At 44.4% G+C, this 144,179-nt stretch overlaps 1 protein-coding gene across 2 annotated transcripts; it reads left to right on the top strand.

The window, feature by feature from the left end:
* Positions 1-40,508: 40,508 nt before the first annotated feature.
* On the top strand, positions 40,509-138,666 carry SP1 (Sp1 transcription factor). Of its 2 annotated transcripts, none has more exons than XM_029595215.1 (6): positions 40,509-40,599; positions 41,219-41,277; positions 41,574-43,011; positions 114,471-114,639; positions 122,021-122,220; positions 135,495-138,666. In XM_029595215.1, the coding sequence occupies exons 1-6, from the start codon at positions 40,593-40,595 to the stop codon at positions 135,815-135,817; spliced, it is 2,196 nt and encodes a 731-aa protein (XP_029451075.1). In that variant the 5' UTR covers positions 40,509-40,592; the 3' UTR covers positions 135,818-138,666. The 2 variants fall into 2 exon arrangements, with proteins under 2 accessions (XP_029451075.1, XP_029451076.1); XM_029595216.1 differs by lacking the exon at positions 135,495-138,666 and adding an exon at positions 123,542-123,765.
* The last annotated feature ends 5,513 nt before the right edge of the window (positions 138,667-144,179 follow it).

Here is a 144,179-nt window from a genome sequence, read left to right as displayed (position 1 = left end):
TGCCTTCCTCCAGGAGACCTGGGCCTGGACTGGTTATCCCCACCTGGATCCCAGCTTTTATTCCCCTGTCTCTGATTACACCCTCTGACCCCCACCAGTCCTGCAGGATCCTGCTCATAGAGAATACTCATCTACGTGGATTTAAGGTGACAGGGCATCTAGCCTGGTCCTGCACAGGAAAATAGGGGAACACTAGGGGCACTGCCTCACACCCTTTTATAATATTGGTTATGAAAATGTTGGACAGAACTTGACCAAAGACCAATCCCTGTGGCACACCACTAGTAACACTCCTTTCCTCGGAGTGAGCTCCATTTACCACTACCCTATGTTACCTCCTGCTGAACAAGTTTCTAACCCAGTCAGTCACTTTAGGGTCTAGACCTATAGTACTCATGTTCTTTATAAGTTGCCATCACAGAACTATGTCAAAGACCTTGCTGAAATCCAAGTACACTACCTAATCTAACTCTCTGGTCACTCAAGAAACTGATTATATTCATCTGACAAGACCTACCTCTGGTAAAACCATGTTGTCTTGGATTCTGCAATCCACTGGATTTCAGAAACTGCACATTAGTGATTTCACTAATTTACTCATCACTGAGGTCCGACTAATTGGCCTGTAACTCCCAGAGTCATCCTCCTTCTACTTTTGTGACGAGGAGCCATCTCTGCCTGTCTTCAGTCCTTTGGAAAAACTCCTCACTGTACAGTAGCATTGAAAGGGTTAGATAGTGGAATTGACAGGAAACAGAGAGTAGGATTAAATGGACAATTTTCTCAGGGGCAGGCAGTGGGCAGTGAAGTGCCTCAGGGATCTGTATTGGGACCCGTACTTTTCAATATATTTATAAATGATCTGGAAAGAAATATGACAGATGATGTAATCAAATTTGCAGATGATACAAAATTGTTCAGAGTAGTTAAATCATAAGCAGATTATGATAAATTGCAGGAAGACCTTCTGAGACTGGAAAATTGGGCATCCAAATGGCAGATGAAATTTAATGTGGATAAGTGCAAGGTGATGCATATAGGGAAAAATAACCCATGCTATAGTTACAAAATGTTAGGTTCCATATTAGGAGCTACCACCCAAGAAAGAGATCTAGGTGTCATAGTGGATAACACATTGAAATCATCAGTTCACTGTGCTGCGGCAGTCAAAAAAGCAAACAGTATGTTGGGAATTATTAGAAAGGGAATGGTGAAAACAGAAATGTCATAATGCCTCTATATCGCTCCATGGTGAGACCGCACCTTGAATACTGTGTACAATTCTGGTCGCCACATCTCAAAAAAGATATAGTTGCGATGGAGAAGGGACAGAGAAGGGTGTCCAAAATGATAAAGGGAATGGAACAGCTCCCCTATGAGGAAAGACTAAAGAGGTTAGGACTTTTCAGCTTGGAGAAGAGACGGCTGAGGGGGGATATGATAGAAGTGTTTAAAATCATGAGAGGTCTAGAACGGGTTAATGTGAATCAGTTATTTACTCTTTCGGATAATAGAAAGACTAGGGGGCACTCCATGAAGTTAGCATGGGGCACATTTAAAACTAATCAGAGAAAGTTCTTTTTCACTCAATGTACAATTAAACTCTGGAATTTGTTGCCAGGGGATGTGGTTAGTGCAGTTAGTGTAGCTGTGTTTAAAAAAGGATTGGATAAGTTCTTGGAGAAGTCCATTACCTGCTATTAATTAAGTTGACTTAGAAAATAGCCACTGCTATTACTAGCATCGGTAGCATGGGATAGACTTAGTTGTTGGGTACTTGTCAGGTACTTATGGCCTGAATAGGTCACTGTTGGAAACAAGATGCTGGGCTTGATGGACCCTTGGTCTGACCCAGTATAGGCATGTTCTTGTAACCCACACCCAGATGAGGCACATAAAATGTGATAGTGTCTGGCACCTGAGTCAGTCTCTCAGGAAGGGTCCAGAGGGAATGTGGGTCAAGCAGAAGATGTGGTGGACAAGGGCCCCGAGGCTAGGAGGGTATGCAGTTGTCCTTAGCTGGATATGGCTTTCACTTTTTGAGAATCCCCTCTATGACCCCCTTTGACTGCTATGACTTCCTTGTTTCATACTCCCAAAACCTGAAAAATTTGACTCACTCTGAAGATATATTTCAAATAAGCAGAACTTTTATTTTCTAGTATTACCAGTAGTCATATTATGTAGCAGAGTGAAAGTCATTGATCAAATCAGGGTACATAAGCTTACATAACTAGGCTGAGATAGTTGCAAGAAATACACAGATTAAACGCATGGGTGCTTCAATCCCTATTCATATTTCTTTCCTTTAGCTAGGAGAACCATTTAACAAACACTTTATATCCTCACTTCATATACTAATGCCTAAAGTTCTGTCAGTTAACGCAATGATTACTTTTCGCACCTCACTATTTTCCCTTTTCTTCAGATGACCACTGTCGCTCCTTGTGACCTTGGGCAAGTCACTTTACCCTCCATTGCCTCAGGTACAAACTTGGATTGTAAGCCCTCTGGGGATAGGGAAATACCTACAGTACCTGAATGTAATCCACTTTGAAGCACTGAAAAAAGTGCAAAAAGCGGAATATAAATCTAAATAAATAAAGACACAATACTACCACTCTGTATTCCTCAATCGTGTTTCAGTACTCACACTTGTTACACAGTATCTCTTCTCTAGGATCAGGAAACTCTGTTCACCCCTAGAATCTTTTTTCCCAGCTCTCATCCAAGTGACAGGAATTTTCCTGGTGTCCTGGCTCTCACCTTTTTTTTTTTTTTAATTCTTTATTTATGAGTATTTAACATTATAAAGGAAAATATCCAATTTGAAATGTATCTTCTTTCACATTCAGTGACAAGGCAGAATTGAAATTACAGAAACAAATAAGAATTTACATTTCAATCCCTTAAATCCATATTAAACCTATAAGCGGTAATGGGGAGATCCAAGGATAACAAGAACACACATTTCAGGAAAAAGGGAAAAAGAAAACAAAGGAGACTTTATCCTAGTTAAACATTCCCTGAGCTGGTTAGGCTACACTACTCTCACAGCTTTATAATTATCCAGCAGGTAACGCAACTGAGATGACGCAAAGAAAATATAGCGGGTATTATTTAAGTTCAAGGCACCTTTACATGGATATCTAACTGTGATCCTTGCTCCTAGCTGTCTAGCCTCCTGACACATTTCCAAGAACTTTTTCCTACGCGTTTGAGTTGCTCTTGTGACATCTGGGTAAACCCAAATTTTTTGTCCATAATATAATTTCCCTCTATTTCGTAGAAAAAGTCTCAATTGGGGGGGGGGGGGGAACAGCCTCAACCGGTAACTTCCGTCAAATATTTCTTAAATTGATCCCTCACAGGTACCAACTTTACTTGAGGAAAATTTAACACTGAGATCTAAATATCTCAGAGCGTTTTCTATGTTCTCCGTTTTTTTTGAAGCAACAACTTCATCTTGAATTAATTTAGTTTGAACTTCTTTTATAGAAATAACTTAAGTCCAAATCTTTAATCTTCAAATCATGAGAAGTTAACATTGGTTCCATCACTTGTATATTTTTCTGTGAACTATTTATAGCCGCTGTGAAAGAGGAAATCGATTTTTTCAAAAGCATTCCAGACTGCTTCTAAAGCTATTTCCTGAGGTTTAAGCAATTTTAAGCTGGATGTTGTGCTTACCCCACCTTCACGGCAAACTTCTACAATCCTTTTGGATTCGTTTGTCGGATCCTCTCCCCTCTCTTGGTTGGAAAACGAGACGCTCGAGCCTGGAGTGGCCTGCTCTTCCATAACGGCCTGGACCTTTCCTGGTCGCTCCTCTAGTGCTATCGCAGCTCCTGCTGGTACACCCACTACCAATATCTCGGCTCCGGTCTCTGTCACCGGTTTCACCTCTGTCAGTATCTGCCATGGGACCCAGTCCTGGGCTCAGGAAATGCCGTGGGTTGGAGGGAAGGGCGTGTCAGGGGCCCCGGGGCTTAGAGATGTTTGCATGCCCAGGAGGGCCAAGCGTGTTCCCCACTCGGCTCCTCAGCGGACCTCCCTCCCGGGGTTGAAACATTTGCCGGAGAGAAAAAAACCCTCAATAGTAGGCTGAGAAGGGGTAGATGGGGCAGGTGCAGAGGATGCCAGCCGAATCCTTCCCTTCCTCTTCGTACGCGGCATGTAGGTAACAAAGGTAAATGATACTGAATCTGGGAACCAAACTCAGACCTCTCCTCTTGATGCCATCTTGGCGGCTCTCACCTTTTCTAAGCTGTCTACTTCTTGAGATCTTCAATCTATACAGAGAAATAGGAATACAAAATTGAGAGTGCACTGTAGCTGTTACTGCATCATCCATACTGGTATGTATCTATATTTTCTACTGATGTCTAAAGTTAGTAGCATGGCTCTTTCCACTCTCTTAATGCACCTAAAACTGGTGTGTTGCCACCTGGGCTGAATGTAGCCCAAAACAGGGACCTCCATGAACTGCCATGGTACCCCGTTTCATGAGGGAGCAAGCTGGGCAGTTCAGCCAGTAGGAATATTGCTTTCCATAGCGCACACAGCTTTGGGGAATAACAGGAACCGTGTGACAGGGCCAAATCTCTCTTTTGAAAGGAGGCCATAAGTTTCCTTTGCTATTGGGGCCACCAATAAATCTCTGACATGTCCCACAGGAAGTTTTAATTTGTACGGTAATTGCATTTTTTCTATACTTTTGACTATTGGTTTAAATCATCTCTTTTCATCCTTGCCTACAATTTCACTCTTGCATTATGACATAGCATGACATATGCACGTGTTGGCAATTAATGGAATGTACATGTTACTCTATCCAGACATATATATATTGACTCTTGCCCTAGTTGTAGACCACTTTAGGGCCCCCATAGTGACCTCTCATGCACACCCTAACCTGCTCCCACCCCCCATACCACTAGAACCGCCCCTAGTGACTCACCATACACACCCTAACCTACCCCCACTCCATACCCCTAGAGCTCATCCTAATGAACCCCATGCACACTCTAACCTGCCCCTACCGCCCCCCTAGTGACACCCTATGCACACCCTAACCTGCCCCACCCCTACTATTTATTTATGTGTTTAAAATTTCTTATAGGCCTCATATTGTAGCCCTAAGCAGCATACAGAATAAAACACTCACAATAAAAGAACACTAAAATATGATTGCTCAAAACAAACTAAAATAAAATGACAAATATAGTGTACAATATTCATTGCAACCACAGCACGTCAGCATAGAAGTGAGGAGAGTTTAAAGAGCTTAAAGCTAATGTGAATGCGTGTTTTCAGTGACTTTTTAAACTCCTTAGTGCGATCTGAGTCATGTCACAGGCAGGGAGTTCCAAGTTGTCGGCCAGGCAACAGAGAAGGACCACTCTTTAGTTTCGGTCAAACTTGCACTTTGTACAGAAGGGAACTCAAGTAAAGCCTCACGGAAAGGACCTTAGGACCTAGTCAGGGTTATATACATGCAGCATCAAATTCACCCACATCGGGAAGTCATTCCCAAGCAATTTATAAATCAGGAAGGGCAGCTTTATACTGGATGTGCCAGGCTACTGGGAGCCAATGGAGATCAATCAATACAGGAGAAATATAGGCTACCTGCTATCTACTTAAGGGATGTGGGTATGATGCCCGCTGATTAAAATCCTGCTGCAGGTCATTCCATGCCTGCCTCATGATCCTGAAGTCCCTCCTCTGCCTGGGGATGGGGAAGAGCACCCTTTTTATGCTCCACCATCAGGGACATCAAGCAGGCGATGTCCCTGGTGGTGAAGTTGGGCTGCCTGACTGGTGGCGGCATAGCTGAATAAACCTGCCCCAGATGAACTAGAAGTTGCAAGTCATGGAATGGCACAGTTGCATGCAAACGGAAAACCACATTGAAATGTACTGTTTTTGTCTTAACCACCTCCTAGTATCTGAATTTAAGAAAGCATGGGATAAATACAGGGGGACTTTAAGGGAGTGATGGGAGTTATAAGGATAAATGAATTGGGTGGATGGGCAGACTGGATACAGTCTTTTTCTGCTGTCATGTTTTTCTGCTTCCATGTTAAAGTTGCACGCATATACTCATAGAGACGATTTGGGGGTGTTCTGAGGGAGGGCCAATGCATACACACATAAGTTGCTATTTTAAAAGACACTTGCATGTACACATTTGACAATTTACTCAGCTGCTAATTATCTAGCATGATATTAAATGTGTACTATTGGCTGGATGGGAAGTCTCTGTGAACTAAAGGGAGTTCAGGCTAAAGAACGAGGAGGGTCTCGATGATCTGGAAAAAGACTGGGTGGACTAGTTGGTAAAACTGGTAATTTCCTTGATGCACAAGTTTTAAAATTAGCCAACTTACACCAGTCTTAATATATACAAGTGCTACTTTACTTTCACATATAAAATACGCACACATATAATTTTTAAATAGGTAAAGTATGCATATTCAATGCATTGAAATACTTGATTTTAATACATTGCATGTATTCATGCATAAGCCTGTATATGCACATACATGATATGTGCGGGTAATAAAATACATAGTTTTACCATGTGCAGTCATATACACGTGTATATGCTGCCATGTGCGTATGAAAGTTATCCTCTAAGGATTTTTCACTTTGCTTGAAAGGGAAGTTTTTTAACCAAGAGCCATTTAACGTAGTTTCGCATGCATGGCTCTGCACTAAGCTCTTTTTGCCCTCCCTTATATGAATGATATAAAATCATCCATATAATGCAATGGAAAAAATATTGGTTATCTATTGCACTCCCACTATCCCTTTTGTTTTTTGATTAATAAAAGATATCCTAAAGCAGAAATGGTAGCAAACATTGAGAATATACAGATGCTAGGCCATCTCAATCTGTCTTCTAAGGATAACTGTGCTTTCAGCCACTGATTGGATGTTGCCACTAAAGCACTGAGAGGGCTCGAGGGTTGCCTGCTCTTGCCAATTTCTTGGATTTTAGAAATAGATGTTTGGAAGGGCCAGTTTAGGAGCTCAGTGGTGTGATGTCTGCTGCTATAAAAGAGCCTCAGATTCAGTTCTTGAGGATTTCTCTTGCAACTCAGGCCAGCTAGGTCTACAGTTGCTGCAGAGGTAGAGTTCACATTCTCAGGATGGAAGGATTCCCAGTCATTGCACAATAGTGACATCTCCCAGCTAGACATAGGATGTACATGTATTATATTCTGGAGGTAGCCATGGTTTGTGGCCACTGGCTAAGGACTGGGACTACAGTGGTCAGGAGGCCAGATGGGAGAGAGTTAAAAATGGGGAAAAGCCCAGGGAGTTCAAACAAAGGCTCCAAGACAAGCAAGTTCCAACTAACCTGACATGCCAAAGGAGTATGAGGAAATAACTGGGCCAAAAGAAACTGATTTTTGTAAAACTTTTTTTTTTCAAGTTCTGGAGGGTCTGTTTTATAAACTATGCTTAGTAAATCTTTTATATCTTTACAGCAGGCTCGTTGTAGCCTCCTAGTTGCTGGAGATTTAATTTCTGTCTCTCCCAATAAGAGAATAAGATGCAAAACTAATTTTGTTGAATGCTAGACAGTGATAAGGCTTGAAATGGAGCTCTTATGTAGTTACTTAAAGTGGAGTACCCTCTGCTGGTGAGGTTTATGGTCACATCAAATTCTAATTTCCATGTAGATCTTTAAGACTTAGCAAGACATTTGTATAAATTTAAGCCAATACTTTAACATAATAACAAAGTGAATGATGGCAGTTAAGGACCAAAATGGTCCATCCAATCTGCCCAGCTATTTTTTATATATCTTTTTTTTTTTAAGTTTAGTTTTAAGGTAGTAGCAACTGCAGGCCACCCCCCAAACCTTATGTTAAGGGCAGTAGCAACTGCTGCTCCATAAAGACCACCACCAAGCCTAAATTTAAACTATATTTGTAGCAGAAAAGTTACTACATTTCTTCACTTTCATTCTCAAGCCAGCAGGGATCCTCACTGCTTGTCCCATGACCTTTGGAATTTCATTATTGTTCTCGTTTTTGCCACCTTTTCCCAGAGGGCATTCCATGCATCTGCCACCCTTTCAGTGAAGAAATATTTCCTGACATTATTCCTCAGTCTTCCCTCTTTGAGTTTCATATCATGACCTATAGTTTTAGATCTTCCTTTCCATCAGAAAAGGTTTGATTTTTGTGCATCATTAGTTCATTTCAAGTATTTGAAAGTCTGTATCAATCTCCTCCCATCTTTCCTCTTCATTTCATTTATAGCCCGTTTATGCAAAATACACTAAGCAGGAAACAAACAAACACAATATCTAAAAAAACAATAAAAAAGAATTCTCAGCATAAAAACAATACAGACAATAATGATCCAATACATAACTAATATAAATGAATATAAAACAGTTAGTAAATAGCTAATAAAATTCTCAATGAACTGTGAGAATTAGAAGTTAATACAAAACAATTGGCTAGATGAAAGTCTTACATGATAAAGATAAAATTCAATAAAAAGCTTGTCTAAATAAAATGGTCTTCCAGGGTATACATATTAAGATCGTTCAGAATCATCTCATATGGCTTTCCATACAGATCCTACACCATTTTGGTTGCCTCTCTCTGGCCTGCTTCCATTTTGTCCATGAGGTCTCCAGAACTGAATGCAATGCACCAAAGGGCTAATGTAATAAAACCCGCGGTGAAATCACTCTAGTTGTTTGCAAGTATTATTTTTAACGCATGAAATGCGTTAAATCTGCGCTGAAATGAAACTTATGCCAAAAAGCGCACACAAACACATGCTCACAGACCTATGTAATAAACCACTCACAAACCGGTGCCAAAAGCTGCACTAATGTGGTGACCCATGAGTGATTCTCGGGGGGGGGGGAGGAGCCTTCCCCTTTCAATAAAACAGTGAAGAAATTAGTGGTCGGGGAGTGGAACTGAAGGCGGTTAGAGCAATATCTGTCCCCTGCACGTTCCATCTCCAACCACATGGCAGCTGTTTCGGTGGAGGCCGGTAGGCACAGGTAATGCAGCAGAGATTTTTTTCTGCCGACTTGCAGAATGAAACAAACATCCGGAAAAAGTAAAGGTAATCCATGATTACACCAGAGCAGCACTGACAACCATATTAATGCCAGCAAAACCGGTTTCCAGCCACATGCTTTAACTTAAATCCTGCCCTGACCCAGGTGCTCAAAAACTCGCACTAACCGATGTGCGCCTTACTGCATAACTTGTGAATAATTTGCCTCATTTGCATGCACTAGCACAAAACCAGCCACGTGTTTTTAAGCGGGTTTCTGCATGCGTTTTTCCCATGCTGGATACATTATTACATAGTTCCACAAGAAGCAGCATGAATTCAAAAGGAAAACTCAGAAAAGTATCCTAAGAAAAAGTTCTCTCATATGTTCTTATACGCAATCATAAAAAGGAAAACTGGTTCTTACCTGCTAATTTTCGTTCCTGTTATACCACAGATCAGTCTAGACAAGTGGGTTTTATTCATCCCTACCAGCAGATGGAGGTACAGAACAAACCTTTGGGCACTGCCACATATACGAGAGTGCCACCTGCAGTCCCTCAGTATTAATCGATACGCAAACCTAGATAATTAAAATTAGAGGGCGAACGAGGCTCCTAACATGGATGCCCCTGACCAAATGGAGAACCAATTTAGAACAGTAAACTGAAATAATCTTAACCAAATATGGCAACTCTGCTCTGCAAGCAAATACAGCAGTAGACCAAGCAGTCTTTCGGCATAGATCCCCAGGGCGGGCCTCTGGACTGATCTGTGGTATTACAGGAACAAAAATTAAGCCCACCTTAAGCCTCCTTTCCAGCAGGTGGAGACAGACTAAAACTGAAAGGATATCCTATATGAGGACAGAGCCTATCCTGTAACCCTTCAGTATAACCATTGGCAAAACAGAAAACAACAAAAACAGAATAGGATCAAGCAAGTAACCAGAAAGCTCAATGGAGCGACTGTAGAACAATGTAAGAAACATGGTATGACTTACCGCTCTTGCATATACTTGGTGCTTGATCAACCAAGGCTTCCGGTGTAATTGCTCAGTATTCTTGCAAAGAATGAAGTATCAAAATCTGTGAATCTGCAAGAACAAGCTTCGAGAGGACAGAAAAGAAAGACAAACAGGGAAGGGCGTCTGGACTGATCTGTTGTACTACAGGAACGAAAATTAACAGGTAAGAACTAATTTTCCTTTCCCTGTACGTACCTGGATCAGTCCAGACAGTGGGATGTACCAAAGCTTCCCTATCCCGGGTGGGACAGACAGTCCCGCTCGAAGCACTTGCCGCCCAAAAGAGCCAAAAAAACGGAGTCTGCACATCCAGAAGGTAGTATCGAGCAAAGGTATGAAGGGACGTCCATGTGGCGCCCTGCAAAACTCGTGCGTGGAGACCGATTGACTCTGCCCAGGAAGTAGCTTGAGAACGTAATGAATGAGCCTTTAGGCCCTCCAGAACCACACGACCTTGGTAAAGAGAGGCCGAGGAAATGGCCTCCTTCAACCACCGCGCAACAGTGGTCTTAGAAGCCGGTTTGCCCCGATTGGGAGCACTCCAGTGAACAAAGAGGTGGTCCGAGACCCGAAAGTCATTGGTGACTTGGAGATACCTAAGTGGAACTAGTTTGGCATCCAGTTTGCAGGTACCGCCAGCGACGATCTTCGCAATCTCCTCTGGAGAGAACGCTGGGAGCTCTACCGACTGACACGGAAGGTGGAGATAACCGTCGGCAAGAAAGAAGGCACAGTCTTGAGGCTTACCCCAGAATCAGAGAAGCGCAATAAAGGTTCCCGACAGGACCATGCTTGAATCTCGGAAACTCGCCGAACAGAGGAAATAGAAACAAGGAAAACTGCCTGGAGGGTGAGATCCTTTACGGTAGCCTGACGGAGAGGTTCGAACAGGGCAGCACAGGGGGCCCGGAGAACCAAATTAAGACTCCACAACGGGTAAGTATTGCGAGCGGGTGGACGCAGGTGTTTGACTCCCTTCAGGAACCGAACCACGTCCGGGTGGCCCGCTAGGGGATGACCCTCGATCCGTTACAGGAGACAGCCGAGAGCGGAAACTTGCACGCGTAAGGAACTGAAGGAAAGACCCTTGGAGAGACACTTCTGCAGAAAGGAAAGAACCAATGAGATTGGCGCGGGGCTTCTGCATCGAGCTTTCTTGGGCTCCCTGCTCTAGCCTTCCTTGCCTTGCTGTGCATGTGGCCTTCGGGCCTTCTGCTCTACCTGCCTTGCCTTGCCTTGCTGTGCGTGTGGCCTTCGGGCCTTCTGCTCTACCGCCTTGCTGTGCGTGTGGCCTTCAGGCCCTCCACCCTGCTGTGTGTGTGGCCTTCGGGCCCACTGCCCTGCCATGTGTGTGCGGCCTTCAAGCCTCAGCCCTGCCGTAAGTGTGCGGCCTTCAGGCCCTCTACCCTGCCGTGAGTGTGTGGCCTTCAGGCCCTCTACCCTGCCGTGAGTGTGTGTGGCCTTCGGGCCCGCTGCCCCGCCGTGTGATGTGTGGCCTTCGGGCTCGCTGCTCTACCGTGTGATGTGTGGCCTTCGGGCCCTCAGCCCCACCGTGTGATGTGTGGCCTTCGGGCCCTCTGCCCTGCCTTGTGTGTGTGTGACCTTTTGGGCTCCCTGCTTGTCTGCCGCCTGCCCTGACCCAGTCTGGATCCTGACACTGTTTGCCTGCCGCCTGCCCTGACCCAGTCTGGATCCTGACACTGTTTGCCTGCCGCCTGCCCTGACCCAGCCTGGATCCTGACACTGTTTGCCTGCCGCCTGCCCTGACCCAGCCTGGATCCTGACACTGTTTGCCTGCCGCCTGCCCTGACCCAGCCTGGATCCTGACACTGTTTGCCTGCCGCCTGCCCTGACCCAGCTTTCAGCCTTACTCTACTCCACTATCACCATCATCAGAGACTTTCCAGCCATCCCTATCTCTCTCCACCTGGAGTCACTCCAGAAGGTGGTGTTCACTACACCAGAACACAGCCCAAGAGTAACAGTATGCAGAAGCCATCCACATTTCGAGAGAAAGGACTCCGTATGCAGACGGTGAGTCTCCACAGTTTTTTACCTGCACCTACTGTCAAACTCTAAATTATCCATATTACCAGAACTGTTTAGCTTGTCAGCTTTCTGACCAGGAACACTGGGCTTGCAGCAGCTGCCTGAAAAGGAATGTCTGTCTACCAGCAATGCTTAAATTGTTCTGCTCCTAGACCAGGATGGTGGACCTGCTCTTGCATTCCGTGCCTTTTGCCTCCATGCAAACCCTGCCCCCGCTGCACAGCTAACGGGCCATCCTGTTTCTCTAGATACCTCAGCCAGCTCTTTTACACTATGTCCTGCTTCTGGCCCAACTAAGAATGTTTTCACCGTTGGTAGTTTGCAAACAGAGATTTCCAGCACATTATTTCATAAAACTTATAACCAAAAAGCAAGTCATATTTCAGAAAACCCTAAAACTCACCTGATAAAAAAGGCTTCTTTGACTTCCACACCAGTCTCAGAAGCAGAGGGAACTAATTAAACGTAATAGAACTCTGCTTCCCACAGCTGCTCATCAGTCACGACTAACAAGCACCTTCCCAAGACGTTCTAAAACTGCCTGTGTCTTCACTAACCTGCAAGTCCACACTAGAGAACCAGGAAACCATGATCTGGAGTTTAAGAATCAGTCCTCATTTACCATGTCCTCTACTGCCCAGTCTTCACCCTCCTTTCACACCAACATAACTACTCCCATAACTGGTGAACAACGTACTACTGACTTCATTACTCTGCCATCTCTGAATGTCATACTATCTCAAGAGGAGCCTGCTGCCTTATTGCCCCAGGAGGTGTCTGAGCCTGCTGCCTTACTGCTGCCCCCAGAGGGGTCTGACCGGGCCCTGCTGCCGCCCCTGAAGGGGTCTGACTCAGCCCTCCTACCACCCCAAGAGGGGTTTTGGACTGCTCCGCCGCTCCAGGAGGGGTTTGGACTTACCGCGATGCCTCAGGAGAGGCTTGAGACTGTTTTACTGCCCCAGGAGAAGCTTGACCCTGCCCTCCCGCCCCAAGAAGGGCTTGAGCCTGCCCTGCCGCCCCCGGAGGGGCTTGGACTTTGCCCCCAGAGGGGCTTGAGCCTGCCTTGCTGCCCCCGGAGGGGCTTGAGCCTGCCTTGCCGCCCCAGGAGGGGTTGGGACTTACCGCTGTGCCCCCGGAGGGGCTTGGGTCTGCTGTACCGCCCCGGGAGGGATTGGAACCTGTCATGCCACCCCAGGAGGGTTTTGGACTTACCGCTGTGCCCCTGGAGGGGCTTGAGTCTGCCTTCCCACCCCAAGAAGGATTTGAGCCTGTCGTGTCGCCCCGGGAGGGGCTTGAATCTGCCGTGTCGCCCCGGGAGGAACTTGGACTTACCGCTGTGCCCCCGGAGGGGCTTGAGCCTGCCCTGCCGCCCCCGGAGGGGCTTGGACTTACCGCTTTGGCCCAGGAGGGGCTTGAGTCTGCTGTGCCGCCCCGGGAAGGGTTGGAACCTGTCGTGCCACCCCAGGAGGTGTTTGGACTTACTGCTGTGCCCTTGGAAGGGCTTGAGACTGTTTTTCTACCCCAGGAGAAGTTTGACCCTGCCCTCCCGCCCCAAAAGGAGTCTGAGCCGGCCATACTGCCCCAGGAGGGGTCTGAGACTGTCTTTTTGCCCCAGGGGGGGTTTCGCCCTGCCCACCTGCCCCTGAATGGACTTAGCATTGCTCTGCCATCCCAGGAAGGGGATATATTCGTCACACCATCTCAGAAGGTCTTTGGATTTGCCATTACGCAGTGTTCTCTGCAGGGTTGGGATCTAGGAGGAGGAGGAGGCCTTGAAGGGGGGATAGTGTTACAAACATGGCTGCTATGCAGCTGCCTCACCACCAGAGGTCCCCCGAGAGCATGCTCTCCTGACTGGTTCCCCTTGTCTTCTCTATGTTCCACACTTCTCTTTATAACCCTGCTTAGCATTTCCATCGATGCTTCTGCATAGAGCTCTCTTGGGCTCCATGCAGTAGCCTTCCTTGCCTTGCTGTGCATGTGGCCTTCGGGCCTTCTGCTCTACCTGCCATGCTGTGCGTGTGGCCTTCGGGCCTTCTGCTCTACCTGCCTTGCTGTGCGTGTGACCTTCGGGCCCTCCGCCCTGCCGTGTGTGTGTGTGTGTGTGTGTGTGTTCGGCCTTCGGGCCCTCCGCCCTGCCGTGTGTGTGTGTGCGGCCTTCGGGCCCTCAGCCCTGCCGTGTGTGTGTGTGGCCTTTTGGGCTCCCTGCTTGTCTGCCGCCTGCCCTGACCCAGCCTGATCTCTGACTCTGCTTGCCTGCTGCCTGCCCTGACCCAGCCTGGATCCTGACACTGTTTGCCTGCCCTGACCCAGTCTGGAATTTGACACTGCTTTCAACCTTACTCTACTCCACTATCACCATCATCAGAGACTTTCCAGCCATCCCTATCTCTCTCCACCTGGAGTCACTCCAGAAGGTCTTGTTCACTACACCAGAACACAGCCCAAGTGTAACACTCTCTCTTGATCGGATGCGAGAATCGATTGATGTTCAGAGAAACAATTGTAATAGTATTAATACTGGATACCATGAGGAATGAATGATGGTCAAAACTATGTGTTGATCGGCTCCGGATCTTAACTTAGGCTTAGTTGCCGAAAGTAGCATGTTGAATTCACAAGGTGAGTGCCTTGATAGTAGTAGAAAGACAAAAAGTAAGAGAAAAAAAGTAAAATCAGACTTAAGGAGTAAAAAGTCAGTAGGCTGAATAAGGCTAGCAGTGCCAAGGCACCAGGTACCAAAAAGAGCCACAGGGCAGACCAGTGGCTCCCCGAATCTCATAGCCTAGTATATGTTACAAGCATAGAAAAGATATCTAAAAAAAAACCCCTAATATTAACAATATTCCCATAAAAAAAGTGGTTGTCGCAGCCATCCCTTGTGATAGAAGACTACTACTTCTTGAATATGCCACCAATAGAAGGAAGGTAGAAAATTCAGCGTGGTTCGTTGAAGGAAGTAATGAAACTTCTGAGCTAGGAACCCACTGTCCATGTAACAAAGAATCAATATTATTTAGAACAAACGTCAAGGGACCATATTTTGCGCTTGTTCTAGTGACTGCAGAAATTCTTCAAGTTCCCCCGGTCGATGGAATAATTTAGTTTGGTTATGACAAGTGACTTTCATTTGAGCTGGATAAAGTAGGCCATATTTCGCCCCCAGGGTTTGCAAGCAAGGCGCAATGCTAAAAAAGCTTTCCTTCTATCGGCTGTAGTTTTTGCCAGATCGGGGACGAAGAGAAGTGAGTTGCCTTGAAAGTGAATAGGAACTTTACTTCTTGCTGCTGCCAGAATCACCAAACTTGGGGGTACCGCAGCACTTTAAAAATTATAGGCCTAGGATACTTGGGATTACAAGGAGGCCTAGACGGGACTCTGTGGGCCCTTTCAAGTTCAAAGGGATTATCAAATTTTACCTGCAGGCAGGAGGGCACCAAGTTAAGGAGAAATTCTATCATGTCGGGGCCTTCAGCGCCTTCCAGAATCCCCAGTATCCTTATGTTATTGCGGCGGTTGCGATTAGTGTTATTATTTGTGATAATTGTGGATGGATCCTTGGGCCGGTGGCCAATGACCATGCCCCCGGGGGAAGATCCCGAGAGGGACCACCGGTCAGGCTCAGATTTGGGAGACAGACACACACTAGATCTTTTATTAAACTGTATAGTGAACCACCAGAGGTGGCAGTAGTGAGCTGGAAGAGCCCGGCTGGGCTGTAGTCCCTCAGGCACTGGAACAGCGATCCCAGGATGGCTGAGCTGTAGAGAAACTGAATATAGTGAGTAGGCAGTGTATGCAGAGTTCAGGACCAGAACCTTGATGGTAACACTCACACAATAGTCTCTTGAAGCAGCCCAGAGGCTGGAATGAAGTAGGCCCTCGAGGAGCAAGTACCTGGTTCCAGGTAAAGCTCTGAGAGAGAGATGGTAACTCACTGGTGTTGTAGGCAGCGGTGACTTCCTGGCAGAAGTAGTATTCAGTAGTAGGTCCGGGAACGTGGGCGAGTACCGGTTCCAGACTGCGACCTGAAAAGCAAGAGAGAGCGAGGCCCCCGAGGAGCGGGTACCTCTGGTAAAGTACGAGGAGGCAGAGTAGCAAGGTATGCAGAGAGCGAATCCCATCCGCAGCGATACCTGGAGGAATCCCCCTTGCTAACTCGAATAGCTAGCAAAAACGAAGATCTTAAGTATCCAGTGAGGATGTCATCATCTCAGAGGGACGCCCCTGAGGTTCGCGCCACAGCTGGTACTTGAGTCGGGGCCGCAGCACAAGCACGTCCTTAGGCTTCAGGAGAACATGGCGGAAGGCAGCGTCTAGCTGGTCCAGGAACGCCGGAGGAGTTTGGCAAGATGACGCCACGGTGGCCAAACTTCCATCAACCAAAGAGAGAGTCGCAAAAGGGGTAAGGTGGACGGAGTGGAGACGTCGGGCAGCGACGGTCGCAACAATTAGATCTTCAATGTCTTGTTGCAGCTTTTCCACGTTGCGAGTCAAGCGAGGAAGTGGCACAGTTGTTAATAGCAGAGATGAGGTTTGTGATTCCATGTCTTCAAGCCGCGATTGAAAACTTGCCATTTGCAGAGCCATTGATTGCAGATATTGAGCTAAATCACATCTAAGTTGTTTCAACTCTGTTAATACCAGGTCTGCTGACGCCATTGTTTTAAGCAGCACTGTCTTGTCCAGCGATGGCGGATCTTGTTTCGCTCGTTTAGTGCCTGAGGCTGTCGCAAAGGCAGCTTCAATCTTCCCAGATTTAGGGGTAGCCATCACTAAAAGTAGTCAGACTTCGACAGCTGGGCTCATCCGCTATTTGGAGTTTTTCTTTTTTTAAGAGATTGGCATTAAGATCTTACGGAGCATTGAGTTCAGGCCGCCATCTTGGTTGCTGCTTGAGAGTGCCCCCCAGGACTGGATTTCTTAATCATACCAAAGGCCCAGGAAATTAAGCTTGCCCCCCACTGGACGAACCCCAGCAAAAAAACTCCCCAAATGCAGCCAACCAGCGGTCCTGCTACATTTGTGCACCCACGCTTTTTTTTTTAATGGATTTTTAGCATGTATTTTTTCAGCGTTAAAACCTATATTACATACATGAGTAAGGTTAACACTGAAAAACCCACGCTAAAGATGCAATGATAAGGGGAATGGAACAGCTCCCCTATGAGGAAAGACTAAAGAGGTTAGGACTGTTCAAGCTTGGAGAAGGGATGGCTGAGGAGGGATATGATAGAGGTGTTTAAAATCATGAGAGGTCGAGAACGGGTAGATGTGAATCGGTTATTTAATCTTTCGGATAATAGAAGGACTAGGGGGCACTCCATGAACTTAGCATGTAGCACATTTAAAACTAAATCGGAGAAAGTTCTTTTTTACTCAACACAATTAAACTCTGGAATTTGTTGCCAGGGGATGTGGTTAGTGCAGTTAGTGTAGCTGGGTTTAAAAAAGAAGGATTGGATAAGTTCTTGGAGAAGTCCATTACTTACTATTAATTAGTTGGCTTAGAAAATAGCCACTGCTATTACTAGCAACAGTAACACGGGATAGACTTCGTTTTTGGGTACTTGCCAGGTTCTTATGGGCCTGATTTGGCCACTGTTGGAAACAGGATGCTGGGCTATAGCTTAGTGCAGCTTATTACATCAGCCTTGAAAATAGGTGGTCAAAGTGAAGACTCAAGGAGGAAAGGCTCCAACCAGCTAATTGGAAGAAAGAACTCTCTTAGGAGATGGTGTGCCAGGAAGAGTCCCAAATCCTTCCTTGCCCTTCCTTCCCTACTCCCCCAACACATGAAATCCTGTTTCTGGTGTGAGGTGGAACCCCCCAGATGAAATCTGGTCAAAAGCCTATCATGCAGACCAGGCAAAAATGCAGGCATTTTCAAAACTCACAGGCTTGCTATGCTACATACCATAAATGTCAATGGCATAATGTCCCAGAAAGTTCATTACTAAATTACAGAAAAGAAAAACAAAGATTTTGAGGGGAAAAATGTAAAAAAATATGGAGGAGTACTTGTAACTAGGGCAAGGACATCATGAGATCAGCTAGAGTCTACAGCATTGTAAAAGGAAACAATTTGGGCAGATTAAATGGGCCTTTATCTGCCGTTACCTATTTGTTTCGTAGGATTGTACAGAATATCTTTTTATTTTATGGTTTTAAGGCTATGCATGGGGAGGATCCATTGTCTGGGTTACTAGCGACACTATTGCCCTCTTCAGAGTGGTTAAACAAGACAAGTCTCTATATATGTGGGTTATGTTTTAATTTTGTCATGTTTATAATTGTTATTTTATTCTTTATTTTATTGTAGGTTATTTCAATTATATATGGCATCTATATATGTTGAAATTGTAAGTCGCCTTGAAATTCTGATGAGGTGAATTATAAATTTGTTAAATAATGGTATGGGTACACTAAATGGCCTTGTAATCATTTTAAAAATGGACATTCCTGGGATCAGGTTTAGGTCAGGAAAGTAAAGTTCATGTGCAGAACAGAACTGTCAAACACTTATTTTCCTTCTGCAGAAAAAGGAGGTACAAAATCTGCAAGTAATTTTGGTACCTGGTATTCACATAAGATGTTTAAAAAAAAAAAAAAAAGTGCACATAGTTGTCTTTCAAAAATCAGATCCATAGGTACAAAACTACTTGTGGACTTTGCTCCTCATAGGGTTACTAAAAGTTGTCGCCACCATCTTAAACATTTTTGGCAATTAAATGAAAAAGAATGACAGGGCAGGACTCAGGTGCACTAACAGAACTGTGTGTGTGTGTTATGTATCTGGAATAAATATAAACTAGGATTAAAGTGCATTGTCAAAGCTGAGTGTACATGGAGTCTCAGTACCAGAAAATCCGGGGTTGATGCAGGTTAAAACTAAAGTGCACTGGAAGAGCTGTGTGCAGAAACATCATAGGTCTAAAAGGCAGGCTAGATAAGCTGCTTGAGGAGGGAGGAGGCCCTCTAGTGTCATAGGCTGGCTTTGGGGGGTGGGGAATCTTCATTGATGAACACTAGCTAGTCCTTCTTCAAAGCCGGAGATACATCCAGCAAGGGGAGATTATTTCTGCTGCTAGTGCAACAGCCGTGTCGGCAAGGTACACAGACATACACACACCCTTGTAGCACTTTGTGTGAGATTCTGTTCTGCCCACCCCTAGCAACACAGCTCTGTATGTGGGTCTCACTACTGAAATAGCAGGAAGCGCTGCAAGACAGACTGAAGTACACTGGCAGAGCACCATGTGCGCGTCTCAGTATCGGGCTAGAGTGTTTCTGAGTAGCGGAGTTTTACAGAGAAGACTGAAGAGATATTGGGTGTACTCATCAGGAAGAGTTTCACAGCACTGCTGAGAGGCAAGTCCCTGTTCCTGAAAGCAGCAGGAATGAGCTCTTGTAGAGGAATGTCTATGGGCTGGGTCAGGGCAGGAAAAAGCAAACCCCACCCCATAGCTGGGTGTTCACACTCTTAGTATGGTTTGGGTTTGTTTACCGCATTGGCCATAGGAAGAAACACCCCTTGCTCAGCCCTAGGGTGGCCCTAACCAGAGGGAGGTATGGGGGGTGGGAAAAGGGAGTGGGCAGTCGGCAGCATGGTTTTGTTTTCTCTCTTGCTGGAATACTAATCTCACAAGCACCAGCCTTAAAGGGACAGCCTCCAATTTCATGGATACTCAGTAGTGCTGCCAAGTTTAAGAATTCCAGATGGAAATCAGATGCAAGAACACATTCATTACTAACAATAAGCACGTCCCTGTTCCCAAAAATCATAAGTCCTACACCAAGTACTTTCAGAACTCAGGCACCTACAGTCAGGAACTGCCCTGGACCCCCACACATGCAAAGTTCAAGTTTCGAGACACTTCGTTGGCATGACAATTTGTACACAAATTGCCATAAAGTGGTAAAAGAAAATAATTCAAGTAAGGAAGTGAAAAAGTAAGAGTTCCTGGTTATGTTCAGCATTGTCTCGGTTCAGATCATATTTCAGACATGAGGGCAGGATACCTATTTTTTCTGCAGATAAGCAGGCTGAATTAGCCATGCTTTCTGAGAGCGCCCCCTGATGGCTCGCAGCAGGAACTTCTCCTAGCAACAGTAAAGCTTTGCTGCTGCACACTTGTGCAGTGCCTTCCCGTGTGGTCAACAGTATCATCTCAGTTTTCGCCTTTCCTGTGTAGCGATCGGGCGCGGATTCTTCTCCTCCTAGGAATCTCCTCTTTTCTACCTCTCTCTTCACTACCATAAACACCCAAAAGCACTTTTCAGCATGGCTTTAAAAGCTCCTGGTTTTAAATTTTGCCAATGCAGCAAAATTATGTCCATGACAGACGGACACAACTATTGTTACTTATGCCTCAGGACTGACCATGACATGGCGACCTGTCAGGGCTGTGGGAGGATGTCCCCCAGGGCTCAGTGGCAAAGGGCCACGTAGATCACCCGTCTAAAGGATGGGGACCACGCTGTATTGAGGTCTTTCGCCCCACAGAGATCGGACCACTCTTCTCTGGCCAGGGAGCGGACCAAAGAAGCAAAAAGGGCCTCCTCCCTACAACCCTCTTCCAAAATAAAAAACTCAGAGGGTAGAGGTAAGGCCGTGGAGCACGCACACAGACGGCCCCGAAATGAACCAACTATGGACTCGACCCGGACCCCAGGCGCGTTCTCGGCTCTGCAAGATCAACCACAGTGGCACACAGGGGGCGCACCGGACCCAACTCAAAAAGCACGGCATTGTGCGTCAGCTGACGCATCTCTCCACTCATCTTGGTCTACTACATTATCTACTGTATGTCTATACATAAAAACAATTAACTCTTGGTTGTCTCACAATCACTTCAAACTCATTACATCCAAAACAGAGGTTCTCCATCTTTCCACAATACCCCATTCTGCTTGCAGTCCTCCTTCCTGATCCTAGATGATGCATCCATCTCTATAGTTTCTAAAGCTCAAAAATCTTGGAGTAATTCTAGATTCCAGCTTATCTATGGTTAATCATACCTCCACAACTGTCAAAAAATTCTTTCTATGAACTTCATATGTTTAAACGCCTCTGTTCTCTAATATTTACTGATGATTTTCGCACTGTGTTCCAGTCACTTATCTTTACTGGTATAGACTACTGCAACGCCCTCTACCTTTGTCTCCCTGATAATGCTCTCCGTCCATTGCAGCTAATTCAAAATACCGCAGCGCACATGCTAACTAGTGCTTCTCGGAAAGAACACATTACTCCCCTTTCTACACTGGTTCCCTGTCTGCTATAGAATACAATACAAGACTCTCTCCATTATATACAATTTAATATATAATGATTCCTCTACCTGGCTTTGTTTATTACTTCGTATTTACCAACCCAACAGGCAATTACGCTTTTCACATAAAAATCTCCTGGAAGTCCCTACTGTCCCTCTTGTGAGGCTTGATATTACTAGAAGATGTGCCTTCTCAGTCGCTGGCCCCTCACTCTGGAATTCCAGCCCAGTTTACTTAAGGCAGATAACATCTCACAAACGGGCCGATACAGTACAGTGCGCTCCGGCAGAGCGCACTGTTAACCCGCAATTGGACGCGCGTTTTCGAAGCTCTAGCGTTACCCCTTATTCAGTAAGTGGTCGAAAACACGTGTCCAACACCCCCCCCCCCCCCCGAACCTAATAGCGCCCGTAACATGCAAATGCATGTTGATGGCCCTATTAGGTATTCCCGCGTGATTCAGAAAGGAAAATGTGCGGCTTGGCTGCACATTTTACTTTCAGAAATTAGTGCCTACCCAAAGGTAGGCGCTAATTTCTCCGGGCACCGGGAAAGTGCACAAAAAAGCAGTAAAAACTGCTTTTCTGTGCACCCTCTGACTTAATATCAAGTTAAAAAAAAAAAAATTTGAAGTCGGCCCGCGGCTTGAAAACCGGACGCTTAATTTTGCCGGTGTCCGGTTTCCGAACCCATGGCTGTCAGCGGGTTTGAGAACAGACACCGGCAAAATTGAGCGTCAGCTGTCAAACCTGCTGACAGCCGCCGCTCCTGTCCAAAAAGAGGCACTAGGGATGCGCTAGTGTCCCTAGCGCCTTTTTACCTGTTTTTACCGCCGGACCTAATTTGAATACAAAATCGCATGCACAGGAGAGTGGCCTGGGCGTTTGCCCTCTCTCCTGCGGCCTTCACTGTATCGGCCCGAAAGAATTTAAGAAAGACCTAAAAACATACCTTTTCTCACTAGCTTTTAGATCACTTTCTACTTTAATGACCCTTTTAAGGTTAATCCATTTGTTCATCAATGAACACAGACAGTCCTATCTCCAGGTTTTAAACCTGACTGTAAAGGTTTACTATTTGTATTGTATGTTTATTTTTGTCATTTTATGATAGGACTGGAATAGCAGCCTAGTGGTTACAGCAGTGGGCTACAACCCAGGGAAACCAGGGTTCAAATCCCACTGTTGCTTTTTGTGATCTTGGGCAAGTCACTTTACCCTCCTTTGCCTCAGGTACAAAATTAGATTGTAAACCCTGTGGGGACAGGGAAATACCTATAATGCCTGAAAGTAATCCACTTTAATATACACTTTGAAGTGCCGAAAAGCAGAATATTAAAATCTAAATATTTATATATATATATATATATATATATATATATATATATATATATATAAAATATATTTATAATAAAATATATATATTTTAATCATTGTAAACCGTTTTGATGAATATTTGTTGTAAAAGTGGTATATCAACATTTTTTAATAAATAAAGGAAGAGAATAGGGAGGGAGAATAGTGATAAGATTGGAGGGGTAATGATTTGATTATGTACTGATGGGCTGAAAGTTGCCTTGGAAAGCCAGGATTTGGATTGATATCATTGGCTGAAAGTATGAGAAGCCACAGCAGAATATGTAGGAGAGAGGTAGAGATGCGACGACGACGACAAGGATGAGATGCTGTCACAGTAGAGATGAACTTCAAAGTTTTCTTCTCATCCAGCCAAGAGCAGTGGACAGTGCAGATGACAATAAGTGAGATAAAGAATGTAGGGAAGGTGGACTTGGTGTTAGTTGTTTGTGGCAGGGAATAAGACTGGGGGAGGATTAACATCAGGAAGAAAAAAAATATATAGTGGACCCACAGAAAATAGACACCTGCAATTTCCCCAGTACCTGACCAGCTGCTCAAGTAATGTGGTGTGGCAGCAGCTCAGGCCTGAGGTGGGTTGTGATGACTTCCAGAGTTGACTACTGAGGCAGCTGGGAGATGTATGCAGATGGGCTGCATTCTCTCTAGTACCACAGCACAGGAAGAAACACATTTCTGTTTCTGTTTCTCCAGTGTTGGACTGCATATAGAGCTCCTGGGGATTTCCATTTCAGATTGTCTGCACATTTCTAGTTCTATTTTGTGACCAGTTAATCTGTATTTGGCGAGGGTCCGTCTGTATTGTGAGCAAGGTGAAACATTCTGTTGGCATGTAGGCTTCGTGTAGGGATCTGTAGCAGGCTGATTTGTTCTATTTTATAATCTGTGCCTCTCACTAGGATGTGTATGAGTGTTCTAGGGCACACTGTAATATTTGCAGTTCCACCTATTCATAGGTAGGATTGTCGCTGTTTAGTGCTGTTCTATTAAGGAAAATTTGCTACATAGGTGCCAAATGACTGTTTTATGTAGTTTTGTTAATTCACAAAACTAGTGGAGGGAGTTTATGCCGTCATTACTGAGGTGATACCAGAAGTAGGTAATTAAGGGGCAATAGCTTGCTTCTGGCTCTGCACTCATTGTTGGAAAAAGATGCTATGGAGTATGTTTGCAGAACTGGACGTGCAGATTTTGTGTCAGGGTTCTGTCCTATGCTATATAGTTTTGAGTTAGTGATAAACTCCAAACTTCATTCCCATATAGAATTGGTTGAATGATGCTATCAAATGAATGAATGTCAATGATGCTATCTTTTTAAAGATAAATTGTCTACAAGTATGAATTAATAAATATCATGCAATACAGGTGCTCTTAAAACTAAGAATATCATAGCTTGGTATAAATCCATGGTGCAACCATACCTTGTGTAACAAATAAATAGGGAACAGTTATTTACTCTTTCAGATAGTATTAGGATGATGGGAAACTCCATGAAATTAACTACTAGCAGCTTGGAAACAATGTAAGAAAGTAGTTTAAGTTCACTTAAACTGTAGACTTTGTTCTTGGCAGATGTGTTAAAGGCCAATAGTATAGCTGGATTTAAAGAAGTATTGGACAAATTTCTGGAGGACAGTTCCATTCACTATTAGCTAGGCTCGGGGAGAGGGGGGGGCGCAAACAATATGACATGGATCTCCATTAGGATCTGTTGGGCACTTTTTCCATGCAATCCAGATTCTTATATAAGAGGGTGGTGGATGCCTGGAATGCCCTTCCGGAGGAAGTGGTGAAGACTAAAACTGTGAAGGATTTCAAAAGGGGCATGGGATCAACACTGTGGATCCCTAAAAGGATAAAGGATGGGAATAAATAAAAAAGCTTAACCAGCATGGAGCAGCAGTTACTACCCTTAAGAGAAACAAGGGGGTAACCTGCACGGAGCAGCAGTGACTGCCTTGGAAAGCTTGCTGGGCAGACTAGATGGACTATTTTGGTCTTTTTCTGCCATCATTACTATGTTACTAGGTTATGTTAGTGCATCCAGATGATGTGGCTGTGCACCAATTAGGAAAAAGGACGCTCAATTAATGAGCGTCTGTTTTCCTAACCCGTGCACAGCCACAGGTTAGGAAAATGAACACTCATACATTGAGCGTGTTTTCCTAACTTAACCGCCATCGAGGTTTTCTTTTTCATGCTACTTCCTCCTACTTAATATCGGGACAACACTAAGTAGGAGGAACCACAGAATAGAAGTATTTTTGGCTTTTCTGTGGCAGCTTAGAACGCATGAAGTCTTAACACCAGCTCAGGGGCTGGCATTAAGTTTTGCATGTTAAAATGTGTGCAGCAGGCGAAAGGTGATTTTTTTGCATCGGGTGTAATAGTTAATAACCTCATCTACATAGCATTTACACGTGATGAACACCATTAGCTATGTACTGGTTTGGACACATGTTTTGGATGTGCAAATCCCATTATTGTAATCAGGAATTATTCTAGCATGTCCAATCACGCCGCAAGCTGTATGCTAGGCAGAGCGCACTGTATTGCATCGGTCCCAAAGACAGTCTGAGGGAGAATATGATCCAAGGCAAAATGGCAGTGTTTGCTATCCAGGCCTGTGAGACCATACCAGTCTAACAATCTTTGTTTCTGGAACTGATACTTACCCATGAGAAACTGGGTTGTTACAGAGAAGATTTGGGGAGTTGTTTTCTGAGAGAGATTGCAGAGATCATTCCCAGATGCTATGAAAGTTGAGCTTGTGTCTTCTTTTCACTTGGAAACCATCTGTATCACTGAATACCCAGACTGCAGAAATCTGATCCCAGACAAATTTAGGCCACTGTCCGATTAAAGTCTGAATAAGCAGACTTAACAGAAGAGCATGGCCCCCCTTTTTCAGAGTGCTGTTGCTTTGGTACATACCTTACTAGATAGTTTAACTTGTGACCAGCCCATCGAGGACTGAGAAGCAGAACACGGATGATGATTGGGATCTGGAGCTTTTCCTTTTCATTGGGGGTAGTGCTGCCAGAAGAATTCTTGCCTCTGGTGTCTTAGTTCTTAGTCCAAGGGGATGACACTTTTCACTTGTGTCATCTTCTCCGTTTTGATTTGCGTCATTCCTGACTTCGCCTTTGCTTGCATCTACTTCTCTGGCGCCCTGACCTGCGTCATGAGCTTGACGCTTTTTCATGCAGTTGGTCCGGTGCTTTCTTTTGTGTTGATGCTTTTGATGTCCGAGGCTGTGTCAACAATGAACTTTTATAAAATTTTAATGGCCTGTTTCTGTTTTCCTCCAGATCTCACCAATGAAACTTGCCTTACCGGGTGTCTGGGTGGTGGTTTTCGGTCCCGGAGAGGAGTGACGATCTCCCTTCATTTGGAGAAGGAGCGTAGGATCCTGCCGTCTCCTCTGAGTCTTAAGATTTTTGCGGCCCTTTAGCATTGGGTCCTGGCAGACATTCTCCCACAGTCTCTGCAGGCCGCTTGGTCATGCTCGGGACAGAGGCACAGGTAACAATAATTGTGCCCATCAGTCGCCGACATGATCTTGCCGCACTAGCAGTATTTAAATCCAGGGGGTTTTGGCATCATAGTACTTAAGTGTTTTGTTTTTTTCCAAAATTCTTGAGGAGAAAAAAGTTGGTGAGAGTGTAACTCCACACATCCATGCAGAGCGCAGAAAAAAAAATCAAACTGAGGAGAATCTCTCTAGACGCTCAGGAAGAGCAGCACAGATGAAAAACTCTTCGAATTAGATAGACAGATCTGCCCCATGACGCCTGGATGACATCACCCAGACAGCATTGCTAAATAACCCTGCTTATCAATAGAAAAATATTTTTACACAGCATTGCTCCTGAAAGACTTTTTAAAAACAGAAGAGCTATTTAGAAAAAGCCTATTAGTGCCACTAAAAAGCTGTAGGTGGGCCTGGGGTTTCTACAGAGCCATGCACCAAGGCTTGTGTCTCAAAGATCTTCAATATTCCTAAAACCTCTGCACGGGGGTCGGGTGCCTTGCGTGTCTCTAGTACAACAGATCTCCCGGAGGGGGGGGGGGGTGTCAGATGGGTACCTCCATCGAAGAACCCAGAGACAAAGGCGGAGAGGGAGAGTTGGCTGGGACTGGTCTGCTGGATCCACAGTCCGGGCTAACATTCCCACGTGGAGATGAAGGGAATTCTTTTCAGAGAGAGTCCTCCTTTGGAAGCGGGCGACATGGCATTGTTTTGGTCCTTTACCGAAGACAGGAACTTGGGATAGGATGTCAGATCTGGGACATTGCTTGGGAGGCTTGTGTCCCATGCCCTTCCCCCCAGAGGCCATCTGGGTAGTACTGCTGCCAGAAGAATGTCCAAATCAGGTCCTTGTGGCCAGGCTGGCACACGCTCCACTGAAGATAGCTTGTGTCGTTTTCAAAGTAGTTCCTATAGGCAAGGTGCCTCTCTTCTACACCTGGAAACCTATAAGAGGTCTGAGAAGACTTGGACGGAGAAGCGAGAGGAGTTGGTGGAACTTATGACCAACACTTGCTCTTCGTCGGAAAACAGTAGACCCAAATCTAGGAGGATGCCCCCTTGTGGTTCCGTTGGCAGCGCCAACTCTTTGGAGGAGCCATCCTGGTGACCAGCTGGGGCATTCTGAGTTGAGCTGCATCATACCTGCGTCGACACCCAGTCGATGAGTTGTGTCGAGTTGATGTATCCTTATGCTTCGTCGACTGAAGAGATGATGCCGCGCGGGAAAGGACGCGCAGCCTCATACAGAACAAAGCTCTGTCAGCTTAGTTAAGCTCCACCTAGCCATCCCAGAAGGTGTCCCAGACAGCATGGCTAATTCATCCTGCTCATCTGCAGGAAAAGGCAACGTGATCACCTGGTCCACATGGAACACTGGAAACCATCAAGGGATTCCACAAGTATTCTGCAACTGCACTATCATCCAACAGGAGCAACTTGACGGCACATGAGGTTTAACTGAGAAATTGTTAATATTCTGGCCAGAATTTATGTGGAAGATTCAGGAGCTCATTTTTAAATTTACTCTAACTGAGAACCGAGGAAATGGTCAGAGTTTGTGGTTTTCCATTTATAAGTTATTATATACTAATTTTTCTACCTTTCCCAATGGTAATAAATTCTTTACTATAATGACATTGGTTTCTGTCCCCATAGAGTATAAGTCTAAATGGGTTATGGAAAAGTGTGTATACAGATTTTGGTTATATTACTTATAATAGTAATTTTGTTGGGGGGGTTTTCTGCTCTAACATAGTAACAACGTAAGAAAAACCAAGTGGTCCATCCAGTCTGCGCAGCTGCTCTGTGAAGGTTACACCATGTAAGCTGCTCCCCATCCTTGGGAGAACTTTTAGATGTGTGGGCACATTACATATACCTATTCTAAATCACATAGCTGAGAAGTGTTATTTACGTGGCCCCTTTCATAGGTGGGGGTTTACACATAATATTCATGTCTACTCCATTGTTCCTTAACACATTGAGGGGCCAATGTAATAAGACCCGCAGCAAAACAGGCGCTTATGTGTGCAGGTTTTGATCTCTGCGCGCAGCTGAAGCTGCTGCTTCCACGGATAAGAACATAAGAAAATGCCATACTGGGTCAGACCAAGGGTCCATCAAGCCCAGCATCCTGTTTCCAACAGTGGCCAATCCAGGCCATAAGAACCTGGCAAGTACCTAAAAACTAAGTCTATTCCATGTAACCATTGCTAATGGCAGTGGCTATTCTCCAAGTTAAAATAAAAAAGTTAAACAAATGACTTCTGCGCAGAAATCCGCGCACGTATGGAAAAACGTGTGTACCTAAGCAGGGTACAGGGCCTATGTAATAAGTGGCTGAATCCGCGCCAATAATCCGCACATAAAAGCAAGTGAGCGAGCGATCAGGTCTCCCTATTAAGTGAAAGTATGACCCTGGAAAGTATTTTTAATATTTCAACTAGCGGTACCCGGCCACGCGTTGCAGTGGCAGTCAGGTTCTTTACCCTCCCTCCCCCTGCCCCTTGCTCATTTACCTCAGTTACTCATCCTCCTCTCCCTTGGTCACTCACCCCCCCCCCCCTTCCCTCCCCTGTCCCCACTCCAACTCTCTCCACTCACACTCACCTCCCCCCTCATTCTCCCTCCCCTGACACTCACCTCCCCCCACCTACTGCCTACCCTTCAGATCAGAAAACATTTGTCTTTCTATTTCTGTGGGAACACCTCCACCCCAACCCCCCCCCCCCCCCAATTCCAACCCTTTAAATCAAATAATAACCTCCCTCCCCCCTCCTGCCCCCTCCCAAGACCTGGGAAATGAAAATGGTTGGTGCTACATGTGGTCTGCCCCTGGGCGTCTGTGTGCATTATGTAGCCAAATAGGGGAGTGCCTAACCAAATTTGCACTTCCAAATTTGTTTTGTGGTCTGGGGAGGGCTATTTTGGTGCGTTCCCGAGATCGTGCAAGTTTAGTGTATGTATTTGTGTGTGAACCTCCCCCTTCCCCCAAAAAACAACCCTGAGAAAAGTTCTCTTAAACTAACCACCCCACACTCTCCTGCCCCCCCTCCCCCAGCCCTGCGAAAAACAGTAACCCACCCCCCTGCCCCCCCAGAGTAGCCGAATGAATGAAAACTGCCCCCCCCCCTCGTGACCCCTCCCCAAGATGTTTGCAATAAATTCATTACCACCCCCCACCCCCCCCCCCGAGACCTGATAAAAATGTCAGTCAGTGGAGCGGGCGTTCAGGAGCGGTCCGGGAGCGCTGTATTGGCGTTGGTCTGTCGGCAGCGAGCACTGAAACGGGTTCAGACGGCCCTTTGCCCTTACTATGGCAGTGGGGTGGAGCAATGGCAGCGGAAGGTCCTCTGACATAATAAGGGCAAAGGTCCACCGGCTGCCAGTCCTGAAAATGGCACAGAGGGGCCCTCACCCTTACTATGTCACATGGGCTACTATGTCACATGGGCTACTGCCACCATTGGTGTCCCCGAGTGGCATAGTAAGGAAAAGGGCCGTCGGCGCCATGTTGATTGCTGGCAGCCGACAGCCGTAGTGCAGGAGATGTGTCCCGGACCGGTCCTGGCCCCCCCCGCTGGAGCCTCCCGGACTTCTGTCAGGTTTTGTGTGTGTTGTGAGGGCCTGGGAAGTAAATCAATTTGGCATGTGTGTGGGGGGTGTGAGGAGGGTGGTGGGTGTATTTTATCTGTAAAGGAAATAGTTATCTTCCGGCGAAAAAAGTGCACGAATGTGTTAAAATGGAAGTGAAACGTGGACCTGGACTGGTGAAATGATTAGTGTAGCGTGTGTTAGTGTAAGGTGTAACAGATGGCGCTTATGTCCAGCAGATGTCGCTGTTTTCTCAAAAAAATGTTTAAACCTATTTTACCTGTCACAGGTGTGACATATCTGTAATGTAAGTACAGAAGAACCTTCCTGTATGCAAAATGAAGGTTGTGTCCAAATTTGAAAGCAATCGGTTCAGTGGTTTCTGAGATTAGCGATTTTGTCCAAACTATTTAACATTTTTATTTATGTAGATTAACTGTGCTGCAGAAAACAGGGCAAATATTTTAAATGGGTGATAATTCAGAACAATCTTGCCGCTCTTTTGGCTGTGTATCTGTCCCGCCCAGGGAAGCCCCTACTTCGGACGCCGCAAAAAGCTGACCATTTGGAAGCAGAGATAAGTGCTAGCAAGGCACTTATCAGGCCACGCATGCTCTGTTTGTGGCAGAAAAATCTGCATGATCGGGTGCCAAGAAAGGCACCTAGCGTACCTTGCCATTTGGGCGCTCAGCTAGGCGCTTAGTTGCTCACATATCTGCACGATCGGGCACCCATGTAAGCACCAGGCTAAGCGCCCAAGCAGCAATGGTAGGCTAGGCGCCTTTCTGGGCACCCGGCGGCATACATTCATGACCCAGTAAAGCGCCTAGCCGTTCTGGGCACCTAGCTACGGTTGCCGCTCGTGTGCTGAGCTAGGCGCTTACTTGGTCACAAATCTATACGTTCCGACACCCAGAAACGTGCTTAGCTAAGCTGGCCACTCAGACACCGAGATAGGAGCTCGGTTATATGGTTTTCAGGATGCTGGGACGCTGATATAGGCCCCCCCCCCCTCGAGTCATTGCTGACAATTCATGCCCTGACCATGGCGGTAAAAAACCCGCACTAGCACAGCTCCCTGCATTGCCTATGATTACCTAATCGCCTCTTTTGCATACTGTTAGCATGCATTCGCACAGGAAAAACTGTGGATCTGTGAGCACATTTGTACACGTTTTTCTCCTGTGCACAAAACCCTTATTACATCCCCATACAAGGCTTTGCGCGGGAAACGCACATACAAACCTGCAGCAGCTTCAGCGCACCTTATTACATCAGCCCCTATATGCATTAAATTCCTCTGCTGTGGCTGGTCCCGTACCTCAGCCATAGTGCTGAGCACTGTAGAACAAGAGATCTGGGTTCAGATCCCCCTTCAGAGACAGCAAGGCTTGGGTGTGCTGTAGAGGTGGTGCATTCAGGCCCAGAAGAGGGTAGCAATAGTAATAGGTGCCACCACTCAGCCAGCAGGGCCTGCCCTAATTGGAGGTGTCCCTCCAGCCCCAAATCAGTGAGGAATCCTGCAGCCACTCATCGTGGTAGGGGATGATCAATGATGGTGGACTACAAAGGGAACCCCACAAAAAAAATCCAACCCTTGCCCGCACGTAATGTGCCCCCTTCCATCAGATCTTTCAATCCTCTTGCAATAAATGTGTGCCTATTTGCTTTAACAATCAGGGTTTTATCACAGATAAAAGGAATGGAAAGGCTAATCTGTGAGATGAGGCTCTTCAGCCTGAAGAAGAGATAGCTGAATAATAGTCGAGAAGTCTACAAAATCATGAGTGGGGTGGAATGGGTAGTTAGTGAACAGTTATTTACCATATCAAATAATACTAGGACTAGGGGAACTTCTATGAAGTTTATAGGTAGCACATTAAAAAAGTCAGAGAAAGTATTGTTTCCATTCAATGCACAATAAATCTATGGAATTTGTTGCCAGAGGGGGTGGTAAAATCAGTTAGCAGAGCTGAATTCAGAGAGGGTTTGGAAAAGTTCCTGGAAGAGTCCATAAACCATTATTAGCCATGTAAACTTGGGAAAGCCACTCCTTATGCAAGAAGTGGACCTATTCTTTAGAATCCTGGACTGGCCACTGACAGACAGAATGCTGGGCTTGTTGGACCTTTGGTCTGACCAATTATGGTACATCTTCGATTCTTCAGCACAGTTCTTTATTTTATCTACAGCAGCCTGATGATACACACATCTTTGTAGATGGTTTGGATGTTCTATGGATGATGAGCAACTCAGCTGAGCAAGTTCTGGAAGCACTTGTGTGGACTGGACTCAATTCCCCCCAGGGCAACCAATATTTTCCAGTAATGCTACCCAGCCCAAAATTGGTCAGGCCATGGCCCCTGTGGCTTACTCTATTCCAACACCTATAGTTCCAGCACAAGGATCCAAGCAACCACACCATAAAATGGACCATGATGGTGAACAGGCTTCTTTGATAGATCCTCTTTTGCGTAGTTACCAAATGGCTGCTTTCATTAGAGATTAGAAGAGGATCACTGTGGAAAAGAATATTTGATGCTGTGAGGAGGGGGGGGAATAAAGACGATTGTAAAAGAAAACAAATGGTGTGGCAGACCTCTAAAGTTGTGCCTTGTATTTCAGAAACTCAGTGGCTTTTTAATGGAGCAACACCTTACAACCAAGATTTATTTCAAATTTATTTGTATTCTGTTAATCCAAAAACATCTCAGTGGAGACCAGACATAATACAGAAAAAACACACAGCACAATTAAAATACAACACTGCATAATCAAAGACTTTAACCAGCAAAGACAAACCATATGGCTTTAAATTTGTGAAAGGTGACACACCTTTAGTAACTCCTGAGAAAGTACATTCAAGAAAAATGTCATGGCTATTGAAAAACCCTAGATTGACTCTTTAAGCAGAAAAGTACTACAACTGGGCATTTACTGACTGTAATGCACGAGCATGGGTATGATAAGGCAGACCTAAAAAAAAACAAACCAAGAGCCTTAAAAACTGTTTTAAACTGAAATCTCTGTGCCAGTACAAAGCCTGTAAAGCTGTGGAAAATATGGTTAAACTGCACAATTCCAGCAACCAGCCAAGCGGTGGCATTTTGTACCAACTGCAGAACATAGCAATGAAATCAGAAGGCCCAAGTAAATAATAATCTAAATGGGAGAAAGCTAAAGATTACACTACCAGCCAGAATACCCAAAATAGGCTCTGAAAAAAAATAAACCACAGCACTTCAGCCTAGGACTCAGCTCCACAGACTGATTCAAATGAAAGGATGACACCACCTTAGGCAGAAAGGAGGGAACTGTTCTCAAGGACACTCCTGGATCTGTAATCCTCAAGAAAGGTTCCCTACAGGAGAAAGCCTGAAGCTCTGTGGAGTGGAGGCTATAACCACTAGAAAAATCACTTTCAACGAAAGATCCTTTAGCTTCGCAAGCTTCAAAGGCTCAAATGGTGACACACACATGGCCCTCAAAACCAGGTTGAGGCTCCAGGAAAGACAAGGATTTTGGACAGGAGGATGTAAAAGCTTCACCCCCCCCCCCCCCCCCCCCCCCCGAAGGAAGCATACGACGTCTGGATGCGCAGCCAAAGGAACTCCGTGCACCCTACCACAAATTCTCGCAGGGAATTAAAGGATAAACCTTTAACGAGACCAACCTGTAAAAAGGCCAAAACAACAGCAACGGAGACCCAAGTGGGATCCATACGGTGGTCCACACACCAAGATTCGAAAACATCCCACGCCCTGACATATGCCAGGGAAGTAGAGGTTTTCCTGGGCTGCAAGAGGGTAGCAATCACTGCATCTGAATAACCCTTATTTCTTAGCCATGCCCTCTCAAAAGCCAGGCTGCTAGACAAAAGCGATCTGCCTCTTCCAAACAAACGGGACCTTGACAGAAGAGGTTTGGTAGGAGCAGAAACTGCAAGGGGCTGTCCACCGCTAGGTTGATCAGGTCCGCAAACCATGGCCGCCTCGGCCATTCCAGTGCTATGAGAATTACGTCCCCTCGATGGACCTCTACGAAGCACAACAACTTGCCAATGAGTGGCCACGGTGGAAATACATATAGCAGAACGTCCAATGGCTCAAGGGAGGCCTAGAGCATCCACTCCCTCGCTCCTGTCTCCCGACGCCGACTGAAGAACCTCAGGGCCATGGTGTTGCGGAAAGTCGCCATTAAGTTCATGCTCGGCTGGTTCCACTTGCAGCATATATGTTGAAAGGCTTCCCCTGAAAGCTCCCAATCTCTAGGATCCAGCTGTTGGCCGAGGAAACCGCTTGAACATTCTCCGTGCTTGCAATGTGGGAAGTTGCAATCTGCTCCAGATGCAGTTCCACCCAGCCGATCAACTCTTGGGCCTCCTGGGCTACCGCCCAACTCTTGGTACCCCTCTGGAAGTTTATGTAGGCACTGCTCTCGCACTGTCTGACAGGATCCAGACCAACTTCCCCCTCACGAGAGGGAGGAGAACCCGCAGAGCCAGCCATACCGCTCTGGTCTCCAACCTGATTGACCACGATGCCTCCTCCACCGACCACCGTCTCTGTACCAAACGGTCGTGACAGACTACTCCCCACCCGGAAAGGCTGGCATCCGTAGTAGCTATTGTCCAAGCGGGAATCACCAAGTCTAAACCTCCCCACCCCCCTGCCGGAGCAACGGGTCCAGGAGGAGCCACCAAGAGAAGCTGGAGCATGCAGATTCAGTGAGAGGCAGAGGTAGCTGAAACTGCTCTGAGCCGGTGTCCCAACGGGATAGCAGACTGTAGAGGTCTCATATGAGCAAAGGCCCATAGAACCAGCTCCAAGATGGAAGTCATGGACCCAAGGACCTGTAAGTAATCCCAGACCCTGGGAAAACGCTTGTCCAACAGAGAACGCACTTGGGCCTGCAACTTGGAGATCCAGTCCTTGGTGGGGAAAACTTTGCCCACGCTCATGTCGAATAGCACCCCCAGGAATTCTAAGGTCTGGGAGGGGACCAGGTGACTCTTGGCCAAATTGATAATCTACCCCAGAGACCGCAAGAGCTGGAGGACTCGCTCCATCGCCATCCAACAGAGAGGTTCCAACTTTGCCCGGACCAGCCAATTGTCCAAGTAAGGATGAACTAAGATGCCCTCCTTCTGGACTACTGCCGCCACCACTACCATCACCTTGGTAAAAGTCCTGAGAGCCATGCTGCCCCAGAATCATGAACCTCAGGTACTGCTGGTGGTTGGGGCGGATTCCTATGTGCAGATACGCCTCTGTTAGGTCCAGGGAAGTGAGGAACTCTCCTTTGTGGACAGAGGCAATCACGGAACTGTCTCTCCATCTGAAACAGAGGAACCTTGACGGAGGCATTGACCTCCTTCAAATAGAGAATGGGCGACAACATGCCCAACTTTTTGGGCACTATGAAATAGATGGAGTAGCGACCCCCCCCCCCCCCCCCCCCCGTTCACGTGGGGACACTGGCATGATGGCCCCTAGAATGTGGAGACGGACGGTGTCCTGCACCGCCAAGCACTTTTGCTTGTATGAGCACGGGGAGACCAAAAACCGATCCCAGAGTGGTCGAGCAAAGTAGCCATGTCTTACAACGTTGAGGACCCATTGGTCCGCTATGATCTTGGTCCATTCCTCGTAGAAAAGAGCCAACCGGCCACCCATCACTGGGACAGAGGAGTGAACCAGCCTCGCTTCATTGAGAAGACTTGGATCCACTCGCAGCCTGGGAAGGACCATCTCTCCCTGGACGTCGGCCACGAAAGGATGGACTCCAAGACTGCTGTCAACTCGAGATCTGTCCGGAGGAGGATTCAAATGACCTGGATGCCCGAAACCAGCAATTCCCCCAGAAATAGGAGCAAGAGGGAAAAGTAGGCTTCGCCTTGGGGTTATCCTCTGAGCAGCTTGTGGACCTTATTCTCTCCCAGACATTCGATCAATTCTTTGCCAAAAAGCTTACCCTTAAAGGGCAAAGAGCTTAGCTGCATTTTGGAAGAAAGATCAGCCGACCAGTTCTGCAACCAGACGAGGTGTCAAGTGGCGAGAGCGGACATTATCAACCGGGCCGAAGTCCGGAGGAGATCACAGAGGACATCCACACTGTAGGCTACCACAGGTTCCAGTCATTCGGCCTGGAGTGCATCAGGGCCTGACAAGGATTTGTCCATCTGTAAGTGCTGTACCCAGTGGAGCCCGGCTCTCAACATAAAGCTGCTACACATGGCCGCCCTAGCCCCCAGAGTCGCAACCTCAAAGATCTTCTTCAAATGAGCTTCCAGCTTCCTATCCTGGAGATCCTTGGGAGCTGTTGCACCCATGACTGGAATTGTCTTTTTGGTAAACGCGGGCACCGCCACGGCCACCTTAGGCATCCACAGAAGTTCAAGTGTCTCCTTCGGTAACGGGTATAACTTGTCCATTGCTCAACTAACCTTCAGACCCGTGTCTGGAGTGTCCCACTCACGAAAGAGCGCTGATGGACAAATGGAAAGGGAAAGATCTGGTTGGACCCCGGAGACCCATCATGACTGGATCCACAGCCTCCAGCTCAAGCTTCTCTTAAGGGACCTAAATGCCCAGCTCTTCCAGAACTGCAGGAATAAGGGGACCCAACTCTTCCTAGTGGAACAAAACGAACCACGTTGGGGATCATCACCCTCGACTATCAGGGTCGACGACTGTTGAGCTGGACCCTTGTCAGTGAGATCATGGTCTACTCCCCGAGGGTCCCAACCTCAGCTGGGCCTCTTGCCCCAAAGCCTCGAAAGTGGAGTCTACCTCTAGATGCGCCGCCACAGAGCAGAAGGGATGCATGGTTCTCGCAGGCCCAACTGCTCTTGGGTCTCTTGGATGCAGAAATCCCCCCTCTTTCTCCGGGGCTGCAGCTTCTTGAAAGGTCTTAGGGGAAGTTCTGCCATCCCTGCTCTTCTTGCTGCCTTCCTGGCCTTAAAGGCCTTATACAGCAATAAATCAAATTCGGAAGAAAAAGATGAGAAGGAATCAGAGGCCCAAGCCCCAGCGAAACCGCCCCCCCCCCCCCCGAAGGCTGTAGCTTGCGGAGAAAGCACAGGCGGGAGATTCTCCTCCCCCTCAACAGCCTGCTTGGGAGCCAGGGAGGCATCCAAAATGGCACCCGTTCCCGCACTGGTCAGAAACTAAGAGCATTGCACAGGAACAAGCCAACCAGGCCCCCGGCTAAGAAGCACCATGCTCCCCAAAGATTTCCCTGATGTGCCCTCTGGATCATAGGCCGGCGCATGAAAAGACATGCACGCACGTCACTGCATGCGCCATCGAGGGAATGGGGAAAAAACGTGAAGAAACTGCGGGGTGAAACAAGGAATAGGCCCCAGCGGTGGGGGAGGGAGAGAGCCAGAGGACCAAAGTCCTCGCCTACCTGAAAAATGTGTCGCTGCCCGAGTAATTTTGCTTTTCCTCCTTTTTATTTTTTTACCAAATTGTCAGCACAAAACCAAAAACCAAATCAGGCTCTGAACATCCTTGGTGTGTCCCCCCCCCCCCAGGGAGAGTGAATCAGGACCCCCACTATTACTCTGGACGCAAAGCTTAAGAGTCCTCAATCCTCTGCTCACTTGCCTCAAATACCAAGGGGGTTGGTCCCAACAGGACATGACAACACCCTGGGAGGCTAGAAGTTTAATCCTTGCTGTAAAAAGCTTGTCTTTTTTCTTTTCTTGTATCTCAGTCTGCAGGATTTCGCACCTCCATCTGCTGGAGACCGAGAAATACTGACGAACTGCAGGTGGCACCTCAGGATATAGGGCAGCTCAGTCAAAACTTCTCTGTCACCATCTGTTGGAGGGGAGGCAAAACCCAGGAGTCTGGACTGATCCGGGTACGTACAGGGAACGTTATTTAAGTATAGCAGGAGGGCACATCCCCCTATGAACAAGAGCTAAATAGGTTAGGACTCCAGTTTTGGAAAAGAGATAGCTGAGGGGAAATATGATAGATGTTTATAAAATGAGTGGCACAGAATGAGTGAATGTTAACTAGTTTACTCTTTCAAAATACAAAGACTCAGGAACATTCAATGAAGTTACTAGATAATACATTTAAAACTGAGCAAAAAAAATATTTTCTCTTAACACATAATTAAGCTCTGGAATTCATTGCCTGAAGATGTGAAAAGCCATTTAAAAATGGTTTGGACAAGTTCCTGGAGGAAAAGTCTATAAACCATTAAGATGGAGTTGTAGATGTCCACTGCTTATTCTGGCTGATGCAATATCGTGCGCTTAACATCCATAACCCCTTATTGAATAAGGGGATTAGCGCGTTCAAAACACAAGTCCATACCAGCATGTTGCTAATGGTGCTCATCACATGAATTCATGTTGATGAGGCTATTACCCAATTATGTAAAAAATAAACATGCACCCAACTTGCACATTTTTACTAAAAAATTAACACCTGCCCTGGAACAGCATTAAGTCTTGAGGAGCCCCTAAAGTTAACAGAAAAGCAGAAAATGCTGCTTTTCTGTAGTTTCTTCGACTTAATATAGTGGCGATATTAAAGTGGAGGAATCAAAAAAAGGAGTAACATTTTAAAGCTTGTTTTAGAAAGTCTTGCCAACAGTCAGGAAAACACCCACCCATAAAATTGTCTATTTTCCTAACACACAGTCACTTCTCCCGGGCGCCAGATTCTGGGGAGGCACTAAGGACGCAATTTCCCCTAGTGCCTCCTTTTTAATGCAGTGGCTTATTTGCCCGGGGGATGGGCACGCGTTAAGAAAGAGCACCAAATTTGGACGCACAGTTTTAGCACGTCCATATTGCATCGGCCGGATTTTTTGGGATAAACAGCTTGGAAGTGTATCTACTCCATGGGATACTGCCAGCTCCTTGTGACTTGGAGTGGCCACTGTGAGAACAGGATACTGCTCTCACCACTGGAGGGAGGAAAGGGGATAAAACCTAATGCCATCATTGGATTTGCAAAAACTGCCAACTGGTACGCCCATCCTTGCTGCAAAATTCCTTACTACATCACTAGCAGAGTTTGTTTTGTGTACCAAAAGTAAGCAGGTTGACCTGTGCACACCTCAGAATGCCTGGCACTAGTTATAGTTCTAGTGGATTAACTAGTTAGGAAGGGTCCGAAGGTTGTTTTTCTCTCAGCCTATAGATTTATTTATTTATTTATTTAAGGTTTTTTTATACCGGCATTCATGAACTCGTTCACATCATGTCGGTTTACAGAAAACAGGGGTGCGGATAATACAACCAAAAAACATAAATAACGTGATGAAGAGAAGCAGTTACAATTAACAAGGGCTAATGAACTGGGAATGTAAGAAATAGAAAGAGATAGAGGAGAATAATTATATACAAAAGTTCAATATAAATATGGTGTCTCATATGTACAGTCTCTGAGTAGAGAGTTTGTTTATGGTGCATCTTAGGTAGAGTTCGAGAAGGCTTGCTAGATACGTAAACAGATCTGCATATCAAGAGGGAAAGGGCAGCCTGCGAACCCCCGCCTTCTACTGGCTTATAGAGAGCACGCACGTTATTACATCAGCCGCATTATAAATGTATTTACTTTGTACACTCATACTTCAAATGACCCAATTGCTGGGGGTAGTCTCAAAGGCTGTCTGACTGTACCCTCTTCCCCCAAAGAGACTCATGGCCAGAAAGCAAAAGATAAAAAAAAAAGCGTCCATGTGACTTAAGACTACTCTTCTTGCGTTACCCGGAGGGGGGCGAGAGAATGGAACAGTGAGACAGAGGGGAAAGAGGCTAGAGAAGGCTGGAGAGGACGCGGTCAAGAGAACCGGGAGAAGGGAGGTAGCCTGTTAGAAGCATCTAAAAAACAAAACCACAAGAGCACCCGGAAAAGCAGGCAGGCAGAAAACTGAAGTATGTAGGAATCTGAAAAAAAAAAAAATGAAGGCATGAAATTATGTCATTTCTAAAAGTTTTAAATTATCGCAAACACTACGTACAAGTTCCTTTTCGTTTCGCTTCTAAATTAAATCTCCCCCATTTCCGGAAGAGCAGGGGAACTATGTAACTTCGGTTAAACTCCTCTCTCTCTGCAAGGCCTAGGCGAATATAGAGAAACATAAAACATCTCGCCGACCCCCATTAACAGCTACAAGAACCAACTCCAACACTGACGCCGCTCCTCGTGGCAGCCCTTCATCTTGTGCTCACAACCCTGCAAGCACCAGCAAATGGCGCCCTCTCCCTCCGTCAGTCAAGCTCCACCATTCTTTGCCCCGCCCCTCCCCGTTTTATTGCCCGCCTGTATAGCAAGTGTATTGGCTGCTCGGCCCCACTCCCCGCCCCACATCACCTTCCTGGCTTATCACTGGCTGCCCGCCGCGTCAATTGTCGCAGGGGCGGGAGGAGACACAAAATTGTTCCTGCATTCCTACCACCCACTCCCTCCCCCCACCGCCGCCCCTACCCCACTGGAATGGGCGGAGCCGCCCGCCCCTCGGCACGTCGCTCAGGGACCGTCCCGCCTCCTCCCTGCCTTCCTATTGGGCGGGGCGAAGGCGTCCCCCGGCGGGAGTGGTCAACTGGCTTGTCAACCACCTCCCCTTGTGCCCGCCCAGCGCGGCGGAGCAGTTTCGGGCGGCCCCCTTGCTTTGCCGAGTTGATGTCAGCGGCGAGGGCCGAGCGACGTTCCGCGGCCAGTCAGAGATGAGCGGTAAGGACCGGCCCCGGAGGGGGGGGAGGGGGCGGCGAGAGGGAGGGAGTGTGCGAGTTACCTACACCGCCCCCGGCGGAGTGCCCCCCTCACTCTGGGGGAGAATGTGGGACGGCCCCCCCCCGCCCCAATATTCCGCGGCGGGACGGGGCTAAGAGCGACGGCCGCTCCACCTCCCTCCCCCACCCACAATCGCGCGCTCATTCCTTGAGAGGGGAAAGCCCCGGATACCTCCACCCCCCTTCTCTTTCCCCCGACTTAGGGCGGCAGGGACCAATTCTTCCCCCTCCCCGTACTCCCCTTGCCTGGGCCCTTATCGCTCCCCTTCCCTCCCTTCCCGCGGGAGTTCACATCGCTTTACAGTCTTCATCCTGCTTTTCGTTCATTATTTAACTTTATTTTTTGGGGTGGTGATGGATAACGAGGGTGGATTAGAAGCGGCAACAAGTATCCGACCCTGGGCCCGAGCAGGCGGAAGTTTCTGTAAACTTTGTGCTCGCTGCTGCCGCCTTTATCAACCTCCTGCTTCCTCCTACGTTTAAAAGTTTTTTTTTTTTCTTTTGTTGGTTTGGTGGCGTGTTCTTAGGATTTTACAAATGCTTTCTCTTGAATTTTTCAGACCAGGATCACCCAGAGGAAATGTCGGCGGCGAAGCCCCGGAGTTCGGGTCAGGGCCAGGTGAGAGCATGGGCTGGCTGGGGATTACCCTGCCACATGGCTCCTGCCCCAAGGGGCTGGTTTTACCCTCCCTCTGTCATTCAGAATCTTTATTTGCTAAAAGGGGGTTGGAAAGAGGGTGTTTATCTTCCTGATTTGGCTACACATACACACCCTCCCTCTTTTTTTTTTTTTTCTTTCTCTCTCTTTTTTTTTTTTTCAATTTTCTTCGTGCACTGCCCACTGGGCTGAAGGGCTTGCCTCTAACCCATCCTCTTTTTTTTTTCTTGTCTCGCCCCTTTTATTTTGCTACTTAGGACTCCCAGCCGTCCCCCCTGGCTCTATTGGCAGCTACTTGCAGCAGGATTGAGCCACCCGAGAATGCCAACCACAATTCCCAAGGACAGGGCTCAACGGAACTGGATCTGTCCCAGGCGGCCAATGGCTGGCAGATTCTATCCTCATCAATCGGACCCCCTGCTATCTCCAAAGAGCAGGGTGGAGGAGATTCAACAGCTTCAAAGAACCGGTCAGCTCCTGGGCAGTATGTGGTGGCTACAACTCCCAGTGTACAGAACCAGCAGGTCCTGGCTAGTCTGCCAGGTGTTATGCCCAATATTCAGTACCAGGTGATCCCACAGTTTCAGACTGTGGATGGGCAGCAGTTGCAGTTTACTACAGCACCAACTCAAGTTAATGTCCAGCAGGATGCATCAGGACAATTTCAGATCATTCCTGGGACAAACCAGCAAATTATAACCACCAATAGAGCAGGTGCAGGAAATATTATAGCAACTATGCCAAACCTACTGCAGCAAGCTGTCCCAATCCAGGGAGTCGGCATTGCCAATAATGTTCTCTCTGGCCAGACTCAATATCTGGCAAATGTCCCAGTGGCCTTAAATGGCAATATTACATTGCTGCCTGTAAACAGTGTTGCAGCTACTTTGGCACCCAGTTCTCAGGCAGTCACTTTAAGCAGCACCAGCAACTCCCAAGATAGTTCTCAACCTGTGACTTCTGGTGTGGCAATCAGTTCTGCCCAGCTGTCAGCGTCCAATGCCAACTCAAGCACCTTTTTCACAAATGCCAATAGTTACTCGACCACTACCACCACCAGCAATATGGGTGTTATGAATTTTTCAGCTGCTGGCACCATAGGAACAAACGTTCAAGCTCAGACCTCTCAGAGATCTGGTGGGCTTCAGACGTCAAGCAGCGATGCTGTGCAGATCCAGCAAACTGGAGTGGCAACCCAACAGAAAGATGGGGATCAAAATCAGCAGCAACAACAGCAGATCCTTATACAGCCTCAGATTGTGCCAGGAGGGCAAGCCATTCAAACACTGCAAGCAACCCCATTATCAAGTCAGTTCACCACGCAAGCCATCTCACAAGATGCTCTTCAGAACCTACAGATTCAAGCGGTCCCTAACTCTGGTCCGATTATCATACGGACACCAACAGTGGGGCCAAATGGGCAGGTCAGTTGGCAAACTATCCAGCTGCAGAATCTCCAGGTTCAGAATCCTCAAGCTCAGACAATCACCTTGACCCCAATGCAGGGGGTGTCTTTGGGCCAGACAGGGAACAGCACAACACTCGCATCAGTGCCCACAGGAACCGTCACCTTAAATGCAGCCCAACTATCTTCCATGCCAGGCCTTCAGACTATCAACCTTGGTGCCTTGGGAACATCTGGAATTCAGGTGCATCAGTTGCAGGGGCTTCCTCTCACCATAGCCAATACTAGCGGTAAGTTGTGTTAGACAATACAGAATTAACCTGTCCCTATGTTACCATTTCAATCCTGCTTCCATGCCTAAGTGGCCCTAGGAACTCTTCCCAGACAAGTGCTGGGGTGGCATTGTTTCCCCGAGTGCATTCTTGGCACACTTTGCAGGTTAATACTGGCTGTCAGAGTAGCAGCAGCCCTTCTGCCCTCTCTCCCTATCCTCTGTGCACTACCTGGGTGGTGGTCTTATTCATTACCATTTTTATTTATATTTTATATATTAATTGACTGTGCTGAATTTCTTTGTAGGACCAAATGGAATTTTGAGCTATTATGTACCCCTTTTCCTAACTGACCTTGCTATATGTGCCTTTGAGGCGATACTGCCTTGTACAGCATTTGAAAAATATGATTCTTTTCTTTTAGAAAACATTTGTAATTTCACTGTAAAGAAGTCCAAAAGATGTCAGGATTACATGAATCATTTTTACTTGAATATCCGTTACGCTACTTGCCATGACTAATGAAAATCCAGTCCCTCTGCATTACATTTTGATATTTTTATTCACTTTTCACGCTGTCCACCACTACAAGTTTTCTGATCCTCCTTTTTTTTTCCTTCCTGTGATTTCACTGGAAAATAGCAGGTCTTGATTCCATGATGTAACGTTTGAACACTGACTGCCCTGCAGGGTTAGCTTTCTTGTGAAGTGTCTTATAAAATGATAGAGGTTGTGATGGGTAGACTTCCCACTGACAAGTTTTTAAATACAGGGGGGATGATGCAATAAAGTGTGTCTAGCCTAGCGCACAGATTTACACATGATACGGACGCGCTAGACTAGCACCCGATGCAATAAGGAGATTAGCGTGTCCAAAATGTGTGCCCAAACAAATGCCTGCCGATAGCGCCCATCACATGTAAATTCCATGTAGATGAGGCTGTTGCCCTCTGATGGCAGAAAATCGCTGGGTGCCCAATGCACACTTTTTAACGTGGCAAATTTAACTCCAGCCCCAGAGGTGGGGGTAAAATAAATCTGCGAGTCAAGGGCTTATAAGAAATTTAAAAAAATACGGTCCTTTGTGGTTCCTCCTACTCAGTATTGTGAATTTAATGCTTGTGGTGTTGGAAAATAAATGTATATTGGCTTTATTAAAAATTCTTGTGGATGCACAATTTAGACACCTATAGCAAGTGCTTAGCTATGGGCATCTTCAGCAAAACTGGCCAGATATCTTAAAATGTACACGTGCATTGAGCGCCTGTTGCAATTGTTGGCACCTGATGCATTTGAACACTAGGGACACACAATTCTCCCCTAGCGCGTTCTTCTTTTTTTACGCAGTACCTCGCTTAAATACTGCATCGGGCGCCACGGGAATGTGGCTGCATGCATGTTACGGAAAATGGGCGCTCAATATAAGCGCCCATTTTTAATGCGGATCTTATTGCATCAGCCGCAGTCAGAGGGAACACATGGGAAATTATGCTTTTTAGTGGTAGCTTGAAAACATCAAATTAGCATTATTCTTATAAGGTGCAGAGGTTGACAACCCAGTAGCCTTTCTTAGAGATTGTGTGTGCTCAAAAAGATTTTTTTCACACTGAAACCTAACAGTTTTCCCACCTTCCGAAGTGTGTGTTTAGGGTGAATGGTCATGTTTTTGGGGGGAAAGTAGTGTGACTGCCATGTTAGTCCACTTGAGGTCACAGAAATAAAGGTTAACAAAAGAAAAAAAAAACAGGTGGTTTATTTTTATTGGACTAACTTAATGTTTCTTGACTGACTTCTGAAAGCTAATACTCCCTTCTTCCGGTCAGAATAGATTCTATTCATATATATATATATATATATAATTTTTATTTTTTTTTGTTTAACTTTTATATTTTTTGAGAGTAATTTGTTTTAACATTGGAGGAAAAGCAGCTTAAAAGTTGAAATAAAATCATGTAGCCAGAGTTAAGTATTCAATTTTGTGGCAGAAGATTTTCTTGTGCAAAAACTTACTTTCTAAAACAATAACTGAAAAAATCCTATATTGAGCAAAGTGTTTAGGCCTCTATTTGGTTAGTGATTAAATATGGGTGTATTGTTATTTAGAGTGCCTTGTTATACTTTGACTGTACTAGTTGCATAATTGCTTTGGTTTGAGGCATCTGTTTGTCAGTATACAGATGCTGACTTTATTTGGGATAGTGACCATTTTGTTGACGTTTTAAGAGCCTGAGGTTTTATTTTGCTAAACTCCTTCGTCATGTAATCATTGGCACATTTAAATACTGCAGCATCACCCATTATTGGTATCAGGTCTCCACATTTGTGCCCATAGTCCTCTTGCTGTTGTACTGAAATCCAAAAAGTATAACCAGTTTAGAAGTTCTTAAATACATAGTTTAACTGCTTTGGTTTCTAGCTCTCTTATTTCTGATAGATACTAGTTATGCAGTTTTAACTGCATTGCCTAAATCTACTTAAAATTCTAGCATGTGCATGCTGTAATAAGGAAAGATAGTTTTGTAAATTTACAAAGCAACATACTAAACAACGGTGGTGGAAAGGCCATGTGAGCCATCCAAACTACCCAGTTATCCTGTCCACACTGCCCAAGGATACATCCCAATTGTGGGTCACAGTCAGGCCGATGCAATATTGGCACGCATTAAATGGGCGCTCATGTTTGAGCGCCAATCCACCTCTCCCAGACACCCGATATAACATTTAAATGGGCTGCCACAGTAAAAAAGGCGCTAGCTAACATTTTGCAACCCTAGTGCCGCCTCTTCATTGGGTACCCAGGAGAGGTGGCTGTCAGTGCGGGTTAGGAAAATGGACGCTTGTTAATTGAGCGCCCCTTTTTCCTAATCTGACTGCCGGCATACCTTTTTTGGGAGTTTTCCTTTTTCAAATTCCTCTGACTTAATATCGCCATGATATTAAGTTGGAGCAACTACAGAAAAGCAGTATTTTCTGTAAACTTGGGCTCCTCAAGAATTAATGCCTGCTCCAGGTCAGGTGTTAATTTTTGAGAGTAAAAATGTGCACGTCGGGCACGCACACTTTTTTTTTTTTTGCGTTGGGAAATAGCTAATAGCCTCATCAAATTTGAATTTACATGTGATGAGCGCTGTTAGGTACGCGCTTGTTTGGACGTGCTAACCCCTGTTTTGCATTTGGATTATGGACCCGCGTCCAATAGCATGTTGAGCTGTGCGCTGCGGCCAGCACACGGTATTGCATCGGCCTGAGTGTGATCAGCCGCAAGACCTCTCCTAATTCAGGACAGTCTTTTAATGTTGTTTGCACTCCTCCATCTTGAGTAAAAGGAACATATAAAATTCTTACTTTGTTCTCTCCAGCACCTACCTTTCTGATACCTACCCACAAAGCTCTGTATTAATCTAATTAGCTAGCAATACTAGTGTGGCTGTTACCCAAACATCCAGCTCCATAGGTCCCTGCTATAACTTGTAGTCTGCCAGATAGGACCTAGCTGCTAGTTTGATTTTGTCATTGCAGCCTAATCTAAACGGCTGCCATTACTAGTGATCCTAGGTAACCTTATTAGCCTGCCAGACCAACTCAGCAGTGTGAGTACCTGTGTATTCTCTGACTTTTATTACAAAACTCAAAACCTAAAACCTATCAGACCTAGTTGATTCAATCATCACAGCTCGACTAACTAACCTGTCTATATGTATGCTTTGGTTACTAATGAGTTTCATATTGACAACTTTGACGAATATTCTGGCTGCCTAGTGCTCCTTGTTGAGTCAGGTGAGTACAGTGCTATGAATGCTTATGTATGTGATGTACTTTTTTGCTCTGCACTTCTAGCAACTAAGGATCATCTGTGTTTAACCTATGCCCTTTTTGAACTATTACTGTTTTGTCATCATCCTGGCTTTATTTTTTATTTGATTTGCAGAGGTGGTTATGCATGCATGGAAAATATTGGACTTGTCACTTAGAAGTGTGTCTCAGATTTTTCTCCTGAAAGAACCCTAATACCAGCCGTTGGATTATGGCTGGTTAATAGTGTGCAATGGATAAAAACCATACGTGCTTCATCATTTATTGTAGAAGCTGTGGTGTTACCTCTGTCTTCCATCCCCTCTCAACTCACTTCACCTAGCTCATTGCAGTGATGGTCCTTACTAGGGGCCACAGACCACAGCTCCCTTTGGTAACATGGTAAGTGACCCACACTGAGTGATAACTTAAACATCCACTCTTCCCCCCCCTCCTGCTCACCCAAGGACTGTATATATTGCCTTTGGAGGATCCTGAGCTTTCCAGGGAAGGAAGCCTGACCTGGCAATCAAACCCAGTCACTCTTCATGACAGCATGCAACACTACTGCTGAGGCCCCCGGATCTGCCCCCCCCCCTTGGCTTACTTAATTAACGAGACCACTGTTTTATAGAGAGATTTTTACTTTTCCAAATAGCCAGTAAAAATGATGGCAGATCAGTACACCAGACGCTACTCCCAAAGATTAATTCCATAAAGCTAAAATGTACTTTAATTCATTCCAACAAGTTAAGTGCTTGGGGGTGGGGGAAGAACCCACAGACAGGAATTCATTTGAAAACCTTAATCTCACATGAGTATGAAGAGCCTTGTTTTTATTTGATTATGGAGAAGATTTATACAATGAAAACATAGGGATCTTCTATCTTCATTTTTAGGCCTACAATAACCTTGCCCCCCCCCCCCTCCCCCCATCTTTTCTGTAGTGTCATTGTAAAACATATGTCAGGTGTGAACTACCTACTGTACACTGTAACAGTTTGTTTTATGATGTCTGTGGGTGGTTGGAGTAGGAATTTCCTCCAGTAGACCACCCATCTAGCATGATTTGTTCCTAGAAATATATATTTTTTTTTCACAAGTCATGTCAGATTGAAGAGCAGTGCTATGTGGGTGTTTTGTTTTTTTATCCTATAGAATAGCACAACTTGTATTTGTTTTTGTAAATCCTGTTTTATTTTTCTCTCTATAGTATTATCAAGTAATCTTTGCACTCCAGCATCATCTAAATCCAAGTTGTATTGCTAAATTCACAGTAGGTGGAAGTCTTGACAATTAGTTCTGCTGCTCACAGCTTTCGCATTTGGACTAAATCCCAGTTTTTATATGTTACCATGTGTTCAGTACATGGTTCCGGAAATCTTAGTAAAAAATTGACAGAAATTTGTGTTAGAACTATCTCTGCATATGTGTTTAGGGAGACGTAAGTTAAATCATGCTGTAAGCATTTCATGTCCGTTGAATCTCTTTTTCTTTGTCCTAAAAGGAGGCCCCATAATGTGTGCGTGTGAGAGTAGCCAGGGCTGGAAACTTCCCAAGCACCTGGTTGTCCACATGCCAAAAATGTCAGTACTTGCACCCAGATTCCAAATTAAGATGATCCGGTACTCTGTTGGCATCTTTCCCTATTTTGGAGTGGTGAGGAGGAGCATCTGCAACCAATGATGGTCTCGTGCCAGCTGTCAGGTTCCTGGCCTTCAGGAACTTGCAAGCTTAGGGCAGAGTTGAGCCCCAGGCATGGGCATTCAGGCTTGACCTAGGAAAAGTCTGGGAATCGGTCAGGTTGCAAGCAGGATTAGGAGTTGGTAGTGAGCTGGAGTGGCAGGCCAGAAACCAGTGTTAGAAAACAAGTGGCACACTGAAGCAGGCTTTAATAGTAACCTGGTGGTGTTGGTCAGGAATTTAGTCAAAAAGCAGGTCACCATCTAAGCGCAGGGAGACACCCTTCAGGTTGCTGCAAACAAATTCGTGCTTTTCAGCAACTACATTTAACTGAGTCCCAAGTAATAGCTGATGCCCAGGGGTGTGGTCTGCTTCCACTTGCTTCAGGTTACCAGCTGGTCAAAAAGTTAGGGCTCCCATGTGAATTTATGGACTGACTCCAGTGCAAGCCCCTGTTGGGGGGGGTCTTACCTTGATATTGGCCACAAAAGGAAAGCCCTACAGCTGCAATGGGATCCCCTCCTCGCCTGCCAGAATGCATTGGAAATAGTAATATGAAGGACACCAATTGAGCCTCTGCAGCTAGTTCTCCTTCCCCCCCCCCCCCTTTCTACAACAGGAAGCACATAGGGGAAAGGAAAGGAACCCAGGAGCACAGAATCTCATCTGTCATCTTTCTTCAGCAACCAGTTTGTTGGGAAGGGAGGAGGAAATTGTGGGGAGATAATTGAAAGGAGGTACACATGGAGACCAGAAGTGAAGAGTTACACCATGGGAAGAATTGTGATGGGTGGAGGAAGAGGAGAGGAGCACCTTGGGGAGGAATGAAATGGAGAAGAGAAATTAGCGGGTAGGGGTTGTCAATTTGTACGTTCCTGGTTCGTTGTTAGTGAGTTCTGGTCTAGTTCACATGTAGAACTGGTTCAGATATTTGAGACAATTGCATAAATTCACAGTTCAGGTTTATTTGCATGATTTTGGCTGTCCTGAAAAAAGATCCCCTTGTGACACACCCTCTAAAGTTCACCTTCTTTGCCTGACTCCTAAAAATTGTTTGGCACATAGAGGTATAGTATATGTATACTTTCAGTTTAGGTTTCTTTGCCTTGCTCCTTTGAGCTTCTAGCACAATCAAACTATACCTTTACTGCTGGAAATCTTTCCCCCACTTTTACCTCCCACCCCTAACCAAATCTTGACCTGGCCATCCCAGCGACAGTCCTCAGCCAGGGCCCATGGACTACAGAAGCTGATGGTTTTTGTTCCTGATTTGACCAGTTTGTTATTGTACAATGTCTGGGACTTCCTTCCCCATAAAGGGACTGCAGACCTTCTCTCCTCAGTATCCCCAGCGATAGCCCCGTTATGGCATACTCATTGCTTCCTCTGAGCCATTGTGTCAACTTTGAGGCCAATAGAGTAAAAATTGCCGGAGAGCGGACACTCCGTGTTGAGCGCTCGCTCTCCCGATGCGTGCCCCGGCACCTCTCCTGGGCACATAATTCTGTATTTAAATGAGGCCGCACGCTAATAAGGAGGCGCTAGGGACAATAGCGCATCCCTCGTGCCGCCTTACTAGCGGTAGAGGTGGCTGTCAGCAGGCTCTATTTTACCGGCGTCTGTTTTCGAACCCGCCGACAGCCACTGGTTAGGAAAACGGAAGCCGGTAAAATTGAGTGTCCGTTTTACTAACCGCTGACCGGGCAGTCTTGGTTCCTCTGACTTAATATCGCTAGGATATTACGTCAGAGGGTGTACAGAAAAGCAGTATTTTCTGCTTTTCTGTACACTTTACTGGGTTACTCAGAAATTAACACCTGCCCTTGGGGAGAAGTTAATTTCTAAGCGTAAAATGTGCGGTTTGGCCGCACATTTTACTTTCAGTTTCCTGGGTACTAATAGCCTCATCAACATGCATTTGCGTGTGGTGAGGCTATTAGTTTTCGGGGGGAGGGGGTTGGCCGCACATTTTTAACGTGCTACTGTATAAGGGGGTAATAGACGCGCTTTGAAAACGCATGGCCAATTGCACGATGAACGCTGCGCTCAGCTGCGTGCACCTTACTGTACGGCCTGTTTGTGTTTGACTTTTTTTTCGCAGCACATTTGTCATTCTGATATGCGTCAAAATATTTTCCTTTGGGGACCTATGGAAAAGCACAGGAGTCAATTTTACCCCCTAAATTTTACATTCCATTGGTTTTAGCTCAAGTGTTTAAATATAGACCCTCCAGTAAAAAAGCTGTCCCTTCTTTCAACATGTTTTAAGGGAAAAGGGATATAGCATGAGGAAGGTCATGCTTGAAATTGAGAGCCAAGATTTTTCTGAAAATGCAAAACTTTAATTGTTTTAGTTTTAAAACAAACCAAAAAGCATGTTCATGAATGACTTGCTAATTAAGACTGTATGCTTCCACATCGTGTGACGTGGAGGGGAGTAATGCTGATGTCTGGTTTCTTGCTCCATGGCTGGCTGAAGCTATGAATACACACATAGCAGTAGCATAGGGATGGAGGTGCATCTGGGGAGGGAATTCTAGTCTTTGATCTACACAGCATACCTTGATGGCTGGGAGTAGATAGGCCCTACAGACTCAAAACTTCTTGGCTCCCTTAGTACTTGAGGCCACGTTTATGGTGCAGCTTTTAAAATGGATGAGGAATGTACAAGCAGAGCCAGGTCTATGGGATGGAACACCATTTGTCCAGCTTTGTTACAGCAAGCTGGCATAGATGCTGGGCTCAATAGTCTATTGTTCTGAGCTAGAATGGTGGTACTTAATTCTTAAACTGCTTTTCTTGATGTTAATGTTCTTTTGGCGTTTCTCTTCCAAGGAGAAATCTTGCAGCAGTGCTCAGATGATTATAGGGTTACCAAAAATGCCCCTCTTTCCTTCATAAATTCTTGAAAGGTGGTATAGAAATAAAATATTTCCTTGTGTTGGAACAGTTTTTGTTAAAATGCTTGTTTTTCAGTTTTGAAAAATGTAAGAAATATGTAATGGATGACATCTGTGCTGGTGTCACATCTCATTGATCTCTAATATAATTACGACTGGGAAAGTGAATTTTGGGCATTAAGCTCAAGATTGAGATTCAAACAAAAAAATTCAATACAGCAGCCTATTAGTGGTGATTGTGTTTCAGAATCCCGAGGGCTTCGTCTCATGTTAATTCATTCTCTGCAAGTCCTTTCTCCTTGAAGAAGACATGAATAATGTGCTACTAGTACAGTATTGCCTTTAATGCAGCTTCCCTAATTGTATTTGAATTATTATCTTCATTTATAAAAAAATACTTGCTTTGTATTCCTTATGGTATCATAGGGAGTGATTCATAGAGAGTACATTTTCATGGAAGCCTATTAAATAAAGTTTATTGTAGGGAAAAAAAGCTAAAAGTAATTGTGACCTTCAGATGTTTGACAAATTCAGTGTGTGGCAAAAGCCGCTATCTCCATAGGGGTTTGTCAAAGGGTATTATCTTATTGTTCCATTAACATTTTTTAGTGCATTTTAACACATTTTTTTCAGCATGACTGCAGGATAACACTTTCATTTTAATGTCAGAAATTCTGTTAGTGGTGATCATTTTTGTGAAGAAGGTAGTTTGTTTTTAGAGGGTGAAGGGGAGCAGTTTGCTTCCATTCCTGTGCGTTTCTAGCTTATTCAGAACCAGGCCTAGGATCCATCCAGTGCCATGAGTCTGCCTTCACAACTACCCGTGGGGTCAATGGAGCCATCGCCATTAAAGCACTGTGTGCTGGATTTCAACTGAGTTTTAATGCACAGATTACATTTTTTTTTTTTTTTTATAACTCCTGATGCTGCAAGCTAATGCGTCCAGATTTAAAAAAAAAAAAAAAAAAAGCTAGTTTCCTTTAAAATGCATTCAACAGATGCCAAACGCACATTTTAACTGTGGAAGGGAGGGGGTTGTCCCTCATATACAGCAGTAGCTGACGCCACTTAGCCAGATATATACTGACTATCTGGCTAGGTTTACCGCTGCCACTTAGCTGGATACGTCAGTACTATATATGGCGCGGGTCACTGCTTCGGTGGGAAGGAGTTGTCTGTTTTTTATTTTAAAATAAGTACTTTCCTAGCATGTAGCAGATGGACTCAGGACCAGTGGGTATAGTGTACTCCTGATAGCAGTTGGAGACGGATCAGATTTCAATCTGATGTCAGCCCTAGTACATATACCCCTGCAGGAAGTGCAGCTCTTCAGTATTTTCCGTTTCCATAGCAGTTAGGGACTACCTGCACGCTCTCACAGCATTAGAACAAATTCAACGGAGAAAACCCAAATTTAGAAGAAAACTTACCTCTACAGACAAGCCCCGCTCTCCTGCGGTGACACCCTCAGGTCCCTCCCCCAGTTGAGAATTCCTGAGGTGATTTCCGTGTCCCTCGGAGGTAAGCCTCGGTCCAGTGGCCGATCCTAGGCGGGGACCTAGCCCCCCCCCCTCCCCCCCCCCGAATTTGGGCACGGCTGGGAGGCAGTGGGTGCATCCTCGAGCTCGGCGGTGAAGGTATTTGCCCTCTTCCCCCCGCAGCCGGAGACCGCCCGGAACGAAACCGGGAAGCGCCGAAGACAAGGTAAGGTAGAAATCTTCTTTAAAGTCTCCGAGGTTCGAGGAGCCGCACAGATTGCCGGCCGGGATCAGTGCCACCGGGTTGATTCGCCCTAGCAGGGCTAGGCCCTGGTTAGATCCAAGGGTCCTCCCACGTGGAGACCCTCCGAGGTGGTCGCCATTTTGGCCCTATTAGCCGCTCTGTTCGCCGTCTCGATCCGGGCGCACAAAATACATGTGTGCATAAAGTTACCCGCACAAGTACCATGCGCACAAGATACGCGTGTATCACACGCTTACTGGGCCGGGCGCATAACTGCGACTTGATCGCACATCTGCGGGCACACAACCCGCACGCACATCTTCGCACCGGAGCGCATAAAGATTTACGCACCTATATCCACACCCTACTCCGAGCACGCATGTTCTCCACATCTCTAACATACATAAGGGTTTGGAGAGTATTCGAAGCCTGGTGCGAGGACCACGACATCATACCTCGCTCAGTCAAAATTCCTGCAGTCTTGGAATTCATACAGAACAGCCTACAGAAGGGATTGTCCCTCAACTCCATCAAGGTACAGGTGGCCGCATTGTCATGCTATGGCACCAAGAATGAGGGCGGCAGCATTGCCTCTCAACCGGATGTCTCCCGCTTCCTGAAAGGAGTTGAGCACATCTGACCACCCCTTAAGTGGCCTGTACCTCTTTGGAACCTCAACCTGGTCCTGGATTTCTTAGCAGGAGCCTCGTTCAGACCTCTCCGTGGCCTGTCTCTCAGACTATTAACATTGAAAACAGCCTTCCTGCTGGCAGTCTGTTCAGCCCATCGCATATCCGAGCTGCAAGCACTGTCCTGCCGTGAGCCGTTTCTCAGGCTAACCTCTGGAACCATCCAGTTATGCACGGTTCCCTCGTTCCTCCCCAAAGTGGTGTCTCACTTCCACTTTAACCAAATCATCTCACTACCACCGCCAGGTGAACATAAGAATTCGGAAGAGGCCAAAAGTCTACGCCACCTCAACATTGGCAGACTCCTGGCCAGATACCTGGAAATGTCGGAATCCGTACGAAAGATGGTCCACCCCTTGCTTCTTCCCCACAGTGGGAAGAAGCAAGGGGAAGCAGCCTCACGAGCAACCGTAGCCCACTGGATCAGAGAAGTCATCAAGGTGGCCTACGTAGAAGCAGGCAAGCCACCACATCTACAAATCAAAGCCCATTCTACTAGGGCCCAGACAGTGTCCTGGGCAGAAACCAAGATGCTGTCACCCGCCGAGATCTGCAGGGTGGCAACATGGTCCTTTAGCCACACCTTTTCCAGGTTTTACCGCCTGGATGTTCAGGCCCTGGAGGACACAGCATGTGCAAGGGCAGTGGATCACAGGCAGGCTCCCACCTGGTTCGGGAGTAGCTTTTATACATCCCATTGGTCCTGAGTCTATCTGCTACACGCTAGGAAATGGAGAAATTCCTTAACTGATAATTTCGTTTTCCTTAGTGTAGAAAGATGGACTCAGCATCCCACCCACGGCTGCTGTTACTCTGGAAATTCTCAGGGGACAGCTCCGAGAGCAAGGTAATCAAGGGTAAGCCATGCTTTCCTTCAATCTAGGACACCCACCCTACCGGGTGTCGACGTTTCCCGGCTGAGAGCTCTGGTGGTCTCCAGCTATAGCCAATTCAACCAATTCAAGTTTATCAAGTTATAAAGTTAATCTAGTTATTCAAGTTATGATGTTATTAGAGTTATCCAAAATGAGTCGGTCACACATATATATCCATAATGCTTTTCGAGGAGAATTTATTTATTTATTTAAATAATTTATATACCGGAGGTTCCTGTATAATATACATATCACCCCGGTTTACAAGGAACAGTTCCTGTATAATATACATATCACCCCGGTTTACAAGGAACAGAGAATACTGAAGAGCTGCACTTCTTGCAGGGGTATATGTACTAGGGCTGACGTCAGATTGAAATCTGATCCATCTCCAACTGCTATCAGGAGTTCACTATACCCATTGGTCCTGTGTCCATCTGTCTACACTAAGGAAAACGAAATTATCAGGTAAGGAATATCTCCATTGTCAAGTCTTTTCTGCTAATTTTGATTTAACATTGTAGAGCTAATCGGCTCTCTGGCAGATGCAGGAGGGAGAGAACCTTCCTCTTTGCGATGGTTAAGCGAAAAGGGAAGGCTTGAGGTTTCCTCTGAGCCTTCTCCCCTATCAGCTGATTCCAGTGAGTGATTCATGGTTCAAAAGCAAGATGCCGAATTGCCTAGTGACTGCCCATTGGCGTCATCTATGAGAGGAGAGTCATTGATAATCTAGGCATTGGAACCATTGAGCCCTGAGCTGAGGCTGTAACAGTCGGAGGTTGGGGGTAGGACGTGCTGAGAAAAGAACAAAGATGCCACTGGATGTTGTGAGGTTGTCAAAGGGGAGTGCTTTTCTCCTCCTCTGGCCCTGTGCAGTATATCGATTTGCGGGAGCAGTGGATATATCCTTGGATCTAGCGCTGGGTCATGGCAGAGTTGAGTTCTTGCATCAGGAGGAACTTTGGCTGAAGCTATCACACAGGTCCTGCTTCCTGGTGTGTTTTTGGAGGGGTCTTTAAAGTTGGTGTTTCTACTATAGTGACCAATAAAACCTCAGTTAAGAGAACCTTTGCGACACGATTTCTGGTCTTGCAAAGTTATTGTCCACTCAAATGAAAGGGTATCTCTGTTGTAGGGATCCAAGTTGTTGGTGACTTGAAGTTGGAAACTGACTTAAGAAATACTCTTTAATATTTTGAACGTTATGCAAGTTAAGGAGGAATCCCTAATCAAAGATAACTCTTTCATGACAAGATTGGAAAATCTGGTAAGATGCTGTACTTTGATTCATACAGTTTCCAAAACTGTCAACAGCATCACCTTTTTAGATTTATTTAAAAGATATATATTGGAAGTTTTGAGGATCCTGGAAAAGTCTTTGCCCCCTCTAGCTAGAATTTATTTTCCTTTTTTTAGTAAAACAAAGCTGGAATTGATCAGTCAGAACTTTTTTTTATTTTAACATAAATGATTGATGGAGAAAATAAGAAACCAGTTTCAGCTACTTTTAATTTTCAATTTTGTTTTAGAAACTGGGTCATCGGATCGTATACCCTTTTTTTTGTTACATTTTCCTTGCAAATATGTAATAAGGTATCAATCGGCTTGTTATGACTCTTCCCGTTTTGTTCCTGTTTGTTTGGTTTTTTTTTTATTTGTTTAAGTAATAAGATGCCATTGTTTATTCTTTACAGACCTTCTCTGATAATTCCTAAAGTCCCGAAATAGAAGATATCTGGTATCTGTGTTCACCTATTTTTGTTGGTTATTTTCTGAATTATGTATACTGGGTTAGCATAGAATTTGAGCATATTTTCTACTTTCTTTTTATATTTGATGCTCTGTCGTCCACCAGACCAGTCCAGATGGATTTTTCTTCCCTAATGGAGACAGCAAAAGGTTTATTGTACAGTAGTATTGATCACATTACCCATGCCTTTTGCGATGACATAGCACAATATTTTGGAGACAAAACAAAAAAGATTTATCTATTCCTCAAGTTAACCTCCCCCAAGCTTCTTGCTCCTGGTCTGAATTCTTTACTAGCATAGACCCTCCTGCTATAGCTCACATTCTTTCCAGAATGAAGGCCTCTAGTAGCCCCTACAACCTTTGCCCTGGACAGCTATTAAAAGACATAGAAGAGCATATTTCACCTGCATTAGCCCAATTAGTTAACCTATCACTCAGTACTGGTACATTTCCAACCACGTTAAAACAGACATTCATCCTACCTATCCCTAAAAAGAAACAAATAGACCCTTCCGACATTACCAATTTCCGTCCAATAGCCTCACTGTCTACCCTAGCCAAGACGATTGAATCTGTAGTCTTCCATCAGTTAACATAATATATTGAAGACAATAGCACTCTACATCCAAATCAACATGGTTTCTGCAAAGATCACAGCACTGAATCTCTCCTCCTTTCATCTTTTTACTTTACCATTCGTGGTTTTGATTCTAATATAGACCATATTCTAATTTTGCTTGATTATATCAGCTGCTTTTGACACTCTAAACCATGATATTCTCTTTGCTAATGTACAACACTGTTCTTTGATGGTTTAAATCTTTACTGTCTAACCACCCCCAACAAGTCAATCTTGGGCAACATCATTCTAATTGGTATCTGACTAATTTGAATTTTCCTCAAGGTTTTTTCTGTCTGCCATTCTATTTACCATTTACCTGCTTCCCCTCTGTCATTTTCTTGGCTAGTTTGGGAATAAACTTTAAAATATATATATAAAAACAAAAGAAATGCCATACCTGGTCAGACCAAGGGTCCATCAAGCCCAGTATCCTGTTTCCTCAGTGGCCAGTCACAAGTACCTGGCAAATACCCAAACATTAGATCTAAACTCCACAACTATAGTAGAAATTCACTGTGAAAGACAAGGTCAGAAGCTGCTCCCCCCCCCCCCCCCCCCCCCAAAGACAAGCAGGTTGTATAGTCCTTACAGGTGGGTGATGCCCTCTAATGAAGCCCTGGTCAGTGTGATGATCACATAGGTTTCTAGAGCTTTCTTCATGCTCTGAACAGGTGCTGGCCATTGTACAGAGCCCCTAATTCACTTTTTCTGTGGAGCTTAATCAGATTTTTTTCAGAGTGAGTACTTATTTGTACATACACAACATGAAAAACCTGTTTTCATGAATAGTTTCTCTCAGTTCAACCTCTTTTAAATTAATTAATCTTTTAGATATGTTTGTTCAATTACAAGTTTACTTTTTTGCATAGCTGCATATGGCGTCAAACAGGATTGGTTGGGTGTTCAAAAACAACTCTGGTGAAAAAATACATGTGTGAAATCAATCTCCTTTAAGGCGAAGGCATCCAGTGGCTTTGCAAGGTGTCCCCAGTGCTAGTGTACTATGTTGCAGATCCCTATGGTAGATAAGTCTAGGCCAGCTGCATCAGAGGCATCCAGGAGTTGTACTGGATTTTAGCGCATTAACATCAAAGAAGTATTGCACTTCCAAGGTCGACCGATCAATAGAGGCCATCATTCCACCCATTCGAGAGAAGCAAAGTATTCCAGTTTATCGGCATCGAGGGCAACTGATATGGAACACTGAGTGTAGGTGAAGAGGCATTAACATCATTCCCAGTATGTGCACAATTTTGAAAGCAGGGAATTACTGGCAGCAGCCTTACATGCTCCCAGGCATCGCAGTAGAGATGGCTGCTAACTCTCTATGTTGTCACTGTTGCTTTTTAAAATATACATGGCTCCTCTGGCTTTTCTTATTGATAGTTTTGCATTTGATTGTTGTGCGTTTGATAGCTTACCTTGGAAGGGATCAATATGAGATAACTGTGCATGAGCTTAGAGGCAGAAACATGTTGGCTAATCTCTTCTAAACTTAGTTCCTCCAAAACTGAAGCTCTATGAATTTCCAGAATGGGGGGATCATTGAAGGCGTTGCCAAAAGTAAAAGGGTTTCAGATTGCTCATAAAAGTTGTATATGTACATTGAGTATGTTGCTCAATGAGATGCTGGTTATGTTGAATCGTCTCTTGGCAGTTGAGATCCTCTTTCTCTCTCCACCTTCTTCCCCCCCCCCCCCCCCCCCCCCCCCATAATCTATGATCTGTTCAACAACTGTGCCTATACTTGGCTGAACTTGATCTAGCCAGGTTAACTATTATTCCTCACTTTTTATGGGTTTGTCGGCACTTAATTTTAAGTAGTTACAACTTAGAGAACACCAAAGCGTGGTTACTGATAGGGGGAAGAAATGGGGCCATATCATCTCAATACTAGAGGGTTTCCATTAGTTGTCAGTTCAAAATAGGATAAAGTTTAAAATTCTGGTGTAGGTATTCAGATGTTTACATGGACTTGGGTCTTGGATGTTGCCCGATATCTTATCCTGGCATAATCCTATTTGTGCTTTGAGGATGACTTTTAAGCTGCTATTGGCTGCCATTTCTGTGGGGATGATGTAGCTTATAGTTACCCTTAATATTGCATTTAATTATTTTGTACCAAGCGTATAGCATTGGTTAGCCTGGGAAATCTATAGTGAGTCAAGCTATTAAATATTCAAAAAACCTAGCAGAATCATGATTATTTACAGTAGTATTTGCTTAAATGTCAAAGATTGTATTTTGATGAGGGGGTTGACAGTATAATTTTAAGTTGGGAGGGGGAGATATTGGATTTCTTAAGTTGTATAGAGTAAATTTGTATTATCTAACCTTGTATTTGATTCCAGTCTGTTTTGATACTATAAGGAATTGCAGACTATACTTATTTAATAATTAAAATAAGACAGAATCTGGGAATTACAACAGTCTCAAGAGCCCACATCACAGCCACAGATACACCTCAGGAAACCCAAGAAGATAACGAGTCACCTGCTTCCCAGGCCATTTTAGCTTTTGCATACTTCAAGGAGGAGCTGAACAGAGATTCAGGAGGTGTAGGTCCTCTGTCTGCATCAATGTCAATCCTTCAGTCTGCACTGATACATGGCAAACTGATGTCCAATCCATTCTAGAAACTCGTAATCTACCAGCAGCATTTTCATCAATGCCAATGTCTTCAATGATATCAACTGGTGCAATCCACCCGATGTCTGTTTGCATTAAGATACAGTTGCATTTAGAGCCCCCTCTCCCTCAGAGTCTTCCAGGGATCTTGGCTACCAGATAGATGCAGACTCAGGCTCAGCACTCGGAGACGCGTGAATATGGATATGAGGACTATTTGATCAGGATGAGTTGACAGGTATCTCCTTGAATACCTTTTCTCTACAGGAAAGGAGAGAGCCCACATCAGAGGACCTCTCCTTCACTGCCTTTATTAAAAGAATTAAGGGTTTCTTTACAAGACTTTTGAACCACTGATCAACTAACACTCACGGTCCACCGAGGTGGTCATACATTATTGTATGACACCGATTTTCCTGGTGAGTTGAATAAGACGTTCATGAGTTCATGATTTCATTACATCTGTTTTTGAGCAAGCCTACGGCATTACGCCATTGAGCTAGTTTGCCATCAAATTTTTTCAATGAGCCCACGTCATTACGTCGCCAAGTCATTTTGACAGCTAGTTCTCCAACAGGTCGGAACATTGTCGGCGGTTCTGCCTACAAGTTTTCCATCAGGTCGGTGTGACCACGTCATCACGTTTATACGGTCATTGGTTACTGCTCATTACCTTTGCTGCATATAAAAAGGGACCGCCTAGAAGATACAATCACTCTTCCGGCGACTGAGTGCGAGTAACTCCGTCGAGAGTCGCACATTCAAGTTCACTAGAGGTTTTTTCCATGAAGTTTATCCAGATTCCCAGCGAAATTGGCAGCTCTACAACGACGTACACCCCTGAGGAAAGACTTCTTGTCTGAAACACTGATCGATAGTGTCGGGATTTGCGTTGAAAATTGGATAGCGCACGCCAACACAACCCAGGGAAGTCTGAACTTTGCTCTTTGACAGTTTTACAATAGAGTGGTTTCAGCTGTCTAAAATTTAGCACTATTATGGCATAATAAAAAAGTTTAATGCTCGCACGGAAGAGGACACATTGGTGAAGGAAAAACATTTTATTTCACTAAAAAGTTTTCATAGGAGGAGGGGGTCAGTTAATGATTATACTACCACGGAATTGTGGTGCCGAGACACCAATCAGTTTATATGAAACTTTCCCTCTACTCCTTTATAAATTTTTAAGTTACTGACACATAATTTCTCTATACAAGTATATATCATATAAAGATAAGGTGTCATAAAATTATTTATTATATTTATTCAACAAGCCCGTATAAAGTACGCATTGGAAGTTTGAATAATTTTACATTTTCAACGATTGAGCAGTTGCTCTTGATTGATTTATTAAAAGAATGTCTGACTATATTCCTTTTCAGTTAGAGAAGCAGGAAGAGCTCAGGGCAAAAATGTTGAACTTGGTCTTGATTTCCCATAAGATATTGTAGTAGTGCCTGACCATGATAACTTCAAGGATGTATAGATGAGAATGTGGGAGGCCATCCCCCATACCGTTTAACAAAAAATCTGTTTGATATACTATGTCCAGGAAGCTCCCAAAATTTGACAACTTGAGAGCCAATTTAACAATAGACCAATAAGGAAGTCCAGAACTTATTGCTTGTCCCCCCTGGGAAGGATTCCTGCACACTTGGGAGAGAGGTTGATCAGAACATTATGCCCATTTCCCATTGATAGCAGGGCTGAATTAGCCATGCTGTCATGGGGGATCTGTCAATCAGGCCTGGGAGGTGGAGCTTGTCCAAGCAGAGATTAGATTTTTGCTCTCTGCAGCTGTGTGTGTGTTCCCGCGCAGGAAAGTAACGGAATCTCCTGTCTGTTCTTTCCGCGTGCAGGATCGCACGCGGAGCTGATTTCTCCTCAGCATTAGTTAAATTTCATAATGTCAAAATCGGGGTTTAAACCCTGTGCTTGCGGCAAGGTAATGTCGGTCACGGATGGCCATGACCGATGTTACCGATGCCTGGGGGCCAGATCACAATCGTCAAGATTGTGAATTTTGTTCGAGAATGTCCCAGAGAGCCCTGAAACAATGGGCCTACAGGCTTCGGGAACTTTTTGCTTCATCGGAGGCTTACTCATCACCTGGCCCCGCGATCGCAGCGGCTCCATCACAAAAACGAGCATCATCATATGATCCTCAGTCCTTCAGGCTTTGGAGGTAAGGACTTGGCCCGTCGACATAGGCCATCGGAGTCGGCAGACTCGATACAGCCATTGGTGCCAGAACGCCTGGCGCCTAAAATATCTGCGCATAACACACTGTCGGTGCCCATGACTTTGGCGCCCACAACAGGATCGGCACACAAAACGTATGCGCGCATGGCGCAGGAGAAGTCTGTGCACAAGGCGCTGAAGACATCGGCGCACACGGAGCGGGAAGTACCTGTGCACACGACACTGGATACATCGGCGCCGATGACACTTGCGTGTACAGAACTAAAAACATATGCGCACAAGTCAAAATCGACGCGCACAGAGTCGTCAACATCGGCGCACAAGTCGCAGAAACATTCAAAACTCCCATCTCGTCCAAGACAACATGGGTTGAAACGACGACGTGATTCCTCAGGAACATCTCATTCCACCTCTCCATCTATAATCCTGCCTCGCTTGGGTACTTCTCCCTCTTCGAGATCTACTTCGATGGAATTCTCAAACGTAGAAAACGCTCGCCGTCTTCACATAAGTTACACAGGCTCATCGTCACACCATTATCATAAACACTCCCATCACTCGCACCATAAAAAGATGACAGACGAGTGCATCATGGGAAGTAAGTCCTTCGACTTCTATGTCATCTCATACACAAGGTGCAAGCACCTTATCACACAGAGAGGTAATACAAGTTACTTCCTCTAATGCTTCTACGCCCTCAGATGATTCCAGAAGCATGAGACACCGAACGAAAGAGAGAGACTTTACACTTTCCAACACTTTGCCTCAAAAACCTCCCATGCAACCTAAAACATGTGAGGCACAAAGTACAGCCGGTCGTTCAATAATGCCCCCTCGTACAAAAGAGGCATTTTGGCAATTGTCCCAATCCTTAGCAGGGTTTTATTAAACTCTTCAGTCATCCTTCAAGATGTCTAATGATATCTCAGTCAGTTCTCCGGAACATAAGACACACAATACTAGAGAACAGTCGGTGGAGCCTTCAGCATCCCCAATAACAACACAACTGACTTCACCAATTCATAAACAGGATATACCTCTCTATTCCCCTTCTCCACAAACATCCCCATCATCTACGGGATTTCCATCGGACCCGCAGGAGCAACCTCAGGAACCGTATTCCCCTCCAGAAGACCTTACATATCCAAAATTTTTAGAAAAATTGGGTACAATACTGCATCTAGAGGTCCAAAAAGAGACAGACCCTAGATCAGAAATCCTTGGTCTCCTAAATTTTCGATGCTCCAGGGGAACCAACATCTCTTCCGCCACAAGAACTCCTGCATACAGTTTTACAGAAATCCTGGGAAACACCTTACGCTCTCTCAGCGATTTCCAGAAAAACGGACATAAAATTTCGTATGAGGAAAACATCACCTTAGTTTCTACCACAATTACCTCATGCTTCCATTGTGGTAGAGTCAGCGATGCAAAGATTCAAGAAAACAAAGTCGCATTCCTCATATCCACCGGGCAAAGACAAATATTTAGATGAGTTTGGCAGGAAAATATACCATAGCTCAATGTTAAATGCCCGCATTATGCACCATCAATTCTACATGGTGCAATACCTATATGAGTGCATACAAGCTACAAAAGGTATGCTTTCCTCGACGATGGATCAGATACCTCTGCTTCTTCATGACATGGAAGAGTGCTCCCGACACCTTTTGAGGTCAATATAAGAAGCATACAAAACATCTTCCAGGGCATCTGCAACAGCCATTGCAACCCGAAGGCTGGCATGGTTACGCTCCAGTACCATAAGGGAAGATTAACATGAGAAACTAACAAACCTCCCGTGTACAGGAGATAACCTGTTCGATGAACGATTTCAGGACACAGTAGGTAAACTGAAGGAGGAAGCTCTAGCAGTACAGTCAGTAACATCACAACCTCACTATTCAACCACACGTCGTTATGTGGGATCTACTCGTCGGCAATCATATGCCAGGAGACCTTACAGGTCTTACCAGTCCCTTCGTACACAGTCATACCCTTCCTATCAGCGTCCTGCTCCGCAACAGAATACCTCAAACCACCGTAGAGGTAAAGCACGTAACCAGAGACAGACACAACAGCCGGCTGCTGCAGTGAAATCCACGCCATCTTTTTAGTTACTCAGCCACCACCACAACATCAAGCACCACCCGGCAGAATCCATTCTTGCCTAGCCGCCTGGGAGAGAATAACAACTGATCAATGGGTTTTGGAGATAGTACGACATGGCTATCAACTCCAATTTACCACAAATCCCATGGTACCTCATCTTTCCACTCTGAAGATTCATAACTTCCAACCACAACTAGGGGAGGAAATTGCTTTGCTTCACAAACAAGCAATTTGACAAATTTCTCCGGGGACCCAATCAGTAGGATTTTATTTCCCATACTTCCTCATAACCAAGAAGTCGGGTGGCCTACGTCCCATCCTAGACCTGAGGGAATTGAACAAATTCCTCACCAAGAACAAGTTCAAAATGGTATCGTTGAAATCCATCCTTCCTCTGATTCAACCCAACGACTGGATGTGTTCCAACGATCTGAAGGATGCTTTCACACACGTTCCAATCCATTCATCCTCTTGGCATTACCTATGCTTTCACTACAGACATCAACACTACCAGTACAAAGTTCTCCCCTTTGGACTATCGGCTGCACCCAGGGTTTTCACCAAATGCATGGTAGTGATGGTGGCTCATCTTAGACTACAAGGTATAACCATCTTTCCATATCTGGACGATTTGGCTCATAATCGCCTCAGCTCCACACATCTTACTCTATCACCTCCATCGGATGATACAATGCTTGCAGGAATTAGGATTGGTGATCAATTTTCAGAAATCACACCTACAACCGACGCAACAACTGCAATTCATAGGAGCATGCCTGGACACCACTTGCAGCAGGGCATACCTACCAAACAACAGAATATCACACTTCCGTCACCTTCTACATGCGTTGAACTATACACAAAGACCTTCGGCGAGACAAATTTTAATAGTCCTAGGCCACATGGCGGCGGCGATTTTCACGGTTCCAAACACCAGGCTGCACATGAGACGCCTGCAATGGGGACTAAAACGTCAATGGAAGCAACACTCACAACCGTTGACACAGAAGTTATCGCTGACCTTCGAGATGAAAAAGGACATCACATGGTGGCTCCTGGACTCCACCTGTCCAAGGGAGCATTGTTCAGCCCCCCTCCTCACAATGCAGTCTTAACCACAGATGCGTCTCGCAAAGGCTGGGGCGCACATCTCGAGATTTACGAAACACAAGGATTATGAACAAACTCGGAACAAAACCTGCAGATAAATTTATTAGAGCGATTCGGAATGCATTACAAGTGTTCCAAGACCACCTGAAAGGCCGCAGGGTCATGATTTACACGGACAATCAAGTGGTGATGTTTTACATCAACAAACAAGGAGGGTCCAGTTCATGGTCCCTTTGCAAGGAGACCTTGACAGTCTTCGAACAAGCTCACCGGAATTGCATACATCTGCAAGCAACATACCTACCAGGCGTGGCAAATACAAGAACGGACAGGTTAAGCCGCATCTTTCATCCTCACGAATGGGCACTGAATACAGTCATAGCCCAAGACATATTCATGCAGTGGGGGACACCTTCGATAGATCTCTTTGCAATGGAGATCAATGCTCAAGTTCCCAAATTCTGCTAGATAAGACCAAGCCAATTCAGGATCGCCCAAGATGCCTTCCTCATCCCGTGGACGACAGGTCTCCTGTATGCCTTTCCTCCCATACCACTCATAGCAAGGACAATTCAAAAGCAGATAAAGCTCAAATGATCCTCATTGCCCCGGCTTGGCCGAGGCAACTATGGTACAGTTTTCTTCTCCACCTATCCATCACGGATCCAATTCGGTTACCGAACCGCCAAGACCTTCTCTGCCAAGATCAAGGGACGCTTCTACACCCACTACACTCATCTCTCCACTTGACAGCGTGGAGATTGAAAGGATCCTTTTAACAGAACAGGGAGTTTCCACTTCAGCACAATTCATCTTGATAGAATCCAGGAAAAACTATAGCTATAAATGGAAACGTTACTCTACCTGGTGTACTTCCAAGGGTATACCAGCATTGGACTGCTCACCTGAATTGCTTATAGACTATCTTTATACACTATACGCAACTGGTCTTGCAACATCATCCATTAGAGTTCATCTCAGTGCCATAGGGGCATATCATAGACCAGTTAACAATATACCGATATCCAATCACCCCTTACTATCTCGTTTTATTAAGGTGTTACCACCATTCTCTAAGCCTCCAATTCCATGGAACCTCAACATAGTTCTGGAACAGCTCATGCTTTCCCCATTTGAACCAATGGACTTTGCACAAGTTAAATACCTCACATGGAAGGTGGTACTCTTGGTTGCAGTAACATCAGCATGAAGAGTCAGTGAATTGCAGGCCATGGTCCAATATTCTCCATATTTACAATTTCATCACCAAAAGGTGGTTCTCCGAACCCACCCATCCTTCCTACCAAAAGTAGTTTCTCAATTCCATCTCAATCAAACTATAGAACTACCCATCTTTTTCCCTAAACCTCATGCAAATGATAGGGAAAAGTTACTGCACACACTAAATTGCAAAAGAGCTTTAGCATACTACAAGGAGAGGACAAAATCGAACTCTTGTGTTTCTCAACTCTTTGTCTCCTTTGACCCAAAGGCACCTGGACTACCAGTAGCTAAACGCGCCATCTCCAGCTGGATAGCACAGTGCATCAAATTCTGTTATGATAAACAAAAATTACAACTACATTCAGAGTCTAAAGCTCACCAAGTCAGAGCAGTGGCAGCCTTGTTGGCACATCTAAAGAATGTGCAACCCATAGACATTTGTAAGGCAGCTACATGGTCATCACTCCATACCTTCACATCTCACTACTGCCTTGATCAGCAAGCAGCCACTGATGCAAATCTCTATCCTCCTGTCCACGGTGACTGCCACACTGTCAAAGATCACGTACGAACATATATATTATAAAAAACGTGATTGGGAGCTTGGGACTCCCATGATAGCATGGCTAATTCAGCCTTGCTATCGACGGGAAAAAGCAAGTTTGCTTATCGTAAATGGTATTTCCGTAGATAGCAGGATGAATTAGCCATTGACCCACCCACCTCCCTGACAGTCAAATTCATCCTGCTATCTACGGAAACACCGTTTACGGAAAGCAAACTTGCTTTTTCCTACATAACATTCTGCTAGCCTTCATAGGCCAGTATTTGCATAACGTTCTGCAAAAGATCAATGCTTTCTCCAAATTTCTCTCAAAAGAGTGGGTGATCTGATATCTCTCATGGACAAGAGTAAAAAGTGTGGAAAACAGTTGGTCAGGTTGACCTCAAGATGGTATTGAGAGTATCTTCATACAAATTTGGTATCTGAAGACTTATGACTGTGGGCTTCAGACCTGAGCTCAGATTTGTAGGACAGACGATGACATGCCCTGCAAGTGAGAGAATCTTTAGAGAGAGAATCCAAGTAATGGCTCAAAATAAAGACAACTACTCAATGCTTCGGACACACTCTACTGCCATTTCTGACATAACCTTCGCATCCACCAGGAGGTATTCAAGTGGGGTGCAGAGGAGCCACTTCTATATTCGAAAAACACATTATCCTCTGCCTCCTCACTCCTGACAACAGGGACCTTGCTCTCATTCAAGAGAGCAGAAGATTCCTAAGCCAAATCAGTTCCCCATTCAAAACTTGGGAAATGGTTTTGACTGGATCCAGAAAAATATAGCTAGTGTTCCAATGTCCATTCGAGAGAGCCTGCCTGAAAGGGGGAAGGCTGAGATTTTATATAAACTATTGGCCAAATATAATGCTAGACCAGTTGAATTCAAAGCATACTGCCAAATAGATACAAATACCACCAAGATGATATCCCAGCACTTCTTGGGCTCTATTATTAGAGGAACTCTTCCTTCTTGGAGATTAAAGCAGTCAAATTTTGTTCCAGCAGGGATTTTACTCCCAAGTGTTTCCTGATCTGAAAGAAAACCAGGAGGACTCTGTCCTATCCTAAACCTAAGGGCCTTAAGCAGATTCCTCTTGAGAAAGGACATGTTTTCTCCTTTCAGAAAGGAGATTGGCTATGTTCCCTGCATTTAAAGGAGGCTTATACCCACATAGAAAGACTCTCTGTGGCTTGGATATGTATCAGATTTGTAAATGGCGAAATGCCATCTCTAGTATCACATATTGCCCTTCAGCTTAGTGTCAGCACCCCAAGCACACACCAAATGTCTAATAGTGATGGTGGCACAACTTTAAATTGGGGTGCATTATTTCCCTGTATAGATGATTGGCTTGTCAAGAGCACTTCTTGAGGAAAATGCAAAAGAACTGATGAGCAAAACCATCCAACTGTTTACCTGCGAGGGTTTGTCACAAATTACCTCAAATCCCTTCTGAGCTCATCATTTTTAATTGGAATTAATAAGAGCTCTGCTGAACATGACTGGGGCAAAAAGCCATTCTTCCGCAAGCAAGGGTTGTCCACAGTAGAAGGAATAAAGGCAGTCAGATGTCAGAATGAGACATATTGAGGATATTGGGCCTAATGGCATCAACAGTAAAATGTAACACCTCTGGCTTGTTTTCACATGAAGCAAGCCAATGGACCCTGTGATCCCAGTGTCTAAGTGAACAGCAATTTGTGACAAGGGGATGGCTAAGGCCACAGGAATGCTGGGCTAAATCAAAAAACATAGCAGAAAGAGTTAATGCCATTGTATAGATCATTAGTGAGACTCCACCTGGAATCTGTTTAGTTCTGAAGACCACATCTCAAAAATAGGACAGAATGAACGTGGTCCAGAGCGGCAGCCAGAATGGTGTGGGGTCTGAACAGAAAGCCATATGAGATGAGACTGAAGGACCTTACAGTGTATATCTGAGAAGAGAGTGATTCAGACCTTCCAGTACCTGAAAGGAACTGATGATGCAGAAAAATCAAATCTTTTCGAAACTCCAAGAAGACTCAGAACAATGTCAAGAAATGTCTTCATGGAAAGGGTGGCGGATACATGAAATGCCCTCCAAGAAGAGGTGGTGAAGACACTGGTAATGAAACTCAAAGGGCATGGGACAAGCACAGTGGCAACCAAATGCGGCGAATCTTTGCAAGAGCGTTCTCAAAAAATCTTGTGAACGGCTTAAGAATTATCTGGTTAGCAAGAAATCATTTTGATGATTGAAAAACTTTACTGTTTGCCCATTTAAAATAGATAACATGTTTATGTACATAATGGTAAACATTGGCATTTTTATAGCATTCTTTGTGATGTGGAGTTATGGGACTTAATTAACATAGTATGGGACTCGACCAGCACATTATAAACTAGGGTTAGGAATGCATTAAAATCATTGTGGAATTGTTGAATAAATCATTGAAATCTACTGAAACTAATTTTGTAAGCTCTGTTAGAGCATTTTCACTTTCTATTTATTCTCCTGTTGTCTTTCTTTGTATCCTCCTCTTCATCTACCCCCTCAGGTTACAGAAAGCTAAAGGTAAAGAGTGTGAGAGCATGTGGTTGTCCTTAAGACTGCTGCTCCTTCTATCTCTGTTTCCTATTTTGAAAGGAAGTACCTGTTAGAACTGAGGAGACTGCAGCCACTGCAGAGTTAAAGCAGCCCAATCTGTCACTGCTTGTGGTCCAGCCCACGACCCTGTTCCCTCAATTGAGAGACTTTGCTTTAAACGCAAGGGTTGGTGGAGCTCTGCTCTTTTGGCTCAGGTATGTACCTGCAGAGTCATTCACAGGGAATCTAAAATAAACTAACACTCCATAATTGCGAAAACAGGATTCTGTAAATGGTTGTTATGTTCTTAAGGTTGGCAGGATTTTTAATGTCTTGTTTGAACGAGCAGCATTTTACAACCCCTCCCCACATGCAATGCAGCGTCATCAGTTCACTTTAGTAATGCTCCTCCCCATGAACCACTGCCATCATTTCCTGTAATTCTTGGCCTTCCATTGAACTACTGGCCAAGCTTGTCGTTGCTTAGACTCAAGATGTGATGAGATTGCTAAGACGTGCAGATCTGAGAAGTCTTGCAGAAAGAAACAATATTGAAGATCACCTTACTATTTTATTAAAGCAATGACAGACATCTTTTCTATTTTTCTTCAATTTTTGGTCCTACTGCCATGGATGTTCAGAATATTATGAATAACTTGTCACTGCTTTTTGCAGGTTTCAATATGATCAAGTTATGGTTCTTTGACCTAATTGATTTATTAAAGGGAAATATCACTTTATATATTGTTTGTTTTTTAATAAAAAGGTGATATTCTCTGACAAGAGGACTTCAAGGAGTTTGAGTTTTTTTGTTTTTTTTAAGTTACAGAATTACTTTAGTAGACTGCATAAAACTAGTCTGTAGAGAGACATGTTCTTGTTCTCTTTGTTCAGGCTTCTAAGCTGTACGACTTGAGATGGTTTTGGCAGTCTTACTGGTTTTACAGGTTTAATGTTTTGTACAAGTGCTCTGCACTATTTACATCTGAATTTCCTTGTCCTTCTACTGTAGATGGTAACTTTAGCTTCTGTTAACAGGGTTAAAAAGTAAATTGTGAATAGCCCTGAATACATTTAAAAAAAAAATAAACCCTCTTTTCATAGTTTGAAATCTGGATTTAAAAATTGTCTAGACTTTGGAGATCAAGTAATTGTTTGTTCCAAGGGATCAGTGATGATTGTTTGCTTCAGACACTTTAAGAGGTTTGGTTTTATTAGTCTCCAAAATCCCAAATGATCCTACATAAGAAATGTCATATTGGGTCAGACCAAGGGTCCATCAAGCTCAGTATTCTGTTTCCAACAATGGCCAAGCCAGGTCACAAGTACCCAAACATTAGATCCCAAGCTACTGTTGCTTATTAATAGCCTCCCAGTAAAATCCCAGATTCAGAATATTACATGGGCATATATTCCCATAAAAAAATAATGTGAAAAGAACTGGTGTGGTGGCTTAGTGGCTGAACAATGCACTGTCATGCAGGCGATCTGAGTTCGGGTCCCTGCAGGGGCAGTGTTCAGAGCCTTGGATTGTGGTCTTCTCATTGCTCAAGTGACACCTAGCGATCAGACCCTGTGCACATGTATCAGGTTTCAAGAGGAGCTGTGATCTGTGGCCCCTGAGGGTTGGGCTTATGATGATGACTTGGAATGTTGCAGCTTGGAGGCCAGTTCTGAATTACCTGGCAGCCCCAAGGAGCTGTAGAAAACTGCTGCCCTCCCCCAAAATCAAAAATAAAATTTTGAAAATAGAATGCAATAAGGCATGTCAATTAAGTGTAAATTGAAAAAAAATCTGAAATATTAGCTTAGATACTTGACACACATCTAGAAGAATGATGCTTAGGAGAGCTGGAGAATTCTGACTTGCTTGCATTCGGTCAAAATCTCTTGAGGTGAGCTATAAACAAGGAACTTTTTCTTTTTTTGATTTTTAAAGCTTATTTTTCCGGAGAATTTATCGGTGTTACAACAAAAATGGGAGAAATTGAGTATTTTTTTCATCAATTTTTCCAGGTAAATATCATTTTTCTTTTAGTAAACACTGTTGAATTCCCTGGGAAAATAAAAATGAAGGCCCCTAGCTATATAAACAGCTCCAGATTCCTCTGCTAACTGGGGATAGATTCTGTGGTAACACTGTGCAGTGTGTCTTAATTTACAGTATGTTTGTCTAAATTTGCAAGTGAGTTTAATTTCAGGTACTTTGTATTCTGCCTTTACATCCATTGGACTGAGCAAAGTGGATTTATGTATATAATCAAAGTAAATTTACTTTTATTTATAGACCTTTTTAGAAACATCCCCCCCCCCCCCCCCCCTTTCCCAGTCTGTTAATCGCCAAAGATGGTTTAAAGCAGTGCTTTTCAATGCCTAACCAGGTTTCAGGATATCCTGAAAATCTTAACTAATTGGGCGTGCCTTGTGGATTGGGTTGAAAAGCATTGGTTTTTAAAAATCAACATACACAATCAATGTACTAATAAAACAATGCAAAAGAACATAACCCAGAGACTGACAAGTTTAAATGTTAGCACCGGCCACCGCCGATATGGCACTATTGTGCAACTCATTGTATAGTTTGATCTATCGAACCACAGGGTCATCCTACCTAAGCAATGGGCATTTGTTGATTATCTAAAGATCAGTAGGAAAAACAATGGTTTTTTACCCCCCCCCCCCCTTTTTTTTTTTTTTTCCCCTGAAGGTTAAGATTAATCTCGTGCCTGCTCTCTGTAGGTGGACTATTCCACAATGTTGGTGTTGGTATGGAAAAACATCCTAACGGTCTGCCCTGTACCTTGTGTGTATTTGGAATACACAACCCTGGCTTGATCTAAGCTTCCTACCTAGTCAATTACTCTAACTTGCCCATTTAAATGTGAAGGGTAATTGCTCCTCAAGGCACAAAAGGCGTCTCAACTGGCAGCCAGTGTAGCCTGCAGAATAAAATAGAATCATTTGCTGTCCTAGTGCACCTCAGAACAATTTTAGCTACATTAATTTATGATTTCAGACATATGCACTGCTTTTGCAGGCAGACCTGTATACAGAACATTGCAGTAGTCTAATTGGTCAGTGACCAACAGTTATGTTGGCATTTCAATCTAAAAATGACTGCAGCTGTTACCATTCTAATAAGCTATTGTGTTAGCTCTGCAATTTGGTTATAGATTTAAAGCTGAATCAAGCCTAACTCAGTTTTTTCTTGCTTTCCAGCAGACTATATAAATCCTCAATAGTAGGGAGTGTATATATAACGCTGACATTAACAGGCAATTAACCTCACAATTTCTGTCTTCTGCAGTTCAGTATCAACTTATCAACCCTATTGTTCAGTATTTTAATTATTGTATTAACCCGTATGCTTTAAAATTTTGGGTAAATTTTCTCCAGTATTATACAATTTCCTTTATCTCTACCCCAACCTCTCCTAACCCTACAACCAAGCCCCTTCCTCAATCTTTTTAATTTTTTTACCAATGCTGCCTCCTTATTCCCTCTTTATCCTCCTTACTCTTAACTCTAATAATTTTTACCTATTGTACTGTTCTTACAATGTTAAAACCTTGCAATTAGTTAATCTGTGCCTAGTTAATTTGCTCTCTTATACGCCACTCAGATAGTTACTGTTATGTTTCTTGGGTCCTAAAGAGTTGTTGTTTAGTATATGTTAAGCATTTATGAGTTGCCCATGCTGAAGTCTTGGACAACATTCAGGTTCTACACCCATAATCAATAAACAAGTACAATGAAAATAAAATAATTACAGGAAAAAAAATGAAATAAAATATAAGATAAAAACTACAAAATGTCTTTGAAACAAGACAATAAATGGTCTATAAAATCATGAATGGAATAGAACAGATAAATGTAAATCTGTTTACTCTTTCAAAAAATACAAAGACTAGGGAAAGCTCCATGAAGTTAGTAAACACATTCCAAAACAAATTGGCGAAACTCTTTTCCATTCAACCAACAGTTAAGCTTTGGAATTTGTTGCCAAATGTGGTTAAAGGCAGTTGGCATAGCTGGATTTAAAGAAAGGTTTGTACCAGTTCTGGAGAAGTCCATGAACTTTGGGAATAACCACTAGTTATCACTGCACAATAGCAGCGTGGGATCTATTTACTGTGTGGGATCTTGTCAGATACATGTGACCTGGATTGGGTACTGGACTTGATAGACCCTTGCTCTGACCCAGTATGGCAGCAGTTATATTCTAAATGCAGTAACTGCAAAATGCTCCAACATTCGAATACTAGCAGACATGAACTGCGATGGATCAGTACAGTCATTGCTTTGATTCCTTAGTGGAAGAAAAGCAGTTTTATCAAGTAAAATTAAATACAACATCCTAATATTAGCTGAGGAAAAGGTATCGAGGCATGTCCTCAGCATTGTTGTAAACATCTACATGCATGCCAACAGGCAAAGATTTTCAGGCAGTGAATTCAAAGTTTTGGAGCAACCACAAAAAAGGCTTTCCCTTTTAATATCTTCATCTATGCGACAAGCACATCTAGCCATGTTGAGGAGAACTGAGGGAGCAAGTATGGTTGTAGATGTGGAGCATTTGAGTTTGCCCATGGTGGAGTCCTAAGTGTGTCCAGCAGGGCAACTTTAAAACTACATGCTGCAGAACAGGTAGCCAATACATGTCATAAAGTACAGGAGTAGTATGGTCCCTCATTTTTCTCCCAGAAATAAGCTGGGCTGTGTTGTTCTGCAAAATCTGTAAGGTTTTTAAAAGCGTAGGCTGGCAAACTCATAAATAGAATTACAATAATCTATTAATGGCAGTGTCATTGCTTGCTCCACAGATCTGAAATCATAGGTCTCCAACAAAGGTTTTAGACCTCAGAGCTAGGTTTTTTAAACTTTGTTTGCTTTAACAGCCGAGATGTTCCTGAAAAATGAGATTCAAATCAACTATCATGTCAAGAATTTTTACCTGATGGACAATAGAGATGGTGGTCCTGTATCTTCAGTACTAAAAGACACAGGAATTTGATCAGTACCAGGATGCCGCAAAACAATTCTCTGTCTTAGAGAGATTAAGCAGTAACTTATTATGGGGTAATCATCTAACAGCAGAAAGACAGATAGCAATCATCTGTTTCAGACCAGTATTCTGCACAGAGACCAGCCAACATCTTACATATATAGATGTTAAAACAGGATAGCTGATGAGGCTGATTCCTGGGGGACACAGGTTGAAATTGGATGCCAGGCAGAAATGGCGTTGCCAATTCATACCTGCTGTGAATGATTGGACAAAGGATGAAAACCATTGAAGCACCAATCCAGAGATGGAGAAAAGGAGGATTTGATGGTCTAGAGCATGGGTGCACAAACAAGGAATGGCACACCATCCTGGGAGGCTGCTAACAGGGAGCCACCACAGCAGTAAGCTGGGACGAAAAAGCAAGAGTTGCCTGTCTTCGCTATCTGGGGCCTAGTGGAGTGGCATACTGTGGGGGAAGGTGCACGCTGTTGCCAGTGGACTTTATCCCACCAGCAAAGGATACCCTTCCTGTGTTCTGTGCACGCCTGCAGTATTAGTACTTGTGAGAGTAGCACTTTCTTCAGGCTGATCTCGTGCATCACGTGATCAGTATGGAGAAAGTGCTAGCCCCGCCCCTTGTTAATATTGCGGGGTCTGCACAGCGGAAGCAGCAGAATGGGCTTCAGTTCCAGAAGTAGTGATGAGTGTTCGGCTCCTCTCCAACAGCCACCCAGTGACAGTGAGAGAGGCTCCGAGGCTGCCAGCAAAACAAAGAAAGGGAGTCTGCCTTTACTATATGAATGGTAGCATGTGTGTTTGTGAATGAATGGGTGCCTCTCTGGGGTCTGTGTTTGAGAGAGAATGAGGTCTGTGTGCATGAGGGAATCTGGGGGTGTAAGAGCTTTTGTGTGCGTGGGGGGGAAGAGGGTCTTAAAGCATGTATGTATGTGTTTGTGTGAGAGAGAATGAACATGCGAGTGTGTGTGTGTGTGTGAGAGAGGAGAAAGTTTGTGTCGTCCCCCCCCCAATTCTCGACAATCTCAGGATGACTGGAAATAGAAATCCCAGGTATGGGCAGCAGGGGCTTTTTTGTTTTTAAGCCTTATTAGTTTTAATTATTTGGTGGTGTTTGTTATATGTGCTGTTCTGAAATATTTTATTGGTGCTTGGGAAGTACTAAAAAGTATATAACTTTAATAAATGTTCTCTTTCAGTTTTTTGAAATGTATTTTTATTAGTATGATTCTATTATAATGCTTTGTTTCTTGATTTTGTTTTATGAGGAATGGTGGTTCTGTGTTTCTATTGTTATAGAGTCTGGCTTCTTGGTGTTTCCATTTCAGTTTTTGTCTGCAAATTGCTGTTTCTAATTTTGTGATCCTTTATTCTGTATTTGGTGAGGGTCTGTCTCTGCATTGAACGTGTGACCATGATAAGAGATTCTGCTAGCATTTAGTGACTGTGTAGGGATCTGTAGCAATCGGGTTTGTTTTGTTTTCCCAAGTAGGTGATATATTGGTATTCTGGGGCCTTATGTAATATTTACAGTACTACTTTTCACAGGTAGGGTTCTTATTTGAGTTCTTTGTTACTGCTGTTAACTTATAAGTTTGTTGTATAATTTTGAGTGTTTTTGTGGAGTTTTCTGTTAGTTCACAAATGTCTGGAGTGGAAGGAGTTTGTGCTGTGTTACTGTGAGGTGCCTTTCTGGATGTGGTGTGGAGTCTGCCTCTTTGTGTTTATGTGTGTATCTGATTGCTCCGTTCAGTAACCTGAAGAGAATCAAAACTGGAATTTTCAGGTTCTGGCTGGCAGTGTGATTGCCTGCTATTTGGCAAATGGTTCAACAGCTGATTGGTTGGTGAGAGACTTTGACGTCTATATGTATTATACACGATGTAACCTAACTTTGGTGGATGGGGGCCCAACAAATTGTATGGATGGAAGTGGGGCCTCACCCCTTGTCTATAGTATCAAAAGCAGCAGAAATATCCAGAAGAACAAGAAGAAAATTGTGTGGTTAATAAAGTTGCATGAAAAGGTAAAAAGCAGTAAGAACAGGGAAGCTTAGGTTGCCTTAGTCTGAGCTAAGATGTGCTTTAGAGCCTTCATGGACAGTAGATTAAATGTATCCAAAAAGGGGTGGCTTGGAACAGTAGGGAACATGCTCTCCTCCCAACCATTGGGGAAGGAAGCATTCTCTGTTTCCAAACCAGAACATCCCTAGCAGCTAACTTCAAATTTAAATCATCTAGTAGGCCGTTAATCTTGTCCATAAAATAGGCAACCATGCTTTCATAATCTGGTGTGACAAACTCATTATCTCTGGGGGATGATGGTGAGGAGAGAGTGAGAACTAAGGAAGGGAGAGAGTTAGGAAAGAGGTTATAGGATCATGGGTGATAGGAATGTGTTGTTCTCTGGCTCCTTGCATCCTTTTCTCTCTTTATCTCAAAATTCCATATACCCTCATATTGTGTGTCTCACTCTCGCTCTCCTGATCTGATCTCCAGCCCCTTCATGCTCCCTGTTCTGATCAGTACTGTGTGGTTAATAGCACCATTTGGGCCTTGGATGCAAGAGGGGTAAACTTAAGAACATAAGAAATTGCCATGCTGGGTCAGAACAAAGGTCCATCAAGCCCAGCATCCTGTTTCCAACAGAGGCCAAACCAGGCCACAAGAACCTGGCAATTACCCAAACACTAAGAAGATCCCAAGCTATTGATGCAATTAATAGCCGTGGCTATTTCTTAAGTAAACTTGATTAATAGCCGTTAATGGATTTCTCCTCCAAGAACTTATCCAAACCTTTTTTTGAACCCAGCTACACTAACTGCTCTAACCACATCCTCTGGCAACAAATTCCAGATCTTTATTGTGCATTGAGTGAAAAAGAATTTTCTCCGATTAGTCTTAAATGTGCTACTTGCTAACTTCATAGAATGCCCCCCTGGTCACCGCATCTCAAAAAAGATATAGTTGCAATGGAGAAGGTACAGAGAAGGGCAACCAAAATGATAAAGGGGATGGAACAGCTCCCCTATGAGGAAAGGCTAACGAGGTTAGGGCTGTTCAGCTTGGAGAAGAGACTGCTGAGGGGGGATATGATAGAGGTCTTTAAGATCATGAGAGGTCTTGCACGAGTAGATGTGAATCTGTTATTTACACTTTTGAATAATAGGACTAGGGGGCACTCCATGAAGTTAGCAAGTAGCACATTTAAGACTAATCAGCAAAAATTCTTTCACTCAACGCACAATAAAGCTCTGGAATTTGTTGTCAGAGAATGTGGTCAGTGCAGTTAGTGTAGCTGGGTTCAAAAAGGTTTTGGATAAATTCTTGGAGGAGAAATCCATTAACGGCTATTAATCAAGTTTACTTAAGGAATAGCCACTGCTATTAATTGCATCAGTAGCTTGGGATCATCTTAGTGTTTGGGTAATTGCCAGGTTCTTGTGGCCTGGTTTGGCCTCTGTCGGAAACAGGATGCTGGGCTTGATGGACCCTTGGTCTGACCCAGCATGTCAATTTCTTATGTTCTTATTATTTGAAAGTGTAAATAACCGATTCACATCTACTCGTTCAAGACCTCTCATTTTAAATATATATAAATATATATTTATATATGGGATGGTCGAGACGTTACGTCCCGTTTAAAGGGTTAGACTCTTGTTTAAATACTCTTCGTATGCCCCTGAGGAAGCTATTAAGCGAAACACTGGCCATGTTGGGCTATGTAAACAATTATTTTCAAGAGTCTGCTTTGTGATAATTTCTATGGATGGAGGACTATTTTAAGAAAAATTGAAAAAATGTCATAAAAATATTTTTTGAAGTATTAAAAAAAAGATGACTGTGACTGATTAGAAGACCGGTTGGTGTCTTTTTTTATTTAGAAGTCACACAACGTCAGGCTTGCTGACACCTTCTTAGGCTATAATTTAAAAATTGGGTTTCACACTGTTTTTGGTAAGTGAAGTCTCCCATTATTATTGCACTGCCAAATTGGTTAGCTTCCCTGATTTCTCTTAGCATTTCATCATCTGTCTGACCATTTTGTCCAGGTGGACGGTAGTATACTCCTATTTGTTTTTAATGGAACCTCTCTGTTGGGATGCCCTAACTCTCCTGTTTCATTAGTATCCTTCAAGGATACATTTCTCTAAACCATGCACTGCTGAGTGACTGCTTTCCCCCTTGTCCTAGTTTAAAAGCTGCTGTATCTCCTTTTTGAAAGTTAGTGCCAGCAGCTTGGTTCCACTCTGGTTAAGGTGGAGCCCATCCTTTCGGAAAAGTCTCCCCTTTCCCCAAAAGTTTCCCCAGTTCCTTACAAAGCTGTATCCCTCTTCCCTGCACCATAGTCTCATCCACGAGGTTGAGATTGGAGAATGAGTCATGAGGGGGATAGAGGGAAAGAAGCCCATATGTCTTTGACCTAACTGCTGGTTCTCACAATTACACAAAGAACCTTGGATTTTGTAGTCTGGCTGTGGAATTGCAGGAGATTGGTTGCTCAGGATATAGATAAGAGAAATCCTTGTTCAAGAGATTTCTGACTTGTTCTTCATGCAGAAATCATTTTTGACATTTCTATAAAATTATTTTTCTACGGTTGCATTTTCATCAGTACTTGTCTGCTGGATGATAGTTTATCAGAGTTTAAAAAAAAAAAAATCCAGCAATTTATTTCTTTTTTTTTTTTCAATTTACAATTTATTGAAAATTTTTTATATGTTCCACCATAATACCAAAAGAAATAAAAGAAATCTTGTTATACAACATCCCATATCATTCAAAAATAACTTTTAACCATAATCTAAAATGTGTTGAACAAGACAAAATAACTGGGGAATCACAATATAATCATTATATCCACACAAAACTCAAAGGAGAGAGAATACAATTTTTCTTTTGGCCTAACGTTAAGATGTTATAGAACTCTATTAGGCTCAGACTTATCTGCAAGAAATGTCTCCAGATGTAAGGGGTCTGAGAATATAAATTTATTACCCTGAAAATTTATATAACACTTAGCAGGAAACTTTAAGAAAAAAGTTGCCCCAATTTCTAGGGTTTTACTTTTCAGGGCAAGGAATTGTCTACGACGAGCCTGTGTAGGCCTCGAGACATCAGGAAACAAATATACTCTTTGCCCACAAAAGGAGCGATCTTTATTCCTAAAAAAAATCAAAAACTTGATCTTTCTCCCTCTCAAGAGAGAAAGAGACAAATAAAGTAGTTCTTTTATTTATAATGTCAAGTGATTCCTCAAAAGGAGGAAATCCTTGGACTCCTCTCTATTTCTCCATCTTGTGATGTTCTAGATTGTAGAGGAAAATAAAAAATCTTAGATATTATTGGGATTTTATTCGCATCATATGAGAGATTTTCTATCAGGAACTTCCTGAACATTTCATATGGTGACAGTAACCTCGTGATTGGGAAATTAACTAAGCGAAGATTTTTAATACGTAACATATTTTCCACATTTTCTATCTCTGAATGCAATGATAAACTGTCTACTATATGCATACTTTCAGCATTTTGTATATTCTGCACATTTCCAGTTAAAGATTTTACAGCTGTTTCTACCTCAACCAATCATTTTCCATGTTCTTCTATCAAACTCTTATTAACATTAACCAGAGAAGTAAGTGATTCATTTACTTGCAAGACACTAGAGTCTAACCTAACTAACTCTCAGCGTAATGTCTGGTGGCTCTCTTAGGCTCAACAGACTTTTACTAGGAACTCGTGGTGTAGGTCCCTCTACAGTTCTAAAAGATATTCCTTCAGAAGAATTTTCAGGGCGAGAACAATCTCCATCTCCCTTACTCACACTTGCTTGACTGTCCTCGAGGGTCCTTTCCACCAGAAGAGCTCCTGGAGGTTGTGGAGGTGTAGTCGGCCCCTTGCCCGGACTCAGAGACACTTCTAAAGTGGCACTTTCACAGTCTGTCTTTGGCATTATCTTTATGTGGGCATCCATCGGTCCGATGTTATTTGGAGCAGGAGAGGAGGTATAGACTTTAGCCTTACGTTTCCTACCCATATATTCAACACCAATCTTCAAAGGAAAAAAGAATTAAGGCAATGTCTATCGAAGGCGATCTAAGCCGCTCAAAGCAGCGCGCGCGGCTTAGGCAGCGCACCGGTGTCGACTGCGCGCCGCTCAACCGCGGGTTTTCAAGCGTCCCGTGGGCCTGCACCGATGATGTCAGCCAACTCGCCTCAGCTGTTCCTCCTTCCCACCGGCTTTCTCTGGGTTGGCTCTGCAGGTTTATGAGTTAGGGCGCTCTCTCTCCTCTCTCTCGATCCCCCAATTTATTTCTATTTTTAAAGTTTGTAATGTTTACATTACAAACATATATTGGAAAATTCAGATTTTGATCCTATTGCCCAGGCTTCTGTTTTGCCATTAACTGACTACTGTAACATGTATTTAGGATTGCCTGCTTTATCATTGAGACCAATTCAACTATTATAGAATGTGGCTGCGCACCTTATTACAGGAAAATATCAGAGACCATATTACTCCTGTACTGGCTGATTTACATTGGCTTCCAGTCACTTGACACATACAATATAAAACTGCTATGCAGATATTTAAATTGATTTGTGCTGATTTATCACCATGGGCAAATGCACTTTTTCATCTTTATTGTCCAACTTGAACATTAAGATCACAACAGTGAGATTTGTTCAACGAACCCTCAATTACTGAGTCACAGATAGATGTGTCTGGAATGTGCCTTCTCTGTTGCTGCTCGGGTTTTTTTGTTTTGTTTTGTTTTTGGGGGGGGGGGTGTTTTTTGTTTGGGGTGTTTTGGGTTGTTTTTGTTTTTTTTACTTTTTACCTGAAGAAATAAGGCAACCGGATTGCTTAAAATTATTTAACTGTGTGCTCTTAAGGTTTTATAGTTTTATTTAGGAGGCTTCAGAAGGTTTACTTATAAAAAAAAAAAAAGACCAAGTAAAATTAATATGTGTATGTTTTGAATTTATATTATGTATTTTATGGTTTTATCTCAAGTATTTTCTGTTTTGAATGTTTTATTTTGAATAATTTAGTAAATTGTCTAGTTTTATTTCTCTTAAGCAATTAAGAAAATTTAAATAAATATTACATAATCTAGTAGATAATGGCAGAAAAAAGACCAGATATCCTGCTCAATTATTCCTGTCTACACTGCAAAGGATATATCCCAGCTGTAGAGCATGACCATTGATCAGATCTTTCCTTATCTAGTTTTTCATTTGTACTCCACCATTCAAGATCCTCCACTTTATTCATACTAGCACCAAGCCCTGCTCATGTCTACAAAGCTTTGGAATAATTTAAATAGCTATCTGTCCTCTGCTTAGCCTGGCATAGACCCAGTTACATGAGCGTCAGGACACTTTAAGTAACTACACATGTTCCCAGGTCAGGATTCTACCATCTCTTTTGGTAACTGAGGATCCTCTGTGCCCTCTTAAATTTATCATTTTAGTCCCCTCACTTTACTCCAGAAAGTCATTTCACACATCCACAATGCTTTGGATTGAACTTTGTTCAAGGAAGATGGTGTATAATATAAATATAATTTCCTCCTCTGGCCAGTCAAACCAGTCCAGATGAATGGGTTAAGCTCATCAACCAGCAGATGGAGACCAAGATCATCAGGTTCGCTTATAGGCATCCATGCTGACCTCAGCCTGCCAATATTGTCTATCTCCAGCAGATGGTAGGCGAGCTTCTTGTGCTGTGGCTGAAGACTGGATAGAAGTGGTGAAAACTGCTCAGGAGTGCTCGCAAGGTGAAAATCTAGCATTGCCTCCCTCGGTTAAGTGTGGTCCTGGGTCCACTTCCTTTAATTGAAGGCATCGCCACAGTGGCAGACTTGATCTCCCTTCTCCAGATGAATGGTGACAGGTCCAAAGGAGGACTTTGTCTTCTGCCCCTTCCCCTCCTCTTCTTATGGCTATTCCCCATCCATAAGTGGCTTAATGATTGTGGCTCCTCTTTCTTTAAGAAATAGCAGAGCATACATGGCTGTTTTTGTGCGGCAATAAAGTACCGTATTTAAAAAAAAAAAAAAAAAAAGGGCGATCACTGGGATTCCAGTGGTCAGTTGCTGTTTGTCAGGGCATGCCCATGGGAGAGTTTGCTGGAGAGTGAATGCCTGCTCATTTTCCTTCTCCCAGTGGCAGGAACTAGGTGCAGCGAGAGGATGGCGTTTAGTGTAGTGGATGGAAATGCCTGCACTATGCTTCAAGTGTGGGACAAGGAAGCTGCACAGTGGAAGTAGAGAGAGACTTGCCACATTTGTGCTGAGCATCGGGGAAATTAGAGGGGCCTAGCACCAGCGGGGTCATCTGTTCACGGTTCCCACATTGGAGAAGATTTTCCCGTGGGAATGGTATTCACCATGAGTGGCTATCTTGGGACCATGGGGGAGGGAGAAGGATACAGAGCCGCCTTCTTTCACTTCCATTGAACACAGTCTTGGTGCTGCAGGAAGTGACAAAGGGTGAAGTTTTGGTACTGCTGTAGACGATTGTTCTATGGTATAGTCATCAGATTTAAGAAAAAAAAACCCAAAACACTAAGTACCTTCAGCAGTCGTCCTCGATAGGACAGAGTTCATTCCACTTCAGAGCCTTGCTGGTCTTGGTTTGCTGCTTTAAAGTTTAAAAGTGCTCCATCCTTCTTGCTTGGGGCCCCATTTTGGGAAGTGAGTGAAGAGTTATTATCATACACATTGGTTGCTACAGTCTGGTCCAGCAATCCATTCCAGGATTTGGTTACTAGAGTTTTTAAAAAAAAACAAACCCTTCCTTAAAGAGATGTCGTTAGAAATGAATGGCATCCCCATGTGTTTCCTTGGGGCAGAGTAAGGTTCTGTCTCAGTGGCCAGCCAGGCCCAGTTCCAACCCCAGCAAATGGCTCTCTTAAACTCTCAGGGGTATGCGTACAAAATAAAAGTAGCTGCCCAGAAAGGCAGAAGACCAGATAGAGGAGAATTCCTGTGCTTCAGGAATTTCCCTGACAGGGCTTAGTGTAAGTCTAGGAGTGGAGGAGAATTTCCTCTGGAATGGGAGGATAGTATTGCCATAGTCTCTTCCAAAGGGAAGAATTATCCTTTTCTGTCTCTGAATATTACTGAGGATAAGAAAGGGAGGGGGGCCTATGGCCATACCACTCAGTGTGTGCCTGATCTTGGAAGCTAAGCAGGGTTAAGCCTGGTTAGTAATTGGGAATACCAGGTACTGTAGACTCCCATCCTACTCAGCAGCAGACCTCATTGTGATCAGTATTGCAAGATGTGCCAAATCCTTCTTCTTTGAAGGACTTGATTGATCTAGAGTAGATGCCTGTTCGCTAGCCACGTTATTCCACTTATTTCCACTGGAAGAGTCAGGTGCTACAGATAAGGATCTGCTGTCGTATGGTTAGGTCTAGCTGTGCATGCCAAAGAACCACCAGTGGATGATTCTAATCATTTGGAGTCTGAAGCAGCATATTGGGAGGATAACTGGGTTGACTTGGTAAAAGTTTCTGCCAAGGGTATATCTGCCATAATGGCAGCTACAAGGCTTCTCAGGCTGTGTCAGCAAATTCAATATCTAAGACTGAGTTTGCAGAGCTTTCCTTAGAGGTATGGCTTTGGTTTGGAGAGAAGCTTCAAAAGTTGGCGGGGAGTTGGTGGAAGTCCAAGGTGCTGCCTCTTGTCTGGCAAGTCTCCCACAGGTCTGATCAGGAAGGACATCACAATTCCTTCTGGCTACTTTCCTTTTAAGTAACCGCCTTTGTTTGCCAGCATTTCTTCTCAAGATTGTGCCAGTCAACGGTCCAGAGACTTTAGCTGGTTATCAGTCCTCTCTTTCTACCAAAAGAGGAGATCCTCCGTCATATCAAGCCTAGTGAGGATTTGAGGGGGCTTGAAATTCTTCCAACCCAATTCAGACACCTCTATTCTTTTTCCCTTCTCCCTTCACAAGACAGCTCATTGCTGGAAAAGACACCTGACTGCAGTAATATATGTTCCAAGGGATCAGTGGGACCTAGATTAGTATTTATCTTGTGGATCAAGGAGGAGGAATCCTATTGTCCATTCCACATCTGATAAGGTTATCAGTTTTATGAAGATCTTATTCCATGTTCACACCCTGTTCCTTGAGTTAGCAACAGTCACAAGGATCCTTTCTTTGGGCGATGGTTGTTGCAGACCCTTGTGCTGGGAAAAGAATGAATCTTACCCAGAAGAATGATAGATAAGGAGAAAGTCGTGTCATGAGAGCAGGCGGGCCATACACTGACTGGTTGTTTTGCAGGAATTGGGTGGTATAGTCTATTCCTCTCAATACAGTCTAGGCCCATCCCAAACTCTGGTTGATCTGGGAGTAAGGTCTGATATCGTGCTAGGCCATGTGCAATTAACCTAACAGAGGATCGGGAAGCTGCATCGTTAAGTTCTTGCATTCTTTACATAAAGAATCCAATGATGTGGTTTAGCTTCAGCTTCCAGGTGGAATCTCCAGTCTTGGAACTATTCCATAAAACTTCTGTTTCCAGAAACAGGTTAATTTGCAATGATGGTTAAATTGTAGAAATTCAGTGCTGGTAGTGGATCCAGAGATCCTGGTCTTGGTAATAATGCTGATGGCTGCCAGTTTAACAGGTTGGAGAGCACACTGTTTTGGGACAGTGGATTTCTGAGTCAGTCTGTTAATAGATTGGTAGCCATAGTGATTTAATTAGCTCTTCGGGATTTCATGCCTTGGCTACTGGGTCAGGCACGGTATGGGTGCACATAAATCAACAAGGAGGGACTAAGAGTCCTTAGGAATCAAGGTATATGGGCTTCTCACTTGCAAGGAAGCGCATCTGTAGGATTGTCAGCATTGCACATGTCCAGAGTGGCGATGTTCATTTCAGTCACTTTGTAGTGGACCCAGGCAAAGAGCCTTGTCTCAAGGAGCTTTGGGCAAATAGTGGCCAGGTGGTGCATTCTGGTGGTGGTCCTTATGGTGACTTTCAAGAATGCAAAGGTTTGATGTTTTTCCAGCTTTCATCAGGGTTCTAGTCTAGGACTGGGCAATGGCTGCAGTCCTATGCACCTTCCTTCCATGGTCTGTGATAAGGGAAGTGCTCCGGTGACGCTCAAATTCCAGGCTTACTAGTTCTAGTAGTTTCTTACCATGCCGTTCTGGATATGTGAATCTCATGCATCTGATGCTCGGAAAGCACTGAAGCTCAAGAAGCTATGAATCTTCCGTCCCGCAAGGAGTTAACTTTGCAGGGACCAGTTTCTATGCGAGAATCCAGATTGTTTATTACTTTTTGGCCCTTGTTAGAGCACATTTAGTATGGGAGGGGGGAGAGATGGAATAATCTCAAGCTGTAGTTGCTGTTCTTTTGTAGGCTGGAAAGATTTCAACTTATTCCTTCTCAGTATTTGGAGATGTTTGAGATTGGTGCCCATGTCCAGGGTACTCCTGCTTCAACTTTGGTGCCAAGGATTCTGGTCTTTTTATAAGAGGATCTTCCAAGGACTACTAATTTCTAGAAGTTATAAATTGTAGCTCTTTCTCTGCTACACAGGTTTTTAGTCCTCTGCTGAGGTGTCCTGTCCCTTCTTGGGACCTAAACTTGGGTTGTCCTTTTGGTGCAGTTGTGATTTCAGCATATCAAGGACATTTCTCTAAAGTTGCTTTCACTGAAAGCTGTCTCTTCAGATAGTTATTTGCTCAGCCTGAAGTTTTTTGGTGTTAAGTGTTTTCTTGCTGTCCCTTTATGGTAACAAAGGATATAATTGAAATTTACTTTCTGCCAGAGGTGGTCATGGACTTTGATTTGTTTAATGTTAGTAAGATGAGTGTCTTTAGAGGTCCAATTATTATTATTTTTTTTTATTTTAGACAGTGGAGTACACAAAGGCAACGCAGCCACTAGAGCTGTAGTAGTGTGTTGAATTTAAACAGGTAATTGTGGTTGCCTATGGTTTCCAGTAGTCCTTTACCTAGACAGATGAGGGCATATTCCACGTTAGCTTGGGCTGTTTGGGCAGAACTGAGGTTAGGGTCTCCTTTGTAGATGTAGAGGTAGTGACTTGGTCTTTCTGGCATTCTCTTTCTGAGCATGATAACTTAAACGTCAGTGTCAGAGGAAGCCGCCTGTGCATTTGAGGTGTTGAGAGCAGTTTTTGGCAGGGTCCCACCCTATAGAAGAGTAGTTTGGGTATGTCTCATTCATCTGGACTGGATGATGAGAAAAGTGAAATTTAGTTATTACCTGATGATTTCCTTTCCTTTGAGTTCAGTCAGACCAGTCCAGGACCCTCCCTGTGCTGCCAAACTTGTGCAATTATGTAGGCATGATCTGGATTGATAGTACGGGAGTGCAATTTCTCCTTCTATGCAGGTGATTTCACATTTGTTATAAACCTGATTCCCCTGCTTCTTTGTTCTTCTGGAAGCCTGCTGGTAGTTTTAAGAGAAAAACAAAAGAATAGATCATGTTGCTGTTTAAATTGTATTGAAGCTGTCCACAGCTTGTTACAAATAATACTGGCTGGCAGAAATCAGAACAAATACCTATAAGATGTGACAATGAACCTGTTGATTTATCTACATCTGCTGGTTGGTAAGAAAAACCATTCATCTAGATTCTAAGGAAATAATCAGGTAAGAACTAATTTCACCATATGCACCCTTTCCATGAAAAATTTCCTGACACTGCTCGAGTCTCTTCCCTCTGTCATTGATTTTAGAATTTTTTGAAAAAAACTAACTATTGTGAATTTCCCTAACTCATTTCACCACTCTGTCTTCTTGAGGCTATACATATTAAGATCATTAACATTTATTTAGATTTATATTCCGCTTTTCGCACTTTTTTTTCAGCATACAGATTAAAAAGCTTTTGCTACAGACCCCACACCATTTGGTAGTTCTTCTCTGGACTGCCTCCACTCTGTCTAGTACTGGACACAGTACTCTAGGTGAGGTCTCGCCAGTGGACCTGTATAATAGCAGTTACTAGGAGAATTCTGCAGAATTTACCCCAGGGATCCGAAAGTTGCATTAATATATGTCTGAAGAGGAGGGATGGGCAGCGTGCATTTGCACAATGCACAGAGGAGGTAGAGAGTGGCATTGGATGAAAAAGGAGAGATGACCAGAAGAACAGAACATTCTGCATGAATCAGCAATATGAGGTGAGAAAGTTCTCTGAATAGAGAGAAACAGTCAAGTTTTGTGGGGGGGGGGGGTTTCTGAGGCATGTGCAGATCTTCCTGCGTAGCCAGCCACCAAACGAGTGTCTTCTGTCCCTTTTTTTTTTAATTCCACTTGTGCAAATAGACACAAATTTTGCTTTGTAGATTTAGTGCTCTTTTGCAGCAAGGCATTCTGGCACTGTGCCACCAGAGATCGATGAAGAAAGGGACAAGAAGTCTACTGTGGCACACCTAAGATCAGAGTGGAGACTGACACCATCAATTGAATCTCCTCAGTACAGATAATGTGCCAGCATCATCCATTAGTAAAGGCACTGGAGACTCGTTGACTTTGTGGAAGAAATATGGCTGAATTTTATGATTAACTTTTCTTATGTCAGACTAGCTGCCTTTTTCACTATTCGAAGAGATGTTGCCAGTTCACTGTGGCCTCCAAGCTAGATTTTCAGTCCTCTATTTACTTTTCCTTTTTAGAGAGTAAAGAAATCCAGACTGATCTATTCTCAAACTTATGAATCACCTTTTCCATAAATAGGACAATTCCAGAAGACATTCTTATTCTATTGTCAGATTCACAGGAAGGCAGAGTCATTTTAAGTTTCTCCCTCATTCCATACAGATGAGAAATCCACGTCTTTCTCAGTTCCTTCATCTCAGTGTCCTAGGAGTATATCTCCTGAGGACATGACAGACTGAACCTTTGTGCAGCCAAAAAATCCCATTCAGTTTAAGAGAAGACTTTTTGATTCCTCAAATATATCTGAGCACATGATTCATGGAGTAGCAGTTCCAGTACACAGGCTGCTTCAGGAACTTCAAGCAGAGATGTGGCTAACACCTTTTGTCTACCCATTCTGAAGCAAGAAAATTAGATCACAAATAAGAGTTCAGTCATCTCCAGGGCATCTAAATGCTCTAACACATATTCCAACACCCTTCCTGGTAAGAATACCAACATTCTAGATACATTTTGGAAAGATGATGATCAAGCAGCCATGCTCAACTCCAGAATAGCGGCTGATCAGTTGCATATTGTTCATTATATATAGGCATACTTGCCTGCAGTGGCTATAGTATATGCCAGAAATGTTTCTAGTAAAAAAAAAAAATGGACCATGTCATTCCAATAATTCTAGAAACTGAAGAATGTGGTAAGCATCTAATCAGATTGGCTTATGTTACTTCTCCCAGAACGTCTGCAGTAGATATTGGGGCCGGAAGGATGGTTTGGCTGTGCTTCTTAGGACTCTACGAAGATGTGTATGAGACGTTTGCAGCTGCTTAATGCATGTGCGATCATTCTCTTTGGAGACAAAGTAAAGAAGACTGTAGATATTTTATAGGTCAATGTGCTGCCCTTGTTACATTTTCAGCAACTATGATAGAGGGTTGCTCAATTTCAGAAAGTCACAAACAAAAGGTTCATAGAGAGTTGAAGTGACAGGGAATGAAAACTGCATGTCATTGGCATACATATATAACTGATGCCCTTTCCAGATAAGTCTGCAAATTGGGCCAAGATGTTAAAAAGGGTAGCAGACACTATGGCAAGTTATTTATTTATTTTTAACTTTTATATACCGATATTCCTGTATAGGATACAAATCACACCGGTTTACAATGAACAAAATCTCGCCTGTGAGCATTACATGGAACACTTAACAATGAGTAAACTTTGAATAAATGACATTGAACAAAATGGGAGGCAACGATTAACAAAGCAAAAACATGTGGATGAAAGCGATATGACTTGGAGCTTGTCTGAAGAACTATGTAACATTACTCAGGTTAATAAATACTTAGCTAAAGCTTGCTAAAATACAATACTTAATGGGAACAAGTAGGCATGCTGGCGTGATATGGTTTGGCTATCATGACGGAATGGACTGGTTATCATTCTGGAAATGCTGCTCTAAATAGCCAGATTTTGAGGGTTTTTTTGAACGATATTGGGCAGGGGTCTTGTCGGAGATCTGGTGGGAGAGCGTTCCATTGAGTAGGACCTGCAGTGGATAGGGCTCTTTTCCTTAAGGGATGATTTTGCTGGGGGGGTGTATAAAGTGCCTTGGTGTAGGCCCTTCTGATCGGTCTGACCGAGGTGTGAGGATGTAGATTAATGGTAAGCTCAATTGGGGAGAGATTGTGTAAGGTTTTGTGCATAATGGTAAGGACTTTGTAAAGGATTCTGAATTTGATAGGAAGCCAATGGAGGTTGTAGAGGATGGGCGTGATGTGATCACTCTTTTTTTGTGTTTGTCAGGATCCTGGCAGCAGAGTTCTGTAACATCTGTAGGGGCTTGATGGTGTTTGCGGGAAGGCCGAAGAGAAGGAAGTTACAGTAGTCTATTTTTGAGAGAATGATTGATTGTAGTACCAAGCGGGAATCCTGGAGATGGGGTGGTTTTAGCTTTTTTAGGACTTGCAATTTGAAAAAGCATTCCTTAGTGGTGGTGTTTACAAATTTTTTGAGGTTAAGTTGGTTGTCCAGGCGCACACCCAGATCTCTCACATGGGATGAGTGTTTGTAGATGGTGGAGAGGGAGGAGGGTGAGTTAAGGAGAGGGTTGTTGTCCTCCTGAGAGATGATGAGGATTTCAGTCTTGTCAGTGAGGACTAGATTGAGACTAGCGAGGAGGGTGTTGATTTCTTGGAGGCAACTGTTCCAGAAGCTTATGGTTTTATGTAGAGATTCGGTGATAGGAATGAGAATTTGAACATCATCTGCATATAGATAATGTTTGATCTTTAGCTTGGTAAGAAGGTGGCAGAGAGGTAGAAGGTATATGTTGAAGAGGGTTGGTGAAAGGGAGGATCCTTGGGGGACTCCTAGATTGGAGCTGACCTGGTGCGATTCTTTATTTATTTTGACCTTGAAAGATCTGTTGCAGAGAGAGGATTTGAACCAGCAGAGTGCTTGTACCAGTGATGCCTATGTCTACGAGCCGGTCTAAGAGAATTGTATGGTTGACCATGTTGAAGGCCACAGATAGATCTAGGACAGCAAGTAGGTAAGGTTGTTTTTTGTCCATGCTCAGGATAATGGTGAGAGAAATTAGGAGAGATTCAGTGTTTAAAGATTTACGAAATCCATATTGCAAAGGAGCTAGGATCTTGTGTTCTTCCAAGTATACTGAGAGTTGTTTATTTACTATTTTTTCCATAAGCTTGGCAATGAGGGGTAAGTTGGCTATGGGGAATGCCTGCTGTCAGTGTCTACCAGGACAATTGTATGGATCCTATTCTTGTTAAAAGCATTCACCTAAATAGGATAAGAATCAGTTAATTGATAATTACTAAGTCAGCAAGGCAAGCCAATAAAATTTAGTGATTGAGTATCAAAGGCCATTGAATGATGTCACCCACATGTGTGACTGATTTTATCCTGCTGTTTATGGAGAACACTTACTACAGGTGTGTCAGCCTGCAAAGGGCATAAAGAACAACCTCAGCCACTGACTAGAAGGCAACTGTTGCCAATGTCTTTTCTGCATTGAGCAAAGGAGGTGAGCAGATGGGCCCCACTTTTAGGGTGGAACCAGGCTGTTGGAACCAAGCTTTTAAAAATGAGAGTGAGCAAACTTTAAACTAGAACAGGGAAAGCAAACAGTTGCTGAACGCATGGTTCGGAGGGAAACTTATTTGAAAGATACTAATGAAAGTAGAGAGTTAAGGCATCCCAACTTTTTTTTAAAATTTATCCAAAGCAGGAAACCAGCGAGGGAGTCAGTTGGACCATTAGATGACTGAGGGATTAAAAAGGCTCTTAGGGAAGATAAGGCCATTGCAGAAAGATTAAATGAATTCTTTGCTTCTGTGTTTACTAATGAGGTGGTCGGGGAGTTACCAGTTCCAGAGATGGTTTTCAAGGGTGATGAGTCAGATGAACTGAACCAAATCACTGTGAACCTGGAAGATGTAGTATGCCAGATTGACAAACTAAAGAGTAGCAAATCACCTGGACCGCATTGTATGCCCCCCAGCATTCTGAAGAAACTAAAAAAATGAAATTTCAGATCTATTAGTTAAAATTTGTAACCTATCATTAAAATCAACCATTGTACCTGTAGACTGGAGGGTGGCAATGTAACCCCAATATTTAAAAAGGGCTCTAGGGGTGATCTGGGAAACTATAGACCAGTGAGCTTGACTTCAGTGCCGGGAAAAATAGTGGAAACTGTTCTAAGGATCAGAATCATAGAGCATATAAAAAGACATGGTTTAATGGAACACAGTCAGCATGGGGTCTTGCCTCACACATCTGCTTTATTTTTCTTAAGGTGTTAATAAACGTGGATAAAGGTGAACCAGTAGATGTAGTGTGTTTGTATTTTCAGAAGGTGTTTGATAAAGTCCCTTATATGAGGCTTCAAAGAAAATGAAAGCCATGGGATAGGAGAGAATTTCCTTTTGTGGATTACAAACTAGTTAAGACAGGAAACAGGATTAAATGGTCAATTTTCTCAGTGGAAAAGGGTAAACAGTGGAGTACTTCAGGGATCTGTACTTGGACCAGTGCTTTTCAATATACTTAAATGATCTGGAAAGGAATACGACGAGTGATATAATCAAATTTGCAGAAAATTATTCAGAGTAGTTAAATCACAAGTGGATTGTGATAAATTGCAGGAGGACCTTGCGAGACTGGAAGATTGGGCATCCAAATGACAGATGAAATTTCATGTGGACAAGTGCAAGGTGATGCATATAGGGAAAAATAACCCATGCTATAGTTACACGATGCTGGGTTCCATATTAGGAGCTCCCACCCAGGAAAAAGATCTAGGCATCAGTGGATAATACACTTAAATCGTCGGCTCAGTGTGCTGCAGCAGTCAAAAAAGCAACAATGTTAGGAATTATTAGGAAGGGAATGGTGAATAAAACAGAAAATGTCAACGCCTCTGTATCACTTCATGGTGAGACTGCACCTTGAGTACTGTGTACAATTCTTGTCTCTGCATCTCAAAAAAGATATAGTTGTACTGGAGAAGGGTGACCAAAATGGTAAAGGGGATGGAATGTCTCCCCTATGAGGAAAGGCTAAAGAGGTTAGGGCTGTTCAGCTTGGAGAAGAGATGGCTGAGGGAGGGGGGGCGAGGGGGGATATGATAGAGGTCTAGAACAGGTAAATGTGAATCGGTTATTTATTCTTATGGATAATAGAAGGACTAGGGGGCACGCCATGAAGTTAGCAAGTAGCATATTTAAAACTAAAACTAATCACGAGAACTTTCTTTTTCACTTAATGAACAATTAAGCTCTGGAATTTGTTGCTAGAGGATGTGGTTACTGCATTTAGTGTAGCTGGGTTTAAAAAGGTTTGGCTAAGTTCTTGGAGGAGAAGTCAATTAACTACTAATTGACTTAGGGATTAGCCACTCCTTTTATTGGCATCAGTAGCATGGGATCTACTGAGTGTTAGGGTACTTGTACCCTGGATTGGCCACTGTTAGAAATAGGATGCTGGGCATGATGGACCCTTGGTCTGACCCAGTATGGCAAATTCTTATGTTCTTAACAGAGGTTCCAGTGAAAGCAAAAGTAGTCCTTGTGCTTAAAGTAAAGAACTACCTGAGTTATCCCTATCAACTGAGAAGCAGGTTGTTAATATAAACAAAAAACATAATTCGAAATGTCTGTATGCCAGAAGTCCAGGTAGTAAGAATGGAGAGTTGGTGTATAGCACGGAATGAAGATATAGACCTAATTGGCATTTCAAAGACATGGTAGAAGGAGGATAGTCAGTGGGACAGTTCTATACCAGGATGCAATTTTATATCACAATGATATGGTGGATCACTGTGTGGACGAGGGAGCGCTTAATGTTCAGAATGGTATAGAGTCCCAACAGGATGAAGATCCTTCAGGTGACTACATGCACAGAAAACGCTTTCTTTATTATAGAAATCCCATGTGTGGTGGGGAAGAGTATAGCGATGGTATACTCCCATCCACCTGGTCAGTATGATCAGACAGATGATGAAATGCTAAGACAAAATATGGACGCTAACAAATTTGGAAGTGCAGTAATAATGAGAGATTTCAATTACCCAATATTAACTAGGTAAATACAACATCAAGATATGTTGGTGAGGTAAAGCTCCTGGATGGTGCAACTTGTTCAGGAACTGATGAGAGGGGGAGCCATTTTAGATCTAATTCTTAGTGAGATGCAGGATTTTGAGCGAGAGCTAACTAGTGGGGCCATTCGACAATAGTGATCATAACATGATCAAATTGGCAAAATGACTGAAAGAGGGAACATTTAAATACATCTACAGCTCTAGCAATAAACTTTCAAAAGGGAGTCTTTGATAAAATGAAGAAAATAGTTGGGGAAAAAACTGAAAGATGCAGCTACAAAGATTGAGAGTACAATAGGTGTGGATGTTTTTTAAATATACCATCTTAAAAGCCTAGTCCAGATGTTTTCCATGCATTAAAAAATGTGGAAAGAAGTCCCAATGACTGTCAGCATGGTTAAAAGGCAAGGTGAAAGAAGCTATTTTAGCCAAAAGAGCTTCTTTCAAAAATTGGAAGAAGGATCCTTCTGAAGAAAATATAGGAAAAATCATATGCACTGGCAAGTTAAATGTAAAACGTTAAGACAGGCTAAGAGAAAATTTGAAAAGCTAGCTATAGAGGCAAAAAGTTATAATAATTTTTTTTTTTTTTTTTTTAATATATATGAAGCAGAAAGCTTGTGAGAGAGTCAGACCGTTAGATGCTCGAGGGGTTAAGGGGCACTTAGGGATGATAAGGCCATTGCAGAAAGACTAAATTAATTCTTTGTGTCTGTTACTGAAGAGTATGTTAGATACCCGTTCCTGAAACTGTGTTCAAAGGTGGTGATTCAGATGAACTGAACCAAATCACGGTGAACCTGGAAGATGAAGTAGGGCAGATTAACAAATTGCTTGGACCAGATGGTATACACCCCAGGGTTCTGATAGAACTCAAAAATGAAATTTCAGATCTATTTCTAATTTATAACCTATCATTAAAATTATCCATTGTACCCAAAGACTGAAGGATGGCCAATGTAACCCCGATATTTAAAAAGGGGTGATCTGGGAAACTATAGACCAGTGCCGGAAAAAAAATCATGGTGGTGCAAGCCACTATGCGAGCTGAAATACCTGATCTGGAAAGTCATAATTTTGGTGGCTGTCATTTTGGCACGTAAAGTCTGTGGGCTCCAGGCTCTAGTGACTTATTCGCCTGTGTACAAGATTTTTCATAATAGGGTGGTTCTGCACACACATCCTAACTTCCTGCCTAGGTTAATGAATTTCTCTCTTATCAGTCAGTTGTCATAGGATTCTTCCCCAGACCACGTGCCCACAACTGTGAACAGGCATCGCACATTTGGGATTGCAAGTTTTAGCTCGCTTCCTGGAGCAGACGAAGCCTGTAGAAAATCAACCTAGCTTTTCATCTCATTTGTCTACAACAAACCTGGAACTGCCGTTGCCAAGTACACACTTATAAGTGGCTAGCAAATTATGTCATGTCCAGGCAAGCCTGAATCTGATGGGCCATGTAAAGGCTCACAGCATCAGAGCCATGGTGGTATTGGTAGCCCACCTTTAGATAGGCCTCCATGGAAGATATCTGCAAGGCTGTGATGTGGAGTTCCTCCACACAATCTCATCTCTTTACTGTTTGGTCAGGATTCTTGATGCGAAAGTAGGTTTGACCGGTCTGTCCTGCAGAGTCTGTATGAAGTGTAGAACCTAACTGCTCCTCACCAAAGCCTGTTCTTTTGGTTCCAGGCTAACCATAAAAAATAAATAAAATGGCCTGTTGCCACAAAGCAGTTTTTGCTGATTGGCACTGTACTTTTATTTTTCCCTGGTGTGAGGACTTCCAGTTTGCTCTTTCTCTGAGAAAGCAGAGTTGCATACCTGCAACAGGTATTCTCTGAGAATAGCAAGATTGGAGTCCTCACAAGACCCATCTGCCTCTCCTTGGAGGGGTCCCCATATGAATGTGGTGACATGGTTCAGGTTGCACATGCACAAAGCTTCTAGAAACTGACAAACTTCCTCCATTTGATGTCACCCACATGTGAGAACTTAACATTCTTCTGTCCCCAGAAAGCCTATTACAGATGAGCATTTATGCTTTAGTTCTCTGGAAAGAAAGTGTTATGGTCCCCGACAGCCATTCTGATGGTTTTGTGACGTGAGCCAGGTGCTTTTCCTGACCTCTACAGTCTTTAGAAATGTTCACACCACTAGATGGCATTACATCTCTTCAAACTGATTACTGCTATCCTTTTTAATTGCTTGAATGAGAAGTGCCTGCTTTGGACTGTATCTTCCCAGTTCTTTTTTTTTTTCCATGAGATTTCTAAATCCTTTTAAAAAATACACACAATCAGCAGGTGTAGTCAACATGAAAAATTTTCTCAGAAATGTTTTTGACAAAATAAATATATATATATATACATACACACACACACACACACCTGGTGACTGTGTGTACAGTATTTCTCACATGTTTGAAGTATTGAGTACATTGACAGAATTCTTTCTATTGTTTCCTTAAAATATTTTATTCATTCCTGCTTTAAGTATTTTGATGGGCTATATGGTATCAAAAGAGATCACCAGTTTCAGGAATGGCCCCTAGTGCACACAATTTTTTGTCATTTCATCCTTTTTTTGTGTATTTTTTGTTTTTCATTTGTTTTGGCAATTTATGCACGTAAATATCATTTTGTGCTCATAAAACTGAATTTTATGCACACAGATTGAATTTGTGCACAGTCAAATTTTACAGTTATGAAAAAATTACACACACTCCTAAAATATACTATCTGCTAAGGATGTACATTTATCTTATAGGTGTGAGGTCTATGATTACTGTCTAAGCGAGCTATGATGTATCTGGATAAAATATCTGGCTCCATGGCAGCGCTGTGCATTGCCATGTAGAAGTTCCATGGCTTGATCCCCAAGTAGGAGCTTCCACTTCTGGGTTGGCAAGAGATGCCGTGGAGGCCACATTCAAAGCCTCTGGTGAAAGGGGAGTCCAAGGTAGTTGCTTAAGAGTGACAGTAGCCAGATTTAGCGCCCATGATTGCAGGGTTTCAGAGGGAGCCTTCGAGTATGGCCCTGATCCAGGGCTATTCCTGCAATGACCTTGGTCAGATATGTTGGCGAAGGAGAATACAAAATCCACTGCTGCTGCAGCCAGATCCTAGTGCTGGTTCTGAATGAGTTGGAATTGCAAAGGAACAGGAAGAAACTGAGTAATTAAAAAAAAAAAAAAAAATCTGGCTTAGAATTTTTCTGTTTGTATCTCCAGGAAAGCTCTGTGTTTATTTGGCTGACTAAAGCTGTTCAGCTTTTCCCTTGTCCTGGAACGTGCAAAAAAAACCTCTTCCAGCAGATTGTCTCTCAGAACCCAGTTGGACTCTGTCAGAACAAATGCAAGGCTACATCCAGAAAATGAGTCTTTTCACCTTAAGGTGTCTGGATTGAAGAACTCAGATTTTACACATACTGGCGTTGGTGATGGCTTCTTAGATCAAACATTAGAGAGCTCAGATGTGGTAGAAAATTTTCCACTATCTTTGAAATAGCTAATGCCTAGAGCAAGGTTTCCCAAACATGTCCTGGGGACCCCACAACCAGTTGGGTTTTCAGGTTATCCACAATGAACATGCATGAGATAAATTTATTTATTTATTTATTTAGAAACTTTTATATACCGGTATTTGTGGGGACATCATACCGGTTCACATAGTAACTGAAAGATTGGAAAATACATTGCAACAGGGGAATGTAACTGGGCGGGGGGAAGAACAGAAAGGCAGTAGGAAGGATAGGAGAATAAGAAGGTAATAACCAAAACAATTTACAATGAAAGTCTCCTTAATAAGGAGGTCACCTGAAAGGGGACTGCGAGGGGGAGTGGAGGGAGTTATTCTGTGTAAGCATGGTTGAACAGGAGAGTTTTTAATTTCTTTTTGAATTTAAATGCACAGGGTTCAAGTCGCATGTGGACAGGTAGTGTATTCCAGAGAACGGGCCCGGCAATAGAGATGGCACGGTCTCGGGTGGAGGAGAGATGTGCATGGTTCAAGGATTGAACGTGTAGGGTGCCTTTGTTGGTAGATCTGGTGGCTCGGATGGACAGGGGGTCAGTGAAAGGGAGGTCGAGCCAGTTGGAGTTGTGGGTGTAAATGGACTTGTGAATTATGGTCAGGGTTTTGTAGTGTATACGGGACATTATGGGGAGCCAGTGTAAATCCTTGAGGATGGGGGTAATATGGTCATGTTTGCGTGTGTTTGTAATGAGTCTTGCAGTAGCATTTTGCAGAAGTTGAAGGGGTTTGATAGAAGACAATGGGAGCCCTAAGAGGAGGGCATTACAGTAATCTAGTTTGGAGGTGAGGGTAGCTTGGATCACTGTGCGGAGGTCATGGGCGTAGAGCAGGGGTCTGAGTTTCTTTAGTACATTTAGCTTGAAGAAGCCAGTTTTGAGGATGGAGTTGATGTGAGGTTTCATACTTAGGTTGGGATCAAGAAGGACTCCGAGGTCTCTAACGGAGGGTTGAGCTGTGAGGAGGTTAAATTTAGGGTCGTTAGGTAGGAGGTCAGGGGGGGTGCGAGGAGATGTGAAGGAGTTCCGTTTTGTTGGTGTTGAGAGCAAGCTGAAGGTTGGTGAGGAGGGCGTTGATGGCTGCAAGGCACTTTTCCCAGTGCTCGAGGGCGTCAGATATGGAGTTGTGAATGGGAATGATGATCTGTACATCATCAGCATAAAGGTAGAATTTGAGTTTAAGGTCAGTGAGGAGGTGGCAGAGGGGAGTGAGGTAAATGTTGAATAGGGTAGATGAGAGTGAAGAGCCTTGCGGGACTCCTTGTTGTAGGGGGTATGAGGCAGATAGGTTGTTTCCAATTTTCACAGAGAACTTTCTGTTAGAGAGATAGGATTTGAACCAAGCAAGAGCTATTCCTGAGATGCCGATGCTTTCTAGCCGTGTCAGGAGGTGGTGGTGGCTGATGGTGTCAAAGGCCGCTGAGATGTCAAGAAGGGCGAGGAGGTAACTGTGGCCTTGTCCCAGACCTCTGAGGAGATAGTCAGTGAGGGAGAGCAGTAAGGATTCGGTGTTGAAGTGCTTCCTGAATCCAAATTGGGAGACATGGAGAATATCATGGTTTTCTAGGTAGTCCATGAGTTGTGAATTTACCACCTTTTCCATAAGTTTGGAGATAAAAGGGAGATTTGCATATCATGGAGACTCAGTATATGCAAAGTTATCTCATGTATATCCATTTTGAATGTCCTGAAAACCCTCCTGGCTATGGGCTCCCCAGGACAGGTTTGGGAAGCCCTGGCCTAGAGGGCAATCTTTTCCTGTTTGATCTTAATTTGTTCCTGAAGAATCATGTCTACTAAACCAGCAATCCACCATGAATTTACTGGTAAAGACCTTGGCACAATTTCAGGTGGCTGCTGCAGCAGAATTCTAGAGTGCTGCTTTCATAGGTGTCTGAATGAAGTGGGCGATGGGCCATGACCCCCCATAACTTTGGGCAGGGGTTCTTTCATGTAAAAAAAAAGCAGCTCTTGATCACTAAAGAAATCAGGAAACACAAGGCAACTCTCCTGCCTTTTCTAAGAAAGGTGTGCTCTTTGTTTCCCTGTGATCATATGGCAGTTGTAAAACTCTTAACTTCTGCCATGAGCAAACTCCTCAGAAGCGGGAGATATTCCCTTGGAGGATCTGTTTGAATGTTGCCACTGCCCAGTCTGCTTGAACACTGCTGCTGTGGCCTACAACAGCACTTGTACAAGACCTCAGGAGTCACATCTGCTGCCGTACTTAGTGGCTGTAACTCAGCTATCCATCTGCGTGCTCCAGGCAGAGAATAATGAGAGCCATGGAGCAGGTAAGGGGGCAGAAGGAGAGCGAGCAAGGGGAGGGGGTGAGAGCAGGGAAGTGGGAGTCTGACAGCAGAGGAAGGGGTAGAGGGAGGAGGAGGCTGAAGTAAAAGGGATTGGGGGAGAGTGGATGGGGAGAGAGCAAGAGGGAGTTGGGGTAGAAGGTGAAGAAAGGGAGGGATGGGGAGAGATTGTATTCTCACAGGACAAGCAGGATCATAGTCCTCACATATGGGTGACATCATCAGGATGGAGCCCAATCATGGAACACTTTTTTTGTCAAAATTTCTAGAACGTTGACTGGCACCTACTGGGCATGCCCAACAAAGCACCAACCCTCCATCCAGCAGGGGTCCCCCTTCAGTCGTCTTTTTTCCGCGCAGCAGTAGCCACGCGGGTTAAGGAGCTCTCTTGAAATTCATGACAGGAATTTTCCTCACGGAACTTCTTCAAAAACTTTTTTAAAAATGTTACCCCATAGGGGTCCCCCTATCGATATCCATACTCCGCGGTCGAAAGGTAAGCTTTTACCCTCGTTGCGGTCGATTCTCGTTGAGTTTTTCCTTCGGGGCCTACTGGCCATTAACCGTACCGCGGCTAAATTTTTGTCTGAGTCATGGCGTTGGGTTTTCGTCGGTGCCCCGACTGCACTCGATGTCCCTCACTGACCCACACGGGGTCTGTGTAATGTGTTTGGGGTCCAACCACGATGTCCTAACTTGCACCAAATGTGCCCATATGACACCGAAGAGTCGCAAGGCTCATTTAAGGAAAATGGAGTTTCTCCTTCAGGCGAAAACCCCGACTCCGTCGATAACTTCGACTTCGTCCGAGCCGGTACCATCAACCTCTTGCCAGCACCGGGACACCGCTGCTGCCCGACCGGTGTCGACGATTCCAAAGGTGTCTATTCCCTCTTTGCCTCCGCAAGAAAAGGATCGAGGGGATCATCATGAAAAGCATCGACACAGTCATCGGAAGGCTCAGTCTGTCGATCCAGGCAGTCGACTCTGATACTTCACCGCTTGGCAGTCAGTCACCACAGACCAGTGGGTACGTGCAGTAGTCGCTCAAGGTTACCACCTAAATTTCATGACTGTTCCAGCGGACTCTCCACCTCGGCTGATGTGGAAAACGTCCGACCACTCTCCCTTGCTCGAACAGGAGGTCTCATCCCTCCTCAAATCACAAGCAATAGAGCCATTATCCCTCTCTCAGCAGGGACAGGGGTTTTATTCCCGGTATTTTCTAATACCAAAAAAGCCAGGTGGCGTACGCCCGATACTGGACCTCCGCGTCCTAAACAAATTTTTACAGAGAAAAATTCAAAATGGTAACCTTGGGCTCTCTGCTTCCTCTGCTACAAAGAGGAGATTGGCTATGCTCTCTAGATCTCCAAGACTCTTACACACACATCTCAATTATTCCATCGCATCGCAAGTACCTGCGATTCCTGGTTGACCCTCGTCATTTCCAGTACGGTGTACTTCCATTCAACCTGGCGTCTGATCCAAGAGTATTCACCAAGTGCCTAGTGGTGGTCGCAGCCTTCCTCAGGAACCAGGGTGTGCATGTCTACCTTTATCTCGATGATTGGTTGATAAGGGCTCCAACTCAGCAGGGCGCTCTAACCTCCCTGCATCTCACTATCAACATCCTGATCTCCTTAGGGTTTCTAATCAACTATCCCAAATCCAAGAGAGTTCCTTCTCAAACCCTATCCTTTATAGGGGCCGACCTAAACACTATACAGGCGAAAGCCTTCCTCCCCCAGGATCGTGCTTTCACCATAACATTTCTGGCGCATCAACTACAGACTCGAGTATCGTCAACTGCTCGTCAATTCCTCATACTGCTGGGTCACATGGTGTCCTCTGTGCATTTTACTCCGATGGCTCGCCTAGCCATGAGAGTGATGCAGTGGACCCTAAAACGCCAGTGGATTCAAGCTGGTCAGCCAATGTCCAGCATTATCCAGGTTACCAAACAGCTCCGTCTGTATTTAGCCTGGTGGATGCACCACTCCAATCTCATTCAAGGCCTTCCTTTTCAGGCTCCAGATCCTCTACTTTAACAGATGCATCCAACCTCGGGTGGGTAGCTCATGTAGGCGATTTACAGACTCAGGGAACCTGATTTCCAGAGGAAGCCTAACACCAGGTAAATTTCCTGGCGCTCCAGGAGATCAGATATGCCCTCAAGGCCTTTCAGGATTGCCTGTCAAACAAAGCCATCCTGATTCAAACCGACAATCAGGTTGCGATGTGGTACATCAACAAACAAGGGGGAACGGGCTCCTGCCTCCTGTGTCAGGAAGCTACACAGATATAGGCATGGGCCCTTTCCACTCAATGTTTCTCAAAGCAACCTACTTGCCGGGTGTGGACAATCTTCTGGCGGACAAGCTGAGTCGCACTTTCCATCCGCACGAATGGTCTCTCAAACCCATGGTAGCGGACATGATATTCCAACGCTGGGGTTACCCTTGCATAGACCTCTTTGCGTCTGTCCACAACCACAAAGTGGACAACTTCTGCTCCCTCGTTCGCAATCACCACTCGCAACCAAGAGATGCCTTCGCCCTCTCCTGGTCCAGCGGTCTCCTTTTATGCGTACCCTCCACTTCCTCTCATTTCAAAAACTCTCGTGAAGCTCCGGCAGGACAAAGGATTAATGATCCTGAAAGCTCCCCACTGGCCACACCAGGTGTGGCTTCCAATCCTCCAGGACCTATCGGTACGCTGGCACATTCCTTTGGGGAAGGCTCACCTTCTAATAACTCAGAATGAAGGGTACCTGCGTCACCCCCAACCTCCAGGCTCTGTCTCGGACGGCCTGGATGTTGAAAGGTTAATACTCCAACCTCTTAACCTTTCAGAGTCGGTATCCCGAGTCCTGGTGGCTTCACGAAAGCCTTCAACGAGGTCTTATCGCTCTATATGGAAGAGGTTTACGGTCTGGTGCATTTCCATGGCCATAGACCTCTTCTCTTGTTCCACTGCGAGGTTTCTGGACTATCTCTGGCACCTGTCAGAGTTAGGCCTAAAAACTTCCTCTATCAGGGTGCATGTAAGTGCAGTGTCTGCATACCATAAGGGTATAGGAGATATCTCCATCTCAACACAACCCTTACTATCACGTTTCCTGAGAGGCTTGCTCCATTTAAAACCTCAACTGCGCCCTCCTGCCCCTGCTTGGGACCTTAATGTGGTTTTGGGACGGCTCATGAAACCTCCATTTGAGCCTCTCCACTCCTGTGATTTACACTATCTTACCTGGAAGGTAGTATTTCTCATTGCGATCACGTCCGCTTGCAGAGTTAGTGAGTTGCAGGCGTTAGTTACCTAACCACCTTACACTAAAATTCTACATGACAGGGTAGTGCTTCGCATGCACACTATATTCTTACCGAAGGTAGTGTCGGAATTTCATATTAACCAATCTATTATCCTACCTACCTTTTTCCCAGACCCCATACAAACCCAGAAGAACAGGCTTTACTTCCTTAGTTTGTAAGCGTGCCCTAGCTTTCTATCTAGAGCGCACGTCAGCCCACAGGAAGTCCACTCAGTTCGTGTCTTTTGACGCCATCAAACTTGGAAATCCTGTGGGAAAGCAAACCCTCTCCTCCTGGTTAGCGGGCTGCATTTCTTTTTGCTACGAGCAAGCAGGCATTCCGTTACAAGACCGTGTGAAAGCACACTCTATCAGGGCCTTGGCGACGTCAGTAGCGCACCTCCGTTCGGTGCCGCTTGCTGACATCTGTAAGGCTGCGACCTGGAGTTCTCTTCATACATTTGCAGCCCATTATTGCTTAGATAAGGCTGGCAGGCAGGATTCCATCTTTGGCCAGTCTGTCTACACAACTTGTTTTCAGTTTGATTACCCAACAGCTTTCCACCTACCCATTCAGGGTTCAGGATGCCCTCCTAACCAAGATGCCACCCCTGTTGTTGTGCCTGTTGCACGTCTTTGGGTGCATTTGGTGCTTTGCTCTGGCATCCTCAGCTCAGTACTCACCCCTATGTGAGGACTACCATCCTGCTGTCCTGTGAGAACACCAGTTACAGGTAAACAACTCTGCTTTTTGACATTGGTTCTGTCTACCCTCTTTGGAGCTTCATATCTGGCCCCCAAATTCCAGAATTTACTTTCCATTGACAAAGGTTTGCCTCTTATGCATTACTAATACCCTTAAGGTATTTAAAATCTATCCTGCCTTTCTGTTCTCCTCCAGTGTATAGAATTTTAGCTCCCCAAGGCCGCCTCCTTTCAGTGGAGACCACATGTCATTTTAATTACCTTTCTCTGGACTGCCTCTTATCTGTTTGAGATATTCCAGGTGAGGCTTCCATAGACCTATGCATACAGTGGTATAACTTCCTTCCTTTATTTATTTAAAATTCTTTTTCGCCTGTGCCCTCCAAAGTTTGAGGCGGGTTACAATGATACAAGCATGGAAGCAGGTATACAAATACACAACTAATTAAAACAAACTACAAAATAAGACTTAAAACAAGGATCGCATGATACAAATAAATTTTGAAAAAATTGTTTATATTCTCTCATAATTTGTGGGGCGAGAGCTTAACAAACTGGGGTCTCACGATATAAAGCTGCTGCGTCATTGGGAGAAAGTTTAAGGTGGAGTTCAGCAAAAGGCAATTGTGAAAAAAAAAAATGTTAAAGCTGTTCTAAACTCTTTTATTTATTTATGTGAAGTCGTATATTCTCCTAAGACAAGCAGGATCGTAGTCCTCACACATTGGGGACATCATTGGATGGAGCCCGGCACAGACCTTTGATCTGAAAGAATCTAGAGCTTTCAGCATGCCCTACTGAGCATGTGCAATTGTAGTCAACACCCTGCCCCCTAGGCAGAGTCCCTTAGTCTTTCTTTCTTTTTTTTTTTTTTTCCCCGTGGAGCCGTGTGGTTGCAGAAGCTGTGTGCTCATGGTATTCAGCTTTGTTCTCTTCTCAGTTTTTATAAGTGATTTTTTTCTAGAGCTCTTAAGGTAGTTTATTCTTCTAATTGTTCTCTTCTTTCCAATTTCTGCTGGTCGCATGGTGGGCTTTCCCCTGTGAAGCCTGGCAGTATCTGTTACTTTAAAAAATATATATATTGCTCCTGCAGTTTTTGTATCTGGGTCCTCTCCTTACTCTGTTTTTTTTTCTCTTTTTCCATGGTGCAGACAGGATTGATTTAAGCAGTGGCAGACCCTTGATGCTGTCAAGGTGCGTAGCATTGATGCAGTCGATGTGCGTACCCTTGATGCCATGGCCCCCCACCAGGTCGTCAAGGTGCGCGGCCTCTGTGCCAGCATGAACTCAGTGCTATTGCGATGCAGTGCTGGCCCAATACCATTGACACCCTTGAGGCCATCGAGGTGTAGAACCACCACTGAGGCCTTCAAGACTACCAATGCCTCTCATTACCATCTCAACTACAACGAGCTCCATCGACCAGGCACCGGGTTCACCATTGAATGTTCTTGTCACCCTTGGAGGCCATCGACCACCAGGGTTGTCTGAAGCCCCCAAGTGACCCTGCAGTCCTTGGGTGGCAAGGGTTTTTGGCCTCTTACAGATCGAGCGCAGGGGTAGCCATCTGCGCGAGGCATCCTGGTGCATCCGTACGCAGTGGTCCAGTGCCCTCAAGGCTTCTGGGTGGTGTCCACTACAGAGTAATAAGAAGCTCAGAGCTGTCCCTTCAGCCGATGATCCCAGCATTGGAGGCCTCACCGGGATGCTCACACTACCAATGTTAGTGGGTGGTAGCGAGGCTCTTAGCCATAATGCTTGCAAGGCCACCGCCAGACAAATAAGTGAGCTGAGGGTAGTGGTGGTCATCTATTCTTTATGGCATTGGTGACCTGCAGGGCCTCTCCCTGCAGAAGCCCATGGCTTCCTTGGTCAATTTAACTTCGGGCTGAGTCCCCATCAGGGCCCCCGGGCGGTCGACGTAGGTGGGCACCTGTGACATCAGAGAAGGCGCTATATACTGTCAAACCGATTTATAGTTCGATTTAGCGCTGTCGAGGCCCTGGGTGCAGAGGAGTTGGGTGCCCAGTGGTGGTTTTGTGTTGGTGAGCGCGAAAGCACTGTGGGCACCAGTGGCTGCAGTTGGAGATTGCAAGACATGACCGCAGAACTTCATAAGCACCTGCGATCACCTGGGACTTTGCTGCTGCTGTTGTTCCCTGTGGGACTCGCAGGTGAGCCCAACCTCTCGCAGCATTAGGTACTGGAGGGGGCGATGCCATAGACCGCCACACTCCACCATGCCATACCCAGAACACCAGTGGTGCCAGGATGTCGTTGTCACACTGTTCTCCTAGGACAAGCAGGATGGTAGTCCTTACACATGGGTGATAACATCGGATGGAGCCCAGCACAGAAAACTTATGTCAAAGCTTCTAGAACTTTGTTAGGCACACTGAGCATACCTTATTTCACACATCCACTCGGGGTCCCTGTTCAGTCTCTTTTTTTTTTTCCTCCCCATGGAGATTTCGCATTGCAGTCGCTGAGTTTGTGCTCTTTATTCTTAGAAAAGTAGCAGTGGAAATTTTTCACCGATTTATTTGGTGTGTTTTGCATTTTTTTTAATCTGTTCAGGTCTCTCTTCGGTTCCCTCTTGCTTTTCAGTCAGGTTTTTCGCCGGTTTGTGCAGGCAATGGCGGAGGCCATCCCATTTCAGTTGATGACTGAGTAGGATGCTTGGCATAAGAAGCTGGAGATTCTCCAGTTTGTGGAGGCTCCTAAAGAGATCGTGGTGATCACGGTGCACGAAATTGAGTTGCTGTTGAGGATTTGGGAGCACCCCCCTCACAGCTTCTAATGTAAACAGGAAGGTAGACGGGGTTTACCACCTCCAACAGGCTACCAGATTCGAGAAGCATCAGCTGGCACACCAATCGGTGGTGGTCAAATCTGCTCTCAAGAAGGCCAAGCACTCGCAGATCTCTCAGCACCCTGGGGTGGGATCACAGAACACTAGATGCCCTTGGGGGAGAGGTTTTTCAGAGGACTAATGTCATTGGCCACATTTCCTCCTACCAGCTGTACATGAGTCAATACTCTCGCAATCTCTGGAAGCAGGTGCAGGAGGCAGCCAAGCGGCTGCCTCAACAGCAGTAAGATATCTTTCTGTCACTGGAGCATCAGGACCTGGAGTTTTGGAAACATGAGGTGCACTCCACCTATGATGTCTTCGAGATGGCAGCAAGAGTGTCTGCATGGAGAATCTGTGCCCACAGAATGGCATGGCTGCGGGCCTCAGGAGAAAAGGTAAGGGATGCAGTGGTCTAGTTGTGGGATCACCATGAGACTGTCCAGCAACTCTCCGCCAGCACTTCAGACCCGCTCTCCTCAGCCAGGCGGTCGGCAAGGCACGGACAGAGGAAGTCTTTTTATACTGCCAAAAGAAGTACTATCCTCCAGCCCCTCGCTCCTGTTCCCAGAGGGTGAGCTCTCACAGCTGTCTCAGGAAGCAGTGAGCTCCCAAGCCCCAACCTGCACCCCAGCCAAATCCCAGGACGGGGTTTTGACTTAATTTATAGGAGCACGAAAAAGCCGTCCATACCAGAGCCGCTGGAGGCTACTGTTTTTTGCAAAATGATGGCCCAGTGGATTTTATCCATCGTCCGCCATGGGTACTGATTGAACCTATTGAGTGTCCCTCCAAATTCTGCTCTTTTTGGAAACTGATTAGTGTATGAGGAGTTACTGCTCAGGGAGTTCTCCACCCTCCTTAATGGCCAGAGCTGTTGAGCCTGTCCCACCAGGGCAAAGAGGCCAAGTATTCTATTCCCGGTATTTTCTGAATCCCAAGAGAACAGGGGGGCTCCATCCCATCCTAGATCTAAGGGTCTTGAACAGGTTTCTCAAAAAAAAAAAAAAAAAAAGTGATGGTTTCCCTGGGCACCCTGATTGCCCTTCTGCAAAAAGGGGACAGGATTCATACACTCACATAGAGATCTTTCCAGGTCACAGGACGTATCTCAGATTTTCCTTCCAGTACAGTGTTGCTGTTCGGGCTAGCATCAGCCCCACATATCTTTGCGAAGTGTCTGGCTGTGGTGGGGGGTGCACCTCTGCATGTTTTCCCTTATCTGGACGAGTAGCTGGTCAACACCCCTTGGGCAAGGGCAGATCGGTCCGTGCTCTTGACCATATGGGTGCTGGAGTCACTAGGGTTCATCATAAACTACACAGTCTCACCGCAGCCCGTCATCTCAATTGGACTTCATAGGAGCCCTGCTAGACACGCCTCAGGCAAAAGCCTTCCTGCTGCAATCCAGGGCGGTCACTTTAGCGTTCATAGCGCCGGTGACTCAACAGAGCCAGCAGGTTTCAACTCGACACATGTTGAGACTGTTGGGCCACATGAGACTGTTGGGCCACATGATTGCACATGCTAAGAGCCCAATGGACTTTAAGATCACAGTGGCGCAAGCCATGCAGGACCTTCAGGATCAAATCTGCATCACTTTGTCCCTCTGGAACTCCTTATCCTGGTGCCGGATTCTTTCGAATTTGGAGCAGGGGGTCTTTTCAGCCGCCTCCTACCCAAATTGTCCTTACACACAGATGTGTCCACCCTGGGGTGGAGTGCCCATGTAGAGGGGCTCTGCACTCTGGGTCTATGGTCTGCCCAGGAAGCTCTGTGTCAAATGAACTTCCTGGACTCCAGGCGATCAGGTACACTCTATAGGCTTTCAGAGATTGGTTGTCCAACAAAATTGTCCTGATCCAAACTGACAACCAAGTGGAAATGTGATATGTTAACAAGCAGGGAGGCACAGGATCCTATGTCAGGAAGCAGTCCAGATCTGGTCCTGGGCCCATGTCCTACGGGATTGTGCTCAGGCCCATCTATCTTGCTGGAACGGAGAATGTGATAGCGAACAGACTTGAGTCGTGCCTTCAGACCCCACGAGTGGTCACTGGACCAGGGGGTAGCAAACTTCTAACTCTGGGGAAAGCCAGATAGGGCCTGTTCACGGCCCCCTGCAACAGGAAGGTGCCTCAGTTCTGTTCCCTGTACAGGACAGAAGCAAACCAGCCTCAGACGACTTTACTCGCCATTGGAGCAAGTCTTCTGTATGCGTATCCTCCGTTTCTCTAGTGATGAAGACTCTCCTGAAGCTTCAAGAGGACAGAGGGTCTTTGATCCTCATAGCTCCTCATTGTCCGAGACACATCTGGTTTCCACTCCTTCAGGAGTTGTCCTTCCGCGAAACCAATTAGGCTGTGGACTTTCTCAGATCGTATCACGTAGAATCAGGGCAGACTCAATCATCCCAACCTCCAATCCCTGGCACTCGCAGCCTGGATGTTGAGAGGCTGATTCTGCAGCTGCTTGATCTCTGTTGATGTGTCTCATGTCCTGCTGGCTTCTAGAAAGCCTTCCACTCGAAAGTCCTATGGGCTGAAGGGGAGAAGGTTTTCCATGTGGTATAAGCAGAAGTCCCTAGATCCTTCTCCTGCTCCACACAAAAACTGCTTGGTTACCTTCTGCACCTTTCGGAGGGTGGCTTAAAGAACAACTCCGTTAGAGTTCATCTCAGTGCAGTTGGCGCGTACCACCACAGTGTAGATAGGGTAAGCCTATCTCTGTAGATCCTATAGTTGTACGTTTTATGCAGGGCCTGCTTCAGTTGAAGCCTCCCCTCAGGCCTCTCACTGTGCCCTGAGACCGCAACATGATTCTCGCAAAGCTGATGAAAGCTCCTTTTGAGCCGCTGTGTACCTATGATCTGAAGTACTTGACCTGGAAAGTCATATTTTTGATGGTGGTTACCTCAGCATGCAGGGTCATCAAACTCCAGGCCTTGGAGATTTATCCACTTTATACTAAGCTTTATCATGATAGGGTGGTCCTCCATAAGCACCCCAAGTTCTTGCCTAAGGTGGTGACTGCTTTCCATCTTAATCATCCTGCCAACATTCTTTGCCAGGCCCTATTCGCATCAAGGCGAACGAGCACTGCATAGTTTGGATTTCAAGAGAGCCTTACCCTTCTAATTGGAGCGGACAGAAGCCCATAGTCTACCCAACTTTTTATTTCTTTTGATAGGAATAGGTTGAGAGTTGCCATTTCCAAACACACTATCCAGTTAGCTAGCAGATTGCATCTCCTTCTATGATGCCCAACAGGACTGCATCTTGGGGGTCATGTTAAGACTCATTCTGTCACAGCCATGGCAATGTCTGTGGCCCACTTGCAAGCAGTTCTTGTGGAGGAGATCTGCAAGGTTGTAACATGAAGTTCTCTCCACATATTTGTATCACACTGTCTAGATGGGGATGGCCAAAGTAACAGTAGGTTCGGCTAGTCTGCCCTCTAGAATCTCTTTGAGGCGTAGAACCCAACTCTCCCTAACTAGGGCCCGTTGTTTGGGTTCACGCTGTCTCCCCCTCTGTTACTAATAGCACTGTGGTTGTTGTGCCCATTGTCACCTGGTCGGTGCTTGTTGGGGAGCAGCTTGTAGCTAGAGATTTCTCCCACAAGCACAGTGCTTAGGATCATAGGTGTGCTGCCATCCGTGGATGGGTTACCACTGCATGAGTTCCGCCCAGCCCGCTTTCGCAGTGGAGGACTTCCAGCGCCATCTGCCGCCTGGGCGTTTGTGTTGGGGGGAGGGGGGTTCCTCCGGGTGGTCACAACAGGTTGTGTTCTGCAACCACAGCACTGATTTAGGACTGCATTTCTGGTTGCATCCTGCGGAGAGTGGACATCGAGAGAGTGGCTCGGGAATCCTCTCCTTTTTCAGCAGAGGAATGTCTTTCGACCTCTACCATGTCAGGCTCCCCTTTCTTGTGGAACAGTCCCTGGGGCTTTGTCCCTGAAAAAAAATGTTTTTTTCTCTGATCCGGGGCCTCGATCCTCTGAATCTGCGCATCTTCTTGGAGGCCAGGGTTGGAGAGAGGCAGCGGCGGACATTGGACTGACTTCAGCTGGGGCCCCTCCGGGGATTGCAGTAGCAACCTCCCCTATCCTAGGCTGGCTGGCTGCCTGAGGTGGGTTGGTCGCTTCGGCACCTCAGCGATCAGTGACTGTGCCTCAACTCCTTTGGGGAGTTGCTAGGTCTTTCGGTATCAGGAGGCCCCAGTCCCGCTGCTTCCCTCTCCCCTCTGGAAGGGGAGATCAACTGGGTTCCCCTCTGGAAGGCCCCAACTGTGTACCCCTTCGAGGAGTGTCCCTCGTTTTCCGTTCCTGGACAAGGGATGGCATTGCTGACTGGCATCAGCCCCTAGAATAGTCGAGAATAGCACTCTCCCTTGGGCACTCTTAAGTAAGATGCAGCAGGTCTATCCATGAGGGAGCCAGTCCAGTGTTGCTCCCCGGTGACCCTCCAGATTTCCTCGTTCAGGAGTCACCTTGGTATCTGCTGAACTCTGTGGGCATCTTCCTTAAGGATCGCTATCGTCAGCCATTCTTGCCTGCAGGATCCTCTATGAGGAAAGTTTCAGTCCATCAGCTGGGCATCGTGCTTTCACCATTTTACCTTGTCCATGGCTGAGGGAGTTCGAGGTAGAGTTCCCTGCAACAGAGGCACTGCCTTTGCTTGTGGTAGGGTGCAAGCTATTCTTTCCCCTTTTTCAGGGTTACATGCCCTCTTAGGAGGGCATGTAACCCTGAAAAAGGGGAAAGCCATGAGTACATATACTTCCCCTCTTAGGAGGGGAAGTATATGTACTCATGGCTAAGGTAATGATACTTCAGCCGAGTGCTTGGTACTCTATTCCAAGATCGCCCTGGGCCTTCCCTGATGCCCTTTTGGTTTCTGGGTTGGTAATGAAATCATGTTCGACCAGGGTTTGCGCATGCAACTCCCCGGTTTCCTGTCTCCTAGTGGAGCCTTCAGGATTTCTCCCCTGCACATGCTCAGTAGGATATGCTGGAAGCTCTAGATTCTTTGAAATCAAAGTTCTGTGCCGAGCTCCATACAATGTCACCCATGTGCGAGGTTGAAGTTCCTGCTGTCCTGGGAGAACACCTGTTACAAGTAAGCAACTCTGCTTTCTGTGGGAGGGTATTCCAGAGTGCGGGCCCAGCCAATGAAAATGCTTTCTCCCGCGTACATGCCAGTCTTACTGTTCAGAGGGGGTTCTAATAGTGCTTGATAAGATGATCTGAGTGCTTTGGATGGTACATAGAATTTGAGAGTTATTGACCCATGGTTATTTTATGTGATATAATAAATTCTGAATCAGAGAAGCAAGTTTGTATTGGATCCTAAATTCAATCGTTAACCAATGTAGGGGGTTCTCCAACAATGGAATATGGTGATAACACTGACCAGTGACGTTTGATACTGGCACACATATCCCTGATATGACTAGAATAGGGGAGTAAGCATGTTAGTCTGTCCGTGGGGTCTGAATTACTTGGTAAAAATAGGAGGTCTCTATTCACATAGAGGGCATGTTTATAGGCTCTTTTGATGACACGTGATGGATACCCTGTATCTAAAAAGAAAAACAGTGGTAGAGGCTTGTGAAATATAGTCGGAATGTGAAGTACATAATCTACATAGCCATAAGAACTGGCCAGTAGGAATATTATCCCTAAGCATACGGGGATGGTTACTGTCATAACATCAAATTACGCCAGAAACCAGCAAATGGGAAGTGGAGCTGATGAGTGGTCTACACTATCGGTGAAAAACCACGAAAAGGAATGGTATAGCGCTAAGAGTTCACGGATCCTTATATTGGATTAATCAAAAAAGTGAAGCGAGAAGAGCATTAAATCAGACTACGTCCAAATCCTCCTACCAATAACCGATTCTCTGGACAGCACTATACACCGTTGGAACACCTACCTCTGCGCCATTAACAGCCACCTTTCAAATCTCAACCTGATTCTCAACAACAACAAAACCGAATTCCTTCTAATCACTCAAGATGGTAATCTTTCACTAAACCAACTCTCTCTCTACTGTGCTTCCTCCCATCTCTCCCAAAGTTAGAAACTTAAGGGTATTCATGGATAATCAATTCAGCTACACAGGCTTCATAAATAATACAATAAAGGAATGCTACTTCAAACTTCAAGTTTTAAAAAGACTAAGACCCCTCCTTCATTTTCAAGACTTCAGAACTGTCCTACAAGCGATTATATTTTCAAAACTCGACTATTGCAATTCTCTTCTTCACGGCCTCCCCGACAACTCCATCAAACCCCTCCAGTTGCTGCAGAATGCAACTGCAAGGATTCTTACAAAGTCAAACAAAAGGGACCACATAACACCAATCCTTAAAAAGCTTCATTGGCTCCCAGTCAAATTCAGAATCCTCTACAAGCTTCTATCAATTACTCACAAAGCCATTCTCAACATTGCCCCACTGGACCTCTCAACCCCCCTGCAATTTCTTACTTCTACCCGTCCTCTTAGATTAGCGCAAAGAGGCACTCTCAGAGCACCTACAATCAAAACCTCCCTAGGCAGAAGAGCGCTTTCTGCCGCAGGCCCCAAACAGTGGAATTTGCTTTCTCCCGACCTTAGACAAGAAAAATGCCCTACAACTTTCAAGAAGAGACTTAAGATGCTACTGTTCAGACAAGCCTTCCCATAACCACTCGTCAAGGCCACCTCCTTCACGGACTCACCTCCCAAGCGGAGAATCCTAAGCTCACCCTTTTACTCTGCCTAAGCTATCCAGTACTGATTTTTGTCTCATTAAAGCTATGTTAACCCACATTCCTTCCATCCCCCATCTCTTCAACCCTCCCTTAGATTTCTCCTTTTCACCCCAACTAGACAATTCATTTAGCTCTTAACAGTTCGATTTGTTATATTTTCCCTTTGCTTATGTTGTATCCAAGTTTCTCCTCCTGTTCTATGTAAGACAATTTTTGTCACTGTTTGTTCAAGGTTGATATGTAAACCGGAGTGATAATTAACTCTGTTTTTTGAACTTCGGTATAGAAAAAGTTATAAATAAATAAAATAAATAAATAAATTGAGGGGGAGATTTCCATGAAGCTGAGATTGGAAAAGAACTGGATATCGTCGGCATAAATACGATAGGATAACCCTAAGATAGCTAGAAGACGACCAAGGGGTGCTATGTAAATGTAGAACAAAGTGGCCGAAAGGGCTGGTTATTTATGCCTCTCTCTGTGCATCCCAGCATTCTTCTGGCTCTAGCCGCCACCTTGTCACACTGTTTTGCTATCTGGAGTAAAATAAGTTCATGTTTATTTGTGGGGTTTTTCCCTGTATGTATTTAAAACATGCAAAGTACTGTTCTTATTTCTTTGATCCTTACTAACACAGTGGGTAATTTGATGCCAAAACTTATCTGAAGGTTGGGTGAGTCCTTTGGCTTGTGGATAATAGTTGTTTGGAGCTGAGCGCCAGATTTCTCTTTAGGGTCATTAAGCTCAATGGGCCAATCTTTTGGGTGGAAATCCAGTAAACATATATTTATGCTCCAGTAAGTATTGACATGAATTAGAGCAAAATCCCATTTGTTTGAGTGAACATTGTCTTAAATTAGTACTTGATGCTATTCCCTAATAAAGCTAATGCTAAAAAGTGCTAACTGCTATTTTGATACAAAAGGGTCCTGACAGTCTGGTGAAGCCTCAGTTTTCATCACATGAACACCTTTTAACTTAATGCAAAAATTTGGGAGAGAACCCTGGAACTACTTAGGGTAGAGATGTTATAATTGGAGATCTGGGGGGAATAACATTCTTCTTTTTGATGTGGGCATCCTCGGGGGGTCAACAAAGTGAATCTGAAATGCACCAATGGTACTTTGTATGGAAACATTTTTAGACAAGATACTGATTTTTGGATAAATCCTGCAGGGGAAAACTAAGCAGTGTGAGAATTTTTGTTTTTAACATTTTTCCTCCTTTGTTTTTTAATAGGAGATCACAATTCTCAGATTAGCCTCCAAGGAACAGCGGGTGATGGGATGCATGAGGAAAGTGGTGCTATGGAAGAAGGAGAAATCAGCCCAGAACCACAGCGACAGCAGGGTCGGAGGGTGCGGCGAGAGGCCTGCACCTGCCCCTACTGTAAAGACAGTGAAGGAAGGTATGTGTACCCCATGCATTTATACTGCTTTATTGATTTGGAGGCCTTTGTTGCAATTATTTCTTTGGTCAAAGAACATTTTTCACTAGCCAGCACTTTCAGGTCGGCACTGGTATCATAATACTGTAACTACCTTAGCATTAAGCTTTGATGATCTTGCTACTTATAAAATGGAGCAAACAAGTCATTTTCTGGGAAAACAAACTGGGAGTCACCTCTATTCCTAAAATTCAGAAAAGCAAGAAATAAAAATTAAGATTATCACAGATGGCATTGTTAATGTTCCTTCCATCAAACAGGCTAGGGTATGTATAACAAGAAAGTGTGCATTCTCCATTGCTGCACCTACCCTCTGGAATTCACTTCCTAGGGCCATTAGATCAGTAGGGTGCCCAAACATATTTAAATCTTCTTTAAAAACTCATCTATTTAAGCAGGCTTTTAACTTATCCCAGTTTTTAGCCGAACTTATAGTCTATGCTGCTGCTTATATGCTTGTTTTTAAAGATATTGTTTATTTTCCTAGCGTGTAGCAGATGGACTCGGGACCAATGGGCATATAGTGTGCTGCTGATAGCAGTTGGAGACGGATCAGATTTCAATCTGACGTCAGCCCTAGTACATATACCCCTGCAGGATGCCATGCTCTTCAGTATTTTCAGTCTCCATAGCAGTTCGGGACTCTATACACGCTTGCTCAGCGTTAGAGTATTCTAACCAAAGAAATCTAGAACAAGAAGAAATCTTACCTCTACAGTATAGCCCCGCTCTCCTGCGGTGATACCTACGGGTCCCTCTCCCAGTTGAGAATTCCTGAGATGATTTGATTTCCACGATCTCTCAGAGGTAAGCCTCTGTCCGGCAGCGTGTTCCCGGCATGGACTTAGCCCCCGACTTCGGGCATGGCTGAGAGGTAGAGGGTGCAACTTCGAGCGCGGTGGTGAAGGTGCTTTTCCCTCTCCCCACAGCCGGAGACCGCCCGGAACGAGACCGGGAAACGCCGAAACAGGGTAAGGTAGAAAACTTCCTAAAAGTCTCCGGTCTCCGAGGCTCGAAGAGTTGCACAGATCGCCAGCCGGCGTCAGTGCCACCGGGTTGATCAGCCTTCCGATACGAGGGTCCTCCCACATGGAGACCCTCAGAGGTGGTCACCATATTGCTCGCGTGGTCGCCGTCGCCATTTTCGCTTGATCGCTGCCCTGGCCGCTGATTCGATCCGTGCGCACAAAATCTCTTGTGCGCGCATAAGTGCCGTGCGCACAGCGATGCGCACGAGGGCGCCGGGCACACAGCCACACACTTCACTGTGCCAGGCGCATAAGTAAACCCCATGCGCACAATGGCGTGTGCATCTTCTTGAGCGTGCATTCAACCTACACGCACAAATTCGGCGCGCCCGGAGCGCACAACTAAGCCTCCCGGCATAGTCTTGAATGCACAAACCGGAGGTTTCTGCAATCCTACGCGCACAAGCCATGGCACCACCGGACAAGAAGCTATGGGCCTCTGCCCCGCATGCCACATTAGAGCTGCGCAGCATGAAGAGGCCACAGCCCTGTGTATACAGTGCGATGAGTTGACCCATCCCAAGGTCCTCCCCAGCCGGTACTGGGACCCGGATCCACAGACAGTACACCGGACCTCGCTACCCCCAGCGGGAGCCTCCTTCAAACGAGGCTCCCCTGGGACGCAGCGCCTCTCAATTTAGACCCAGCATCTTTCTCCTGGGTAGAATTCTTCAAAGGCCTACATACCTTTGTCCACATGCAACCGGCGCCTCTGACACAGCCACAGCCTCCCCCAGAGGACCCTAACATCCCGGGACCCTCTAAACCCAGAGAAGTGCCTCCCCTGCCACAGGGGAACCTAAGACGAACCCCCTCCTAGAGGGACTCCGCCAAGCCTCCTGCCATTTTCCTTTGCTACAAGCCGTCCAACAGCTGATTGACCTGGAATGGGAGTCTCCAGAGGCCACGTTCAAACGGGGGCGAGTCATCTGGAATCCATCCTCAAACAGTCATTCGACGTTTCAGCTATGTCACTACAGATCGCGGCCTGCTGTGCCGTGGTGACACGTGCCTGCTTATCTAAGACCAGGAACACCACCACGCCCATCAAAGCACTAGAACTAGCAGTATCATTCCTCACGGATGCGACCTCAGACCTGGTACGCACCGCAGCCAGGAGCATTTCGTCCGTTGTGGCAACCAGAAGACAACTCTGGCTCCGAAGCTGGTCAGCCGACGCGACGTCCAAGATGAGACTCACAAGAATGCCTTTTAAGGGAACCCTCCTGTGTGGGAGCGAACTGGAGAAGTTAGCCGACAAATGGGGTGAATCCCCACTACTGCGGCTACCGAAGAACAAGAGAAGCCAATGCCCCTCTCCCCGAACATCTAAGGGATCACAGCGCTTCAAACCGTACAAGGGGCCAGTCCTTTCGGAACAAGCACAACAAAAGCGGAGCTGGCTCTGGCCCAGGCCCCAGCTGCACCCCGCAATGAAAATCAGCCGGCCCATCCACAGGAAGAAGCCATAGGGTGCAGGCTTGCCCTATTCTACCAAAGATGGGTTGAGAGAACTTCGAACAAGTGGGTACTAACCATCATTCAAGAGGGATATTATCTGGACTTCCACATCATCCTTCTGGACAAATTTGTGAAATCTCCCTGGCACGACTCCTCCAAGAGGACGGCAGTGGAAACCACGCTGACCAGATTGCTTGCCTTAAAGGCCATAACGCCGGTGCCCACGCATCAACAAAATACTGGGCACTGTTCCATCTATTTTATTGTTCCCAAGAAAGAGAGTATGTTCCGACCCATCCTGGACCTCAAGTCAGTCAACCGCCACCTGAGGGTCCCTCGCTTCCGCATGGAAACCCTACGCTCGGACATAAGAGCGATACAGCCGGGAGAATGCCTCACATCCCTGGATCTGTCAGAAGCATACCTGCACATCCCGGTCTACCATGAGCATCAGCGTTTTCTACGCTTCGCGATCTTGAACCGCCACTACCAGTTCCGGGCACTACCCTTCAGGCTAGCCACAACGCCCTGAACATTCACCAAAATCATGGTGGTAGTGGCTGCGACGCTGAGGAAAGAAGGAATCCTCGTACACCCATATCTGGATGATTGGCTGATCAGGGCAAAATCCCCAGAGGAAAGTCATCAGGCGACCACCAGAGTCAAAACTCTGTTGGAGAGCCTCGGGTGGGTGGTCAACACAAACAAGAGCTGTCTACAGCCCGCCCAATCTCTGGAATACCTGGGAGTCTGGTTCGACACCAGACAAGACAAGGTCATTCTAACTCCTACAAGGAGAACAAACTGATGAACCAATTGCAAAACCTGTTAAGCAGCCTTCGCTCCAAGGTATGGGACTACTTCCAAGTCCTCTGTCTCATGTCATCCACACTGGAATTGATTCCATCGGCAAGAGCTCACATGCGGCCCCTACGGCCTTCTCTACTGTCACGTTGGAATCCGATGTCCCAGAACTACTCCATCGGCCTCCATCTCCTGGAGGAAGTTTGAACCCAGCTACAATGGTGGCTACAAGAAGACCATCTGAGCAAGGGAGTAAGGCTATCCCCGCGGACCTGGATCCTTCTCACCATGGATGCGAGTCTACGAGGGAGGGAGCCCACTGCCAGGAACTCACCGCCAAGGGACAATAGGACAAGGAAGAATCGGGATGGAGCATCAACCGGCTGGAAGCACGGGCAGTCAGACTAGCCTGCCTACGGTTTAGCCACAAACTCCAGGGTGAATCGGTCAGTCATGTCGGACAACGCCATAACAGTGACCTACATCAACTGCCAGGGAGGAACCAGGAGCCAACAGGTGTCCCTGGAAATAGATCCCCTAATGGCGTGGGTGGAATCAAACCTATGAGAAATCTCAGCTGCCCACATCGCGGGAAAAGACAACGTCACTGCGGACTACCTCAGCAGGGAAAGTCTAGACCCAGGGGAATGGAAGCTGTCAGCCACAGCCTTCCTGTTGATAGTAAACCGCTGGGGAACACCAGCCATGGACCTCCTGGCAACCCGGTCCAACACAAGTTCCCGACTACTTCAGTCGCAGACGGGAACCACAATCCCAAGGGATCGATGCCCTCATCCAGGCCTAGCCGTATGAATCCCTGCTATATACGCCTTCCCTCCGTGGCCGCTACTGGGTGGGATCATCCGCAAGATAGAACACCACAAGGGACCAGTACTTCTAGTGGCCCCAGAGAAGGCCGTGGTACGCAGACATGCGAAGAATATGGACAGGAGCCCTATCCCTCTACCTCCGCACAGGGACCTGCTCCAGCAAGGCCCGATCCTCCACGAAGACCCAACTCTATTCTCTCTTACGGTCTGGCCATTGAGAGGACTCGCCTGAAAAAGAGCGGATACTCAGGGGCAGTGATTGACATCCTACTCAGAGCACGCAAGTTTTCCACATCTCTAACATACATAAGGATATGGAGAATATTCGAAGCCTGGTGTGAAGACCACGATATCCACCCACGGACAGTCAATATTCCCACAATTCTGGAATTCTTGCAGAACGGCTTACAGAAGGGGTTGTCTCTCAACTCCATCAAGGTGCAGGTGGCCGCGTCAGCATGCTGCAGAGCCAAGGTGGAGGGCGGCAACCTAGCCTCTCACCCAGACGTCTCCCGCTTCCTGAAAGGGGTCAAACAGATCCAGCCACCCCTAAAGTGGCCGGTGCCTCTATGGAATCTCAATCTAGTCCTAGACTTCCTAGTGGGAGCCTTCTTCAGACCCATCCACGGTCTGTCCCTCTGACTACTAACATTGAAGACTGCATTTCTTTTCTTTTTTTAATTCTTTATCTGCTTTTCAGTTTACAAAAATTCATCATTTTTGCAATACAGAAAATGGAACAACCAATTATAATATTAGAAGGAAAACAAAAAAAAATAAAACTAGATGAAACTAAATCCTATCACATTACTTCACCATCTTTTGTTATCGAAATATTTCCATTTACCCAAAAATCAATAATATTAATGGGACAACTCCATGGAATGTTAAGAGACAATTACAGGAAATAAAATATTCAAAAGGAAAATGGCCTTTACACGCTATGCAGCAAACAAAAAAAAAATCATACATTTGTGGGAGTCTATGTGGCTGGCTTTCTCAAATCAATAAAGGACTTTAACTGTTCAGGAGAAAAAAGAATAAAGGTATCTACTCCTTTCTTGAGCACGTATTTACACGGAAACTTTAAGACTGCATTTCTAGTGGCAGTCTTTTCGGTCCGTCTCATCTCCAAGCTTCAAGCACTGTCCTGTCGAGAACCGTTCCTCAGGTTCACACCGGGATCCATTCAGCTATGCACGGTCCCCTCTTTCCTCCCAAAAGTGGTTTCTCACTTCCATCTAAACCAAACCATCTCGCCGCCTTCGCCACCTTAACGTTGGCAGACTCCTAGTCGATACCTGGAAAGGACAGAATCTGTACGAAAGACGGACCACCTATTCGTCCTTCACAGCGGGAAGAAGCAAGGGGAAGCGACCTCGCGGGCAACCATCGCCCACTGGATCAAAGAAGTAATCAAGGCGGCCTACGTAAAGGCAGGCAAGCCACCGCCTTTACAAGTCGAGGCCCATTCTACTAGAGCCCAGGCAGTGTCCTGGGCGGAAACCAAGTGGATGTCACCCGCCGAGATCTGTCGGGCAGCGACATGGTCCTCCATCCACACCTTCTCTAGGTTCTACCGCCTGGATGTTCAGGCTCGGGAGGACACAGCATTCGCAAGGGCAGTACTAAGTGGGTCACGGGCAGCCTCCCACCCGGTTCAGGAGTAGCTTTTGTACATCCCATTGGTCCTGAGTCGTCCTGCTATACGCTAGGAAATGGAGAAATTACTTACCTGATAATTTCGTTTTCCTTAGTGTAGACAGATGGACTCAGCATCCCGCCCACAGCTGTCAACAATCACGGAAACCTCGGGTGACAATCCCGAGAACAAGACAAACACGGGTAAGCCAAGCTTCCCTCTAATTAGGACACCCATACCTACCAGGTGTCAGCGTTTCTTGGTTGAGGGCACTGGCGGTCTCCAGCTATAACAACATCAACCAGTTCAAGTTAACAAAGTTATGCAAGTTAATCAAAGTTAACCAAGTTAATCAGGTTATTCAGTCACACATATATCCACAATTGCTTTTCGAAGAGAATACTGAAGAGCATGACATCCTGCAGGGGTATATCTCTAGGGCTGACATCAGATTGAAATCTGATCCGTCTCCAACTGCTATCAGGAGTACACTATATACCCATTGGTCCTGAGTCCGTCTGTCTACACTAAGGAAAACGAAAGTATCAGGTAAGTAATTTCTCCATTGCTCTTTTAATGTTCCTATTCTATTGCTTTGATGTTTTAAAATTGTTTAATGTCCTTATTTCATGTTTTATTGTGTATGTTTATGTGTAAGCCGCTGCGGGCCTCTGTATTAGCAGCCTATAAATGTAATAAATTAAAGGGAAAAAAATATAGACAAAATAACAAGCAAAACAGCAACAAAAAATAAGTGAATTTTAAGAAAAATATTTTCTCAGACTCCTAAAAATCAACTGGTACCCAAGTTTGATATTTCCAGTCCTGCAAGTCCAAATTGCCTAAACTATTTTAATGCACTGAAATTAGTAGCTTGGAGCGTACTCTTAATGGGCAATGGCCCTGTTTTGTTGGGTTTTTTTAAATCGTGTTGAATTTACTGGGGTTTAAAACATCTTCAAATTTCTGTTAGGTTTGTTAAGACTGACTTCTCTCATGTCGGTTGGTAACATTGACTCTTAATACATAGATTCTAAGAATGAGCCTTGGCAATATTTTAAAACTGGCTTAGTGTCTGTTACATTAGTGTAGAGACACACTACTCAGAATGTCAGACCTTAGATTTGATATGACTGACTGGCTGCAGTAGTACCGAGCAATGAGAAAGATGTAAGCAAAGATCCTGTTTCACTATATTACCGAACAAGTTGGACTATTACATATGTGTGTGTGTGTGTATATAAATATAAATGTCACTTTACCTGTTTGACAACATACGTAAGCATGAAGACAGTTCACAGTTACACCACCGGAAGGTAAGCTTGGCGTTTTTAGAAATGTCTGGATCTTTATTGCAAGCAAACATCCTTTTGTTGTATTTCTAACATATTACTGAGGGACTTGATCCGCTACTAATACAGTAAACTTCCTGGTATAACAGAGTTTTAATATGACTCTAGTAGGGCTCCCCATGGTAATAATTATGCTGTAGAAATGTTTTAACTTCCACCGTTTCTTTAACCAGCAAATAAATAGTAACAGGGAAGCATGATTTTACACATTTGGACTCTTCTCAGGGGCTCTGGGGACCCAGGGAAAAAGAAGCAGCACATCTGTCATATGCCAGGCTGTGGCAAGGTGTACGGGAAGACCTCCCATCTGCGAGCCCACCTCCGGTGGCACACGGGGGAGAGACCTTTCGTGTGCAACTGGGTGTACTGCGGGAAACGCTTCACACGGAGCGATGAGCTTCAGCGGCACAAGCGCACACACACTGGTGAGTGTGAAATCTTAGACTTTTCTAGCCCCTGCTTGTCATTTTATTTATTAATTTTTTTAAATCCTCCCCCCCCCCCCCCCCCGCTTTACACTGAGTTCACTGGTTACATTGATACCATGAAGAAATTTACACACACGTGAAGTTGTGTGTCCTGTATTTGTGCAACATATATTAACCATTATAAGCTTCCGTTACTTTGCAGGACCAGAAGAAGGTTGAACTCCAGAGTCTCAATGCCTGGATGAGTTGATGTAGGGAAGAGAACTTTATTTATTAGGAGTTGGGGGAACATTTTGTGAAAAGGAGAGTGTATTCTGACAGGATGGGGGCTATACCTTAACCAAGGTGGAACCAGGCTGCTAATACTAAAAATGAGGTACAGGCAGCTTTTAAAGTCTCGAGCCCATGGTTTAGCATGAGGTATCTTCTAAGGGTATTGTTAAATTAAGAAAGTTAACTATCCTGTTAGGGAAGACATGATTAAAGATGAAATAATGTAGGGGCTTCAGTTGAAGAGCAGACAAATATAAATACTCCCAATTTACCTGAATCAACTGCTGCTAATAAAAACTTTAATATGAATGAAAAATGTAGATAAAATTAAAATTGGAAAGTTAAAATATATGGTACTAAGTGAAGTTATGCACATAAAAGGCATATGAGAGACCCGATGAAAAGAAGATAACCAATTGGGTGTTATTCCAGGGTACAAAATCAAATTGACAGGAAAGATCAAATTGAGTGAGAGAGCACTATTTGTTAAGGAAGACATCGTAAAGTAGGATAAACTTTTTGCAGGATGCAAACTGCACTCCAGCATATCTGTCGATAGAAATCCATGTGTGTGAAATGGAGAGGTATAGCATTCCATGTATACTACTGTCTCCCTGACAAGCAAACTGAAATGCTTACAACAGTTGGGGTCAATGTAATAAGCAGCATTAAAGCTGCCCCAGGTTTTTATGCGTACTTCCCATGCTAGCTTTAGGGGGGGTATGTAGTAACGTATTCAGTGTGGCAAAAATATGTGCAGAAACCCACTTAAAAACATGCGGCTGGTTTAACACTAGTGAATGCAAATGAGACAAATTAACTATTCACAAGCTAATCAGTAAGGCACACATCGGTTAGTGTGGGTTATTGCCCATGGGTTTTTTGTTTTGGTTTTTTTTTTTTTTAGCATCTGGGTCAAGGCAGGAGTTCAGTTAAAGTGCATGTCTGGAGACCGGTTTTGCTGGCATTAGTGTAGTTGTCCATGCAGCTGTGCGGTAATCATGGATTACCTTTACTTTTTCCGGATGTTTGTTTCAATCCGCAGGTCGGCAGAAAAAAATCTCTTCTGCATTACCCCGTGCCTACCGGCCTCCACCGAAACAGCTGCCATGCAGTTGAGACAGAACATGAAGGGGATAGACATTGCTCCACCTGCCTTCAGTTCCACTCCCGGACCAGTAATTTTTTCATGGTTTTATTAAAAGGGGAAGGCTTCCTCCCCTCCCCCCCCACCCCGAGAATCACTTGTGAGTCACCACATTAAAACAGGTTTTGGCACTGGTTTGTGCGCGGTTTATTACATAGGGCTGTGCATGCTTTTCCGCACAGATTTCACATCAGCGCAGGTTTTCTGTGCACACCTAATTTACATACGCGGCCTTTATTACATCCCGCAGAGGCACTTGATTGATTTATATTTCTTGATTATATTGTTTTGAGGATGAGTGATTTTCTGCTTTTCTATTGTTGCACTGCATTCAGCATCTGGCTTGTGATTTCCAGTTCAGTTTTTGTGTGCGTGTGTGAGAGAGAGAGGAAGCATGTATGTGTATGTGCTAGCGTGTGAGAGAGATACAGAGGAAGCCTGTGTGTGTTTGACAGAGAGAGATGGAGGAAGCATGTGATGTGAGAGATAGGTACAGAGAAAGTGTGTGTGTGTGTGTGTGCCCTCGCTCTACAACAATCTTAGGATGACAGATATGCAGAGCGGGAGATTTTTAAAATCCTCACTAGTTTTAATTATTGGGTGTTATTTCATGTCTACTGTTTTGAAATATTTTATTGATGTTTAGGAAATTTTAAAATGATATATGGGAGGTGACAAAGAAGTATCTGCCCCAGGTGCCACGAACTCTAGGTTTGCCTCTGCCAGTATAGCCCCCTCCCTGTGAGTTCTGTTACCAATTGACAGAACTCCTTGCAGAGAATCCAGGATCTCTGCTTCTAGAAAATACTGCAGTTGGCATGTCCCAATCAACATCTGGAAGATTAAAATCCCCTTTCTCTTTTATAGTTTACTATTTTATGCTTGATTGTCAAAATGCTGTAACAATATATAAATAAATCACCTAGCAGAAACACCTCCCCTTTCATAGCAATCCTGTGAATATCCTCCATTAAATTTGTCCATCTCCTCTGTCTGTGATGGAGGTCTCATAACACCAATATAAGAATTGTTCCATTCCCTCTTTCCAGATTAAGCCATAGTGCTGCCTTCTTACCTCGTAAACCCAGCACTTGCTTGTTTCTCGGCTGTTGCTGTTACTTTAATCCTTATATCTAGATCTTCCTTATATTGCTAGAATATTTTTTCTTAGTTTCCTCACTTTGCTTGGATTAGTCTGTACTGTTAGACAATATATACGTGTGTATATATAGAAATAAAATGAGTCTAAACAAGCCCCAATTTCGTAGCATATGGACAGGTAGATCCAGAGTCTGTTAAGCATCTCTACCAGCAGATAAGACTGAGCAAAGCTGACATCATGGTATATATGCCTCTGCACTGACGTCAGCCCACCAGTATTCTTTGTCTCCAACAGATGGTGGATGTGCATCTTCCTACTGGGGATTTGCTTAAAAATTTTAAAGTAGAAAAGGAAAATTATTCACCCTGCTCTCCTGTGGTAATACCATATGGTCCCTCCCTCAGTCAAGAATTCCTGAGGTAATATCCTTTGGTCTAGTAGCTGGTTTTCCGCCGGCGTGGACTTATCTGGAAAAAAAAAAAACCACAGCTGAAAGGCAACCCGGTACAGGAAGCTGAGCATGGTGGTGAAGGTCCTTGCCCTCATCCCCCGCAGCCAGAGACTGACCTTGTATTCAGCCAGATGGGCTGAAATCAGGTGCCAATCCAACACTCGTTCCTGCCTCCAAGGGAGCTTAGGGGACGTGAGCAGCTTGGTGGGGGTGAGCAGCGTGTTTGGCTAGGCCCTGCTCTCAGACTTGAGTTCGCCGCATGGAAGGCCGGCGTGGCATTTTCACACGGCTTTTCTTGCGCATTAGACTGCCCTCTTCAATTATGTCTGTTCGTGCTTGTGCACTCAGCTGTGTGTCCAGTTTGGATGCCTGGTTGGGCGCATGGGATCGACTGCCTGGGCATTTAGTTGTGTGCGCACGCACATGTGTGCACTTATTTATGCGCACTGTCTGAGTGTCCTGGTGGGAGCTCAGTTTTGTGCCCTTATTGAGACACTGCTTGAGTGCCTAATTTTTGGGTATATAAATTTTGGGAGCTTTTTTTGCAGTGCTAACACAGCTGGGCGCACTATTATCAGACACCTGTTAGAACATCTGATAAAAGTGACAATAGCAAAGAAGCCGGAGCATCTTGCCCTTTGTGCTGCTTGCCATATTTGGGCATCTCAGCCTGGTGTTCTCTCTAACTTCTGTCAGCGCTGTTTGGAGGCTCAAGGAGAATTGCTTCAGTTCCTCCCAGCTTGATATGGGAATGGGAAAAAAAAGCTGTCAGAGGTGTCGCCTGATTTTGGGGCTCTAACTGATTTCTCACAGGGGGAAGATAGTTCAGTGAGCACAGGACTGATGCCCCCTGGTCTTAACGGTTTAGAACTGCAGGCTGTAGATTCCTGCACACCTAGTGCTGCGGGTAAGCGCCTGAGTACACCTAGACCTGCTGCGGATCTCCCTGATAAGGACCCAGATGGCACGAATGATGATGCTGATCTTTACTCCTTGGAGGATGGGGAAATTCCTCTGGAATTGGAGCCGTATAGAACTATGTTGCGTTTTTTTCATAGAGATGAGTTACCAGCTCTGATTTTCCAGACATTGAAGATTCAGGGAGTACCGGGGAGTTGAATCCATGTCTGAGCCAAAAAAAAATCTCATTTTGATTTTCTTTGCGTAAAGCCTCATGTTTCTTCCCTATTAAGGACCCCATTCAAGAATTGATTGATCTTGAATAGGGCACCCTGGAAGCTAATTTTAAAGGAGGACAAGCTTTGGAAGGGCTGTACCCCCTGAATCCAGCTGCGAGAGAGCAATTGCATTTTCCGTAAGTGTTGCAATTGCATGTGCCATTAACCAAGAGGATGACTTCCCCCGTAGAAGGGAGAGCGGCCTTGAAAGATACACATGATAGGAGAATTGAGCCTATCCTTGAGCAGGCATTTGAAGCGATGGCAATGAGCTGCTTGTTCCCTGGTGGGCTCACTCTTGTTTGTTTATCTCTCAGGAGGTCGATGAAGCTGTTGTGAATTCCAGGACAGTGATGAAACCAGCAGCCGTCACCTTGGCAGATGTGGGTTGCGATTTGATCCGTACGTCAACCTGAGGGCTGTCTTCAGTAATGGGGCCAGGCATCGGCTATGGTTTAGATGTTGGTCAGCCGATGCAATTTCGAAGTCTAACCTTATGAAATTGCCTTTTGTAAGTTCACTTTTGTTTGGAAGTGAACTGAAAAAAAAAAATGGCCAATAAGTGGGGTGAGTCCCACCCTCAGATACCAGAAGATAAGAAAGACGCCACACTTCAACACAATGGTGGTTCTAAGGGTTTCAAATATTTTTTACCATATAGAGGAGCGACTTTTCAGAGCACTCGACCTTTGGGTAGGTCTCAGTCCTTTCGTTCCAGGCAGTCCAGATGAGGCGCAGCCTCAGGTAGTTGAGCCCCCTCAGCCTCCCAATGAAGATATGCCTACTCCAGGAGCAGGAGATAGGGGGTCGTCTCTCTCTTTTTTTTTTATCGGAGGTTGGTCAAGATCATGTCAGATCCAGTAGGGTTCTGGAGGTGAGAAGAGATGGCTATGCCTGGAGCTTTGCAGTGTTTATCAGGACATTTTCATGGTGTGAACCCGCAACTCTCCACAGAAGAGATAGGCAATGGAGTGTACATTGTTAAGGCGGCTCAGCCTGCGGGCTGTAGTTCCAATAACATGTCACAAGAAAATGCAGGCCGATACTCCATTTATTTTGTTGTGCCCAAGAAATGGGGCTCTTTTCGCCCATCCTAGATTTCAAGAGGGTCACCGTCATTTCCAGGTGACTTGTTTTTGCATAGAAGCCTTATGTAAATGTGAATTTATTTTTTTTTGACCTGTAAAAAGTACCTTCTAGGTACACCTGGCCAGAACCTACATCACTAAACATTTGTACATATTTTTATGATTTAATGTAACCGAAACTTAATGGCACCTGTTAGAATGTACTATAGTACGCTTACTCCAAACTTACTTATGTGCCTACATGTAAACCGTTGCAATGGTATATAACTTAGCGATGGTATGGAAAAGACTTTAAATAAATAAATAAATATGCTGAGTGATGATGGCAGTTCAGTCAGAAGAGTTTCTGAAGTCTCTGGACTTGTCAGAGGCATACCTTCATATTCCCATTCGGCTTGAGCATCAACGATTTGTGTGTTTCGCAGTTTTTGGACGACATTATCTGTTTTGGTCACTGCGTCCAGAACATTTTCCAAGGTTATGGTGGTGGTGGCGGCGGCAAAGTTGAGAGAGGATGGGATTCTGGTTCGCCCATACTTAGACAATCGGCTCATTTAGGCCAAGAGTCTTAAAAAAAAAAAAAAAAAAAAAAAGAACCTTCAGGTCTTACGCAAGGTGATTTCTGTATTGCAGGAGCTCGGTTGGGCTACGAACCTGGCCGAGAGCAATCTTCTTAGAGTATCTCAGTGTTCAGTTCAACAAGAAGCAGGGCAGGGTGTTCCTGCCAGAAGGCTGTATTCAGAGGCTGATGGTGCAGGTGCATCTATTCATGAACACTATATGCCTGACAGTGTGGTCTTATCTACAGGTGAATCATGACATTCTATTAACAAGATTGAAAGAAATTGAATTAACAAACACAATCAGTTGGTTCGCTTCCTTTCTTCAACAGAGGTCTTTCCAAGTCAAGATAGGCAATACGCTCTCTGATAAGATTAAGCTCAAGACTGGTGTATCCCAAGACTGCATTGTTGGCAACCCTGTTTAACATTTACTTACTCCGTCTGTCACATCCTAGGCGGCCTCAGTCTGAATTTTTACATATATGCTGATGACATTCAGATACTTGTCCACGTTTCAGACAACTTAGAACAGACCTTCAAACTAATCACCATTTACTTGACCTCAATCAAACAACTTCTTAGTCATATGAAACTCGCTCTAAATATGGAAAAAATGGAGATCATATTACTGGATAGGAAACCAAAAAACATTGCTAATAATACTCTTAACATGCCAAACAACATTAAGTTAACTCTTGCAGAATCAGTCAGAGATTTAGGGATAATTGACTGTCAGTTAAACTTTTAAAAACATATTTCTACAAAACTGAGAGAAGGCTATTACAAACTGTTAGTTCTAAGATGGCTAAAACCCTTTGCTTGAAGCTAATGATTTTCGCTCAGTGCTACAAGCTCTAATTTTCTTGGCCCTAGACTATTGTAATTCCCTACTTCTGGGACTCCCACAAACCACCCTACGTCCGCTGCAAGTACTCCAGAATTCTGCAGCCAGAGTTCTAACAAACTGCAAAAAACGTGATCACACTACACCAATTTTGATAAATTTACACTGGCTCCCAATTACACAAAGAATGTTACAAAACCTGCTGTATCCTTCATAAAGCAATTTTTGGGCAGAAAACTGGCTGAATTTCTCAATCCGATTACACACCCCACACAGAACACGGAGATCGGCAAATAAAGGGCTACTTCAGATCCCTTCTGTAACACAACCCATCTGACTTTGGTGCGCTAGAGAATCATCTCCATTGCAGGACCCAGTCTTTGGAACACCATGCTTGCTGAATTAACTCTAAACATAGTTTAAAAAATTTTAAAAAGATCTAAAGACGAGTCTATACAGACAATCTAGAAAAAGGTCATTAACATCTAGAACCAAAAGGTTGCCATTATCTTTGTATTTCCTTTTAAGCAGCTGTATCCTCCCCTACTTAGTGTAACAATTTATATTTTATAAACTCTAATGTATACCCTGTGTTTTTATGTTATCCTCTGTAAACCGTTGTGATGTATTTTCGAACGACGGTATACAAAATCTTTTAAATAAAATAAATAAATTGATGGCAGCAACCCTGGAGGTTCACATTGCTGGTTCATTGGAGCCCACACTCAGGACCATGCAATTCGGCTTCTTCTGATGGAAACTTGCATACAACTACAGTGGTGATTACAAGCGGATCGTCTAAGAAAGGGGGTTTCCCTAAGATCACTGTACTGGCTAGTATTCACAATGGATGTGAGCCTCCAGGGTTAGAGAGCTCACTGTCAGGAATTGACAGCACAAGGGCACTGTAAGTACAGAAGTGTCGCAGGAAATAGCCCCACTTATGGACTTGGCGAAGTGCATCTTCAGGAGATCTCAGCCTCACACATTGCAGGTAAGACCATGTAAGAGCCGGCTTTCTTAGCAGTAAAATCGAGGAGAATGGGAATTGTCAAATGGGGTGTTCCAGCTCGTGGATCACTGGGGCCTTCTGTTTTCTGGACCTTCTGGTGACTTCTCACATGCGTAGGTTCCTCACTATTTTAGGTTGCAGGAGAGATGAAAAAATCCTTAGGAATCAATGCCCTCGCACAGGAGTGGCCAGAAGGAAACTGTTTTGTGCCTTTCCCACGTGGCCCATGTTGGGCAGAATGTTTCGAAGATCAAAAGTCACTCGGGAATGGTGTTTTCTGGTGGCACCAGATGGACTCAGGAGACAGAGGTATGCAGATTTGAGAAGGCTCCTAGCGGACTCTTCGCTCTGTTTTTGGTTCATAGGGATCTGCTATAGCAGGGGCCTGTTCTTCACAAGATCCTACTCTATTTCTCTATCTATTTTCTCTAACAGTATGGCCCTTGAAAGGGCTCTGTTGCTGAAGCCTGGATATTCTACTGCAGTGATTGCCACCTTGATATGAGCAAGAAATTTCTCCACTTCCTTAGCCTATGTGCAGGTTGGCGAATGATGCTTGAAGTGATGATAGAAGGGTTCTTCCTTGTTCTGTTAAGATCCCACTCGTTTTGGAATTCTTGCAGGATGGATTGAGTAAAGGGTTGGCCCTTAATTCTTTAAAGGTACAGGTGGCGGCTCTTGCCTGTTCTGAGGTCAGGTGGATGATGGACCCTTGTCGATTCATCCAGATGTGGCTCATTTCTTACAAGGAGTGAAGCATCTTCATCCTCCCTTGTGGTCATCAGTGCTTTTGTGGAATCTTAATCTAGTTTTTGGTTTTTGGCGGGCCCCATTTTTCGATGTATGCGTAGCCTCTCCTTGAGGTTACTGACCTTGAAAATGGTGTTTCTTGTGACAATTTGCATAGAGTATCAGAACTTAAGGCCTTGTCTTGCTGGGAGCCTTTCTACAGGTGACTCCAGGGGCAATACAGCTTCGTACTGTTTGTTTTTGGTTTTTGTTTTGACAAAAGTGGTCTCTGATTTTCACTTGAGTCAGTTACGTTCCCTGCCGTCTCTGGACAGGGTAAGAGATGCAGAGGAATATCGCCTGTTTTGGCCCTTGGATGTCAAGAGGGCATATCTTGCGGTATTTGGAGGTTTCCAAACCTCACAGGAAGACGGCTTGCCTGTTTATTCTTCACGAGGGGAGTAAACAGGGTGAGCTGGTGTTGTGGGTTACAATAGCCAACTGGATTAAGGAGGTAGTCACGGCCAAGTATGTGGATGCCGTGCAGCCGTTGGCTGGTCGAGTTAGTGTTCATTCCACTAGGGCTCAGGCAGCGTCATAGGCGGAGATTACATTTTTTGTTTCCCGTCAACATGTGCTGAGCTGTGACATGTCCTCCTTACCACCCCTTTTCTGAATGTGCATGCCCAGGAGGACACAACCTTTACCCTTGCATTGTTGATTGGATTGCGGGCAGCCTCCTGGTTCTGGATCCCACCTGTCCGTATGCTAAGATAGGAGAAATTACTACTTACCTGATAATTTCCTTTTCTTTAAGGACAGGTGGATTCACCTTCCTGCACTTGGTTGCTGGATGGTTGTGTATTCCAGGGGTTATTGATGTTACTCCAGTCCCTAGACTAGTGTTACACTCTGTGTGAGCTCAGTATTTTCTTGTTAATCAAGTTGTGTGTGTTTGTCCACAGGCTTTTGTAAAGAATACTGGAAGGCTGATGTCAGTGTAGGGGTATAAATACCTTATTGTCAGCTTTGCTCCATCTCCATCTGCTGGTAGAGGTGCATAACCCACTGGTTGTGGATCCACCTGTCCTTATTAAAGAAAAGGAAATTATCAGGTAAGTAGTAATTTCTCCATTTTAGAAAGCAAGACTAGGACAGTTGTTATAAGCCTTCACTAGAATCCATTGGAAGGGAGCATCACAATATTAATCTTCAAAGGTGTACTCTTGCAAAAAAATTTGGGCCATAAAAGAGCTCCCAAGTTCTTTGCAGTTTTAACATGTTATTGAAGCATGAACCAGCCAGCATTTTGGAGATCCCTGCCCCCTCCTCCAACACACACACTCCTCGGACATTTATCTACTCAAAGAATATTACGTTGTGATGTGGATGCATTCAGGAGCTTTGAATGATCATGAGGCAACAGCTTAAGAGTTTGCAGAAATAATTGTAAGGTAGAATTTGTAATGTGCATGTGGTAAAAGTATCATTATTTATCATAGGAAGCCTTGACATTGTGCTTAGTGCATATGAAGATTTAAGCTAATTTTGTCCACACAGTTTGACACTGTTGATTCAGGTCAGAATTGAAGTGTACTGTAGCATGTGGGCAGGGCCGATACAAGGGTATTGGGCACCCTAGGCGACCCTTGCGCTGCCCGCCCCCACCTGTTTTTGGCGGCTGACTGTGTGCTTAGGCCCCACTTGCGTCACCACGTGGCTGCTCTTCGGCGCCCCCTGCGGCTTGGCTCTCTAGGGGACTGCCAAAGTTCACCTAATGGCCGTGCTGGCCCTGCATGTGGGGTGCTGCATGTCAAACATTGAAATTTATGTTGGGTCCCAGCACAAGAACAGCAGTCAGTGCAGCAAGTGATTGATCTGCTTTGAACTGAAGTACTTAAGTTCACAAAGTTCTGATCATGTTGTTCTCAGTTAACAAGTAGTGCTGAATTAGCCATAACATGTGAATGACATCCAACAACTCAGAACAGACCCATCTGTCTAGCTCGATAATTTTTTTACTACTGAGCATGCATGGGAGATCCTACGCATGCACTGCCTCGTTAGCCACTCAGTCTTTGTCCATACTTCTGCACAGATATGTTCTCTTGCTCTCACTCTCTCAAAACAAACATTTCATTGTTAGGCCTCTTCTATTTTTTCCTTTCTTGCAATTTTTTGTATCTTTGCTGCCTCTGTAGCCCCTCAAAAGCATATTTCAGTGCTACAAAAAAGTTATGCTAATGAAGGGGGACTCTCCCAGTGGCTTCAAGGGACTGTGTGTGCAGCTGGACTATGTCGATCACTGATAGCCATTCAGGTCCATTACTGATGCCTGAGCCCTGATCACATTTCTGACGATTTTGTGAGCATGTGTCTCCCAGGGCCCCATGGAACCAGGCTATAAAGATGGCAGAACTCAATCATTCAGCAGGTAGACAAAGCAATCATCTTCCAGGAGCTCTTCATTCAGGTCTTCCCCCACCCATAGTGCTGGATTCTGGACCCACCATGGGCACAAGATTGAGTAAGGCACAAAAACTTGGGGCACTGGAGTCTTTGTGCATCATATTTCCAAGTCTCCTCTCCTTCAAGAGGCTCTGTAGCACTGAGGGAAAGCATCAATCAGTACCCTCTGCGCCATCGACACACCTGATGCCAGCAGAGCAGCCGCTGCAGTTGGTATCAAAGCAACTGACATATTTGACACAGAAGGTCTTGTGTGAATCCCCAATTAGTGCTCCCCTGGATTTGGATGGTCTAGGAGGGGGATACTTTTCAAATTTCCTCTTCCTTCTTGGGTCAGAAAATGCCTTTATTCCTGTTTCACCTTCCAGGATCGCAGACCAGTCAGGCCTTTTGGATCCTGAGGTTCACACAGGCAAATCCCCTATCCTGTAGCTGGAACCCCCAGAACCAATGAGTTACGTGTTGCAGTGGACCTCTCAGAGGCTGCTGCAGTCTAGTTCAAGCATTGCAGGAAGATGATCATACTCTGGTCTCTGAAGAGGAATGTCTCTTTCCAACTCTGCTCAAAGGAAACAATAGTTTCGTGGATCAGATCTCAGAACTGGTGAAGAATTTCTTTACCTTTTTGGTCAGTGATAGGAACGGCATACTTAAATCGTTCCTTTTTCAGTTGTCAAAATTGCTTCCACGAAGGGGATACAGATAGGGATACAGATAGACATCAAGGATGTCTATCTGTATCCCTGGCAGTGAATGTCAGCCTACCCTGTTCAGACAGGCCATGCACCTCCGTTGAGGGCTCTGTCCAGTATTCAAACATTGAACTAGGGGGAATGTGGCTGACCTGGACCTTTCCTGGGAACTTTCTACTCTGAGATAACCAAGGTTGTCACTCCAGTTACTGCCATCTTCATCAAGGTCTGGGTTAGTGTTCTCACAGCTTATGAGTTGGAGTAAGGGTATATAGGAAATCTTTCTGACTGCTTAGATGATTTGCCAGATCATTCCTGTCCATCAGATCTCGCCAAAACCAACTACCTTGGTAAATTGTACAAGGTAATCAGAGTTCATACCCAGAGGGACAAAAACAGCTATTTGGAGTACTTCGGCCTTCTTTGAATCCCAAAGACCCCATCTGAACCAGCAGCTATTCTTGTCTTATGTTATGTGGCATAATCCACCATCATGTTCTCCAGTTACTAGGAAGTTGGCTCTTTAAATATAAGGTTCAGCAAGCCCCCGGTTTCAGGGTGATGCAGCTAGTCCATCAGTCTTTGACCATGGCCCTAAAAAGGGCTGCTAAAATTTTTTTTTTTCTCTAGTACCCCTATATGGGCAAGGACTGTTGGAATCCTTTTGGTAAGAGAGTCTTCCAAAGTTCAGTGCTCAGCCCCCATCAGTTTTACATGGTTCAGTACTTTACGTGATCGTACGGAAAATTGAAATACTTGGTAGTCTCTGAAGGGGCAGCCAAGAGGGTTTTGATCATGCCGTCTTGGACACAGAAGAATGAGTGCCTTTTTATTTGGTCGGTATAAGAGACCTTCAATATAGCTGCCAGATAGCAGCCATTAGAACCCACTGAATGGCCTGGCTCATGACTAATGACCTACAGGAGAATGTCCATGAGAAGCTGGCTGATGTTCTTTGAGCAGGAGATTACCTCTTTGGGAATAAAGTCTGAGAAAAGGTCACCCAGATAAGAAACAGTAAGCAGCTATACAGTCCCGAGCAATCGTCCAATTCAAGACGCCCATACTTCTCTTATAGAAGATCCTTCTTTAGAGATGCACCTTCCATTCTTTTCAGTGTTTCCAGGCCCCACATGCTCTACCACAACTGTAGTTTCCGGTGCAAGCATGCCCACAGGAACAGAAACAGCCAAAAGTACCGCAAAAGGCTAAACCAAAGTCTGAGCTGAGTTTTTGATGGGTGTTCGTGTCAGCACCACATCCCTTTCTGTTATGGGAAGAATTCAGCTGATTCTGAGGAAAGAAAGATAATCACCAAGAACTGCTAGGTCCTTGGCTATCACTTGCATTTTTCCCGTCCTCTGGTACCTCCTAAATGTTCAGCCTTCAATCTGGATTCGTCTGATAGCTCAACTTTGTCTCAAAGTATAGTTGCTTCTCATTCAATTGAAGCTAAGCTCTGCAAATAGACTGAGGGGCTCACGAGACAGTGTGCATGTGATAATTCCCATGCATGCTTCGTAGAGAAAACACTGAACTACAGAAATGGGCCCATTTGATGTCACCCAAGTGTCATGGCTTATTCAACCTGCTGTCTATGGAGAACCCAGTTTACGGTAAGCAAACTCGCTGTATTTTTAGCTATGGTGTTAGTTTGTTCCTTCCATGAGCACAGGGAAAAAAAAAAATCCTTAACTTTTTTTTTTTCTTCTCTGGCTTCTAGGTGAGAAAAAGTTTGCCTGCCCAGAGTGCCCCAAACGTTTCATGAGGAGTGACCACCTGTCCAAGCACATCAAGACCCACCAAAATAAGAAGGGAAATCCCAGCACCACAGTGACGATGACTACAGTCCCTATGGACACTGGGGCTGGCTCAGATGGCAGCACAGCTTCTACACCAACACCACAGGCTCTCATCACAGCCACTGGCATGGTAGCCATGGAGGCCCTCTCCCCAGAGGGCATCGCACGCCTGGCCAACAGTGGTATCAATGTCATGCAGGTGGCAGATCTCCAGTCCATCAACATCAGTGGCAATGGGTTCTGAGAGAAAGACCCTTGTATCTAAATCTGGGGTGAAGAAAAATAGTGTGGAGCCGAGGGACCTGGGGGGGGAGAGGGGAGATAAACTTATCCATAGTTCATAGCAAGTGTGTTGGCATATGCAGGAACTGTTCCTTCCTCACCTGTTCTGCAAATTCAGGACATTGTATGGACCCTAGGTCTTATATGTAATGACTGGGGAACTCCTGAGTTGGTCTCCATGAATTTCTTCTCCTCCTATCCCTCCTCCAACCCTACCGTAATAAGGTATACCCAAAGCCATCATGCCTTGATAAAATGTGTATTATCAATGCAATACTTTTTAACAAAAATTAAAAAAAAAATACAGATTCTATATATAAATAAATAAATATATATATGAAATGCATTCATTTGAAAGATGGGGAAACAAATTCCTTTTCAAGTGCTATGACCAAAGTATTTGGTCACCTTAAATTGCCTTATCTTTGTATCCATGACCCTTGGATTGTCCATACGTCTAGCCAAGCTATTGTGCAAATGCTATTTTATATTTTACTTGTAACCTCCGAAACCTTAGCTTTTCTATGTTCTGCTTTCAATTTGTCCTTTCTGTTTTCTGGAGGATGACAAGAGAGCCTTTATATGTGGGGATTTTTTTGTAATTTCATATAGAAGACTCTGTTGGAGTAGGGTTCTATTCAGCAATTTCATTTAACACTTGCTCTGTGTGTTTTTACCAACAAAACGTTCTAGCACTCATCCATATGGGAGAGTTTCTGTAAGGTTTAAATATGCAAAACGTGCAGGTTCACTTCTCCAGGTTATCAGAGGGGGTCTGGGACCCAAATTGTTCTTTTTCAGGGTTTGATTTATTTTAAATGAGAGGAGGCTGGGGAGGGAATGTAACTTGTGGCTTAGAATCTTTGACTATAACTGCTGCTGTTTTGGTGCTTTAGAGGTTGTTTATATCTATATACATATATAGATATCAAATACACACATGCGTGTGTGTATTTGATATTTGATATATACATATATGTGGGCGGGTGGATTAAAGCACAAGATTCTTCGTGAAAGGAAATCTTAAACAGTTGTGGATTGAGAGGGGCACTTTCCTGCCGTTTTCTGAGAGATGCTTCCCAAGTCCATGGCAGAGAAAGTCTTGGGTGTTTGAAATAAGCTGAGTAGTATTCATGCAATAAAACAAAAAACAATGCAGGTTTGGAGGGTCACACTAAAATCGGGGTAGGGGAAGGGAATGAGGGGAGGGCTCTCCTGTAGAGAGTTGTAGAGGTAAAGGCTGTGTTCATAAGGTCATGTTTATTGAATGGCCAGGTTCTCTTTGATCTTTCCTACTTGAGGTTCAGATTGTCCTTTCAAAAGTATGGTATTTGCCGGAATTGTAGCATTAGGGAAGAGTTATAGTATTTAAATTGTAATTTGCATTTCACTTTTAAACACTAGACTGCAAGTCTTTAGCTGCAGATGCTGCACTGTGCAGTCAGAACAAAGAAACCCCTGTTCCTCCTCCCCCATAGTTCCAAAGTTAATGCATATGTAAACGGCCTCATGTAGATCGGGCACTTAATATCTGAGCATTTTTTTAGGCTGCATGTGGCAGGGATTCTGAGTTTTTACAGTGAATGCTTTTTCTCTTGCATCACCAGAAGTGTGGTAGTCTAGAATACTAGGACTAATTCTGTTTTCCTGTGTCAAACTGACCATCTTTAAATCCGCTTTTCTCATGCAGTGTAAACATGTGCAGGAGCCTCTTACTCTGCGATATAGTGACTTACAAGGAAGAATGCCTTCCAGTGCTGTACACTGTGATCACCAGAGCCATGGACATATAAAAAAAAACTTATAACCAGAAATTTACAAAAGGGCTGTCTTGAGTAAAGCACAGTGAAAATGCCACAGGGAATTATTTCTAGCTTCCTGTACGGTGCATAATATAAAATGACACACTTTGAGAGGGGGTTTTGACTCTCTGGTGCTGTCTCTGTCCTCCAGTATAAACTAGGTTTTGCTCAAATTGTCTGGGTGTTCATATGTAAATAAGTTTGTGATTTTAAGCCCAGATTGACCACCAGAACGCTGTGCTCTGAGCTGTGGCTTATTGGGGTCCTCATTGGCACTTGTTCAGCTTTAGAGATACTGGGCCAGAAAATTATTTCTAGGGTGAAAATGGAGGTCTCCCAATTCTGTCTTTATTCTTCCAAAGCAAAGATGAGCTTTTTAGGGTTCAAACTATTGGTGCTAGGGAAAATATAGCTAATTTGGCTGCCAATGTAAATCACACACAAAGATCCTACTTTTTTGTTCCAATTAATGGGAAGATATTGATGATAGGTTTTGGAAACTGCTTTTATCAGGCCACTCCTGTCTTCCTGAGTCTAAGGAAAGCAGGGATATTCCTGTACCGATCCTTATCGGAGCTCCTCCTAGACCACAGACTCCTTAAGGACCACAAACAGGCCTGGCTTTCTAGGTGACCAAGCTATGCAGATTAATCTGGATCTCAAACCAAATGTATGCAGGAATATTCATGTGGTTATCCTGAAAGACCCAGGCCTTTTTGAGAGCCTATCGGCTTAAATTTAGTCTCTGCTGTGAAATAACATTTTAAGGGCAGATTTTTGAAGAAAGCAGCTTGAGGTTGGGAAGCAGGGAATGGCACAGAGAAAGATCTCTTAGTAAAAAAATGGAGCTATGTTCATTCTGTGGAAAAGTGAAAGAAGTTTTTTGAATGTTCCTTGTCAAAAAGCATAGTCACTTAAAATGTATAAATGGTTCCTGTAGCTATTTAATTGTATAGATATCTAGTTAGGTTGATTAGTGATTCGCAGCATTGGTTGGAGGGAACCTGCGGAGGTGTGTGTGGGGGGGTGTTTGGGGGAGGGAGGTGGGGGCATATGGATGGCAAGTGCAAAACTGGGAAAAGTTCGTGTCTTCCATGAATCTCACTCTGGAAGTGTCCTTTTTTTTTTTTTTTTTTTTTTTTCTGGTTTGATTTTTCATTCTGGTGGGGTTTTTTTTTGTTTGTGAAATGTAAAAATAGTTAGCCAGACACTCTTCCAGGAAGTAACCTTTTATTATGCAAACAAGAATCATATCTGTAAATATACTGTGTTCTCTGTTCAGCAGCTGCATGTGTGGTGTGCAATTTCTCACTTACTCATCCTGCTGCAAGCCAGGGTGGCAGGTTGTATTTTCAGGGCTTCTCTGCCACCCCCCCCTTGTTTATAGTGCTCAGAGTTTAGAAAATTACTCTTTCATGTCTTTTTTTTTTTTTTTCTTTTCTTTTCCTTATTAATACAAAGTGGCTGCTTGATAACAAAATGCCTTCAGTCTGTTATAGGGTTTGGTGCAGAGGTTTAATGGTCCACAAATAAGACTAGATAAAAGTTTGATCTTCTAAAATGGATGGGTTGACTAAAACAGATTTGCTAGACAAGATCACATGACCGTGCGTTACTGCTCGTCAGATGTGCAGGTTGACCTTGTTATCTCACTACCCATTCACATTTTCCAGCCTTAAAGTATGTTGGTTTCTTTCTTGCTTTTCTTGAATCTGATGTGGTTATCTTAGGGTGTATGTTAAGAGGAAGGCTGTGAATTGTTTGTGCAGCTAAGATCCCTAAGGCATGCATGGTCTGCAGTGAAACTTATTTTGGATATTCTTGACTAGTGTCAGCCACTGGAAAGTGCTGGGGCTCAAGCATGTTTGATGATGGAAGCTGTGGGAATTCATTTATTTAGCGAATATCTCACCTGTTTAGGTGAAAGACATCATCTAGTGCCAGAGAATAAAATTTAGGAAGATAGTTACCTGCAACTGGGCAATGTGTTAGGATTTCTTAAACCCTTGCATTTCCCTCCAGTCTCTAAAATTAGTTTCAGGACATTACTGTCTATTGTAGAATTCTTGTTTTATCATTGATCGGCCAAACATCCCTCATCACAATCATTCTTACCTTTCTGGAAATCTTCTCACCTCTCCCCCGTCCCCTTCAGTTTTCTCATGGGGCAATTCTTTGCTGCTTGCCTGATTTCAGGATCAGAATAATAGCTAGGGAAGAGCTCTTCTGAAATTCCCAGTGGCTGTGATCTGGATTTCTGTAAAGATGGACACTTCTGTAATGACAACTTCTAGTAGATGTATTGGGCATGGAAACTAGATTCTTTGAAGGCTTGGATATTTTGATTGATCCAAGTTGAAAATTGTACAGCTTTTTTGCACATGAACTTCAGAGACTAAATAGACACATGTGATCTTGAAAGTGCATGTACAAAACCAATATAAATTGTGCTTTTGGTTCAATAAAAGGTATTGCAGCCTGCAGATATTGTAAGATGAACATCCTTAGCAGCTACTGATGTTTCATGTGGTCAGTGTTGCATACAAACAGGCACAAGATTCTTCCCCTCCCCCCCCCCCCCCCACCCCCCTTCTTCACTGCTTTGCCAGCATTGATGTGACACCTTTTTTTTTTTTTTTTTTTTTTATTATGGTATCTGTCCAGAACAATTACAAGGTGCTTGTGCTTGCTAGTGCTGGTACTGGGTTGTTACTGCAAGAGGAATATCAGAAGGTTATTTTATAGGCTTTCCTGTGTTGAGCAACTCGTGCCCTGGGGCTTAATTGACCTCCTGGGTGTATCCTGGAGAAGAGTCCCATGGGAATTGTAGTGTGTTGTGGCACTGGCTAGTTAGCGTTGAAGCAAATACAATTCAGCTTCATGCTGGAGAAAATATTTTCTCTGGTTGGTACTGTTCCTTGCAGAAGGATTTGCAGATTTCTGCTTTGATATGTAAGTTACCAGCTTTGTGTTTTATTTCCATCTTTGAGCGACTGGCTGGAAATCGTGTTCAATGCTGATTAAAAGGAAAATTATTGGCATTGAACATGAGCTAGTTATTTCTGTGTCTAGTTGTGAAGGTGATAGAGGGCTTAAAACTAATCACAAAGTTTGATAAAATTAGTTTCATAAACTACAGTAATTCCCTTTATCTCCCCCCTTGTTTCAAATGTGAGGAGTTCTGGAATGTGAGAGGATAGGACTCTTCACATATTAGGATACTTTAGAGACTTTGCTGGCTTGTGCTACTGGCATATGAATACTTCTCACACCATAATTCTTTTTCTAGTTGCAATTATTTTTTCAGTGGTGATTTGGTGAGAAAATGTTAGTATCCTGGTTAATTTTTTTTCTGTGCAAGTATCATGCTAGTTTCTTTTTGAGTACTTGCTAATGAATGCTCTCAACCCGGCTAGCATATCGTTTCTGAACTGTTTTGTGTTGTGCACATACGTCTTTGGACACTGCAGATACCGCAAAGGATTATCCCTTGAGCAGGATCCCTATTTGATTGATAGCGTATGGAAGTAGGCATTGAAGAAGAGCCCATGGGGGTGAGTGGAGACATTTTCGTATGTATGTTGACGAACAGGTCACTGGTACAGAGGAACATCTGTGCCAGCTGTGAAGGGTCATTTAGTGCAACCAAAAGGACATTACAGGATTACTATGTACTAGTCCTGTGAAGCCTTCTACATGACTTTCTATTAGGGGGAAGAATGACCAGTGCACTTACTAGTGTTTGGTACCACCCAGCCCTAGTTGTGGCAAACTGAATCCTTTTTCCCCTCCCTCCCACCCCAAGTAGATCCTGTACAGTGTTTATGGAGAGGTCCCATTGTCCTGTAATAAACCCTTTTTGTACCAACATACATGTATTGGTTCCTAGCCTGTTTGTTGTAAAAGAGGACTTGCTGTAAATAATACAATTAAGATCATCCATGAGTGAAATAATGTTTCAATGATAAGCAACATTGGCTAAAATCAGTTGGAATCCAAACCTTCCTGGATCCAATAATCTAAAATGTTAGTGCATATTTATAAAACCAGCTCCTCCAGCAGTGATAATGTGCATTAATAAAAACAATGCTTTTTTTTTTTTCAGGAGGCAGATAACTCCAAATTTAAAAAAATATTTCTGGTCTGTAGCATGTCCTGGCCAATAGCTTAGACATCACTGGACAGTGCGCTGTTTAGTGACTTCCTAGATCAACATGCCTGCCAGATCCTGTGGGAAGATTAAATTCAAGAGTTTCATTTATTTAGCAACATTTTCTAATCTAAAAATCCTGTCATTAGAAGCTGTAGTACTGTATAGAAGCAAAAAGTCATGAATTTTTATAATTTGTTAACTTCGATTGCCATTTTTTGTCTTTAGGAGTGTTAAATGCAGTGTTAACTGAAGAGCACATGGTCTCACTCTCAGGCTCTTTGTTTTCCAGAGTATCCCGGACAGCTTAGAGAAAGGGCTAAAAAAAAAATCTTTCAGAACACCAGTGACCGGGTGTAGGTTCCATATTAAAGAGCCTTTCTTCCCTGTGTTTGAGAATTTGAATTGGTTGGACTTTAGCCTTGCTACTTTGATCCTGTCTGACTCCCAGTATCCAGCTGTCCCTTGAGCCTTGTATCCCAGTACTAGTGAATGATTCCATTGTAGAGCCCAAGAAAGCTGCTTGAATGATGGGGCATCCAGCCTTACAACATCCACGGTCTGTGTTTGGGTGAATGTACGTCTTGGGGAAGGAGACCAGCCAGTCACTAATGTTGCTGGTACCTTTTAAGATCTGAAAAATGTGTATAGGGAAAAAATTCTTTATGAAAGTCATGGCTTAACAAAACTAATTGTGTGTGTTCTGCTTGCTTTAAAATGCCTTTCTAGTGCTAAATTATTTTTTTAAATGACTTGCATAGGATAGGTATGTAGTTTTATTTCTGTGATGGACCATGCACTGTATGCAGAATCTGAAAATCTTGGCTATGTGGCTGAATATTGAGAGGAATATGGAGACTCCACCCCCAATAAGTATGGTCTTAACACCCACACCTTTAATGAGAATTACTGTAATCAGTGGGTTTAAGATAGAAAGAGGGCCTGTGAGACTTCTCATGTGATGAAGGCCCAGCTGAGCCCTGTTACGTAAGAGAGAGAGAGCATGGAGGTAGAAGAGAAACTTCCAGAACTTTAGGATTTCCCACGTCCAGCCTGAGCTGGTTTAGAAAATCCCATCAGTTGAGAGGTGCGTAAATCAGTGCAATAAAAAAACATTAATACCCTGATTTTTAGGAGATTGTGAATTATTTGGTTCCACCCAACAGGAACTGCCCAGGCCGGGTGGGTAAGGGTTTGGCTCACATACCACAGTGGTTCTTTCTTGGACCATCTTTCTGATGTTGGTCCACTATAGGAATGTCTTGATCACAAGCTGAAGAAAGATGTGGTTTAGCTAGTGCCTTCATTGCAGCCAGTAATTTAGTATGATGGTTAAAACATTGTTTCCAGATCATGAACATGGACTTGGTCAGCAAAGACTTGCTTTGTAGCACACACCAAATAAAAAGAAACCAGAATCTTCATCCATAATCCAAGGAAAGCTCACCTGGGAGCCAATAAACACAGTGTGCACACACACTCTAGTGTCTCAGTTTTATAATGCAGTTTCTTTCTATGCAAGCCACTCTTTTTGTGTCTGTGATAAATGGAGAGAGTTGCAGTGGTATTCATGTTTATAATGGAGACTTTTTAATTAAAGGCCTCTCCTGGTCCGTTTGGGAAGGGGTTTATGTGAAATATTTGTATACTTAATAGGTTCCTGTGCAGCAGTGAGACTTTGCAATATTTTTGTAGATTTTGTACTGTCTGGCGTAATCGGGGCAGCAGAGGTTTGCTCTGTAAACTGTTGCCCACTAGTAAGGGGCCAAACGTTGCAGGTGATCATTGAGATGGGTCTGATCAGTAGGTGGCCATGTCCACATCATGCTTAAAGGATTTCTGCCATGCTGATTGCAGCCCTGTACCAAATATCTGCACAGGTCCAAGAGTTAGAAGAATTCAGAAATGCTTATCCACTTCTTACCAGTCAATAAGCAGCAATGCAGAGTGTTTAAAGTAGGATTTTATTTTTAATCCATATCTTCTTTGGCTGTCAGAATACTTAAGCCTGTATCCTATTACAAAGCCACGTGTCTATAGCTTCATGCGGTGTCAGTATCGGCTGTAGTACTCTGCAGCCCAAAGACTTTGTCCAGCTGCCTGCCATTACAGAGAGACTGGCATGCTGACACCTTACTCCTGGATCTTGAGGTGGGGCATGAAATAGGATTCCCACTTCCACCCCCAGCATCCTACACAAACACACACCCCATTTCCTAGCGTTCCAAGGGGTTGCATTGTGGTTTGTTTTTCTTTGCTGTTGGAGGGAGGATGGAGATGTTTTCTAAAGCAAAGCTATTATTAGCATCTTATGTCAGCCTTTCTCTCTGAGGGAAGATTGGTAAAGAAGGCAAACTAAATTTCTCCCCCGC

Source organism: Rhinatrema bivittatum, chromosome 3 (assembly GCF_901001135.1).
Source record: "Rhinatrema bivittatum chromosome 3, aRhiBiv1.1, whole genome shotgun sequence".
In the NCBI taxonomy this organism is placed as follows: Eukaryota; Metazoa; Chordata; class Amphibia; order Gymnophiona; family Rhinatrematidae; genus Rhinatrema; species Rhinatrema bivittatum.
Note: the sequence above shows the minus strand (reverse complement) of the source record. Positions and strands in the feature narration are given on the sequence as shown.

Bases quoted from the DNA above. Each gene is read 5' to 3' on its own strand.
- SP1 (XM_029595215.1), top strand. The intron at 41,278-41,573 runs GTGAGAGCATGG...TTTGCTACTTAG, and splicing joins GGAGTTCGGGTCAGGGCCAG to GACTCCCAGCCGTCCCCCCT. The intron at 122,221-135,494 runs GTGAGTGTGAAA...TCTGGCTTCTAG, and splicing joins GCACAAGCGCACACACACTG to GTGAGAAAAAGTTTGCCTGC.